The sequence below is a fragment of the Pyrus communis genome, chromosome 11 (assembly GCF_963583255.1).
Source record: "Pyrus communis chromosome 11, drPyrComm1.1, whole genome shotgun sequence".
NCBI lineage: Eukaryota > Viridiplantae > Streptophyta > Magnoliopsida > Rosales > Rosaceae > Pyrus > Pyrus communis.
The window spans coordinates 3671618-3812334 of record NC_084813.1 but is presented as its reverse complement, the minus strand read 5'-3'; the positions used below and the strand labels follow the sequence as shown (position 1 = coordinate 3812334).

Here is a 140717-nt window from a genome sequence, read left to right as displayed (position 1 = left end):
AAACTCTGGAGCTCCCATTTCTTGACATCTCTCCCTTCATCGACCCACTGATTGAGAATCGGTACAATGGAAACCCTCGGATTTCTGGCCCTGGAAATCCTAACGTACAAAGGCTCAAACGGGGCTGGAGAGGAGGCCGTGGCCTCAATTGAGCACAACAGTGCACGAGAACTCCCAGAAATGACATTACCACGCCATGGATTTGAACCAAGAAGCTTAATCATTGAACCCTAATTTCGTAGAGGGTTTTGGGAGAAATTGTGAATTTTAGGGGTTAGGGTTTTGCAGTGTACTATGCCAACCCAGACTTTCTCATCTTTTATGTTTCATGTGACTCTCTCATCTTTTATGTTTCATGTTTGTGAAGGGGCCAGTTCATTGCACACAAGACACCGCGACGTCACGTTTCGTACTCACAATATTAAAATATATGGTAACTTATTTTTTCATATGGTATTTTCGTTATGGGGGTTTTAACGAAAAATTCACATCATTTTAATAAAAAAAACCACATTTTTACACTAAAAAATCAAACTTGGTACTATTCACTTTACTCTATATTTTGTCCTTATCGTTAAAACTCAAAGTTTTCGAGTCATTTTCATTAGTTTTCCTTTTTGTTATTGGTACGAAATGTAAATGTGAGAATGAATTCGTGCCATACAAGTTCTTCTCAAATCTTGTTGTTGACTCAAACTTTTCTCATGTTTATGGGCGTTACTATCTCAATGTTGCTAAAGGCAAGTTTGAGATTAATGTTTATTTAAAAAAAAAATGATGTCATTATGCTTTAAGAATAATCAGCAGTAGAATAAATTAGTCGAATATTTAATAAATTGTATTTTTCAAAGTGTTTTGAGTATGAAAAGCAGTATAAAAACAATTGCCAAAATTTAATCACAAAATGAACATGCTCGTAGGTGTAGCCGCAATTATGGTTGTGGTAATGGAGATAGTAGGTGGTGGAGATGATTGTTGTGGTGATAGGTTGTGGCGGCACACAAAAGAAAATCCATTTGAATGGGCGAGTTTTTATGACTGCTGTGATTATTGTTACATTATTTACGATGATAGAAACTGTTTATTCGTATCTGTCAAACAAGAAGCCGCATCTTTGGCCTCAAACACATGACAAAATCTACTTACCACAGAAAATATAGATACAGATAATTCCCTACGCGTCACAATGTATACAACAGATGCATCATTTATGTACCCGTGTTAGCAACAGGTATGTACAACATATCTCATTAAGCAAACTAATCCAAATTATCCACAAAAGCTAACAGCCCGCATACCACCACCTACGTCTGTCTGTCCGCTCCCAAGTCCTACTCATGAGAATCGCGAGGCCAATCACAACAAACAGCTGCATGGTTCCCAGACAGCAACTCTATTCAATCTGCTCTGTAGAAATGCAGCAACTTCAACGGTTTCACCTTTTCCTGGCACAAACAAATCAAAAAGCTAAAACTTGAATTTGCTATGACTCTATTTAACCTCAGTTATAAAGGAAATCAGGTGAAGTAACCTACAGAAACCTCGATTCCCTCTTCAGATTGGGAAGGGAAATGAAAACCCGTCGAGCAATTCTCCAACATTTCAGGACTCTTCATCCATGCTCTACGTGCATCACTCACCTTTATCTTATACTTGAACAGCTGTGACATAGACAAAAAATCTACAGATTAGAGAAAGCAAACTGATAAGGTCTTTTCCCTGCCTAGCTCTATCTGAGATATCAAAAGCGAGTTTTCTGAAAAGGTTTATCTCTACATAACTTCTCTAATCTTTGATCATCATGTGCATGCTCTATCACAGGTATGGAAAATATAATAAGTTTGCCTTGCCAAAAGTTAATAAAGTTAAATTCAAGCACGTAACTGTCGTGTAACAGGAATACCTGGTACAAAGGGACATTTGGTTTCTCCAGGTCATCTTTATCTATGAGGATACCAGTGCCCTGACACTCTGGGCAGAATACAGAATATATTTGTGAGCTCAAAGCTACCATCTGACCATCTTTTCCATTGCACTTGGCTGCAGTTTTTCTCCTAGATCTTCTTCTCACTTTTGAACTAGCGGACTGATTTGTGATCATCTCAACCTCACACAGAAGTATCCAGTGTAAAAGGCAGGAAGTATGAAACACATGAAAAGCCTGCATGCGCATGTATCAAAATGATGCTAACTACCTTCTTTGAGGAAAAAAAAAAAGATACAGAGAAACAGACTCTATTGCAGAATTGAATACATAGGTTTACAATTTTAAAGGGATCGAGGTACAGCAATGGGTGGGGGCATGGAGGAGAGGAAAGAAGAGGATGCAAGTTATTTAGGGCTCACCCCATTCACATTTCGACTACTGCAAGCAAGCCTTCCTGTCTTCAAATTTATGAGAGTTGCTACATCTTTCCTAGGAAGCATCTTCTGCTGACAGATATCACACGTTCTGCCCGAAGCTAAACGCTGCTGCCGTCTTAACTCTCTCCTCATTGACTTGTTAATAAAACTTGTGTGCAGAAGCTGATCATCATACCGGTCTAAAAGCAATCTTGATGTTGCACCACTGGAAGCAGATGAATCTTCCCCGCACGAATCAAACTGATTACTTAGAGATTCACTAATATCCTTGGGGTCAGAGAAGAACTTCTTTCTCTTACCGCTGCTGCCTTCACCATTCTCTGTTTCTTCTGTAGGACTGGATGAGAGAAGCATCCTTACATCATCAAGTAACCCCTTTCTACCCAAATCAATATTGTAACTGAAGGTAACAACAGCAAAGTCGTTCTCCGGAACCTTGGGTAAATCATTGCTAGCTGTCCCTGTCCCCAACCATTCACACCATATTCTACTAATAAAATTTGACACCTCATCCTTCTCGAGGAACCTTGCAGCAATTTGTCCAAAACCTACCTGCTTCACTTCTATGTCAGTAATTTCATCCCTAACCAGAATATTAGGAATCACCACAGAGGAATTCACTCCATCAGAATGCTCATTACATTCATGACCATCAGCACCAAAATGCTCATTGCCATTAGATATCAAATTTTCCCCATATTTGACAACAGCAAGATTGTTTTCATTGTCATGAGACTCCAAAATCTTACATTTATTGCCATCTGGAATCACCAACTGCTTATCGGTCTCATTTGAGTTATGAAAGAAAACCACACCATCATTAAAAGGCCACGGGTTCGATTGCAAGAGAGTAACCTTAGCAGCAGCTAACCTGTCATTGTGAAGATTACCCTTTAAGTGATCAAACAACACCTTATCACTGTAACATGGCGCAAGGCACAAAGTACAGAAGAAAATGAACTTTTTCCCCTCTTCTCGTAGCTCGACATATGTGTGCCCTTGTGACCTCACATTGCGAAGAATTATTCTAGTTGCTTGCTCTCTAAGACTACTAGCGCTAGTCTTTGGAAACCCAACGTCCCACCTTCCCGCCATCAAAGTTTCCTTGAAAAAAACCAAGTTCAACTTCGACTGCAAAAGCTCCTTCAAGACCAGCCAAGATCCAAGCTCAAATTCGAATATATCCACCCGTATCCATCCATAGACAGAGAGCTTTCAACAACCATATGAAACTCGATAAAACTCAAATTACAGGAACTTCTTTCAATCCCAATAACTCAAAATCAAACTTTCCCAAGAGTTACTCAAGAAGCTTCAAGAAACCCTAGAATTCATGTACGAAACTCCGTTCATCACAAAGATCATAGAACTTTCAAAATCACCCGAACGAAACACACAAAATCACAAAAATTCACTGTAACCGTAGAGCTTCCGTTCCCAATTCTTTAAATTCCGGCAGAAATAGAGCAACAGAGAAACCGAAAACGGCAATAACAACCCTAAAAGTAGGAAAATCTAGAAATGAGCAGAGGAAACTCTAAAAGTAGATAATGGAGGCGTACTCTGTATAGGATTCTTGAGGAAGCGCGGAGTCCGTCGGTCAGAGTGGAGCGCGTAGCGAGCGACGAAGAGAAGCGAGTGAGAGCTGGCGTCCTCCATAGCCATCTCCATCGCACTCGAAGCTCGAACTTCGTAGGTGTTTGGAGAGGGGAGAAAGCGGGGGAAAATCGAATGGGAAAGACGGGAGACTGTTGAGATTTCAATTTCCAGATTAAATTTAAAATCAAAGTAGATTTCTTGGGGTTCGGTTGACGTTATCTTTTAGAGTAATACTGTGATGATAATGATTGGAGTTGGTTACAGGAGGATGGTTTGGCGGTGGAGAAATAAGAGGGGAGGTATATTCGAATTTCGGACAGAGTTTGGTCCGCGGGATCAGAGCGAAACGTTTTCGCGTAATTTGGTTGTTAACTCCCTGCGCGTTTATTTGCACCTATATTTGAGTTTACCCAGTGTGACATCCATATCGTCGAGGGAAGTGATCCTTAAATGTATATTTTCATCCCTACCTAGCACAAGACCTTTTGGAAGCTCACTGGCTTCGGGTTCTATGGGAACTCTGAAGTTAAGCGAGAAGGAGGCTTGAGCAATCCCATGATGGGTGACCCACTGGGAAGTTGCTAGTGAATTCCCAAAAACAAAACCGTGAGGGAATGGTAAGCCCAAAGCGGACAATATCGTGCTACGGTAGTGGAATTGGGCCCGGGAAGTGGTCCGTCCCAGGCCGGGATGTGACAATTTGGTATCAGAGTCTAACCCTGGTCGCGTATGTGCCGACGAGGATGTCGGGCCCCTAAAGGGGGGTGGATTGTGACATCCCACATCGCCCAGGGAGTGATCCTTAAATGTATATTCACATCCCTACCTAGCACGAGGCCTTTTGGGAGCTCACTGGCTTCGGGTTCCATAGGAACTCTGAAGTTAAGCGAGAAGGAGGCTTGAGCAATCCCATGATGGGTGACCCACTGGGAAGTTGCTCGTGAGTTCCCAAAAACAAAACCGTGAGGGAATGGTAAGCCCAAAGCGGACAATATCGTGCTACGGTAGTGGAGTCTGGTCCGGGAAGTGGTCCGCCCCAGGGCCGGGATGTGACACCCAGCTTACAAATTTTTGTCATTGAGCTTCCCAGTTTGCCCTCCACTTTTAAGTAGGGGTGGGCGTAAAACCGTTAAACTGGAAAATCGAATCGAACCGTGACAAAAAAAAACCATAAAAAACTGCGTTGACCAAAAAAGTCAAAACCGAAACAAAAACTGAACCAAACAGTTTCAAACAATTCCGATTCCGGTTTGGAAATATTAAGTACCGGAGGAATTGGACCAAACCACTTTTAATATAAATTATTGTTTTATTATTATTTTTATATAAGTAAGACATTTTTCCAAGAAGACCATGTGCATAAGCCCAATATTTTTCTTCACGTCTCTCCCCCCTTTGTTGTTTTATAACTTTTCTCTCCCTACATTATTTTTCTCCATTCTTTTCCAGTGTATTATGCATTATGTACATTTTAGTTTTAATTTAAGATCTACACTTTGGTCTTGATATGAGCCTTTCTATCTTTTGATTTATATTTATATGCACACTTTCTATCTTCTCGTCACAAATCTTGTAGATCTAGTAGTGGAAACTCAAATTTACTTGAATTTGTGGTTGAAATATGTGTTTGGTATTAGAAGTAGAAAATTAGAAAAAACATATATATAATTTTGGTTAGAACAGTAAACCGCTATGAACCGAACCGAAACCATCATGAACTGAACTGTACGATTTTAGTAATAAATTTAAGTGAAACCGCACCGAACCGAACCGTTAAACTTTTTTCGTTCCGATCCCATTTTGAGGGTGGAACCGAGCATAACCGCATCGTGCCCACCCCTATTTTAACATCAAGTTTCGGGTTTTTAGCTTAAAATAATTTTTGAGACTTGAATAACTCTTTATTTTGATCTCTGAAATTTAAAAGTGATATAACTGGTCTTTGATTTTTTTCACCGTTAATCATTTTAGTCATTACGTGAAAAAATTTCATTAAATAAGAAGAAAATAACAAAAATACACTTGATTTTTATCAAATCGTTCTGGCTCATTGTTTATTAAATTGAGAGTATCCTTGTTATTTTGGTTCTTATTTAACAGAGATTTTTCACAAAATGATCAAAATGATTGGTGATGGACAGACTTACGAATCTGTAGCAATTTCAAATCTCAGAACTATAATGAGGAGTTATGTCATCTCAGAGACCATTTTTGGTTAAAATGCTAATTTTCAACCTTCACTAACCCAACTGCAATGCCTCATCTCTCTCGTTTGCGATGCCTCTTCCTCCTCCCTCTTTCACCAGACCCAATAGTGGCAGGAAGTCGACTCTTCAGGGTCTCTTCTTAAGTGTTCGGCGTACAAGGGCTCCTACCAATAGGACATTCAGGACTACTAACTGGTAGGACTGTGGATACTATCATTGAGGGTTGCCTAGTATGCTCTGCAACCTTCCCACCACACATTTTATTTGAGGATTGGGGCCACTTTGGCTGCGAGTCGGGATTGCCACGACTTCATCAAGGCCCCAAATCGCCGACACAGGTGCTACCATCGTGCGGCACCACCGTGGTCGCGGTGCCACAACAACACTGCAGAAAGTCGTCGTAGGCGCGCCCCAACAGGTTATTTTGTTTCCTGTCAAACAACCATCGCTGGCTCGACAGGCTTGTACGGCACCGCAACCACTGACTCAGTTGGTTGCAAGCCTCACCATGGCCCTCAATCAACAGACGAGGATGATCACTCAACTTCTCATGCTAATCTCGTTAGAGATCATGATGTTGGCTTGACATATGGAAGAGATTTTGAGCAAGAGTCACTATTCATAGATGATCAAGAAAAGTAGTCATATGCGACGCAATTCTTATCCATCAACAACAAAGGAATGAGCTTGGCATCATCCACCAGACACGGAAGGATATCGCATATCGAGGTGTTCAATCTAGGCTAGGCCCCTGTACGAAGTGCATTCTCGCCTTGGGTTTAGGGCAAGTGCTCACACTCGGCTACGTCCTCAGGAAAGTGTTCGTAGTGAACAGGGTTCACGCGTAACCGTTCACTCCAGCCTTGATTTTAGGGGCGTGCCTGAAGAATCAGGTCGACGCACCATCCATGAGGAAGATAAGCAACACGACTGTTCGTTGGAAGCAGGCTTCAATTTTCCAGTCCAGCAGTTGGAGGAAGCAAAGCGCAGACCACCCAAGAATTGCAGAGCGTCGAAGCTGCAGGAAGGAAGGCAACCCATCCATTTTGGAGACATACAACGGTTGCTCCATGAGCAACTTAGAGACTTCAAAACAAAAGGAAACTTGGAGAACACACTACACATGTAAGCGGCTGTCGTGAATGTTTCACCATTCATAAACGAGATCGAGCAGAGACGACCTCCCCAGAGGTTCTCACGTTGTTTAATGGATATTTGGACCCAGACCGGCACCTGAAGCTTTAACGAAGTGTCATGATACTTCACAAGCTAGACAAACCCTTGATGCGCCATGACTTTGCAGGGAGTAGTTCAGGATTGGGTCCAAACTATGGCCACACAATCTATCGACAGTTTCAAACAACTCGCCTTTGTTTTCATGAAGGAATACTCATCCTATCAAGTTATCAAAAATTGTCTGATCACCATGTGGTCAAGAAGTCAAACGAGGCTATCAAGGGTACATTCAGCACTTCAGACCAAGAAAACCAAGATTGTCAACTACAATGCAACAGTCGCACGAGCAACCTTCAAGCAAGGATTGCCAACATCATCCACTCCGCAGAGATAGCACCATAAACCCAAAACAAATCTTAGCTAAGGTATTTAACTTAGCAGAGCATCATATGCTTTGGAACGACCAAAAAAAGGGCAGCTATGGCGCCATATGATATAAACTTATCTTCCGAAGTGGAGGACGAAGAAGAAGCCATGACTGCTAGGGTTTCATAATAGGATTTTAGCTCAAGATAGGATAATAATATGAGTGCATGGACCTCCCTATATATATATCGATACTCCCTTGATATCAGGCCTATTAACTAATACCTTGGATATTCCAAACTGATTAGAGTTTCGGTACCGTCCTCATAGGTATTGAACTCTTGTCAAGTCTTAATAAGGTTACTTGAATGTAATTGCATGTTATTAGGACTCTTAATCTTAGCCAAGTAGAATCGGAATTTCCTCAACATGATAACTCATACACTAAGCTATCAGTTCGTCGAGAACAAGAACTCATTCTTTTTGACACTCACACCTTACGCCATATTCTACTAAGAAGTTGAATAATAAAATTAAACTATTGTGAACAAGAAATTAGCGAACCTAATGCTACTAATTAGACCATACCTAATAATTGCTTATAAAATTGAAATCTTTTTCAATTTCCTCGTTCAAGAACTAGGTTGCGCATCTTGAGACGCGTCCAAGAGGTTGCGCACGTCTTGAGACGGCAGTCGCGTTCTGACTTTTTTACAACAAAGAAACCTAGTGGAACCTTCTTGAGAGCGAATATCCTGAAATATCCCCAACAATAACACGTACCAAGACTGAAACAGAACTTTTGGCAAAGGGTAACTTTGTCCAATCACTTGAATAAAAACCTCCACGGGAACGGCGGCAGTTGCATGATACCGCGTCCCAGTAGGTTTGGTAGGTTTTTCTTGTTTACTTTGAATTAGTTCACAAGTCTGGCTTTCTTTGTTGATAGACAACTTCAACGTTCTCATCTTCTCTTTCTACCAACATTCCCAGAAAATTCATCTCTGCTTATATATATAGGGAGTCTCCAAGTGTCTTACGGAAGACGTGATTAGGAACAATTTTCTCTCCAAGTTCCTCAAACAATAATCATCAGAAAATAAAAATCTGGTTTTGGTTTGAGAAAGTTTCTGGATTTGCGTTGTTTTGGCTGCGTAGTACGTCAGAGATCATATTTATATCCGATCAAAATCATGGGAGATTGCAGGCCATTGGGTTTCTTGCTGGGTTTGCCTTTTGCTTTGATCGCATTGGTCTTGTCTGTTCTCGGTGCTGTCATCTGGGTTTTCGGGTGAGTAGTAATTCATTTACGGGTGATTCCTATTTTGTTGTTTTTGCCCTTCCTTCAACAAAGAAACTTTACACAGACAATGTGCACGCTCTGCTAACTTTATCTATATATATATATATATATATATATATATATATATATGAGATTTTTAAATTTTGTTTGATGATTAATCTTAATTTTGCAGGACGGTGTTGAGTTGCCTGTGCCCGTGCTGCATTTGTTTTAGTGGATTAGCGAATCTTGCAGTTTCTCTTATCAAGCTTCCTGTCAAAATTATTACATGGTTTATTGACCAGATCCCTTGTTGATCATGTCTCTCACATTTCTTGTATGTTTGTACATTTCTTTCTTTTTTACTTGTTGATTCTTTATCATTGTATTTTAAGATTTTATTAGATTCGAATAAAAACATTTACATCGTATGAAACACTTTATTCGCCCAATCCGGCTCAAACTCACTGACATCGGCCATGGGCTACCGTCCACCTACACCCGGCTGCACGACCACTACATCTGGCACCTCCCCGCGGTACCAAACCATAGCCCCCTCGCATAACTTTAAACCTTTGAAAGTTTTTCTCGTATCTCCTTTCCAAAAGCGATCCCCTTACAGTATCCGAAAATGTCATTAACTACGGCAATTTGAACAGCACATTCTTAAACTTCCTTTCATTAGCAATACCATCTGAGCCTATATAAGATCAAGTAACTATTAATCGCTCTCCAAAAATCTAATTATACACTCATACGCATATTTCTTTTTAAATATAGAAGGCTTAGAGTAAACAAATGAAATCTTGGGGTAACAATAACAATCCCCGAAAATAAAAGCAACAATCTACCTATAAATAATCCCTATCAAAATTTGCTTTGTTCTCAAACATTCTCTTAACTGTTGCCACGATTCTAATTTACATTCTACGAATAAATACAAGAAAATGGGCAAATAATATAAATACCCAACCCTCGTCTTCAAAAAATTTTAATAATCCCCGTCAAAATTTGCTTCTTCTCGCACATTCTCTCTAACCGTTGCTCTAAGAACATTTTTGTGGCTTATGTTTTGTTTCTTGGTGCTGTGAGGCTCTCACCAAATCTCTGGTAGTATTGCATTTGCTGTGTACACAGTAATGGAAAACGAAACTTCAAAAATCATGGTACGGAAAAAAGAAATAGAAAAGAGGAGGAATTGTTCGTCGAGAGGCATTAGGCATATGAAAATCAAAACATCACCCATACCTGGTCGGTTACAGATGCTGCGATCTTAGCCAGTGCTTGCTCAAAGTGAGATTCTTTTATCGTCCATGGAGATGCATGTGAAATCCTCTCAGGTAATGTCAATTTCTCTTCAAGAGCAGCCATAGCAGCCTCATTCATCTGCATCAATCGATATGTGAGAGACAATCCAAATCACATCTCCTCCCCCTTTTTTCTTCCCCACCAATCCAAGAGAGGTCACGAAAACTCAACTCCAAATGAAATATTAACCTTAACGTCACAAACAAAGAAAAGAATAGAATGCATATTTAAGCATAGACGAACCAGTGCAGCAAGATCAGCTCCACTAAAATTTTCACACGTTTCCCTTTGTCCAATCTCACTCAGATCTACACTGGCATCAATAGGCTTCTTCCTCGCAAGTGCTTTTAAGATCAAACCACGCTCATCTTTTGTGGGTGGGGCGACATAAATAAGTTTACCAAACCTACCGGGCCGCAGAACAGCACGGTCCATTACGTCGGGTCTGACAAAAGGTTTGACATGTAAGAGGTACAGAATGATATTCCTTTATATCAACTAAAACTGAAGAATGAACAAAGAGCTTTACCTATTAGTGGCACCAATAACAAATACACCTCGTCGCTGCTCTGCGCCATCTAACTCTATAAGTAGCTGCAGTTGCAGACAGTCAGTTCATTCTATAAATGAATGAAAAACCAGTAAGTTTCTACTTTCTAGGCAGTCAGTTCTTGACTGCCTTTGCAATTAATTTACCTGATTCAACAGCCGCTCAATAACCCATCCGCCTTCTTTCCCCCGCTTTGTTGTTAAAGCATCAACCTGTCAATAAGTGAGGAAACAGCTTTAAAAGGCTATGAAAAGTAGGACACATTTTCCATGAAATTTTTTCCATGTCAGGATACCAGAGGACATGAAACCTATGTCACCTAGTTTCAAACAGTCATTTGGATACTTAAAAAGGAATTCAGTGTTTTGTATAAGAAAGAGTGCTAAATCAATTGAGAAATTAGACATCAATACTGTCAATAAGTGAAAGAAAATGCTTTAAAAGTTTAGCTTTCTCAAAAAAATTTGTTATGGTGATCTGAAATGAGGTTTAGCACTATGTAGGACCAACTGTTGTTAATGACACTACAATAATTCAATCCAACTCATCATGATAATCCCGTAATCTATTCCTTTATATGATTAAATGTTCAGATGAAATGATCCAAACCTATGGAAGCCGATAGTATTAATAACATTTAACAGGAAGAGAACCACAAACCTCATCAAAGAAAAGTATGCATGGTGAGCATGTCCTCGCCCGACTAAACAATGTCCGAACTGCCAACTCACTTTCTCCAACATATTTATTCAAAAGTTCGGGGCCCTAACCAGTTAAAAAAGCCATGTCAACCAAATGGATCCTCTCAAATTATGCAAAAACATACATTGAAATGTTCATTGTTACAGCGACCTACATTAACAAGACAATATATCAATAACATTCAATGGGAAAAGCAACGACTGACCTTAATGTGAATGAAATTTGCTCCTGCTTCATTAGCAACAGCCTTTGCTATCAGTGTTTTACCACATCCAGGAGGCCCATAGAGCAAAAATCCTGTCTCTAAATCTACTCCAAATTCCTGAAACCACAAATCATTTCAAAAACATAATTAGCCACTTGATTGCAGACTTAAATAAAAAAATAAATAGACTAAGGTAAAATACATACAGAAATACAGTATGAAGCATTGAACACTATGATACCATAGAATACTGTAAATATTCATGTATTGCATGTACTGCAATAAATTAATAAGTCTCCAATGATGGTAATGTTTAGATTTAAGTTTCTAAAAGTTCATAATGTTTTCCAGCAAGTATGACATGAAATTTCCATGATAGTTCTTTTTGGTGATATTCATGTTGTAGCAAAGCGTGCAACTTTTTCGATAAAGTAAAAAATAACTCATGAGTTTGGCATACTATTCTTGTACGTAGATTAGTATGTTCTCAATAAAAGACCCATCAGAACCCCCACCCAAGCAAACTATTTCACCAAAAGAGATATGTTTAAGGTGACATGTTAGGCTCTTTTTACTTGCAAAAGTGAATGGTATTGGCTTACTAAGGAATGTGACGTTATCCTATTAATTATCGTTTTTCACTACCCATAATTGCTGCAGAACATAATTTCAAAATGAAATATGGGGTTAAAACTACCATATACAGATGAAAATAATTTTTCTACCGAAGTATGCACCATAACAATGAGCTATGAAGTGTGGAGAGTTAAGCATCATTATTAAAATTTAAAAGTGGCAGAAATGGGTAAAGAAGATTCGTGTTGATCAACAGTGATTATGTTCAAGATCTTTTTAGATCATATCAAGCCATTCCAAGGCACATTTTTTAACAAAAATATATGACTCTTTTACAAGCACACAACATACCAGCCATTCCGAGGATACACAAACTTGAATAAAAAAGAAAACAAAATCTTAATCTAGAAACACATATACACAGAGATTAACAAAATTAGATAAAACAATAGAAAATGAAAATAACAATTACCTCATAGTTCTCAGGATATTTAACACGTCTAACAATATAGCGATCAAACTCCTTCCTTAAAAGATCTAATCCACCAACATCTTCCCATTTTACATTAGGAATTGCAGAGAATCCTTCTCTTTTTGATGACGGCTGAACCACTTCAACTGCTTCCTGCAGAAATGCACATGCTAAGACCATTACCACGAGAATTTAATGCACAAATCAGAATAACTGGTTATTAACTCATAGGCAACTATGTAAGGCAAAATATGTGGGAGAAAATGTATAGGTAGTTAATTTCGGAACACCTCAAAATCAGCCATAGTGATCGTGAGCTTTTCCATTTCTTCAGGCAACCATGGTTGCATCCACCATTCTTCATTGCCTTCTTCATCCATAGTATCTACAGACATATCATTCTTCCTCTTGTGTATAATCCTTTTCATGGCAATGTTACCAGCTCTGTCAGCCAAGGCTTTCAAATCGGCCCCAACAAACCCTGGTGTAGACCTGGCTATTTTAAGAAGATCAAAAGAACCTTCAAGTTTTAGATTGCGTGTAAGCACAGAAAGAATCTTAACCCTAGCATTTTCATCTGGAACGCCTAAAACAATCTCACGGTCAAATCGACCAGGCCTCCTTAGAGCACTGTCAACAGCATCAGGCCTATTGGTCGCTCCAATTACAAGAACATAGCCAGACTTGTTATCTGAACTTTGTGAGTTAGAATCTGCATCAGCTGATTGTACAAGCCTATGAGATTCATCCATGCAAGTCATTAGTTGTGTGACAATTCGCCTCTCCATCTCACGCTGCAAACTCTCCCTTTTCGAAGCAATTGCATCAATTTCATCAATAAATACAATAGAAGGGGCAGTTCTGTAAGCTTTAGAAAAAAGCTCTCGTATATTTTCTTCGGATGCACCTAAAATTAATGATGGCCATGGCAACATATTACAATTTTACAAAAGGAATTTCAAGAACATAAGAACCCTAACAGTACAAGGTTTTTCAGCTTGAAAATTTCAGTCATTGAAACTATGAAGTGAGTGATGGTAATACCTGAGACACCAGAGACGACTTCGGTGGCAGAAATCTTATAAAAGGGAATGCCGGTTTCATTGGCAATGGCATGAGCCAATTTGGTCTTGCCACAGCCGGGCGGGCCATACAACAGAATCCCAGACATTGGCCTAACTCCGAGCCACCGCGGGAGCTCTGGATGGCGAAGCGGCACAATCACCTCCATCTTCAGCTCCTCAATCACCTTCTCCATCCCACCTAAGTCTCTAAACCTCGGCCCCTCACTCCCCTTCACCTCAACCTCTCGGGAAACCGATCCCTTGGCTTCAGCTTCTCGGAATGTCTCTTGGCCCCCTCGCCCTCCATTTCCGCTCATTAGCCCAACCTTCTCGCGACCAGGAAGCTCAATTTCTACATTCTTCTCCTTGTTCTCCTCGGCCGCCTTGGGCTTCAAGGCGCTACTGGATCCCATATACGATGCCCGGAGGCTCGATTTCATCACATCAAACTCCGCCTCCACTTTGTCGCTGTAAATGGCGTCGTCCGAGTCCGATGTCGACACCGCCCCATCCTCATCCTCCTCTTCTTCCTCATCATCATCATCATCTGAAGATGGAGGGTCACCATTGCTCTGGCGAATCCTTCTGACGTGCGCCGTCTCCATTCGCTGCAATCTCTCCTCCATCTTATTGGCCTTCCGCCTCCTCTTGGAATTGCTATGGCCCACTTCTTCATCTTCTTCGTCGTCTTCTAGGTCGCTGACATGGATTAGGTTTTTGGATAGCTTGAAGGAAGGGGAGTCTAGGGTTTGCTGGACGAACTTGGTGAAAGATTGCAGCTTGACGCGGTGGTAGTCTTTGTAATTAGTACGAAGTTGGTGGACGATTTCGTCGAGAGAGGAGGAGCGGAGGTGCTTGAAGGTCTCCAGACGACAACGGAGAACCTTCTGCTTTTGTTCGGAGAGGGACCTCCCTCCTCCATCGAACTTTCTTGCCGTCTTCTTCATCTCTTACTTGGCAATGTTGGATGCACAGCATCAGTGAGCCAAACCAAACTCAATTGAAACGTGAGGCGCGCTTAATTTAATTAGGGTTAGGATTTAGGTGGCCATTAAAACGGCGCAGTTTAAAGGCTGTTGATTATATCATTTTTATTTTTCAATAATATTTTTTATGGATTTTTCAATAATGTGTTGGTTTTTTGGACAGAAAAAAATAGAGGAGTAATTAAGGATTTGTTTGCAATAGTTACATGTATTTAGTACAATATTTACCTTAATAGTCAAATGATAATTGTATTAAATACACATATTCAAATGAATATTTCTTAATCATTAAATACATGCAATATTATAGTCAATCCCGTAATTTAAACCAATCCAATTTAAATGATAAGATTTTAAATTTGGGGCCGAATTTTTCAACTAATATACTTTTTTTTTAGTACATCGATATTTTTACACTAAGGAGAGGACGAGATCAGCTAGGCCACACAATGGGCAGCCTAATATGGTATTGAATTCGTCATCCACGAGATTCGAACCTAAAACCTCTCACTTTCAAGTGAAAAGAAATATCATCAAACCGTAGTAATGAGTGGCTTTCACGTAATATACTTTTATGAACATTATTATATTACGCATTATGAGAATGGTATGATATCTCGTCTTCTTTTTTCAATCAAAAGAATGGTATCTTCAATATATCAAAGTCACCAAATTTGTCACATATTGATCCTGGAAGGCGATTCAATAACAAATATAGCCATGGGTCTACAACCATCTCTGTATCAAGCTAGATTCGCAACAGTTATAGCCCTTGGAAGGTGGATTGACTCGAATATGAAGCAAGGAAACGACTCAACCACTAAAACGACGAGGGCCACAACCACCTTAGAAACTAACTGGTAGAAAGTGATTTCGACCCACCACAACCACATGCCCGACTCAAACCCACGAATTTATCCCAAAATGAAAATGTAGAAATGGTTTTGAGGATGACACTTCATTGAAGCATGAAGGGTTGCTCACAAACTGGTGAGTAGAGACTAAAGAGATGGGAAAGGATGAGGCGCGAGGAAAGGGTGGAGAGAAAGAGTTGAGCGAGAAGGAAGGGGGTTTGCTGCTAACTCTAACTGTAGCAAGAGGTCGGTGGCTGTAAGAGCTTTAGTTAGGGTTTGGTGTTTAGGTAACAAGGCATAGGAAAGGCAAAGAGGGTTTTCAAGACTTTATATGGTGTACAATGTGCCACATTATTTAATGCACAACTTTTTTTTTTTGGTGAAAAGTTGCTTTATTCCAACACAATAATTACACAAGAAAAGGCCTAAATACATACACATAAACAAAAAGGACCTCAAAAGCAACTAAAGAGCTCAAAACAAAAGTTTGAGCCCAAAACAAAGAAAACACCAAAATAAACCCTAGCAACTTCAACATGCCAGCGCCGGAAAGCTGCTTACCAACCAACAGAAACAAACGTTCCCTGCACACACCTGAAAACAAGCTTAACAGAGTCTCGAAACTAAAAGAAAACGAAGTGAAAACAGAACCCCAAAACAAATCCCTAAACACTGCCGAGCACCACACCAGTATCTGCTACACATTGGAAGAAGCTTGCGGGAAGAAGCAACCCATTAGCAACAAGGGCAACAAAGTGAAACCCAAAACGAAGGAAGCAAGTGGGAAAGAGCAACCCATTAGCAATAGTGTCATCAAAGGCAATCCCAAGGAAGTTGGTGGTGTGAACACCCAAGCTGTCAATGACGCAGCAGACAAAAGTACCCAAATTTATGGGCATGAACCGCCGGATATTGATAAAAATGATACGGATATGTCGGTTGGGAATTTGCTGGAGAATGGAAGACATGTTAATGATGGCTTTGTGTCTGTGGAGAAAGATAGGCTTCAAGAAGCCATGATTGATGTTTAAACTGGTGTGGTGGGTGCCACCTCTACTCTGGTAGAGGCGCCAATATCCTCAATTTGATTGGGTCCATACCTCAGGTATTCCATTTCCTTACTGATTTTATGATGATTATGGTCTGGAATGTAAGAGGTGCTGGAGGGAAACTTTTCTCCGTTACTGCTAAAGATCTCGTCAGATTGAACAAAGTGAACATTTTTGCTATCTTGGAACCCAGGATCAGTGGTGAGAGGGCAATTGAAGTCATAAAAGGTTTGGGTTTTTCAAATTATTATGTTGTTGATGCCAATGGTTTCTCTGGTGGTGTTTGGCTTTTATGGAATAATGAGGTTGTGAAACTGACTGTTGTGGCTTGCTCCTCCCAAACAATCACTACTGTTGTAATAGATGGCCAGATTCAGTGGATGCTAACGGTGGTGTATGCTTCTCCTTGCCCCCGGGTGAGGAGCCACTTATGGCCTTATCTTGATGGTGTTTCTGCAGCTTCTAACATGCCTTGGCTTATTGCAGGTGATTTCAATGAATTGATTCATAGTTCAGAGAAAAAGGGGGGTAGGCCTGTTAATAAAAATAGTGGTCTTGGTAATTGGAGCTCTAGGAATAGCTTGGTGGACCTTGGGTTCATTGGTGCTAAATTTACTTGGAGCAAGAAAAATGAGCATGGTGAAATTGTCTGGGAAAGACTTGATAGAGGCCTTTGCAACATAGCTTGGAGACACCTCTTCTCTGAGGCATATGTTAGGCATCTTGCCAAAGTGAAATCTGATCATTGCCCATTACTTATTGGCCTTCATTCCAAACATATTCCTAACCCTGATTTGAAAGCTTTCAGATTCCAAGCTATGTGGATGCTTCACCCGGATTTTGAACCTTTTGTTAATGATACTTGGAGTAGTGCTCAAGGTGATGCTAGTTGCAAAACTATCTTTCTCTCTTCTGAGCTGCAAAGTTGGAACCACAATGTCTTTGGATGTATTTTTCAAAAGAAAAGAAGGCTTTTAGCTCGTATATGCGGAATCCAAAAGGCTCTTTGCATTAGTCATGTGCCGTATCTGTTTGACTTAGAAAAACAGCTCACCACTGAGTATAGTACTATCCTTGAGCAAGAAGAACTCTTTTGGCTTCAAAAATCAAGAAATACTTGGCTTAGGGAGGGAGATAAAAATACCAAGTTCTTCCACCTCTCTGCGGTGGTGCGAAGAAGGAAAAATAAACTTGAAGGCCTTAATAATTCTGAAGGAGTTTGGATAGAGGATAAAGAGACTTTAAAGTCGATTGTTGTCAACTATTTCAAAGATCTTTTCTCCTTTCGAATAACGACGACAACTATGGAGAATCTGCCTCACCTTTTCCCTTGTCTTATTGGTGAAGATTTATTCGTCCTAAATGGGGAAGTAACAGATGATGAGATTAAAGCTTGCATGTTTGCTATTGGTGGACTCAAGGCCCCTGGTCCTGATGGTATCCCTGCTAGATTCTATCAAAAATTTTGGCATCTTTGTGACAAGGATGTTTGTGATATGGTTAAGATATGTTTCAATACAACTCAACTCCCTGATAACATTAATAACACCTTCATCTCGTTGATTCCTAAGGTTGATAACCCTACAAGCATGACACAGTTGAGGCCTATTAGTCTGTGTTCTACGCTTTACAAGGTCATCTCCAAAATTTTGATGGGTAAATTGAGACCGCTTCTCCATAAACTTGTTAGCCCTACTCAAGTGAGCTTCGTCCCGGGTAGGCAAATTATTGATAATGTCATTGTTGCTCAAGAAATCCTCCATAAGTACAGAAACACCAAAGGTAAAAAAGGGTTCATTGCTTGGAAAATTGACCTTTCCAAAGCTTATGATCGTCTTCAGTGGAGTTTTATTAGAGATGTTCTTTGGGAGATTGGGCTAAGAGGGAAAATTTTGGAACTCATCATGCAATGCGTTACCACAGTCAATTACCAAGTCATTGTTAATGGTGAGCTCACTGATTCTTTCTCCCCACAATGTGGAATCAGACAGGGAGATCCCCTTTCTTCCTATTTATTTGTGCTTTGCATGGAAAAACTATCTCATGTCATTAATGGACGCATCACTACTAAGAAATGGAAGCCAGTTAAGCTTTCTAGCAATGGGCCTCCTGTCTCTCATCTCATTTTTGCGGATGATCTTATTTTGTTTGCGGAAGCCTCCTCAACTCAAGCCAGATTATTGAAGGATTGCCTTGATATTTTTTGTGCCGTGTCTGGTCAACAGGTGAATTTTGATAAATCATGTATCTACTGCTCTCCTAATATCTCTCGAAGTAAGGCTATTGAAATTGCCAACATCTGTGGTTCTCCTCTCACTTCTGATTTAGGTCACTACTTGGGTGTTCCGTTACTGCATTCTAGAGTCACTAAAGAGACGTATGGATACATTGTGGAAAAAGTTCAACGTCGACTTTCTGCTTGGAAGAGCAATACTCTCTCTATGGCAGGTAGGCTTGTCTACCTACAATCAGTTGCCTCAGCTATTCCAATCTACTCAATGCAATCTACTCGTCTCCCAGTTTCCATATGTGATAAAATTGATAAGTTGAACAGGAATTTCTTATGGGGTCACACTGAGGATAATTCCAAGGTTCACCTTGTTAAGTGGGAGACAGTATCCACGCCTAAATTTATGGGTGGCTTAGGCTTGAAAGATACCCATGCTATGAACCAAGCCCTCCTTGCTAAAACTGGTTGGAAACTTATGCAAAGAAACCCGGGCCTCTGGGCACAAGTTTTGAAGGGAAAATATCTCAAACACTATGACATGGTGGGTGCTTGCTCTGCTAAGTTCACTAATTGTTCTCATACTTGGCGTGGAATCCTCTTTGGTGCCCAAATCCTTCCTAATGGTATGAGATGGAGAGTCGGATCTGGAAGCCAAATCCATTTTTGGAAAGACAACTGGCTTGAGAGTGGCGTACTCGAAAATTTTGCTACCATCCCTCTTTCAGCTGACATGCTTGAATGGTCTGTTGATGATTTCCTTACTGATGATGGTTGGAATGTAGAATTGTTATACTCCTGCCTTCCCCCCGATATTGTGGAACATATTTTCAGTTTACATGTTGGAATTGCGAATCATAGGGAAGATAAGGTAATTTGGAGCCTCACCAATTCTGGAACCTTCTCAGTGAAAACTGCTTATCTCTCTCTCTTTGGCGATGATGATATCATTCCTTGGAAATGGAATTTCATTTGGAAACTCAAGCTCCTACCCAAATTAGTGACTTTTCTTTGGACTATTGGTCATGGGAAAATTCTCACCAATGTGCAGAGAGCTAGAAGAGGGTTTACTAATAACCCGTGTTGTCCAATCTGCCCTAATATTGAGGAGTCAATGGATCATATTTTCAGGTCTTGTAGGCAGTCCCCTTTCTTTTGGAATGGTGTTGGAATCCCTCCTGAAGTTGCCCATTCCTTTGCTCTTGATTTCCAGAGTTGGATGGCCATAAACCTTAGGACACACTGTTCTACCATACATGGCTTACCCTGGAACCTTATCTTTGCTTCAACTCTCTGGTATTGCTGGAAAGGGAGGAACAATCTTGTCTTCAACGATGGTCAACAACCGCCTGTCTCACCCCAGAAGTTCATTTTTCAATTTGCAAGGGATTGGTATGATGCCAACAAGTGTTCTTCTAGTAAGCCTCCTAGACAAATCATCTCAATCCATTGGATCCACCCGCCAATTGGTAGATATAAAATCAATACAGATGGGAGTTGTAATGACCCATTTAGGCACATAAGTTCTGGAGGTTTGATTCGCAATTCTGAAGGGGATTGGATTAAGGGATTTGCTGCTAATTTGGGCAGAGGAACCATCATGGAAGCTGAGCTTTGGGGTGTTTTCATGGGCCTTTCTATAGCTTGGGATGAGGGATGCAGGGATGTGATCCTTGAATGTGATTCTTGGGATGCTGTTATTTTGATCCAAAAACCTATTCTGGATTCGCACCCTCTCTACAATCTCATTATTGACTGCAAAGAAGCCATCGGAAAAAATTGGAGATGTGAAGTCACTCATATATATAGAGAAATGAATGCCTCAGCCGATCACATGGCTGACTTGGGTCATGGGCTATCCCTAGGCCTTCATGTTTTTGTTTCTCCTCCTACCACTGCTAGTAATGTTCTAGTTTCTGATTCTATTGGCAGGGCCCTTCCTAGGGCTGTTCTTGCCTGATTTTCTTTGTTTTGTTGCCGGGCTTTGCCCTCCGTTGTACCAAAAAAAAAAAAAAAAAAAAAAAATCTATGCACCTTTCGGGTAAAACGCAAAAAATTGCGGTACAAAGATGGAGAAGCCAAACCAGGATGTGAAGTCGAAGAAGGATGTGGCTGATTTTGTGGAAGATGGATTGAAGTGCTGAGGAAAGTGGAAAAAAAATGAGAAAAAGATGGAAAGAAGATGCAAAGAAAGGGAAAAAGGAAGAAATGAAAAAAAAAAAAGGAAAAAAAAGTAGAAGGAAGGAAGAAGGAAAGTGGAAGGGAAGGGAGAAGGGAGAAAAAAGGGGGAAAAGTGGAAAGGAAGTGGAAGGGAGGAAGGAAACCAGGGAAAAAAGGGACAGAGAACTCAGGGGTACAAGAAGTTGGAAGTAAGTGACGATCAAGCCCTTGGAGAGGGGGAAACTGAAGCCCAGGGGGAAAAGGGCTATAGACGGAGAACACTCAAACATTGTTGAGAAAGGCTCTCACAAGGAGAGAAAAGCTGAGAGCTTGTTACATTTTAAATTGGTTAGAGACTGATTGTTTGAATTACATAGAAAAGGTTTAGCATTTAATGCACAACTTTGGTGCATGAAGTTAGTATATGTAGCACCACCCATTGTGAAATATACAACTTATGAATCGTGAATACTAACGACGCAAAAGATTGAATTGTACTAAAAATCGCAATGCACGATGACAAGTGTTGTGCTAGACCAACCCAACAAGAGTTCTTGTAACCTTCTTTTGGAAGAAACGAAAGCAAAATAATTTTCTGGAAAAGTTCAAGGACACCATCTTAATTGTTCATGTTCAATTACTTGAACTACAATATGACGGTATTTTTATTCACTTGTAAGTGAAAGGTATTAAGTTCTAATTTCGTAGATGATGAATTCGATACCGAATTAGGTTATCCATTGTATGACTTCCGAACTCTTCTCTTAATGTAAAATATATCGTTGTACTAAAAGATTTAACAAAAGAATGAAAATTCTAATTGAAAATTATTATCGTTGAAACCATATTTTGTTAAAAAAAAGTTAAAAGAGAATATGTTGATTTATTAAAGAGAATATATAGATTTATTAGAAAAAAAGTATCCAAGTATTCGCGCATGTGGTTGATCATGCCGTGTTACTTGCCAATATTCTTATCTTCTCACAAAGGCAAGGTTACTAACGTATGTATGTTTGCCGATATTTTTGTCTATCAGAAAAGCTTACGAAATTTAAGAGACTGTCTGTTTCTACTACAACTACGGGTTCGATTGTTCTTTGTTAATGTGATTGTGAACGGTTTTAATTTTATTTTTAAAATGAAATGAGAGAAGAAGAGAGACAGAATGTGGGTCAGGAAAAAGAGGTTATTTTTAATTTTTAATTAGAGTTAGAATAAGTACGGCTTAAATTTTTTTTTTTAATCATGTAAAATTACATTATTATCGATTTTTTTTTATATTTATCTTCAAATTTGATTATAGGGTTAGAATGATATTTCTTGGAGTTTTATTAATATTTAATAAATGAGCACGCCATTTCTCTCTACAATTCTTTTGTGCTTCACTCTCTCCCCTTCTTACTCTCTCTTTTTATTTTCTGGAAAAGATTCAAGGATTTTCAGAACTAATTGGAAAAATATTCCATTTAAATGGAAGTTTAACAACTGATTACAACATCGATCTCATGGAAAACTATTGAATTAAACGAGTCTTGCTGCGGATGAGTCGATGACCCCATTAATTCAGGGAATTCATAATTCATTTTTCATTTAAAAAAATAATTGGCAAAGGAGACTGAATAATTTAACATCAACCATAAAAAGTAATAACATCTCAACACATAATTCCCAATCGAAGAGATTCAATCATTCAAAAAGTGATATTCATATATAAAATCCAAGCAAACAAACACCCCCACATCTTTTTTACATCAAAATCAAGTACTACAAACGGAAAATTAGACATAAATAATCAGCCAGATTAATTTTTTAAATAAAAAACAAAAATGATAGAGATGGATCAGCCTCTTATTCTGTTCTAAAAATCTTCGCCTAATGCCTATGCATTTGAAAATTAAGAGATATCCGACTAGACATCCACTTAAATTGCAACTCGCTTAAATAAAAAATAGATAACTTTCAATTTGCATTTAATTTTTTTTAATAAATTATTAAAAACTTGTTAAATACTTAAATGAGTACACAATGTAATTGTTTATTATATTTCAATATTTTATATAAACACACTTACTTACACGAAATATAATAGATTTATTTAAAACCCATCTAGGCGTTATGCCATAGCTCGCCTCCGATTAGCGACTAGTGTGTTCTAGTACGTTGGCCTCTGATGTGCTTAACCCTGAACCAGCCCTTCCTCCACGAATTTCCGACGACCCTCACTCCTCTGTTCACAAAGTGTTTCAGCTCCCTCACCTTGTTCCCCAAACCTGCCATTCTTTCTTTCTACTTTGAGAGAGAAACCACCTAAAGTTTTAGAGTGAGAAGAGAGAAGAGAGCAGAGAGAGAGAGTAGAGAGAAAGGTTTGGTTTCGTGGGGTTTTATGGGGGAACTATGGCGGTGCTGCTGCGGTTAGAAGAGGAAGGGCTGTAATTGTGTGTTGGTCACGTCTCTTTTCAAAAGGGGGCCGCCTCGGATCCAACTCACGCGTCACACGTGGCGGAAATCCAACGGAGAATGGTTTAATCGTAATCAATGCGTGATTAGCCGACGTTAATTGCGGGATAAGAATAAGGATGAGCTGGCATGTGACATCCGTGGCTTTTAATCGAAATTTGAAATGGGGATATTCTTTGGGCTCGCTCCTTTGGGCTGATATTTCTGAGCTGGAAATTATGTGAGAGCATTTTTGCTTTATCATTATAAATTATGGTGTATGTTTATTTCTCAGTGTCTTTTTACTTAATTTTAGTTAATATTTTTTTAAAATTTAAAAAGTAATATTTAATGTCAAATTTAACTAAAATTAGATAAAAACATACATGACAGATGATTAATTGTATAATGAGTATACACTTACGATGAGAACAAATGTTTCAATTATGATTATAACAGGTGTCCAATACCAAATTCTTGACAATTTATCACATTTTTTTTATTTTCATATACAAAATATCAGGGAAAGGCACTTATCAATCCAAATGTAAAATTTTATTTTATTATATGGGACCACAACCGTTTGTAATTTATTTGGAGTTTTAGTCGACATGAAGCGGTGGGTATGGAGTGACTCTTAAGTTTCAAATCATTGCTACAGTACGGTGTTCAATTCAAAATAATTTGATGAAGTTGTAGGCCACGACCCAAAAAAAAAAAAAAAAAAAATTACATTTAATCTAAATTAATTTTTCTTAATTAAAAACTAGCATTTGCCTACACACTTTGTGTATATGAACATATTTTTTTAGAAAATGAGAAGGAGAGAGGGAGAGAGAGAAAGAGCATGGGGGAGTGAGAGGTTTTTTTTTTTAATTTTTAATAATAAATATTGGAGGTATTTTAACATCACATGTGTGTGAGGTTTTGAAAAAAAAATAGCAAAATTTGGTTGTGTGAAATCACATTTTGACCCCATATTTCTTATTCATGGTCTGTTTTAATTAAAGGGTTAAACTGGTAATTTTATAAGATTTTAATTAACAATGAGTGTTTTATTAATTAATAAAAATAATTAAACGTGGGCATGTTCCAACTTTGAAAAAATAAAAATTGTTACAAGTTAAATACATAGTGCTACATTGAGTAGAACCAAATGAAGGTGGTGGGTTACAGTTGTTAGATTTCTTTCTTTTTAATTTTTTACGTTTGGAGTTCAAACTTTTTTGTTTTCTCTTTATGACACGATTGATACGCAAAAAGGAGTTTATGGGAATAATTTTCCATGACTTTTCCTAAGGCATGAAAAATACATTTCTCCATTTTCACATTTGGTGAAGTTGGAAAATGAAATAGGAAAGAGAGAGACAATTTAATCTTATACCATAAACCAATCTTATCATGACATAACTTTGACAAAAGGTCCAGTGTTATACAATAAATAAAGTACATTAGCAAAGAACCTTATCTTTAGGTCATGTTGGAAAGCAAGTATACATGTACTAGCACTAATCATGATACAAATCTAGGGCCTTCCTGGATGGATTGACCTATGACTGATTTGCTCTGGTTCTTTCCAACTTCCTCCTTCATTCGAAGAAGTCATCAGCAGTGAAATCAGTGAAAAGTCGTACATGGAAGAGAAGTGCAAAATTGGCAAGGACGAAGACTTTGGAAACAAAGGATGCACCAATCACTGATTGACTCTCTTCCAGCCCAGTTGGAATGGTTTAAATTTGTTGTAACAATATTCAGTTTAGAATGCCCACAGCACAAAAGAAAAAAAAAAGAAAAAAGAAAAAAGGAGTGTAAAAATCGTTGTGGCGTAATGTCTATTACGTGGATGTTAGTGGGGAAATGACTTTGTGACCTGTATCCATACACAAGGGGAAAGAGGTTGGCAAATAGAGAAAAGAAGAATATGATGATTCCTTCAAATCTCATATTTCTGTTACAGAACATAATTGTGACTTGTTGAAATCACCATGGTCCATGGCCCCATTCAAACTTCATCATAACAGCTTCAAATTAAAGAATGCCAGTTGCCAACAATATTCTATCATTATGTTATTCCAGTCATAAATAGTGTTTAAAATATCAATAAAAGTAAAAATATCCATATGCAAATTTAAAAAAATATCAATGGATGTATCAATAACGGTTGATTTCGACGGAAATTATGGAAATTTGCAACGAAATATGTATATCAACACTTTCAGATTTAGTCAAAATTAGAGAAATTTCTAAAAAAAGTTCAAATGTTTGAAATTTGTAATGAGTTGCGGCAAAATTTATTTAGTAAATCTGGTAAATATAGTCGATATTCATTGATTTTCTCATATCTCGCCTATATAGAGTGAAGTTTTCATTTCACCCATCCCTTTTCGTATTGGTCCTTGGTTTTTCGAATATTTTGACGGAAATATTGACAATTTTGTGGAAACTTTAAAGAATGACTACAAATGGCTAACGAAAATTTTATAGCTTTATTATTTAAAACGCGTAAAGGGTTTATCAAAAGACGCTTTGGCCGAGTGGTTAAGGCGTGTGCCTGCTAAGTACATGGGGTTTCCCCGCGAGAGTTCGAATCTCTCAGGCGTCGTTTCTTTTTATTTCCCCTCAATTATAACTATTTTCTAGAATTTGGCGAGCAATTGCAGCTGACACGAATAGTGGGGAACGTTGGGGTCGGTGGCTGCAAACTGCAAGGCCAGGGTAGCTGTTAATTTTTTTTGTTTATATTTAATTTTCAGTTTTTATTTTCTAATTAATTTTATGATAATTTAACAAACTAACAATGTTAATTTTTGAGTTAATTTGAAGGATACGTGTCAAAAGACTAAAAAATAGACACAAATGAGACATAGAATTTAGTACATCAAACCCTTGGTCTTGACGTTTAGGGTCAGGGAAAGGAAGAGAGAGAACAAGGAGATGACGTTGTAATTTTTCTATTGATCGTACTTTAAGCTTAAGTCTGCATCTCCTCATTTTATCATAAAATAACGATATTTATGCACCAACTTGACAGATGATTTTAGCATCAGTCGAAATTAGAATAGAAATGTAGTAATTTTTTTCACTTGTTGGAGCCAGTCGGTTTGTGTTATTGAAACTGAAAGGTTCAAATATAGTGTGAGTTACTTAAAGTGGTTACAAAATCGAGTAAGAGCTCAAGTTTCCGGTCCAAGAATAAGAACATCCAAGTACACATCCAATGATGAACAACTGGTAGAAATTCTCACCAGATGAGTGAGCTGCACTAAAAATAGCCGAGCCTTTCAAAACCGCAGACTGCCATTTCGTAGCGGACCAAATTTACAGTTTCTTCCAGCACGGGAGTGACAATGCAGTATACGAGGACACAAGCAGCTTGTGAGATGTTGCTGCTTAATTGACAAGATTTCCTTCAGTGCAGGGCTGTTTATATCCTGCAACGACACGGTGTAAAATAAGTTACTTGAAAGAGAACAGCATTTCCAGAACATTGTTAAACTGCTGATCTTTTCGTTTAGAGAAAAATGAATGGGATGTAATAAGAATTTGAGAAGAATTTGACAAGGGAAACGTATTAGACTTGTGTGATGCAGTTTTGAGATCCTATTTCAATGATATCATTCGCCACTACCTAACATCAACTGTGATATCCCGTCCCTAAAATTATTATTTTATTTTATTTTATTATTGACGTATTTCGAAGATTTGATTGGAACTAGTTCTTTATTTCTCCAAATTTGAGAAAAACGAAGTGAGAGTTACTTTAGTCATTTCCAATTTTCTTGACCTTTTCGGTCAACTCTTGAATTGGTTAGGTAGAGTTCGATTTCATAAGCGCGTAGGCGTAAACAGATCTTATTTCCAAGTCCGAACGGAGAAGTTAGAGTCGTTTAAAGTTGGTGACATTTTGGTAATATTACCAAAATGCAATAAATGGGAGGGAAACCTCCAGAAAAGGGGGAGGGTTTTCAGAAAATGGAAAAATGGGTGCTGCCTAACCCGTTTTAGGGGGAATTTGACCCATAAACCCACCAAACTTGACCCGCTTGTATCTTTCTCATCCGAGTTCCGTTTTGGATGATCTTGGTGTCCATGGAAAGCTCTTGACGAGCCCTACATCTCTGTGATGTTAGATTTTCCCATTTCTTTTCCATCTTTGCAGTTCGAGGTCACAAAGTCCACGACTTTTCCGGCGGTTTTATCATTTTTCCGGCGATTCCGGCAACGATTTCCTTCGAGTGAGGTATGAAATTTCATCAACTCTTCATAATCTTCAAGTGGGTATGCTTAGTTTGTGCTTTCGTATTCATTTTAGAGTTGGGTGTTTAGAACCCTAGAAATCCGGTTTTCTCCGGTGAAATTGGACGGTTTCCGGTTAGAATTTATCGTCGGCCTAGTTGTGAAAAGTGTTTCCCTTATTGAGCTCTAGTTACCACGTAAATTTGAGCTCATCTAGTTAATGTTGAAATTCGGGGTTTGTAAACCCTCCATCTTGACTTCCACCGCGTGTGGCGGTGCGTGAGATCGTTCACGAGTGTTGTCTAGGTTTCAAATACCTTATAGTGACCATGTGAACCTATGTCTAGCTTGGTTTCCAAAGATTCAATTGTTTGGTGTGGTGATCAATTTGGACCGCCACTTGTTTGTGTGATTGACGACAATTCGACCATTGGATCAAAATGAAACTTTAGTATGTTATCCTCGAAGCATAATGTGGACTTTGGGAAGTTATGGATCATAAATCGGATTTGCGGATTGTTGTGGACCCCATCGTTGACCGATAATTGATTTATGGTCAACTTGTCTCGGAATGTTCTAAATAATAAAATTAGTATTATGGGAGACTTAAGTGAAGTCTAATGGGCCTACATTGGTTAGAGAGTGACTTGAACATATGTGATATAGTTATTACCTTGATTTCTTATATTGGTATCATCTGTGAATTTGACTTAGTCTTATAATGTGATTCTATTGAAATGTGATTATATATATATATATATATATTTATATATATTTAGCCATAGACCTATGTTTATCAAACATGATTTGGCTTGTGTACTGATGATGATCGTGGTATGTGAATTGACGTGCATATTCGAAAGGTGTTTGATTTACATAGATGATATGTTATGATGAAATGTGAGTGACTTTAATATATGTGAATATGTAATGGTTTTATAATCATTTTTCCTATAAATTGTTAATTTTCATATTTAGCCAATGATATTGTTATATGAAGTGGGATTTGACGTGCATATTGGAAATATGGTTTGTTTTGTTTGATTGGCTTGATTTGATGAAGGTGAGGGCTAGTGGTGAACCGTTAACCCATTGTCATGGGGTTTGTTGCTTTGAAACATGTGTCAATGCTCGTTTCATTATTTCATTTCTTGTTTCGTTGAGCCTTTATAACTTGAGCAACTTGATTCATGTGTTATTTCATTGATTGGTGGTTATGCAATGTACTCCGCGATTCCGTTGAGTGATGGTCCGGAATCCTTCCTACTCTACTCTGTGATTCCGTTGAGTGATGGTCAGGAATCGTATCTTGGTTTGAGTTCCGTTGAGTGATGGTCCGGAATCCCTATTACTCTGCGATCCCGTTGAGTGATGGTCCGGGATTGTATCCACATTAGTTCATTGAGTTTAGTTTGAGATGGTTGCAAAGGTGTAGGCTTTGGATGAACAGTGTCGCCCTAATTCTACTTTCATTGTGTGTATGTGAATATGGGTGTGAGATGTTATGGTTGTTTGAAATGAACTTTTGGATGTCTGGGTGACTCCCTCGGAGTTTTCAAAAGTAGGGTATTGATTTCTTATGAAAGATTTATATTCAAGGTTTATAAATTATGATTGATGGCTAGTTTTATTATTGTATCACATGCTTATTTTATTGTCCCTCACCCGAGCCTCTCAGCTTGTCTGGGTGCCTGATTTGCCTGTGCACCAATTCCATAATATTGGCATTGACTTTACATATGACAGGTCTGGGTAGATTATGAGAAACCGCTTGATATTTTGGTTCCGTTGAGTAGTCCGGAACCCAATGTTGTTGGATTCCGTTGAGTGGTCCGGAATCCTTACTCTTGTTCATTCCGGAAGGTGATCTTAGAATCTTAAATTCGAGTAGATGAGAATTACCCACAATAGATATTGTAAAAATAAATTAGAATTACCATGTTATTATTCTTAACCCAAATTGGGAATTATGTAGAGTTCTTTAATTAAATTCGTGAAATGATGTGTTATCTCACTGATTGATTAACGTAATTAAATATTAATATTGTACTTCGTGATTCCTTGATATGTTACAAGCTATGTATTGAGATATAATGTTGGAAGTATAGTGATTAGTATGATGAAGTGAAATGTGATTTGACTTGTGTATTGGAAATGGTTATGACATGTGATTGAAACGCATATTGAATTGCTTGGGAGATGGGAGGTCTAGTAAATGACTGATGACCCATTGTGATGTGGATTTTGCTCAATATTGCTTCGTTTCGTTGAGTTTCGTGAATTGGGTAACTTGAATCATGTCTTGTTCCTTCGAGCCATTGTTATGCTTCTTAGACTTCCGTTCAATTCGGTTGGGTGGTTTGGAACTGAGTTCTGTTTGGATTCCGTTGAGTGATGGTCCGGAATCCCCTTTGGAGCCTTGGTCCGTTGGGTGGTCCAAAATCCCCTCTTTCCAAAGATTTAGTCTTCAACTGAATTGTGTTGCTCTAGTCTTGCGTTTCGACTTGTTGTATGTGTTATTGATGATGTGATGGTTGACATTATTGATTGATGCGATTATGGAATGACGTTGGATATGAGTGTGGTTATCATGAGTATTTTAGTTGATTAATATTTCTAGAGAATCATGTGTACTTTGTTAATTCTTAACTATGTTACACACTATGAAATGCGATTTTATGTGGAAAACGTGATGAATTACGTGATGGATGAAGTGGAAAGGTTAATCGTCATGTGGGATTGTTATGTTGGATATCATGGTTATTGTTATGATTAGACTTGTTGATAAATGTGGCTAGAGAATGGTATTGTGCTTCGTTGGTTCTTTGAAGTGATATATGTTGTGAATTGCGGTATCATGTTGCGACATAATGATTTATATATAGTTGGAGGGGAAATCATGTTTTTCAGATGGGTTTGTTATGTAATCCTGAGTCTAGTATTTTCATGCTTGTCAAGTTCTATTGATTGATGGAGAAATGTTATACCTTTCGACTTAATAGGACTGTGTTATATGTCAATTATTGTGCATGACGAACTACGAATGACTTGATCCCTATTTAGGGTATGTAGGCAGTCTAACGAGGAGGTTAGATGCAGCCATAAAACATACGAAAAATAACTATGCGATTCGATTTTTGAGTTGTGCTTGCCCATATCCCGGAGGTGGGATATGATAGATGCGGAGTTTTTGGTAACGTCACGTGTCAATTCTAGACGTATGTCGGAATTGGGGCGTGACATCAACCAACATAAAAATGCTGAAATCCTGCCATCTCGTTGTCTGAAATATGTGTTTACGAATCACTAAGTACCGCTAGAGTGTCAGCTGCAGAATCATGTCAGCAGCAAACCAAGTCATCAGGCCATGCAACAAAATATATGCATCCAGGTTTCTGATTGCCTTTGGTCCATTTTGGTCAGTTTGTTTTTGTGCAGATTACCTTCGGTTATTAAGTATAATAAGAAAACCAGAGAATTATGCTAACCTTGGGCCCAACGACTCTATCAGCGAAGAAGGAAGAAAACCAACGCGAACAGAAACCCACATCCTACGAGTGATGACAACAGCCAGCTCCTCTCTTTTGATGGTTTGTTAGCCGTGAAGAAATCCACAAGCTTCTATTGTGGCTTAGCTGTACTCTGCAGAAGCAGCAGAGCTGCAATGAGCTCCCCAAGCAATGATATTGCCTGCATTGCCAACAAGAAATTGGAAAGAGAAAAACAGAAAGATCAATCGACGGTGTGCAAGCTGCATACTTACTAATTCAAAATCAAGCTTCTTAAAATTGGGAATTGCAAATAGTTCCATGTGCTTTCACAGCCATGGTCCCTTGGAACAAATTGAACCATAGTTTGATGCATACAGCCGATCGGAGAAGCTAATTATTACGTTGAACCATTTTTATATCCAACCCCTAACGGACTACGCCTATACTTAAATGTTAAATCTTGAAAAGAGAAATAACATTGACCGGATCCTTACGCTCTCTTACTCACAAATTACAATTTGACACATATAGCCGAATGACTCATCAACCAAAATGTTTCTGCGCAAGTGTCAAACCGTGATTTCTCCAAACGAAGGAATGCAATGAGCCAATCATTCTCCAATTTTTTTTCGATAAATTCCGCTCACAATTCCCATTCTTCCAAGAATCAAATACTAAATAGTGTAAATAGCCATTTTTGCTCGATGTCGATAACAGAAATCAAGAAACAAGCTCACCTCTGTCTGTGGATCAAGAGTAGGTTCATGCAACAGATGAGCGGCCATGGACAACCCTCCAAAACATATAGGAATGTGCAACTGAACATATAGAAGCCATAGTGCTCCACACACTTCCATTGTCCCATGGAGCATCTGCTGCCAGTGCCGAAAACCCCTACAATTTATAATCACAAAGAATCCATATTGCATGTTTTTTAAAATACGATATTCTAAACTAGTTTAATCTACAGGTAGTGGATTCAAACTTGGGTGCAAGGGCGGACAGAGCATACTGCTCTGGCCAACTGCCTCATGACAACGAACCTGGGAAGAAGCTTCATGGGTGCTTTCAATTTCATCACAAAAGCATTTGAAACAATGATGGGAGCTGCATGATAAAGTGGTGGACTTGAAAGTGGTGCAACAGAGAGAATTATGGGGGGATAGGAAGGAAGCTAGGGGATTGGAAACATGTCCTCCAAAACCAATGGATATTTATTTACGGTGGTGCGACTGCTACTTCTGGATAACGATAAGTACTTGCAATTTTATAGATAAAATGCAGAGATGCTTATCAGACGACGCTTTGGCCGAGTGGTTAAGGCGTGTGCCTGCTAAGTACATGGGGTTTCCCCGCGAGAGTTCGAATCTCTCAGGCGTCGTTCCTTTTTATTTTTCCCTCAATTATATGACCTTTTTTTTTAATTTTTTTGTTCTGTTTCTCTTTCAGTTTCTTGATAGATTCGTGTAAGTGAGACAGCCTTTTTTTTCCAGTCGATGTAGATTCGCCTCCGAAATTTCTCGAGTTCCCGGGAACCATCTCCTTCCTTCCTGTAAGCCTCACAGCTCTCTCACTTGGACTGACCCAGGCATGTCTTATCCTCTTCCTTCACTTTCTCATTTATTCTCAAATTTACGATTTTATCAGAGGGTTTTAGTTTGGGGTTAGGATTCGAATTAGATTTTAGTTAAGGGTTTGGTAATTAGGATTTGGCTGCTTTTCTACATTTCAATGCACTTCCGTTTTATTATCATTTTTTAATTTTTAATTTTCATGTATGTTTATGAATTTTGGTTATGAATAGTCCAGGATTGTTTATTATCCAAGACATCGACAAATTTGTTGGTCATGTTAAAATTTATCTTCGGGGAGGTCTGTATCCAAGATCCTCTCAGGCACAGTGTGGGCAGGTCGTATTGTTTTAATAGGTTCCATAAGTTTGGGAAATTTCAAAGAAACAACAAAACTGCAGAAATTTCTTTAAGAGTTTTTGGCTTGGAAAAGAAAAAACTTAAGGGCCCGTTTGATAACTGTTTCGATTTTAGTTTCCAGTTTTCACTTTCGGGTTAGAAATGAAGGGAAATGTGAGGAACAAAGAAAAGATGAATAAGGAGATAGAGGGTTTAGGGTTTAGGGTAATAGGTAACAAATAGTGATAGTGTGATAGGCGAATATTATGCCACGATTGTGCAAAATTTAACGTGTTTCTACTGACATTACATAGGAACTTGCAACAATAATGAGTTGGATTTTTGGTGTGCCTGGGGACTAGGAAGGCAGCTTGGACACATCAAAGTAATCGGATGAAGGTGGACTGTGTGTGTTCGTGCTTCTTCTGTATCTTTCAACCACCTAGTCTTCAAATATATAGAACAATAAGCAGGAAGCAAAAGTAAAAAAAAAAAAAAGATATGTCGGAGACTCTCTGAACAAAGATGATTCTTACAACGCAGAAGAGATGTACAATAGAATTATATGTCCCGTCTATAAACGTTTCATACACATTACACCACAGTGGTCCAAGTCCATACATACAGACTACAAAAACTCCCTTAATTTGGAAGGGGCATTGGCAAGCCAGTTTGCTTCTATCTTGCAAGCTTGCAGTGATCAGTCTCTTATCCAACAAGGTAGACAAGTTCATGCACATGTTATTTGCAGCGGTCTAGTAAAAAACAGCCTGGTCGGTACAAAGATCCTGGGTTTGTATTTTCTCTGTGGGAGCATTATGGACGCCAAGAACATGTTTTATCAGCTTGATTTGAAATATACTTTGCCTTGGAACTCGATGATTAGAGGGTTTACTATGATGGGTTACTTTGATTATGCCTTGCTGTTTTACTTTAAGATGCTGAGTTCTGGAGTTTCACCTGACAAGTACACTTTTCTGAGTGTAATTAAAGCTTGTGGTGGTGTGAATAATGTAAGATTGGGCAAAGCTGTCTATGATACTATCCAGTTTATGGGTTATGGAGTTGATATATTTTTGGGCAGCTCTTTGATTCGACTGTATGTGGACAATGGTTGTATTCAGGACGCGTGGAGCTTGTTTGTGAAAATGCCTGTCAAAGATTGTGTTTTGTGGAATGTTATGCTTCATGGTTATGTTAAAAATGGAGAGTTAAATAATTCTGTTAGAATGTTCTTGGAAATGAGAGGTAGTGAAGTTAAGCCAAATGCAGTGACGTTCGCTTGCATTTTGTCTCTTTGTGCTTCAGAAGCTATGATTGGTTTTGGTACTCAACTCCATGGGCTTGTTGCTGCATGTGGGTTGGAGTCGGATTCCCCAGTAGCTAATACATTGTTAGCAATGTATTCTAAATGCCAATGCTTCTCTGATGCCCGCAAGTTGTTTGATATGATGCCTCGCACTGATTTAGTGACATGGAATGGAATGATATCTGGTTATATACAAAGTGGGTTTATGCTTGAGGCTTCACGTTTGTTTCAGGACATGATATCTACAAGTGTCAAACCTGATTCGATCACATTTGCAAGTTTTTTACCTTCGGTTGCTGAACTAGGTAGCCTCAAGCAAGGTAAGGAAATTCACGGTTACATTGTAAGGCACTGCGTGCCTTTGGATGTGTTTTTGCAATGTGCACTTATTGATGTATACTTCAAGTGCAGGAATGTGGACATGGCACTTAAAATTTTCAGCAAAAGCACCAGAACGGATGTTGTCATCTGCACAGCTATGATTTCAGGGTTTGTTCTCAATGGGATGAATTGTGATGCATTGGAAATTTTTAGAAGGTTACTTAAAGAGAAAATGAGACCGAATTCTCTAACACTGGCAAGTGTTCTGCCAGCTTGTGCTGGTCTGGCTGCTCTGAAATTTGGAAAAGAATTGCATGGAAACATCCTTAAGCATGGGCTTGATGCAAGGTGTTATGTGGGTAGTGCCCTTACAGACATGTATGCAAAATCTGGAAGGCTCGATCTTGCTCATCGAGTTTTTCAAAGACTGTCTCAAAGGGATGCTGTTTGTTGGAACTCGATGATAACAAGCTATTCCCAGAATGGCAAACCGGAAGAGGCGATAGATCTATTTCGTCAAATGGGGACGGAAGGTGCCAAGTATGACTGTGTTAGCATTTCAGCTGCGCTTTCTGCTTGTGCAAACTTACCAGCACTTCATTATGGGAAAGAGATCCATAGTTTCATGATTAGAAGTGCATTTAGTTCCGATCTATTTGCTGAGAGTGCATTGATAGACATGTATGCCAAATGTGGAAACTTAGATCTTGCTTGCCGTGTGTTTGACATGATGGAAGAGAAGAATGAAGTTTCCTGGAACAGCATCATTTCTGCTTATGGGAATCATGGTCGCCTTAAGGAATCTCTTGTTCTGTTTCATGAAATGTTGAGTAAAGGGATCTTGCCTGATCATGTCACCTTTCTTGGTATATTATCTGCTTGTGGCCATGCAGGCGCAGTTGATGATGGAATTCTCTACTTCCGTTGTATGATTGAGGAATATAGGATCCCAGCTAGGTTGGAGCATTATGCTTGCATGGTAGATCTACTAGGGCGTGCTGGACATTTACGTGAAGCATTTGAAACAATAAAGAGCATGCCATTCTCCCCAGATTCGGGTGTCTGGGGAACAATGCTTGGAGCCTGTCGGCTCCATGGCAATGTTGAGCTTGCAGAAGAGGTATCAAGATATCTTTTTGAATTGGCACCGCAAAATTCTGGCTATTATATACTCCTCTCAAATATACTTGCTGATGCTGGAAAATGGGGGAGCGTGCTGAAGGTTCGAACGCTAATGAAAAACAGAGAAGTTCAAAAGGTTCCTGGGTACAGTTGGATTGAGGTAAACAACAACACTCATATGTTTGTTGCAGCAGATGGGGGTCACCCCCAGTCTGCTCAGATATATTCATTGCTCAACAGTCTTCTTTTAGAACTAAGAAAGGAGGGTTATAATCCTAGACCTTACCTTCCAACACATCCACAGACATTGGGGATTTAATCTATAGACGGAAAGAAAATAGAAGTTCACTACACTCATTCGGTAGTTGGATTGGTAACATGTAAACTTACCTCCCCAGAGGAGAAGGAAGGAAAAAGGGGTTCAACTCTCAAATTAGAAATCTGAAAAACTACCTAAGGGGTCCCCTCTTGATTGTGTTTCCGACTTTGAAGATAATTAAACCAATGTGGTTTTGGAACCTTTTGCCACTTATTTGGAGGGTATTTTCAGCTATGAAGTTATGAAGGTGGGTTTTCATCTGGACTGGTTTCCAATCCTAAGCATTTTTCTTATGTTGTGGTCAGTTTGCTCACATAACATATACCCATTTTTCTTCGTTGATACAAATGTTCCAGCTTGGCCAGATGTATTATGTTTGTTCCATCATACAAAGGTTGATAAACCAAAAAGACAACGGTGGAAATACTCCTTTGCATTTGGCAACAATGTACCATCTTTCAGAGGTTGGCATATAAGGACCAACATGAAGCTCTTAAACTGTAGGGTCATGACAGCTCTTGACGTTGCTGAAAGCAGTTTGGGAATTGTTGCATCACAGCAGGGGGTAAGTTTTTGTGCTATCTATTGTTATAAAATTACGGATGATTATGGCTATTACAATTTACAACCAAAGGAAGGATCATAGTTCTGGTCCGTTGGGTTCCATTCCTTTTCAGTTAACCTAACGAGGAAATCCGTAGGAACAGGGTAAATACGTTATTATTGGTGGCAACACTAGTTGCCACGGTGACATTTGCAGCCGGTTTCACAATGCCAGGCGGTTACAGCAATTCGGTCCTCATGAGGGCGTCACAACCTTGTTGCAATCAGTCTCATGGGGTGTACACTGCTCTTCCATTAAGGCACAGGGACTAACTCGATCATTTTCGAAATGGGTTTGTTCAGTCCTAATAGTTGTTGCAGCACTGGGCAATGGTCATGCACTTGACCAAAGATTTGGAAAGAGGTTCAAACTGCCTTATTTTCTGTCACATATTCAGTCTATCGACTCTATCCAAAGCTTTAGTTAACCTTTTTTTTGTGATTGTTTCATTGGGGCCCGGCGGTCCTATGTTTGGCTGGTTTCTTATCTTTTTCCAATGTTATTTCGATTTCGTCATCAATGATCTCTTCATAATATCCAAGTGAGGAGTGAACTTGTTTAATAAACAGAAAAGGTCATAAAAATGGTTAAGTTAAGAAACACATGTCGAAAAAAATATCAAGGAGACATGAAAAAGACATATAGAACTCGTTTGGATGTGCTTTTAAAATGACTGAAAGAGCTTTTAGTGAAAATGTTTTTGAAACCAATTCTTAATAAAAATGCAACTAAATTTTGGAAAAAAATGTTTTTTCTGGAAGAAGCACCACTTCAAGTGCTTTTGGAACCCAAAAAGACGTTTTAAGTTATTTTAAAAACACATTAAGCCTATAGTTGGGAACAATGAATCCGCGGCAATTGAGGAGTGTAACTTGTTTGGTGTTTAAACAGAAAAAGTCATTATAAAAAAATGATGCTGCCCAGGATCGAACTAGGGACCTTCAGTGTGTAAAACTGACGTGATAACCACTACACCACAGCACCTCTTGATGAAAGTTGCTAATATTATCTTAAATACATCATTAACTTAAAAGCAAAACCCACAAATTTCGTGGAAGCCCAGCGTGTATCCAACTGTAACACGGTGACACCCAATCCGTCCAACACGAAAGACAAAAAATCCGGAAACCTTAAAATCATCAAAACTGATAGAAACGAAGGTCGACGTCGAATTTCCGATCATCCTCCTTTTGGCGTAGCTTCCGATCTTCAATTTCGTTGGGTTCCCTCCAAATTTTTGTAATTTTGGTGAATTGGGTTGTGGGTCAGCGGGCGGAGACAGACGGACAGGATGGGAGGGGTGGCGAGGAGCTGCGTCCAATCAATGCTCAAGTTGGTGAATTGTATGATTGGGATGGTAGGGCTGGCCATGATTATGTACTCGTTGTGGTTGATTAGCGCGTGGCAGAGGAACATGCCTCACTTCCCCCCACCACTCGACCACTCTCACCAACATCCTACACCTTGGTTTGTAAATCTATCTAATCTTGGTTTTTCTTTCCCTTCTCTGGATTTTCTCATTTAGGGATTGTTTGTTTCCTGAGAAAATGTGGGAAATGCAAGGGAATCCAGACTTTAAGCTTTCCATGCTGTTGAATTGTGTATTGATTTCCTTTTCTCATTTTCTTAGACTTTGTGTTTTGTTTGAAAAGTTAATTGCTTGTTTAGGAGGTTGCCATCATTTGCTATGGTGGGTCATTTCCCCTTTTTGACCGAAACCTGCCTTATTGTTTCTTTTGTATAAAATTCTTATGAGCCTTTTTGACTGAAACCTGCCTTTTTGTTTCTTTTGTATAAAATTCTTATGAGCCTTTTACTTTGCTTTTCGATTTATAGAGAGCAAATAGGAGAGGGAAAAAAATGGAAAGATTAAAGGAAATCACTTTGTCTGTCAATTTTTTCTTTGTCACGATTAGATATTGAAAATCTTTCTGATTTGGACGAATTTTTGTAAGGATGATATTTGAATGTAGATCTAGAAAATGAACGGTCATGGAAAAATGTTATGGAGAGGGCTCAAATTGTGCCATATTAAGTTACTTACTAGTTAGCGCTTGGGCACTTCTGACAGTGGGAGGCTAATGCATTGAAGAGGACTAGGAGATAACTGACATTCAAATCTGAAGTATAACAAAGATGATCAGAATCCACACTAATCAGACTAAAAACAAACATTGTTCTGCAAAACTCCCTTCTGCTGAAAACTGTCATCGTACTCACCTCAAGTGAACTTGTCCCTTTTTGACACCTGAAAAACCATAAACTTTGCTTCCTCACATTTGCTATGGACCAAGCCAACGTAAATTTTCTCTCCTCGACAATCTCTACTCCAACTCCAATGTATTTGGCCAATGAAGAAACAAATTGTCAGTGTTTTCCACCTCTCCCTAGCATACTACAGGGCAATAGTAAGAAACGCTAGCTTTAGGTATTCTCCTTTGAACCATGACAAGTGTTTACCTCAGCATGAAGTGCTTTTTTAATAAATTTAGTTCTTCCTTAGTCATTTAATCATTTGTAGCAGTTGATTTTGGTGCGAATTGGGTTTTAAGTCTTGGTTTTTGACTTTTTGGATGAAGTAAATTTGGTCTTGTCCTCAGCATTGTTTATTTATTTTTAGGTAAATATACAATCTTTTTCTCAGTGCTGATTTAAAACGTCTTTTATGTTTTTTTTTGGCATGAATTGCAGGTTCATATACACTTTTCTTGGCGTTGGGATCACTCTGCTTGTGATCACATGCTCAGGTCATATCGCCGCTGACACTGCAAATGGTTGTTGCCTTTATTTGGTATCCTTTTGTTTCATATATCTTTATTAGCTTTTCAATTATTTGGAGTCAATAACGTCACATTCCCCCACCAAATTGCCTTCTTCTTACTCAACCTTAAATTAAGCAACTCTAACAGCCCTTAAACAGCATAAGGGTCTGTTTCTGAGTGCTTCAACTGGAAGTGATTTTTCCACTCTGCGATTTTTCTGACAGCACTGTTGTTAGATATATATAGTTTTTGTAGTTTTTATTTTTCAAATTTTTTGTGCTTCTTGTAAATACACTTGGAAGTGCCTCAGGAAGCATCAACTAGGTGCTTCTAAGAAAGCACTACAATGGGCTAAAATGGGCTTATCTGACTCAAAAGAACACAATTTATAAGATCAAAGAATTTATTTCTCTTCATCCTTTTGCAGCTTGATACTTTTACGTTTTTGTTCTATGAATATAGTTGTGTATTTCTGTGTTTTCTTTCTCTGTCAAATTAACTTTTAATTATATTTATTAGGCTTGCAACAGGATCATTTCTTTCTTCCCTTACAATTTGTTCACGTCTCATTATAAATGTCATTATTAGATTCCTAATATTCTGTTAATGTGTTCATGTGCTCTAAATGGGGAGGCTTATGTGCTGCATCGTTTTTTGACAAAACTTACATGCTTGATAATTCTTTTCAACCTACAATTTTGAACACCTGAAATATCTGCTACAGTTCTACTTCTATGAAGAGAGTTAGTAGGGTAAAATTAATCTACGTTAGATAAATATTGCTTTAAAGCTAGATAGATATTACTTTAATTTCAGAAGGCATATTTGTCCAGTAGTTTCATCGTAGTGGGTAGATTATATAGTAAGTGCTATTTATCATCATAGCATATGGACTTGTCTTTCTATGGAAGTTAATGGATTTTAAACTAGATTGTCAACTCCATATTTGCCATATCTTTTCAGATCATTTAGATTCGTTTTGTTTTAGATATTGATTATTCATAAAACATTTGTAGAAATGACTACAGTTCAATGGGGCTTCACTTTTTTTTTTTTTTTTTACTTCTGTTATCTTTAAATATATATGACAAAAATGTCTGTGTTTTACCTTAATTGCATACAGTACATGGTGTTTATATTCTTACTCTTCATGCTTGAAGCCGGAGTGACTGCTGACATATTTTTAAACCGTGACTGGGAAGAGGTATATATCGAGTACAGTGTAGTTATTTTTGGTTAATGGGTTAATGACTTACAGAGAAGCATATTAGCAATTTGGTTATAATGCTGATAGTTTTTTGACTTGTGGCCAGGACTTTCCAGATGATCCAACTGGGAGATTTGATCAATTCAAAGAATTTGTAAGGTCGAACTTTGATATCTGCAAATGGATTGGCTTGTCAATAGTTTGTGTACAGGTCTGTCTCTCTCACTCTCTCTCTGTCTTTGTGTACTGCATGTTTGTGCATGCTTTTTTGTAACTTTTTTTTAACATCTTTTGAGGAAATAAAAGTTAAATGTTCAATGAGTCTCACTTAATTTGTCTTACTAGAACTAGTAGAAGCTGCAGAATCAGGAGAGTGTTTTAAATATATTTCAGGGTAAATGACCCCAATTTCCCTGCAACTTCAACCCATGTCTCCAGTGGCGGAGAAAACATGGGCCTAGGGGGCACCGCTCCCTCTCACATTTTCTTTTTGGGGACCGTGGATATTAATCTAGTTAACTAGTTCCAAAATTGATTTTGAGTCGCAAGTGCCTCTATATTCTTCTTTGCTTTCTCACTCGCTCATGTCAAAATCCTGATTTTGTTGCATATATTTTGTTAATATGAATGACTATTAGATTATTAATACAACAAAGTAAAGAAGAATTTAGAGAAGAGAATGATAAAATTAGGAATGTTGTAACAACTTGTGCACTGCTAAGGGCTATCTGGTTTGCAGATCATGGCCATTCCTAATCTTTTCTCTGTCCTCTTTCTGTTGAACGTTCGTTGCCTTACTTTGCAGGGGCTGTCTTTGTTATTGGCAATGATACTCAAAGCTCTTGGGCCACATCCGTATTATGATAGTGATGATGAGTATATTCCTGAGAGGGTTACACTCCTAAACAATGCTGTTCTTCCACCTCCTTATGTCGTTGGTGACCCTGTATATGGTTCCAAAAGTGATTCATGGAACATACGGATCAATGACAAGGTAGGAATGTTAGATTTTTTGAATGGGCCATGTTATATATCTGCGGCATTATTTCTTTACTTTTTTAAATCAAAGATCTATATTTCGTTTCTCATAATTTATAAAACTCTGTTATTACGTTTTCTTCTGTCTTGTTCTAATTCTTGTGCCTTAATCTTTGTTACTTCTTTTCACTGGAGTATTTATAAAAAAGAAAAGGATCCTCTGTCTGATTCTTTCATGAGTCATTCAGATTCTGTAGGACAGCTGAGAGTGTCATAAGTAGTGCCACTTTTATGGAACACACATGGACGTGTATGCATATATATTATAAATATTATATATTGATTAATATACCCTTTTCAAAGTGCGAAAATATCCCGTTGATTAAGTGAAGTCATGTCTTAATATCTGGTCCTGGGACAGTCTTGTAACATAACATGCTCAATGTCTCAGAATTTGTTTCGTGATTGTGTACTACATATAAAATTTCTGTATAATGTATATTTACAGTAGCAGGCCCTTTCCTGAAGGGATTCCCCTTTGCAAGGATCACATTGGGCTCGCATATTTCCACCGTGAAATGTGGTCCAATAAACCAAACCATCCTGTTTTAAGGTCCTCATTGAATGATGATCCTTACAAGTGACCTGCAACACAGAAAGGGGCAGGGAGGTTGTGAACCGTAATAGGATTTTTGCTGCTAAGTTGGGTTGTCGCCGCAATTGCATGAATTTTTGTTATTGATTCTTTCTGTTTTTTACCTTTCTAAATCAGACAAACAGGTAAATTGATTGCTCAGCTGGGCTTCTACTTGTGGATGGATGGTAGTGTGGAGACACAATAAGAGTGGAGGAACTGGATCGGAAAAATGAGTCATCTGATGTCGATTGACCAATTGAGCATTGAAGGTTTCATAAACTCGAGCAGATGAAGAGGGTGGAATTAGTCACGTACATACTTTAAACTCTCACTGTATACCTGAATGCTGAACCCCATGAAATTGACAGTTCATCGTTGCGTTTCTGTATAGATTGTTAAACGATACATAATATATCGATTTATCTGGAATCTCCGTTCAATCATGTTGTTAACTTTTGCATGTTCCATGTGCAGACATCCCCAATTTCAGGATTAGAAGTTGGTTCTTTTCAGTTTCTTACAGGAACATGGGGGGTTTTGGCAGTTGGATTTGCAACTTCCTATGCATGATTTCTCTGCTCGTTGCTTAATTTATCAATTTGCATTACTCTGTGGGAAGCATCATTATTAATATTATAGATGAATGGAAGACCTCTTAATTTTGTTTAATTTTAAGATAATCAAGATTATGAATGGTGTGGATATTAGATCTTGAGCAACTTGCTGAAACATTAGAGTGTAGTTTGTGTGTTCTTACATCATGATAGGTTCAAATGTCGGCAACATATGCTCTCTAGAATTTAGAAGGCACAACTTATACGACTTTTAATACAACCTTCCATGATACCAAATTTTTTTTTTGGGTAAATTGTCGTTTGACCTCCTCAATTATTACTCTAGTTGAAAATTGACCTTCTGTACTATTTTTTTTGGTAAATTAACCTCCTGAACTATTTGAAATAAGCCAATTAACCCCTTGTCATAAGATTCTGTCCGCTATTATGTCAAATTCAAGGGCAAGTTAGTATTTTGCTCAAAATTATTTGATCTGACTGGGTTGAATAATTGTGTCATGTATGTTAAGATTCCGTCTAATTAAACTTTTAACATGACCCATAAACTGCGTCATGTATGTTAAAATTTGTAGTAGTGTACGTATTCGATCTGACTGGGTTGAATAATTGTGTTCATAATTTATTTGCTCAAAAGTATAATTCCAACATTCTTCCTGTTTTGATCCATGATCCATCCACTGAAAACACGTAATTTTCAACTTCCTCATCATACCATGCATGTTACCCTCCTAATGTACCCAGTGACTGGGTTGAATAGTTGTTGCTGTTGAAATCTTTCTGTTTGCTTTTATAAAAAGGCATGTGCCAACAACTGATGAACTAAGTAATTCAACTTCACTTAAACCCTAGCTAGCACAAGATGGAAATTCTTGGGTGATAGATATGGCTGCACACTCTGTAAATGTGCGCGCTCAAAGTACAGCCTTATCTAAGACTCTCCATTCAAGGAACCCATACAACACTTAAAAACACCTATAACTTAAAGCCACAAACCAAAACACGCAAAAAAGGGAAGGCATATAATATGAGGAAAACAATTGCAATGAGTTTATAGTTCTGTTGGTTATAATTTACTTAAACGTGTATTTGAGGTTCAGTATGTTCGACTTCTTTTTTTAGGGGTTTGTATATCAGTTCATTAATAATATTCACTCCCGTATATGAGATTGCTCGTATCAAAGGAGGGAGGGGATATTTTTTCATTCAAGAAAGCATGATTCAGCTTCTGTTTCAAAGGAGATCCCCATGTTCTTGAATATAATAAGTACGTAGCTTGGTTCTTCATTGTCACAGAGATGAGCATTAATTAAGATAAAAATTGAGACAGTTTTTTTGTGGTATTTGCTGAATGGATTCGCAAAGTATCTTCTTCTACAGTTGCGCTACTTTAACTACCGGAAATTCATACTTTATTAGCATAATCAAAACACAATCTTATATATAATCAGTTCTAATTGAGCTTTATCTAGGAAATGCATCGTGCTTGCTTTATTGAGTAATATATTTCTTTTAAGAGCACTAGCTAACTCTTCATTTGTTCGATGCATTGTACTTATGCTTTATATCTTATTAGAAATGTGATTCTGTAACGAAGTTAGTCTTAATTAACTACTCGGTTAGCGATAATCAAGTACGTTTAATTAACTAAAGAATGTTATCTACTGGGTCGGGGCATTACCCCACACAGACTTTAATGTTATTTTATGATGCTTGATAACATGACTTTTGAAGAAGCACAAGGAAAGGGCTTCGAATTGTTACCTCAAGGTTTAAGCTAGCTTCATATTAAAGGAATTCGCACACGGTCATTGGCAGTATGATGATCCTCGCGACGCACGCACAGTAGGCCAGTGAAAGAACTTAGCCCATGTGAAAGATGATATGCAGTCATTGGCAGTATGATGATCCTCGTGACGCACGCACAGTAGGATTCTTATTTGATTCCTTCTGTTCATGCATGTGCATGTAGGGTCCTGAATATTTATTTTTACAGCTTAGCCCATCTATGATTATTGGAGGCCATTTACCTGACAATTTTTTATACGATTCGTTAACACGATATTAAAATTATTTGAAAATAACAAATTTCAGATCAACACGATACTAATTGGATTATTATCAGATCAACCAATAAGAACACATTATTAACGGGTTTATTATTGTAGGCAGTTGGCTTCAGTTTACACCATATGGTTATAATCTAGCTACGTCCGTATTGTTTGAACTTTGATGAAAGAAAACAAATATCACGATCTCAATGCTTTCGACATAAATCTAAAGCATAGATATGTTGGTTAATATTATAGCTATTTTGAAAGAGTTTGTAGTTTAGTTGATTAAGAGCATTTTTATATGAATGTTAGATCGAGTCTAAATTCTCTCTCCCCTGGTTCATTGTAAGTTACCATCCAATTTGGAATCAGCACAAAATTCCATTCTTAATTCTAGCTAATTTACTACATGGCCGGAGTCCTTCACATATTTTGGAAAGGCTTATGGACGAATTAAGAGATTGATTTAAACAAGTGATTTTCCTTCTACTTTGGCCGCTAAGCAGCAGTTTTCTTTGTTTTCAAGGTCCTTTTTGTTGGATCAATAAATATATATCGCTAAGAACCAACCAAGTGCAACCTTAGAAAATACACATGCAAACAAAAACCGGATATATATCCATGAATATCTAATTCCACTTCAACCACTAGCTTATCTCCACTTGTTAGGATTGATAAACTACAAATTTAGTTGGTGCACTAAAGAAAATTTTGCCTCTTGGGCCACACAAATTATAACCAATATTAAATCGTGACTTTAGGTCATGATTTCTCAAGTACGTAAGTTTTAAGATAACTAATAATATGGAAACTCTTTCAAAATAATAATAATAATAATAATAATAATAATATGGAAACCCTAAAGAGGACTCATTGGTAAAAGGGGTGTTATTCTTTCTACACTAGGAACTTTGACTAAAACCATATAAACTGTCAATTTGAATGGAAGTTCTCAAACACAGAGGGCTAGCTGTAACATGTTTCCATAAGAAGAAAGGATCAGGTAAAGGACTAGTAATAGCCAAAGTAATATAATACGTTTAATTGATAAGAACAAGGGGAAAGCTTCATTTGAGTTCAATTTTGTTTGTTTAGATTGGTTGTTGCTTGTTAACCAACTTTTGGTGCAAGTACTTCATTAGCTTGATGTAAATATTGTTGGTTTCGTTTCATGGCAGCTTAAGTTTTAGAGGCTAGTGTTTGTCTAACATGCTATTAAAGCTCTAGTTCTAAGAGTTTGTGGTCAGTTAGAAACCTATAGGCCGCCTTGTTTGTGTTTCTTTCCACGTTTAAGAAGATCATGTACGTGACATAGGGTGTTAGCGTGCATTGTTGGACACTTCAGTTTTTTGGGGCATAGTTTTGTCTAACATTTTCCTTCTCACAATTGAAAGACATTTCAAGTTTGAATCTTCGTTCAGAGTCTTCTTCACCTACGATCCCTTGGAGGGAGCAAATCAAAGTAGATGCTAGGTCAAGATGTTTCACAAAACGGCTCCCTATTGGCTATTAATAATGAACTTTAATCGCTTTAGCTAACTTTTAACCAGACGCTTAATCAGTGCAGTTGCTCGTAAGTTCTTTTCCTACTTGTTGTTTCTCTCTGCTTAGTTTCAATCTATTTCCCCCTCTTTCATGGCAAGGTGGGCAGCTGCCTACAAATATCGTAAAATTTTCTCAATCAGATGAGATTTTACCCATCTAAAAATTGAGCAGTTGAGTAATAGCTTGATTGTTACATACATTTGGAAAAGATACTTTTGTTTGTACGGGTAAAGCAACCATCATGCGACATTTTTATAATATTAAAACTCATCATTAACAATTTTTTCAGTTGTAATTTTGTTTTTTATGATCATTACTAGTGCCGGTTAATTTTAAAGAGTCTTCCTTGTTTATCATAACTCATAAGCTTTTGTACGTCGTTTCACTCAATTAATATATGTTAAGGAAACTTTTTTTAAATTGAGACTTTCTATAAAATTTTTATCATCTATTATTTTAGCACAATTTTGTGATAATATTATAAAACATTATGTAAAAAACATGAGATACCAGGAGAAACTCTAACAAGTGAAACATTACCCTTCTAGATAAAATCAGTTAAAGAAGTCAACAAAACCTGCCAATATCCCGGAAAATGTGTCAGCCAATTGTTCACACTGCGTTTTTCTGTAACGGCGTCCTCCGTGGCCACACTTGCCCTTCCGGTATTTGTTGCACAACTGCTCCTCACGTCCTCATCTTTAACGGTCCAATTCCCTCCGAAACGACAAAAACACCCCTCCCTCCCCTCCGTGACTCCGTCCCCAATGCACAACTGAACAAAGAAACGACGTAGGGTACAGTCAAGCGGAATTAACGCCTCAACCGTCGGTAGGGCCCAGGTTTCAGTGGCTTTTATCGTAATACAATGACAGGACATGGGGCGGATGGTCATAGTAAAATTATTGAAGCTCTTCCTGTTGCAGCTTTGCAGCATGTGCTATGTATCCTATATATAGTTACATACGGTACAGAACGGAACCTATCCAAAGCATAAAAAAAGCCTCTAATTCACTACACTATTGTCGGCAGAGCTTTGTGATCACTGTTTAGCCAAACCAGTGCTCAGAACTTTCTCCGCCTCCGCCGACACTCAACACCCACTTAATTAAGCAGCAACCTACCTCACAATGCAGCTCCTCCACCGCGGCTTCGGCCTTGTGTTGGTGCTGAATTCGTTGCTTCTGCTTGTGTCTTGTCAAGTTCAGCAACCCCGGGTCAGCACCCGCTGGCTCCCAGCCATCGCCACCTGGTACGGCAACCCCGAAGGCGACGGCAGTGACGGTAAGACCCTACCCTCAAATACAATTCAATTTGGTTTTAGCTTACAATGCCGCATGTTTAGACAGTCAAAAGTATCATTTGTACGTACAGTCTCAACAGATTTTGTACATCTCAGTTGTATTATACTTGTGTCAATTTAAATTTAGTCAAGTTCACTAGATCAATGTGCTCCACTGCACCAAAGTTTGAATTTTCTTTTCCGTTAATATAGATAAATTTAGAGTATTAATGTGAAATTCTTGATATATATTTCTTCTGTTGAGATGGTACAAATTATTTTAATTGGTAGTGAATTAATTATGTTGGCATGTGCGTAATTTTGGTAGGCGGAGCGTGTGGGTACGGGTCAATGGTGGACGTGAAGCCGTTCAGGGCAAGGGTTGGTGCGGTGAACCCGGTTCTGTTCAAGAGCGGCGAGGGGTGCGGCGCGTGTTACAAAATCAAGTGTCTAGATGAGAGCATCTGCTCGAGACGACCCGTCACGATAATCGTGACAGACGAGTGTCCGGGCTGCTCCAAGGGGCCGGCCCAGTTCGACCTCAGCGGCGCAGCCTTTGGGCGCATGGCTGTCGCCGGCGAAGGCGGTTTTCTCAGAAACCGAGGCGTACTCTCCGTCCTTTACCGACGGTAACGTTCACATATGTCATGTTTAGCTTGTTTGCTTTAACGGTCCTCGTTCGCATATGTCAAGTTAATTATTTTACCTACAGGACACCATGTAAGTATCCTGGGAAGCAGATAGCCTTCCATGTAAATGAAGGTTCAACAAATTATTGGCTATCACTGCTAGTAGAGTTTGAGGATGGAGATGGCGACGTCGGATCAATGCATATAAGACCGGCACGTTGTCCTTCTCTTTTTTATACATTGCTGCATGCCTCTTGCAACTTTACTTTACTTTTACATTTACTTTTGCTATTAAGAAAACAAAAATGTTACTCGTACTATATATTTGTATAATATCTCTAATAGAGATATGATTCACATATGTTGGTGAGTTTTACCTCCATTAGAGAGATAATACAAATAATAGTATAAATATATAGTAAGTGTAATATTACTTGAAAGAAAAAGCATGTCAAATTAACGAAAGTAAAGATAGTTTTTCCTTGAAATATAACGAAGTATTTACTCGTACAATTCCACGTTTTCAAATAAAAAGCAGTGTAAACGTGTCCAAACGGGCTTACAAAACCTTCAAAGAAAAAGATACTTGTATAGTGAATATTTTAGTCATGAGAAGCAAGACTTACATGTTACAAGCATATTGTTACATTAGCAATGTACTCCTGATATGTAATTGAGTAGTTTGAGTTGTTATCTTCCAACGAACTACACAATTCCTTTCGCGGACCTCAATCCGAAACAATTTTGCAAAGCCATACTTTAGCGTTAATTAAGTGATTAAATAATTTAAAGTTCACTAATTTTTTATTTATATTTTTGTGTTGGTTGGATGGTGCAGGCAAGTTCAAGTGAGTGGATCGAGATGAGTCATGTATGGGGAGCTAATTGGTGCATAAATGGGGGTCCTCTAAAAGGACCATTCTCAGTGAAGATTACAACTCTCTCGACAGCAAAAACTCTCTCAGCCAGAGACGTCATTCCCGGTAATTGGTCTCCAAAAGCCACTTACACTTCTCGCCTCAATTTCCACCTCTAGCTTGGCTTATATTTGACAAACAGGTCATGATATATAGAATATAAGCACTTTTTTGACTAAGCATTTTCTAGGCCCAAAAAAGGGATTGTCCGGTTGTCCCCATGAGACAAAAGTAGCCGTTGTCGGGTTGGTGTTTTTTGTTTTTAAAGAAAAGTAGCCGTTGGATTGCACTAATTAAGTATAATGGCATCCAATGCTCTTTCTTTCTTTTTTTTCTTCCTTCTGAGATATTGTTTTTCCTACTTTCCTGCTGTTCCAACCCGTTTTGTTTGTAGATGTGCACTGAGATATGTTGCCAGCCCTCTCCAAAAGGAGAGAGAGCGTGTGTTCTTGCTTTGTTAACGCTATATATAAGTTTGTGGACCCAATGGTGTTTTAATGAATTTGGACCCCTTGATTGCACTTTAATGTCGCGTACAATTGGAGATCTCTGAGCATACAAGAACTCATGTTGGAGAGTAAAACTTAACTATATCTCTTATATGCTTTTATCTCTTTCGCCACATAATTAAATATATAACAAGTAAGATAAACAAAAAGATACACAGCAATGTATAGATAAACTATTGTCCTTGTGTACAGGGTAATGTAAACACTTTAAAAAAGAAGTTACGGACAATCACTCATGTAAATTAGTTGCATCAACGATTAATAAACACTCACATGTACAATAGCTAGCTTGGTTGTCCGAGTATATATAGTCACTAGTAAGGCAAGTAAGTGAAGGAACAAGATAGAGTTTAGACTACGTACTTTCGGTTTTAGAACATTAATTTATGAGTTCATAGAAGGGGGCCGGGGGTTTCTGTTCCTATTCCAAAGGGTAACAACCCTAAAAATGAATGTCAGAACCCGTAATTGAACTGCATAATGGTAATCCTCTTCACTTGTAAGTGAGATATTTTATGTTTGAATGTCGTGGATGACGAATTCGATACCAAATTGGGTTCCACATCGTGTGATTTAACCGAACTCTTCTCTCCTCTTAGTGTAAAATATATCGTCGTACAAAAAAAAAAAATGTGTTAGTCACATCACATACATGTATGATGAACCAGGATCCTCGCCGGATCCATTCCCTAGGGATCTTAGGGATCACACAATCGTGTCCGTTCACCGTATATCGTGCAGTCATAAATCATTTAAAATTTAAAATTCAAATATAAATAATACCTAACAAAAAACTGGTCGCACGATATACGATAAACGAACATGATTGCGTGATCCTTATAGAATGGATCCGGCGAGGATCCTGTTATCACAGGGTTGTGGTCACGACCACACGTGGGAGAGAGAAGGGGGGGGGGGGGGGGTGGGGGGGTGGGTGCGGGCGCTCTGAAAATGGTGGCGTTTTTTCGATTGGCACATGACTTCTCTTATCACATGTATTAGATTAGATCCCCCAAGATACCGGGATCTTTAGAGTGGCCTAGCTCTCTTTTTGCCGGTTCCGTTCTCTGAGGCACCATGGTCTTAAGACCATATTCGTTCTTTGATTTAAAACTTAAAATTCTTAATTTAGAAAATTTAAGTTTCAACCTGAAACAGTTTTTTTTTTCTAATTTTTCTGGATTAAATATCTAGCCTAAAATTATTAAGGAATAAATTTAGAATAATTTGAATCTTAAAGTAACTTAAAAAAAATGTATACTATCCAAATTTACTTTAATGAACATTTTAACCTAAAAATATTTAGATTCTGATAAATATTGAAAAATTAATAAACCGACATTGTGAAACTTGTGGAACACTATGAAAGATATAAAAGACATGAAAGTTTTTTTTAAAATTATTTTAGCTGTTGGAATTAAATTTGGACTAGTAGATTTTTTTTTTAATTTGATCATATTAGATCTTAGCCGTTAGATTCAATGAATTTATAAATATAAAACTAAAAAAAAATTACAAATATATGGTGGACTAGCCTCCACCCCACCAACCCATGGGGAATTCTGGCCTAAATTTGCTCCAAAAATGAGTTTTGGATTAAAACTTATGTTTGGCTCAAGGGTTGGAGCAAGTTGGGGCTGGTTTATAACTTAAAATTTGAGTTTTACTCCAAGCTTTAGAGTAGGTCTAAAAAATAATAGTGGACGGTTATTTACTATTTGATCTTAATTTATTAGAGAAGTATAAAAATAGAAGTTAAATAATCATTTACCATCAGATTAAAATTGAATGGTTGATGAGTATAATTTATTATTTTTTTTAACCATAAGATCTTGGAGAACGAAATTTCTTATTTTTTTTGGGTAAATATATACGAGATAAGATTCTCACTGGATCCTCTTTGTGAGGATTCCAAGGATCCTTTAATTCTGTCTGTTCATCATACATCGTGCGTTCAGTTTTCATCAGATATTGTTTGTGTTCAAATTTAAATAATATAATTTAAAATAAATTTTGATCGCACAATGTACGATGAAAAGACATGATTAAAGTATTTCCAGGATCCTCACAAAGAGGATTCGGCAAGGATCCTATCTCAATATATATTGTTTATTTTGTTACTCCTCACCAATAGAGCCTTGCCAACTCAAGAAGATATTTGTAATTAACAAAGTTTTATGAAAAAAGATACTTAAAGATTATGCAAGGAAAACCAATAGCTAGGAGGAGGAGCAGGAAGGAGCAAAAAACATTTTATTAAGTTGGGGGCAATATAGAATACGTAATTATGATAAAAGTCAAGTTAATGACAGAGAATGACATGATTATTACTTAACATAACAAGGTTGGTAGTTACGCAGTCGACGTTTTATTACATTGTTAATGTAAGTTTTTCTATTTCAACGTGATTGAATTACAAAATCAACGTTTATTGTACACCAATCGCATACTATTACAATAGAGACGTACGTTATTACTAAAGAACGTTATAAACTTACACAACATCGTAATCGTGTATTAAAAAAACTATTAGTTTTAACCTAAATTTCTTAAGATAAAATTGCGGATTTAAATGAAAATATCCCCAAATGCAATGATACAGTGAAAACCTACCGTTATGTCGCAAGCAATTAAATGAAAACCATCTGAACAAGAACGACCAGACAAAATATGCTAGCGGTTTTTTATTTTGTATTTCTTTGGGGTTGGGTGGGTTGGAACCGCCGGGGGGGGGGGCGCGGGTGGGGCGAGTCTATCGGTTGGCAGCACGGTAGAGACTACAGAGTGTTTCACTCTCATGTTATATATGAGTCTGGAAGTGTAAGTATAGATCTATGTATGCTCTGAGGGAGGGAGAGGGGCCGAAGGATTCCTCATTCGACCTTATAAGTTTCTCAACCTGAATATAAAATCATCGCAGGCTGCATCAAAATTCGATCATCCTGGTAAGTTTACCAACTGCCTATAAATATTCCACGTTTTAGATCTAGACATATTACTAGCAGGATAACGCTATTCAAACACTTTTGTTCATGTTAATATTTGTTTGGGCCCGAAATAATATTGTTGGGCCGAGCATAGGGTTGTGCTCGACCCAAAGCTGTGTCAAATACTATGGGCTACCTGATGGATTTCGGGCTAGTTAGCAGGGTCAGTCGAGTCCTATCCTAAGAAGGAGTAGTCCAGATAAATAAAAAGGGTCGAGGAAGTCCTGGTGCAACGAGGATTCTCGGCCAGCGAGGAATAAAGCCTCGAAATGAGGTAAGTTCAAAGTCCTAATAGGAGTAGGGTTGTTCGAAGTAAAGTTGGAACGGGACAAGGACTCCCAATCCAAATAGGGGTTTGATTCGGTCTCGAGGAGTGGGTGCTATAAATACAAGAAATCATGCAACAAAGAAAAGACCTTCAGTTCAACGTACAATTGCCCTGCGTAAAACCTCTCAAACACCTTGAGATTTTTCCTTTTCTTTTTCTGCCAACACATCTTCAGTTTGGATAAACAGCACTGTGAATGCGACCGCCAAGCATCTTCAGTTTGGATAAACAACACTGTCGCCGTAGAATCAGCCGACCAAGGAGCATCTTCAGTTTGGATAAACAGCAATGCGTCGAGGCCGACTGGTTACCTATCCAAGTCTCGGCCGAGGAGGGTTTTCGAATCCTTATTGGCAGGGGTCATCTTATCAGCCTTCTCGGCGAAGTAAGGTGTTACGAGCTACGACATTCGGCGTATCGTACGCCGAGTGATTTTATGATTGGGTATTCACAAGTAAGTTTCAGAGTTCAGCATTCTGACGGCCGAACCACGTTCACCATCAAGATGTACATCACCTTTGAGTATTTGTGTCTGTATAGTTTAATGTTGGTTCGATGTGCTTATACTCTTATGAACATAATCACGGTGACCGAATCAGGCACTGACGATTTGTGAACTTCGCAGAACTAGCAGCCTCGTCTTTAGGCTCTAGAACCTAAAGACCGAGAGTGTTCATTCCGCGGTCGCAGTCGCAAGATTAAGAAGTCAGCAACGCTCTCAACGCGACAACAACGAATTTTACTCCTCGGCCGACGAGTTGGCACGCCCCGCATTCAACCGAAGGACTTAGTTAGCCTATTAGTTACTCGGCCTATGCACCACGTAGGTCTTGTAGCTTTTAGGGACAACAATATTATAATACTTGATTAGATAAGTCACATTTGGAGTTGGAAAGAGTTGACGATGACAGACTCAGCTGAGGAGAGCAATATGCAAACAGAGATCACTCCGTAATTCAAGTAAGAGAGGAGGGAGAAAGATGTGAGTTAGAAATAAGTGATGTGGGTAACCAAACTTTGAGCGGAAACGAAAGAGATGAAGACGAATTATTAGCGTCCCTCATAGAAAAAAAGCTTCCCCAGGAATTTCCAGAAACAGATTCTACTTGCATATTCAAAGTCCTTAATAAACTTGGGAGGGACAATGAAAATGCTTTTGTTCCACGAGTGGTTTCAATCGGGCCGTATCACAACGGAGGAGAAAGGTTCCAAGCCATGGAAGAATATAAGCTATGGAATTTGCAATGTCTCCTCAAACGCAAACCAACTCCAGACACCAGTTTGGTGATGTTTGTCAAAGAAATCAGAAGCAGAGAAGAGTTTCTTCCTAACTGCTATGACGAAAAGTTCGATGATCATCTGAGTAGCGATCAGTTTGTAGAAATGATGGTGGTCGATGGTTGCTTTCTCTTAGAACTTACCCGCGGAATGAATCCGATTTCTAGATATCATGACGTTTTCAGTATGCCAGAGGTGTATTCGATAGTTAAAAATGACTTGTTGCTGCTTGAAAACCAGCTTCCATGGAAAGTTCTCGACTGTTTATTCAACCTGCAAAAGAATCAGAAGATACTTCTCTACATCCGCGAACTTCGCTATTATGTTTCGAAATTATGCATACTTGGACGATCAAAGATCCTTTTTAGAATTTATAGATAATGAAAGGGAGACATGGAAATTTAGACATCTACTTAACAATGCAAAGGATTTGCTTGTTGGATCAGTATCGAGGAATAAGGACAGTCTTTATGAACATTGGACTCCTATTCCCTCAGTGACACATCTTGAGGAGTTTGGAGTCAAATTTCAACTTGTTGGAGAACAATTTAGAAACAATAAAATAATAGAAATACAGAACTGAAATACTTATATTTTATTATTCAAAAATACTTGCAATATAAAATGCAATTACACAATAATTACAAAAAATTAAAATGATACTAATTTGAATGAATTGAAGGTAGAGGCTAGCGCAAACGCTATGTCTTTCGAACAGTATTTCCGTCCCACTCATGTGCTTGTGGTTCTACAACATCTGCTCGACTAGGATACAACTACCTAATTCTACTACCCGCACTGGATTATAGAACTCTAGCGAATTGCTTTGTGTGTTTACTCTCTGGAAATTTTGTATGGAAGACAAAAAGGAAGAAAAGATAATCTTTGATGGAACTGAGGACTCCAGTTATATAGGCTCTTTCATATCTCTTCAAACACCTTTTGGATGTATCTGAAACTATACAACTCTTTCCAAAGAGTTGTATCTATTAATCAAAACGTTTTTAATTAATTTAATTAAAAACTTAATTCGAAATTAAAACTAATTGATCAGATTAATTTTAATTCCAAGGCCCTTGTCTTGATTAATTAATATTAATATTATAGTATAATCATCAAGCCTAATTCACACAATTAGTGGCCCAAACCTCAAACCTCATTCCAAATGGTCCAAGTTCTAATTACTAAAAAGAAGGAATAAGCCTACATAAAAGCTAGTGAAAAACCACTATTACCTGATGTGGGACAAGAAGGGTCTCAAAACTCCTACACAACTTGCATCCTGGGGGACAGAGCTGTTGTGCATAACCTTTAACAGGGAAAATGAAATGATGAAAATTCCACATGTGACAGTTGGAGCCAACGCAGAATGTGTCTTTAGAAACCTCATCGCCTACGAACGGTGTTCAATTAAGCCCCATTACATTTTGTCTTATGCCATGCTGTTCAATTAGCTTATCAAGTCTACCAAAGATTTAGACTCTCTCATTTAGAAACGAATTGTACGAAACGAGTTGAGCAAGGAGGACACTGTTTGTTTGTTCAATAGCCTTTCCAATGACACTGCATCCATCTCGTTCGTTTACTCTCGACTCCCCTGGGACGTGTAAGAATACTATGAAGATTGTTAGCTAAGGCATTGGCTTGCATGGATCAAAAGGGATTATCCATCGTCAATCTGGTCAGTTTCAAATGCGGTCATCATTATTCTCATTCTTACCGCCACGCAGGCCCTTTATAGTGTTCTCGCCTACTACAAGCAGTAATCTTCCAATCGGTCAATGCTCGCCGGAGGACATAAAACTCAACAAGACTTTCGTGACTGCAGGTAAGGCTATGAAATAAAGCAGTGCTGTAATTGATTATGTGTAACAATCATACAGTTTGGAACTATCTTGCCATTTATTCTTTTCAACTTTTGAATAATTTGTAAAACTATTAGGTATAGCCTTAAGCTTGCTTTGATTAATAAGTGAGATCGGCGTGTTTGGATCGAGAAACAGAGCCCGTGGCAGTGGATGATCATATGAGAGTCTCTCTCCCTCAATTGCTTTCGTGTGAGGGAAGCATAATTGTTGGTGCAATAGGGAGTACAAGTTATAATGCTTATTTTGTGTGCGATATCTTTATTGTTTATATCATTTATTGGTACGTGTTTATAAATTTAACCCTCCTTAAAAATTTATTCATAAATTTAACGCATGTTAATTAACAATAGAGACCACACACAACATGGGTGTAGAAGATTTAAACTCACAAACACTGATTTTTATATTTTCAAATCCAGAATTACATGCATTTGTAATGCTCATGAGGTTCATTTTTTTTAATTTTTTCTAACTTTCTGCAATTATTTTTTCTTAAATTTTACGCTTACCACATTTGTATCATATTTTTAACAGAAATAAGATTTACATGTGTTAGTGGCTCTATCTTTATTAAAAAATAATTTAAGTGAGGTATAATGTAGCACTACTCTTTATTTTTCTTTTTTTGGGTTTTTCCTACGTACCTTAATATCTGAAAGTCCATTACCTAGAATATTGAAAATTTGACACCAAAAGCCACTGAACTTTGTGTACATAATCTTTATATATAAAGCCAATGCCCCCAATAAATAGTGTTTTTGGGTGTCACAAGCTTCACTGAAAATAAGGGGACAAAAATGCCCTCAAATAAAAAACTTCAAAAGCAACTCAAAATAATGCATCAAATGTAGCAACAATTAATTTTTTTGTACAACTTTTTATTTTTTTATTTTTTATTTTAATAATTAGTACATCACAATAGGCTAGCAATAATATGATTCAATCAGTTGTTCATTAAATATTATTTTCTCTATTTTTAAACACGTTCAAAACATCTTAAGAGGTGTGTAATGCTGGTTATAAAAAAAGTCTTTCGCACGTGGATAATAATGTGATTAAATTAGTTGTCAAAGACTCAAATGATTATTTTTTTTTTTTTTTTGAAACAAATGATATTATCTACACTAAGTGACACATCCTGACTGGAATCAAGGCGTGCTGGTCGTCACGTGAGGGTGACGTAGTCATATGCACAGTGCGGAAGCAATAGATAATAATAAAAGTACGAATAAATAAAAATCAAACTACTAAATAAACTAGTTAAAGTAACACACAAGTGCAAGTGAAAGTGTGATAGGCAATAATCAGAGCACAGAAAACCTAAGTGTAGTCCAGGAGAACGAATACTAATTACACAACACCCAAAGGTGATCCTACATTTGTGATGTTCTGTCAGAGCCACCATTAAGTCTTCGTGAACCACCAAAGCTACTTCTAACTAGAACCTGGAGGGGCGCAAAACAGAAAGTGTGAGTGGGCAAAAACAAGTTTTTCAAAATCATTTCATTAACAAAATTTCTAACCCCTCGCCGTAAAACTTGTATAGTTTCCTAGAAAATAGAACATACACATATATCAAAAACATGTTCAGAAATATGCTATGTCGAATGCCTCCACATAAAATGTAAGTAACCCATGTAATGTCAATTAATGCAAATAACATGTCAGCCGGAGTCACCTAACATGACCTGTACGGCTGAATCTAGAGCTCAAATCCCCAACTCACTAACTATACCTACACACGAGTTAGAACCACCTAAAGTGGTCTGTACAACAGGATGGAGTGTAAATAAATACGCTTAAGTGCTACGATCACGTGAAGACTAGGCGAATAATCGCGGGTCATCTATGAGTCGGAACCACCTAAAGTGGTTTGTATGACATGACTGTGTACCTAACTTGGATCCAAGATGAGCGTGTGGTGCGGGAGGTGAACATCACGTAAAGGACTGTGCCCTACTCTGGGCATGAGCACTAACATCGAGGGTGCAGGTTATGAGCTCTCTATGCATCTCACATAACCACTAATTCACAATCATAAACCATAAACTTACCTGGTACTTACCTGTGCGTCCGCAGCACTAAACATACATATATGCAACTACTAATGCATAAATAAATAGGCAAACGCTATGCATGACATTTAAAACATATAAACATTCCATTTCATTTTCTGGGAAAAGCATAAGTATATAGGTATATACGGAAAATCAAAAGCCCACTCACTAGTATGTGGAAGGGCCGTAACCCCCTTACCTGGAGTGACTGCCCTCTTCCTCAGGATAGGTCTCACCTATATGCGAAACAACTATAAAAACGTCAATTTAAAGCACATAACCAAAACTAGGTAATAACTTCTTATACAATGCTTTAATAGGATGTTTGGATATACCAACGTGATCTACTCAACCTCACGAACATCCCCATATTTTAAAAATAATTTTTCGAGACCCCACGCGCCGGCGAGTGCACGGACCTACATGCCCCCCACGCGCGGCCACGTGCCAGTCACACTGACGGCGTCAGTTAACGCCGTCAGGAATATTCCGTTAAACCCTAACGGATTCCGTTAAATATGACCGATTGTGTCAGAATATTTCATCCAAACTGACGGAATATTTCGTCATTTTCTCCGGCGAGACGCCGGTCGCCGGAAACCTTGAAAAACTTCAAACCCTTCGTTCTCACACGTTTCTTCACCAATTTCTATGAAATTTGCACCAAAATGAAGCTAATAACTTGTAGAACATTTCCTTACCTGTCTAAAGCCCCAAAGATCACGAGATGTCGTCGGAGAAATTCAAGAAAAATCGGCCAAACTTGCAACTCACGATCCCGACATCTAATTCCTTCCAACGAACCACCCGAGCTTCCTAAGGACCTCACTAAGCTTCCTATAAGCTTCAAATTCCCTGAAAAACAACATTTCACGTGTGCATGAACAGTGACCAAATCTGAGATTCCTGGTTCGATGTGAAATCGAAGGATTCCTTACTTGAAATTGGTATGGTTGGACTCGTATGGTCCTCACGAATACAAAGGTATTAATTTCCACTTCGATCTGTGACGTTTGCAAGGGATTTGGGTCTCGTTCGTACAAAGGGAGAATAAGAGAGAGAGAGGGAGTTCGAGACAAAGAGGGATACATGGGGAAGGAGATGAGGATGAGAGTGTGTGGTCCAAATGCAACCAACAAGACCACAAAACAATCACCCCAAAATGACAAATAACTACCAAGGGCAAAATCGTCATTTCACACCTACGGTACGAATAATTCGGGACGGGCTGTCACACTAAAGGGGAGGGGGTGAGCTTAGCATGATCTAAGATTATTCATTTACTTCAAATATTTGACTTTTCTTTTGTCAATTTAAGCATATAAATATATTTAAAATGTGTAAGTTGTGTATAGTATGCTGTAATTCAAAAAATACCTTTTGCACGTTCGTAAGCACGTCCATAAAGACTAATAACTTTTATGCAAAAACAATCGACATTGAGATTGACCAAACAAAAAATCGACATTGAGGGACCATGTGAGGGGTCATCTCAAGATTGTGAAATGAGGGATCATGTCCTAAATGTTAATGGAAACCGACCAATTCTCAACTTGTCCTTTTATTTTATTTTATTTTTATATAACAATATATTTACAATAAAATATAGAGAAAAATAATTGGATTGAATTTGTTATTTATAGTAAGGGTTGAAGATTTAAAATTAGAATTCTTTTACTTATAATTGAAGATAAATATTATTACGAAAAAGATTAAGAGGCTCTTTCAAAAGTGTGACTCTTTATGGACTCTCCGGCACCTTATATTTTTGGCACATTATTTTATACTGTTGGCATGCGAATTGACGTTAAGATGTGAGATATCGGAGAATCTCACTTTTGAAAGAATCCTTTTAACATCTCTCATATCAATACCGTATTATTAAGTGGCACTTCAAAATTGTCTTAACTAATATTACTCCATAACTACCATGATTGGAATTTGAACATGCCTTGCCATGATTTGCTTTTTGTATTGAAACCAAACAATGAAAACTATTTGTATTATGGAACAAACTAAGTTATCGACTCGATATAATCGAAAAGTCGCCTCTAGAAACTAGAGAAGGGTTTATATTTTTTTGTCTTTCATTTTGTAAATAAGATATTTTAAGTTTGACCTTCACGGATGAAGGGTTTTTATTTTTTTATTTTTTAACGATATTATTTACATTAAGAGAAAAGGAGTGAGATTAGTCTCACAATAAGCTAGCAATAATGTCATTTAAATTCGCTTTTGGCGAAAATCAAACCTAAAATCTATCAATACAATTTATTTCCTCAACTCTTTCACATAATGCAGGAGAAAATTCACAAATAAAACTATGAAATTTGCAACGCGACCTCGATCGCAAACCAAACATCACCTTTAGAAACTAGAACAGGGTCTACACTTTATTATATTCACTTGGACGTAAGATATTTTAGGTTTAAATCTTATAGATGATGAAATCGATACAATTTATTCCCTCAACTCCTTCATAAAAATATATCGTTAAAAAATTTATTAATTTTAACTTAAATTTCATAAGATAAAATCTCTGATTTTGAATAAAATTTCTCACAACGCAATGAAACGGTGAAAACCGAAGCCCATTTCACAAGCAATTAAATGAAAACTAGATAGAACAGACAAAATACCAATAGAAGAAAAGGACAAAGAAGTGAAAAGGGCAAAAAAGTGAAGATAAAAGAAGATACAGTGTTAAAGGACTTGCAAGTCAATTGACTTAGGGCTGACAGTGGCAGACAGTCGCAGTATATACGAGTGGAACTAGAAGTGCAGATCTGTGTATGCTCTGTGGGAGGGAGGGGGGCCGAACGATTCTTCATTCGATCTCATAAGTTTCTCAACCTGAATCTATAATCTCTTGGTTCATCCTGGTAAGTTTTCCTACCAACTGCCTATAAATATAAATCTAGAGGCATTATTAGTATGAAATTTCTGCTTTTTTCTATTTTCCATTATAGTATATGTTGGAAAATCGTGTATATTAAATGGAACTCGGTTAGGTCATGATTTAGTCGAATTAAAGAATTTTAGATCATTGTTTCATTCTTACGAAACTTCTTTGTTCGCGAGCACAAACATCACTACTTTTAGGATTTGGTTGCAACTTACCCAATTAAATTAATTACATACTTTGTGCTAGAAATAAAATCAAATCGACGTAGTTCTCTCACCTACACCTTGCAAGAATCGAACTGGTAGGGAGAGATTTGTTTGACGGATGGAGGCTTCGAGGTTAAGCCAAACCCATCCTCATTGACATGTTCTATATCTTTTAATTTATTTTCCAATAATTAAAAAAAAAAAGGAATATTACTCAAGGGTCATTAGTATAATCCATGTTCCATACTAAGTGAATTACCATTTATTCAATAAATACATGGTTAAATAGCCAAAATGGTCACTGAGATATGCATAACACATCACTTTAGTCCCTGAGCTTGAAAATCAATAGAAATGATCCATGAGATTGTCCATCATCCATCATTTTGATCATTCCGTTAAAAGCTCTTTAGACAATTTTCAAAGCTTCGTAACTTAATTGTTTCATAATATATCAAAATGAAGATAGGAAAGTGTAGAATAAGATTATACCTACTTGGAAGTCCAATGTTTGCCGGAGATGGCCAGAAAATAGCCTCAAAATTGACTGGTCCGCGTAAAAACTAGAGAACTCGCCGGAAATTGTGTAAACTTTAAACGTTCATAACTTCTTCAATACTCAACAAAATCAAGTGATTCAAAAACGAAAATCATACTTCTTGATGAGATGAAGAGAATGGTACCTTTCTTGATAGCTAATTCACCGCATTTTGACGTGAAAACGGCTCAAAAGTGGCTAACCATTTTCGAGTTAGCCGCTTTCGAACCGTTTTCCGGCCAAACCATGGCGAGTTAGCCGTCGAGAAAAGTACCATTCTCTTTATCTTGTCAATAATTATGATTTTTGTTTTTGAATCACTTGATTTCGTTGAGTATTGAAGAAGTTATGAACGTTTAAAATTTACCCAATTTCCGACTAGTTTTCCAGTTTTTTCGCAAACTAGTCGACTTTGAGGCTATTTTCCGACTATATCTGCAACTATTGGGCTTCTAAATATGTATAATCTTGTTCTACACTTTCCTATCTTCATTTTGATATATTATGGGTCTAATTTGGTTAAGAAACGATTGAGTTACGAAACTTTGAAAATTGCCCAAAGAGTTTTTAACGGAATGACCAAAATGATGGATGTTGGACAATCTCGGAGACCATTTCTATTGATTTTTAATATCAGAGACCAAAGTGATGTGTTATGTATATGTTAGGAACCATTTTGGCTATTTAGCCTAAATACATTAAATAAACCTGACGTTATAAAATTTCCGTATGGTTTCAATAATAAATTTGCTAGTTTAATTAATTAACGTATTGACACTATTTGTAATTTTTGTTCTTGTTAATATATAATATTTGATTAGGGAGTCACATTTGGAGTTGAAAAGGGTTGACGATGACAGGCTTAGCTGAGAGCAGCAATAGTGCAAGTAGAGATCAGTCCGTAATTCAAGCAAGAGACGAGGGAGAGAGATGTGAGATAGAACTAAGTGGTGTGGGTAACCAAACCTTGAGCAGAAATGAAACAAATAAAGACGAATTATTAGCGTCCCTCATAGAGAAAAAGCTTCCCCAGGAATTTCCAGAAGCAGATCCTACTTGCATATTCATAGTCCCAAATAAACTTGGCAGGGACAGTGAAAATGCTTTTGTCCCACAAGTGGTTCCAATCGGGCCGTATCACCACGGAGGAAAAAAGTTCGAAGCCATGGAACAAATTAAGCTATGGAATTTGCAATGCCTCCTTAAACGCGAACCAACTCCAGACACCAGTTTGGTGAAGTTTGTCAAAGAAATTAGAAGCAGAGAAGAGTTTCTTCGTAACTGCTATGACGTAAAGTTGGGTAATCATCTGAGTAGCGATCAGTTTGTAGAAATGATGGTGGTCGATGGTTGCTTTCTGTTAGAGTTTATCCGCCGAAGTAATCCGATTTCCAGATATCGTGATGTTCTCAGTATGCCAGAGATGTTGTCGATGGTTAAAAACGACTTGTTCCTGCTTGAAAACCAGCTTCCGTGGAATGTTGTCGACTGTTTATTCAACCTCACAACAACTTCAAAAGAGAATTCTCTACATTTTCTAACTTCGGTATTAATTGCCGAAGTTATGCATAATCGGACGATCCACAAGCACTCAATTCAGACATGGCAATTCAGACATTTACTTGACAATGCAAGAGATTTGCTTGTTGGATCATTTTCGAGGAATAGGGACAGTCTTTATAAACATTGGACTCCTATTCCCTCAGTGACACATCTTGAGGAGAGTGGAGTCAAATTTCAACCTGCATCCTCTAAGACAGAGCTGTTGGGCATAACCTTCGACTCGCAAAATGGAGTGATGGAAATTCCACTCATGAGAATTGGAGCCAACACAGAATGTGTCTTGAGAAACCTCATAGCCTACGAGCGGTGTTCAAGGAAGCCCAATTACATTTTGTCTTATGCCACGCTGCTGAATCAGCTTATCAAGTCTACCGAGGATTTGGACTCTCTCTTTCAGAAAGGAATTGTAGTAACCTACTTGAGCAAGGAGGACACTGTTTCTTTGTTCAATAGGCTCTGCAATGACACTACATCCATCCCGATCGTTTACTCTCGACTCACCTTGGACGTGTATCGCTACAATCGAGATCGTTGGCTAAGGCGTTGGCTTGCAGGGATCAAAAGGGATTATCTATGCAATCCACAGTCAGTCATGTCACTTTTCTCAAATGCGGTAATCCTTGCTCTCATTCTTACTGCCCTACAGACCGTATATGGTGTTCTCGCCTACTACAAGCAGTCGTAACCTTCCAATTGATCAATGTTCGTTGGAGGACAAAAAACTCAGACTTGCGTGACTGCAGGCAAATTTATGAACTAAAGCAGTGCTGTAATTGATTGTGTGTGGCAGTCATAGAGTTTGGAACTACCTTGCTATTTATTGTTTTCAACTTTTGGATAATTTATATAGTTAGTTGGATTTTATTTATTTATTTATATTTTTTATCATCATTCAACAGTTTAGCATGAATATATTACTTGTTATCTATAATGTGATTTGTTCTATACATTTACTAAATAATCTCCGATTGAAATGATTTTTTTGTTGTAGGAAATCTTCAAATGAAGATTACGAAATTGAACGATTCTAATTATGAAATTTTTTGCGGTCAAAGATACGTTATTCAAAAAATAAATGTGATAGCAATGAATTCGATGGTGGTGGTTTTGCTTATGCAGCAAAGCCTGCAAAACCTAGAGGAAGTTTGGAAGAAAACTCTGCATTCTCTACATTCCACTCGGCAGACTGATTGTGTTTATTCTTCATAGTAAATTTCTAAGCATTAGACTCAAAGATAATGTAAAGAACAAAAAAAAAAAAAAAAAAAAAAAAAAAAATGAAGGATCATTACTCTGCAGGAGTTGGCATGGTTTCCGAATGTTGCTCACCCTCTGGGTCAGCAGGAGCCTCTGGTTTTGATGAAACAGGTGCACTTGCAGCTGCAGCTCCAGCTGGGTTGGTGAATTAATTTTCCATTCTTCGCATCCTTTCCTCCTTTTCTCCTTTTGCATCTTTTGTTACCTTTCCATCCTTTGAATCCTTTGCATCCTTTCTTTCTTTTTCTCCCTTTGAATCCTTGCCATCTTCGTCAGGTGGAGGCGGCATCATGTGTGGCGGAGGGTTCTGTTTCAACTTAAGGAAAATCTACAGCATCCTTGAAAGATCAGTCGGTTTACCAGGTTTTAGGCCCTGGTGAAAACAATTGGGGGCTGCTTGTCAGGATCTTTCTACCCTCTCTTCTTCTCAATATTAGGAACCTCACGAGGAATCATTTGTCAGCTTCTTTGTGGAACTTCACTTGGTTGGCCAGGTACAGCTGCACAGAAAGTCAAATTCAAGTCGTAGATACGAAGCATTGATGGTGATCGTAGAATGCATGTACAAGCGAGCAAGGGAGAGGGAAGGAGGGTGAGAGAATTAGGACTGCGGAAGATGTAGAACAAATGGTAATGAACACAGAAATCAAATTAAAAAAAGATGTTATTAGGCCCCTTAATCCCATGCATGCACAACATTATTAATCATATAACAGCTTTTAAATCCAACTTAATCAAATAATTAATGTCATGGTTAAAACGGCTTTTAAATCTAACTTAATCAAATAATTAATGCCATGGTTGTTAAAATTAAGCTCTGTTTTTGCCCAAAGTTCAGAATAAAAAGCTCCAGCTCATTGAAAAAAGTCGGGCAAAACGTGCACCCAACATTGCCGGACTAAGCGGTCAGGCAATTGATGCCAGACCCTGCGCCAGAGTCTATATGACGTCATGCTAACAGCTGCGCGTTAAATAGTTTTATGGGAACCATATATCGAAGACAGGAGGAGGGAAGGAGGCGGAGATGTCGAAGACGGAAGGAGAGGAGGAGGCGATGGGCTCGAGCAAGGCGAAGAACATGATGGAATCGCCGCCGGCGTCTTCTTCCATTGACGGATCCTTTGAGGGCGCTTCAGTCGTCGGGAAGAAGCCCAAGGTTGGCGTTTCAGCTTCACTAAGCTTGAGCAGTCGAGTGGTTTTGGAATATGGAGGATTGTGATGGGGTTTATTAAAAATTCGGAGGATTGCTACTCGGGAGGGATCGGAATGGGGACGGATGACAAAAGGGAGAAACGGAGGAGAGGTTTCCAGAGACAGGAATAAAGAAAAAAGAGAGAAGAAAGAATAAAAAAAAAAAAAAAAAAACAAATTATAATAACGCAAATATTTTTATTAATTTTTTAATACTACTATACGAGCAAATTATTTTAAAGAGTGAAGATGCATTTAAATAATTACTATTTATTAAGTAATAATTATTCATTGTCTAATTATGTGAGCAATTATCGTTCTAAATAGTGGAGTTGCTTTTTTTTTTTATTTGGTTTTGCTGTTGAAAGAGTAGAGTTGCTCTAACGCAATGATAGGTTGAAGCCTAATTTCATTTCGCAAGCAATTAAATAAAAATCATCTGAACGATCAGACAAATAGCAAGAGAAGAAGAAGAAAAAAAAAAAAAAAGGAAATCAAAAGGGCAAAAGTGTGAGTTATGTGAGAGAGACGAGAGTATGCGACTTAGAGCTTTTTTTAATTCCCTTTTATTGTGAGGGGAATAATAGAAAGACGATTATTAAATGGAATAGTGTAAAAAGACTTGCAAGGGAATCTACTTTGAGTGTCGAGAGAGTGTTTCATTCTCACATTATAAATGAGTCTGGAACTAGAAATATAGATTTATGTATGCTCTGAGGGAGGGAGGGGCCGCGAAGGATTCCTCATTCGACCTCGTAAATTTCTCATTCAGGTAAATTTTCCTACCTACTGTCTACAAATGTTAGGAATATTACATTTTGTAAATTACATGACATGAAAGTTAATGATTAGATTATAACTCAAATGTAGATTAAGGTGCTTATTTCTTATTGGTGATACATTGTTTAGTTTACAAATTTAATCTACTTAGCATTATTCTTCCTCGTTTTAGATCTAGGTATTATCATAATAAAATTTTTGCTATTTCTATTTTTAATTGTAGTATATGTTGGAAAATCATACGCATCAAATAAAACTCGTTTAGGTTCATATCTATTATCATAATGAAATTTCTGCTTTTTCTAGTTTTAATTGTAGTATATGTTGGAAAATCATACATATCAAATAAAACTCGTTTAGGTTCATATCTAGTAGAATTAATGAATTTCAGACCACCTTAGTGGTCTTGCTAGAGTTAGGGTGAATGTTTGGAGGTTAAGGCAAGCCCATCCTACTTGGCATACTCTATATCTTTTAATTTATTTTCCAATATTTAAAAAAGGAATATTAATCAAGAGACATTAGTATAATCCATGTTCTATACTGAGTGAATTACTATTTATTCAATAAATACATGAAATAAACCTGACGTTATAAAATTTCTGTATGGTTCCAATAATAAATTTGGTAGTTTAATTAATTAACGTATTGACATTATTTGTAATTTTTGTTCTTGTTAATATATAATGCTTGATTAGGTGAGTCAATCTGAAGTTGGAAAGAGTTGCCGATGACAGATTTAGTTGGGGAGAGCAATAGTGCAAACAGAGATCACTCCATAATTCAAGTAAGGGAGGAGGGGAAGAGATGTGCGACAGAAATAAGTGATGTGGGTAACCAAACTTTGAGCGGAAATGAAACAAACAAAGACGAATTATTAGAAACCCTCATAGAAAAAAAGCTTCCCCAGGAATTTCCAAAACCAGATCCTACTTGCATATTCAGAGTCCCTAATAAACTTGTCAGGGACAATGAAAATGCTTTTGTCCCACAGGTGGTTCCAATCGGGCCCTATCACCACGGAGGAAAAAAGTTCGAAGCCATGGAACAAGTTAAACTATGGAATTTGCAATGCCTCCTCAAACGCAAACCGACTCCAGACACCAGTTTGGTGAAGTTTGTCAAGGAAATTAGAAGCAAAGAAGAGTTTCTTCGTAACTGCTATGACGAAAAGCTTGGTGATCATCTGAGTAGCGATCAGTTTGTAGAAATGATGGTGGTCGATGGTTGCTTTATTTTAGAACTTATCCGCAAAAGGAATCCGATTTCCAGAGATCATGATGTTTTCAGTATGAAAGGGATGTTGTCGATAGTTAAAAACGACTTGTTCCTGCTTGAAAACCAGCTTCCGTGGAAAGTTCTCGACTGTTTATTCAACCTCACAAAAGAATCAGGAGAGAATTCTCTACATCTACAAACTCCGGCCTTAATTGGCAAAGTTACGGGTAAGTGGCCTATCCAGATTTACATTATTTTAGAAATTATGGATAATGAAAGGGAGACATGGCAATTCAGACATTTACTTAACATTACAAGAGATTTGCTTGTTGGATCATTATCGAGGAATAAGGACCTTCCTTATAGCTTTTGGGATCCCATTCCCTCAGTGACACATCTTGAGGAGATTGGGGTCAAATTTCAACTTGCACCCGAAAGGACAGAGCTGTTGGGCATAACCTTCAACGTGAAAAATGGAGTGATGGAAATTCCACGCATGATAATTTTAGCCCACACAGAATCTCTCTTCAGAAACCTCATAGCCTACGAACGGTGTTCAATGAAGCCCCATTACATTTTGTCTTATGCCATGTTGGTGAATCAGCTTATCAAGTCTACCAAAGATTTAGACTCTCTCCTTCGGAAAGGTATTGTAGAAACCGACCTGACCAAGGAGGACACTGTTTCTTTGTTCAATAGGCTTTGCAATGACACTGCATCCATCCCGTTCGTTTACTCTCTACTCTCCTTGGACGTGTATGGCTATAAGGAAGATCGTCGGCTAAGGCGTTGGCTTGCAGGGATCAAAAGGGATTATCTATACAATCCATCGTCAATCTGGTCAGTCTCAAATGCGGTCATCATTATTCTCATTCTTACCGCCATGCAGACCCTATATAGTGTTCTCGCCTACTACAAGTAGTAACCTTCCAATCGGTCAATATTCGTCCGAGGACAAAAAATTCAACAAGACTTGCGTGACTGCAGGCAAAGTTATGAAATAAAGCAGTGCTGTAATTGATTTTGTGTGACAGTCATACAGTTTGGAACTGCCTTGCCATTTATTGTTTTCAACTTCTGGATAATGTGTAAAACTATTTGGTATTTTTTTTTTTTATCATCATTCAGCAGTTTATCATAAATATATTACTTGGTATCTATAACGTTGATTTGTTCTATACATTTACTAAATAATCTCCGATTGAAATGATTTTTTGTTAGGAGTAATCGTCAAATGAAGATTAAGAAATTGAACGATTTCGATTATGAAATTTGTACCGTCAAAGATACGTTATTCAAAGAATAAATGCAATAGCATTGAATTCGGTGAAGGTGGTTTTGCTTACGAAGCAAAGCCTGCAAAACCCTAGAGGAAGTTTGGAAGAAAACTCTGCAGTCTGTACATTCCATTCTGCAGACTGATTGTGTTTATTCTTCTTCTTCATAGTAAATTTCTAAGCATTAGACTCGAAGATAATGTAAAGGACAAAAAAATAAAAAAAAATAAAAAATATGAAGGATCATTACTCTGCAGGAGTTAGCGTGGTTTCCGAATGTTGCTCACCTTGTGGTTCAGCAGGAGCCTCTGGTTTTGATGAAACAGGTGCACTTGCAGCAGCAGCTCCAGCTGCGGTTGGTGTATTAATTTTTCCATTCTTCGCATCCTTTCCTTCCTTTGCATCCTTTCCTCCTTTTCTCCTTTTGCATCTTTTGTATCCTTTCCATCCTTTGAATCCTTTGCATCCTTTCCTTCTTTTTCTCCCTTTGCATCCTTGCCATCTTTGGCAGGTGGGGGCGGCATCATGTGTGGCGGAGGGTTCTGTTTCAACTTCAGAAAAATCTACCGCATCCTTGAAATATCAGTCGGTTTACCAGGTTTTGGGCCCTGCATGAAAACAATTGAGGGCTGCTTGTCAGGATCTTTCTTCCCTTTCTTCTTCTCAATATTAGGAACCTCACGAGGAATCATTTGTCAGCTTCTTTGTGGAACTTCTCTTGGTTGGCCAGGTACAGCTGCATGGAAAGTCAAATTCACGCCATAGATATGAAGCACCGATGGTGATTGTAGAATGCACGTACAAGCAAGCAAGGCAGAGGGAGGGAGGGTGAGAGAATTAGGACTGCGGAAGATGTTGAACAACATGATGCGTTTTAGAATTACAACCTTCTTCCTTTCTCTGTTGTAAGCTTTGTTAGTTTCACAATTGAGCTTCCATTTCTCATAGAAGGCCCGCTTAAATTCTTCAGCTTCGTCAATAAGTTGGTTCCGCATCTCCCTTTCTCTTTTTTCCTTTTCCTCTAGATGAATGACATTTCGGCTGCAAGTATTGACGCCAACAGGTCAAATCAAAATATTTTCAATGCCCTTATCAGTGCAGGGGAAAACAATGGGAAAGAAAAGATGTGATTTCTGAACTCATTTGTTTAAAATAACTATGAGAAGCAAAACCAACATGCTTTCATTATCTCATTTGGTTAACCATCTAACAAGCAAAACCAATAATGCAGAGACCCAGGATTTCACTATGTTCTCAGGCTCTCGGCCAACCATTCAAGGAACTCCAACGTTGGTTTAACCATAAAGGTACGAAAATCTACAGGATTGGGAAATCGCAATCGAAAAAATTAGTATAAAAATGTTGCATAGCCTAGCACGATAGTACAATGGAATGGAATCTGGGAAACGCTAGCACTTGGAACCCATTATTCCTGAAAGAAGCAATATACCCAGCAAACACGGAATCCATTGGCAATTCAACAACATCTACTTTCTATCGAGTGAACCAGAAGTGAATATTAGGTTCCTTTTAAAGACCAGAGGAGTCATTGTAATCCATCTTAAATGATGGTCTGTTACCTGCCAATAGTTCGTATACCAACGGTCGGAATCAGCTAACGTAAACAATCAAAAAAGGAAAGACGAATTCGCACATATGCAATGATCTGGTCAAGATCTGAGCTCATTTTGCAAGCAAATAAATCAAAGTTACCCATTTCGAATTTACACACACACACACACACACAAATTCACAGTAAATACGATTTACCCGCATATCCCACTCGCCAAATACAGGGACAAAGCTCAATATCATTAATTCAGACCCCAAACAAATAAGCCCCTTAATCCCATGCATGCACAACATTATTAATCATAAAACAGCTTTTAAATCCAGCTTAATCAAATAATTAATGTCATGGTTACAATTAAGCTCTGTTTTTGCAAGCAAACAGCTTCCGTTCAAAATTGGAATTTTTAATAATTATATGATCAAACCAACAAGTTAGGATATGAGCTCACCGACGCCACTCACGGTGAGCAAAGCCTTCCTCCCGCATCTCTTCGGGCGGAGGCAGCACCGACTCACTGGCGTCGAAAATGCCCCCGTCACCATCATCCCCACCACCGCCAATTCCGACGCCGTTGTCCTCGGGCACCGCCGAATCAAGGGTGACACGAATTCCGGGTTAGAGGTGGAAATGCCAAAGCCGTACACCTTGGGGGACTGCTGCTGCTGATCAATTGTTGTGGTTGTTGTCGCCACCGGGGAGAATGACTCGTCCTGGAAATCAGAGTGGGGGGCAGGGGGAGGGTTGACGGCTTAGGAGGACAAGTCGCCGTTGTGGGTGGGAGGGTTGAACGACGAGTCGTAGTCTAGGGAAGGGGGGCCGGGGTCTTAGCCCATGTAGGCATCGTCGTCGAAGGGCTGGCCGGTGGGGGAGTGGCGGTGGGGGTCGTCGGATTCGGCGTCGTTGGCGAAGGAGTCGAAGGACGACATGGTTCAGAGGGAAAATGGTGTTTTCGTAGTTTAAAAATGAGAATTAGAGGTTAAGTAATTGGAGTTATGGCCTTAAGCTTGTTTTGATTAAGCCAGATCGGCGTGTTTCGATCGAGAGAGAGCGCGTGGCAGTGGATCATCGATAATATGAGGGCGTACAAGTTTAAATCTTTTGCGCTTATTTTGTGTCTGATTTCTATAGCGCTTATCATTTATTGATATGTGTTTATATACTCAATCATTCTTAAAGGTTTTATTCATAAATTTAAATGTTAAGGAGACTAAATTTGAAGATTAAATTTGCAAATTAAATGATGTGTCACTAATAGAAATAAGCACGTTTATCAACGTTTAAGTAATAAATCAATTATCAACTTTCATGTCATTTAGTTTTCAAAATTTTGTATATGATCAATTTTCATAACCACATACAAAATGGGTTTAAACTCACTGACACTGATTTTTATAGGAAATTAAACAGAAAATTTGATTATCATCTTTGAATAAGACCTAATTCTCATTGAAATCTGGTGTACGATTGAATATTATATACGTATAGAGTATTAAAATTTGGACAAAAATAGATTTCAAAACTTTCAGATTATAATCTAAATAGTATTTTTTAGACCCTCAAGTTCAAATGCCCCATTAAGTCCAATCATTGAATAATTTTAATTCATGCTTTCACAATCATCAAATTCGATCAAGAGAAACGTGTATATATATTTGGAAGGAGGAAAAAATGCTTTTGTTCCACAAGTGGTTTCAATCGGGCCGTATCACCACGGAGGAAAAAAGTTGCAAGCTATGGAACAAATTAAGCTATGGAATTTGCAACGCCTCCTCGATCCCAAACCAACTCCAAACACCAGTTTTGTGAAGTTTGTCAAAGAAATTAGAAGCAGAGAAGAGTTTCTTCGTAGCTGCTATAACGAAAGGATTGATCATCTGAGTAGCGATCAGTTTGTAGAAATGATGGTGATCGATGGTTGCTTTATTATACAAGTTATCCGCGCATGCATGATGAATAAAAATCGTGATCCTTATGGTGTTTTGAGTCTGCCAGGGATGCTGTCGAGAGTTCAAAACGACTAGTTTCTGTTTGAAAACCAGCTTCCGTGGAAAGTTCTCGATTGTTTATTCAACCTCACAACATCAGACAAGTCTTCACTACATGAACTTAATTTGGACCTAACTTGCGAAATTATGAATAATCCAATAATTATTTATTACTTAGGATACAAATTTATGGGTAAGCAAGGGACGACATGACAATTATTAGACGTTAACTCACCAATGTAAGAGATTTGCTTGTTGGATCATCAACGAGGAATGAGGACGTAAGAGTTTTGCATGTTGGATCATCAACGTGGAATGAGGATACTGAGGAGATGCGTTACGAATACTGGACTGCTATTCCCTCAGTGACACATCTTGAGGAAATTGGAGTCCAACTTCAACGTGCACCCCTGCATACTTGTCTGTTGAACATAACTTTCAACTTCGAAAAGGGAGTGATGGAAATTCCGTGGATGAAAATTCGAGCGAACACAGAATCTCTCTTCAGAAACCTCATAGCCTACGAACAGTGTTCACTGATGCCCGTTACATTTTGTCTTGTGCCACGATGTTCAATCAGCTTATCAAGTCTACCAACACTACTACAATATAGGCTATCACCGACGGACCAAAAACCGACAAGAAACCCCGATTTCTGTCGGAAATTTGGCAAAAATCCGACATAAAACACTGCAATGTCGGATTGGAATAGCGACGCCATTGCTACCGTCACTAAAGGGCTTCAGCGTCGCTTTGTTCGCTTAATCCGCCACTACGCAGCGTCGGTTTAAAGCGACGCTGATGTTAACGTCGGTTTAAAGCGACGCTAGTCAACAATTAACTAAATAAAATATGCAAACTAGTGACGGTTTAAAGCGACGTTAGAGAACAATTAAATAAATAAAATATGCAAACTAGTGACGATTTAAAGCGACACCACCTTTGATAATAATAATTTAAAAAAAAGTCGAAATCTGTTTCTGTATTCGTTCTCAAATAATTATAACTCAAAAAAATTATATAATCGAAATAATAAATTTCAATTTTAGGCCAAAACAAACAATAATAAAAATAATTCAAAAGAAAAATAGTGCCATAATATACAAATGTTTTACATCTAACATTCCATATAATTTACAAAAATTCATCCTCCATGCTTTCCTATGCTTGCCTTTGTTGAAGACCACATATTTTGTAGCTCCATAGTGCCATATATAATACTAGCAACTCCATGCTGCCATGCTTGCCATCAGATCAGTGCTCCAATACTTTACTACTTCAACATTAAGGCTCTAATCTCTATAGATTAAACTCAGGTTTTATACCTTTAAAAAATTATGGATCTGCGATTTCCAGTGTCCTTGCTCTTCAGATCCAACATGCATAAATGCAAAAAAAACAATTAAAAACCAAGAAACAAAAATAAATTTTCAATTTAAGCATAAAACTATTTAGAATACAAAATAGAAACTAAAATTAATAATCATAATAATTTAAAAATGAACCACCTTCAAGCTCTTCCTCCTCGAATTGGAGTTCTTCAGAATGTTGATCTTCAAACTGGTGATCCAAAGCAAACGGGGAAGGAGTTGAGGAAAAAATGAAAAGGAGGAAGAAGGGGACGCACAGATGAAATGGGGAAGGAGAAGAAGAAAGTCTGAAATTGGGGGAGAAATGAAAGCACGGTTGAAATGGGAAAGAGAGGGGTTTAAATATGGGTACTTAGTTTGCGTCCGTTAAAACCGACGCAAACGTCTGACACTTTTTTTGAAATTCACATAGCGTCGCTTTAATGAAACTCGCGTCGCTTTAATGAAACTAGCGTCGCTTTAAACCGACACAAACTTCTGACACTTTTTGAAATTCACATAGCGTCGCTTTAATGAAACTTGCGTCGCTTTAATGAAACTAGCGTCGCTTTTAACCGACGCCAACTTCTGACACACTTTTTGAAATTCACATAGCGTCGCTTTAATGACACTAGCGTCGGTTAAAACCGACACTAAGTCTCTCCATCCATTCAAACAAGCGGGAAATTTCCCGCCTAATATTTCAAATACTATAATTTTATATATATTAATTTTATAACCCTAAAAAATACTATAATAATTATATATATTAATGTAACAATTTTATACCCCTAAAAACTATAATAATTATATATATATATATATATTAAATTAAATTTTAAAAATTGGTGACCGTTGGATCAGTTTCAATATACATACCATTCAATTTCTTTAAGTGTTATACATACAAAATAAATCAATTTAAATCTACTTAATAAATATATATATATATATACACACACCATTGAACTTGATGGGATACAAATTCTATGGAACTTTTCGATGGTTATAAAACGAAAAACTAATTTAAATCAATATGTCGCTTAAAAGCGACACTGGGTTTCAAAATATTTAAAAAAAAACTAATTTAAAGCGACATTGGATTTCAAAATATTTAAAAAAATAATTTAGTGTCGGTTATAAGCGACACTCATATAAGGGTAGGTTTTTGGGTGTGCAAAGCACCATTTTTGCACAAGTCAAACCACCTGGTTTTTTCTTCTAAAAAAGAAAACATATATTCCGTATAATACCTCCTGGTCCCAAAATAAGATCTCTTCAATTAATTGGAAGGATACTTCTGAGAATTTGTATTACACAAGAGCAAAAAAATAATAAAAGTTGAGGGCCATATTTGTGCACTATACAGCACACACACTCCACACTCTGTCCATCAATTGATAGTGAAATTAGTTTGACGGTTGAGATCGTTGAAATTAGTTTCGGAGAATTCATATCCCATCAAAACAATAGATTGACTAACACTTAGAGTTTATTTATACTTTCATTAAGTATAACATAAGATTTTGTGGTATCCACTTGTGTAAATATTTTAATTTGAAGATCGAATTCATTCATTCTATTCATAAAGGGTCAATGAGTGTAGCTGTAAAAAATCATCAAAATCGGAGTTAAAATAACCGTTAAATCGTGATTTTTCGTTTATAACCGTCGAAAAGCTTTGTACCGTTACTTGATCTCTGAACGTTTGTTTTTTGTGATTTTTTGCTGATGTGATCTCGAAGCATATGCAAACAAGTTTGACGGTTGGGATCGTTGAAATTAGTTTCGGAGAATTCGTATCCCATCAAAACAATAGATTGACTAACACTTAGAGTTTATTTATACTTTCATTAAGTATAACATAAGATTTTGTGGTATCCACTTGTGTAAATATTTTAAATTGAAGATCGAATTCATTCATTCTATTCATATAGGGTCAAGGAATGTAGCTGTAAAAAATCATCAAAATCGGAGTTAAAATAACCGTTAAATCGTGATTTTTCGTTTATAACCGTCGAAAAGCTTTGTCCCGTTACTTGATCTCTGAATGTTTGTTTTTTGTGATTTTTTGCTGATGTGATCTTGAAGCATATGCAAACAAGTTTGACGGTTGGGATCGTTGAAATTAGTTTCGGAGAATTCGTATCCCATCAAAACAATAGATTGACTAATACTTAGAGTTTATTTATACTTTCATTAAGTATAACATAAGATTTTGTGGTATCTACTTGTGTAAATATTTTAATTTGAAGATCGAATTCATTCATTGTATTCATATAGGGTCAAGGAGTGTAGCTGTAAAAAATCATCAAAATCGGAGTTAAAATAACCGTTAAATCGTGATTTTTCGTTTATAACCGTCGAAAAGCTTTGTCTCGTTACTTGATCTCTGAATGTTTTTTTTTTGTGATTTTTTGCTGACGTGATCTCGAAGCATATGCAAACAAGTTTGACGGTTGGGATCGTTGAAATTAGTTTCGGAGAATTCGTATCCCATCAAAACAATAGATTGACTAACACTTAGAGTTTATTTATACTTTCATTAAGTATAATATAAGATTTTGTGGTATCCACTTGTGTAAATATTTTAAATTGAAGATCGAATTCATTCATTCTATTCATATAGGGTCAAGGAATGTAGCTGTAAAAAATCATCAAAATCGGAGTTAAAATAACCGTTAAATCGTGATTTTTCGTTTATAACCGTCGAAAAGCTTTGTCCCGTTACTTGATCTCTGAATGTTTGTTTTTTGTGATTTTTTGCTGATGTGATCTCGAAGCATATGCAAACAAGTTTGACGGTTGGGATCGTTGAAATTAGTTTCGGAGAATTTGTATCCCATCAAAACAATAGATTGACTAACACTTAGAGTTTATTTATACTTTCATTAAGTATAACATAAGATTTTGTGGTATCCACTTGTGTAAATATTTTAATTTGAAGATCGAATCCATTCATTGTATTCATATAGGGTCAGGAGTGTAGCTGTAAAAAATCATCAAAATCGGAGTTAAAATAACCGTTAAATCGTGATTTTTCGTTTATAACTGTCGAAATTAGTTTCATAGAATTCGTATTCAATCAAGTTCAATGGTGTGTGTGTATATATATATATTAAGTAGATTTAAATTTATTTATTTTGTATGTATAACACTTAAGAAATTGAATCGTATGTATATTTAAGCCAATCCAATGATCACCAATTTTTTAAAATTTAATTTAATATATATATATATATATATATAATTATTATAGTTTTTAGGGATATAAAATTTAATTTAATATATATATAATTTAATATATATATATATATACACACTTTATGTCGCTTAAAAGCGACACTAGTATTTAAAAATTATTAAAATAATGTTTACGTCGGTTTAAAAGCGACACTAGTATTTAAAAATTATTAAAATATATGTTTACGTCGGTTTAAAAGCGACATAAACATTTAATAACGCTTATAAGCGACAGTAAATCCGACGTCATGTTCAGTTAGTGTCGCAACTGCCTAATCCGCTACTATATTAGATTAAAGCGACACCACCCTCCGACACTATAGTCCCCTTTTGTAGTAGTGCAAAGATTTAGACGTCTCAATCACAAAGGAATTATAGACACCGTGTTGAGCAAGGAGGACACCATTTTTTCGTTCAAAAGGCTTTGCAATGACACTACATGTATCTCGTTCCTTAACTCTAAACTCACAAACGATGTGGATAGATATTATGAGTCGTTGGCTTGCAGGGATCAAAAGGGATTATCTATACAATCCATCGTCAATCTGGTCAGTTTCAAATGCAGTCATCATTGTTCTCATTCTTACCATCATATAGAGTTCTCGCCTACTACAAGCAGTAACCTTCCAATCGGTCAATGTTCGCCGGAGGACATAAACAAGACTTGCTTGACTGCAGGCAAAGTTATGAAATAACCACTCTTTGAGTTTGCGTTTGTTTGGTTATTTTCCATATAAAATAAAGCACTGATGTAATTGATTACGTGTGACAGTCATACAAAGTTTGAAACTATCTTGCCATTTATTGTTTTCAACATTTGGATAATTTGTACAACTATTTGGTATTTGTTTATCATCATTCAACACTTCATCATTAAGAAATTGGTGATTTCATACATTTGAATGACTAAATGATTTCCGATTGAAATGATTTTTTGTAGGAGTGATCCTTCAAATGAAAATTAAGAAATTGAACGGTTCCAATTATAAAATTTGTATGGTCAAAGAGATGTTTTTTCACAAGGGGGAATGAGCTTATCCTCCAAGGGGGAATGCAAGTTTATGCAAAAAAATAAATGTGAAAAATTGAATTCGATGAAGTTGGTTTCGCTTAGAAACTAAGCCTACAAAACCCTAGAGCAAGTTAGGAAGAAAATCTCTGCAGTCTGTACATTCCAAGCTGCAGACTCTGGATCATTGACAAATGATTTTGTTTATTCTTCGTAGTAAATTTCTAAGCAATAGAATCAAAGATAACGTAAAAAAAAAAAAAAAAAAAAAAATGAAGGGTCATTACTCCGCAGGAGTTGGCGTGGTTTCCAAATGTTGCTCACCCTCTGGTTCAGCTGAAGCCTCTGGTTTTGATGAGCCGGGAGTACCATTGGCAGTAACATCTTTGGCAGGTGAAACAGGTGCGCTTGCAGCTGCAGCTGCAGCTGCGGTTGGTGAATTAATTTTTCCATTCTTCGCATCCTTTCCTTCCTTTGCTTCCTTTGCATCCTTTCCTCCTTCCTTGGCATCCTTCGCGTCATTTCCTCCTTCCTTGGCATCCTTTGCGTCCATTACTCCTTCCTTGGCGTCCTTTGCGCCCTTTCCTCCCTTTGCATCTTTTCTATCATTGCCATCCTTTGACTCCTTTCCATCTTTTTCTCCCTCTCCCTTTGCATCCTTACCATCTTTGGAAGGTGGGGGTGGCATCATGTGTGGCGGTGGGTTCTGTTTCAGCTTCAGGAAAATCTGCCGCATCCTTGAAAGATCAGTCGGTTTACCAGGTTTTGGGCCCTGGATGACAACAATTGAGGGCTTCTTGTCTGGATCCTTCTTCCCTCTCTTCTTCTCAATATTAGGAACCTCACGAGGAATCAGCTCCGCTATTGCTTTCCAGTAATGTTTGTCAGCTTCTTTGTGGAACTTCTCTTGGTTGGCCAGGTACAGCTGCACAGAAAGTCAAATTCACGTCTTAGATATGAAGCACTGATGGTGATCGTAGAATGCATGTAGAAGCAAATAAGGGAGAGGGAGGGAGGGTGAGAGAATTATGATTACGGGAGAGGTAGAACAACATGATGGGTTTTTAGAATTACCATACCTTCTCCCTTTCTCTGTTGTGAGCTTTGTTTGTTTCACAATTGAGCTTCCGTTTCTCATAGAAGGCCCGCTTAAATTCTTCAGCTTCCTCGATAATCTGGTTCCGCATCTCCCTTTCCCTTTTTTCCTTTTCCTCTAGATGAATGACATTTAGGCTGCGAGTATTGAGCCAACAGGTCAAATCAAAATATTTTCAATGACTTTTACCGTCTCGTTTGGTTAACCATCTAACATGCAAAACCAATAATGCAAGACCCAGGATTTCACTATGTTCTCAGGCTCTCGGCCAGCCATGCAAGGAACTCCAATGTTGGTTTAACCATAAAGGCTCAAAAATCTACAGTATTGGGAGATGGCAGTATGAAAAATGAGTACAAAATGTGCATAGGCTACGACAGTAGTACAATGGAATGTAATGTGGGAAAAGCTAGCCTTCGAACCCATATTCCCAAAAGAAGCAATATACCTAGGTAAATGGAACCCATTGGCAATTCAACATCTAGTTTCTATCCAGTAAACCAGAAGTGAATCTTAGGTTCCTCTTAAAGACTAGACAATGTCTCCATGTAATATCATGGTCTGTTACTTGCCATTAGTTCCGATACCAACGGTCGGAATCAGCTAACGAAAACAATCAAAAAAGGAAAGACGAATTCGCACATATGCAATGATCTAGTCAAGATCTAAGCTCATTTTGCAAGCAAATCAATCAAAGTTACCCAATTTCAAATTTACACGCACAAAAACTCACAGTAAATACGACTTACCCTCATATCCCACCTACCAAATACATGGACTAATCTCAACATCGTTAATTCAGACCCCAAACCAATAAGAACAAGATGTTAATTACGCCCCTTAATCCCATGCATGCACAACATTATTAATCATAAAACAGCTTTTAAATCCAACTTAATCAAATAATTAGTGTCATGGTTATAATTAAGCTCTGTTTTTGCAAGCAAACGACTTCCATTCAAAATCGGAATCTTCAATAATTATATGGTCAAATTAACAAATTAGGATCTGAGCTCACCGACGCCACTCACGGCGAGCAAAGCCTTCCTCCCGCATCTCCTCGGGCGGAGGCAGTACCGGCTCACTGGAGGCAAAAATGCCCCCGTCATCATCACCAATGTCGCCACCGCCACCCACGACGCCATTTGCCTCGGGCACCGCCGAATCAAAAGGTGACACGAATTCCGGGTTAGGGGTGGAAATGCCGAAGCCGTACACCTCGGGGGACTGCTGCTGCTGATCAATGTTGTGGTGGTCGTCGCCACCGGGGAGAACGACGTCGTCCTGGAAATCAGAGTGGAGGGGAAGGGGAGGGTCGATGGCAGCGGGGGAGAAGTCGTCGTGGTGGGTGGGAGGGTTGAACGACGAGTCGTAGTTATGGGAAGGAAGGCCGGGGTCGTGAGCCATGTAAGCATCGTCGTCGAAGGGCTGGCCGGCGGGGGAGTGGCTGTGGGAGTCGTGGGATTCGTTGTCGTTGGGGAAGGAGTCGAAGGACGACATGATTCGGAGGGGAAACGGTCTTGTCGCAGAGTAACTGAGTTTATGGCCTTAAAGCTTGTTTTGATCAAGTGAGGTCGCCGTGTTCGGATCGAGAGAGAGAGTGCGTGGCAGTGAATGATCATTTAGTGTACGATTATATGAGAGTTTCTCTCCCTGTCGCTCGGAATTGCTACGTGTGTTGGAACCATAATTGTTGGTGCGATGGAAGCATTTGCAGTTGCTACGTGCACGTGTAGTTCTAATCTTCTGCCATTCATTTGTGCATGTCGACTCTTGTGGCTTTCTTGAAAATTTGACACCTATTCATACACCTAACAAACCTTAATACTTGTTAAGTCTTCTGTTATCTGCTATTTAATTAAAAAATTAAATGAGAACCGAATGCAAGGCCAATCTAATGCTAGGTGTATTTTTCAAAATTTGTCTAATTTTTGTCATTTTTCCTCCATACTTTGACATTTGAAAATTAGACTTCGGATGACAATTCTAACCATTAAATCCGACAATCGTGGATAACCGCCCGAATGAATTGGATTTGGATATGAAAATTCGGCTATATTTTGGGTATGGAGAAAAATCGTGAATATTATTTGATTATGGTTTTGGATATGGTTATAGGGGTTCCCAATCCATATTCGTCCCGAATCCGAAACAAATAATATATAATATAATTATTCATAATATTAAAGTATTAAAATACACATACACACATGTATATTCATTATTCGCCAAATCCCTTACTTTGAGTGTAAATACAAAAATTGCATTATGTGAGTCGTATTTTGTGGGAAAGTTCATAAGTTTTGATATGAATCAAAATCTATGAGAATTCAATGGTATTTATGGGAGATATCAAAGATCAGCCAACATTATCAATATTTAACTTTAATTTTTATACTCCACAAGATCATTTCATTAAATCATTTTATACATCAAATATTTAATGAAGAAATTAATATTTACTAAATTATCATACGTCAATTGAACGAATATATTTTTTGTATTGACAAAGATGAATATAACCGTTAACCGATGGGGAATCCGTTTTTCGGTGGGTATGGTTATGGATAATACCCAACGGTTAATTTGCAGTTATGGATATGGTTAATTTTCGTGGTTATGGGGATGAATTTAACATTTCTGTCCCTAAACCGAACCATTACCATCCCTAATCAGACTCCCAAAGCCACTGAATTTAGTGTAGTCTGTAGATAATATATTTTTTTAAAAACTTCATAAAAAATAATGTTTTCTCCCAATAATTCCTCACTGGTAGTCTGGTAGGATATATTGAAGCGACAAATCAACACATTAGGTTGTTAATGGGTACCCGTTAAAATCAGTTTAATTTAATATCACCATAATATAGATGTGAGATTAGTAGTGGTAATGATGTTATAAGGTAAAATTAAACTAAATTGGTCCTAATGGTACCCATCAACAACCCAATAAGTTGGTTTGTCACCTTTACTTCTGTCACAGCTTCACTACCTTTCCCATTTAAAAATAGTTTATGGTACTTAGTACTACGGTCTATTGATATTCCTCTTTACTGATAAGTAAGAAGTATTAGGTTCGATTCTCGTTAAAGGCGAATTTGAACCAAATTATTAATAGTCCATTGTAGATTTAGACCACTTTTCTACCTCTAGTGTAAATAATATCATTGGTAAAAAAAAAAAAAAAAAAGCTCACAAAATGACCATCATCTTTCCTCTCAAAGTCAAATTTATAAAGAGCAACTTTGCCCTTCACTCAAAAAAAAAAAATGAAAAAAGTCACAAGTTGGCATTATTTTTCTGTTAAATGATATGATATGATATCATACCTGCACCAAGTGTATAATTCGCGTTTATCTCTTTTTTTTTTTTTTTTTTTTTGTTGAAGAATTCGCGTTTATCTTTCCATCGTGGAGACGTGTAAGTAAACATACCAACACAATCTACCTAAAACAAATACGAATTAAATAACAGTTGGCAAAACTATTTAAAAAAAAAAATTTTAAAACAGTCAGAATTATTGGTAGCCACTAGTTCATGCATGCAATGCTAACCAAGTAAGCCATGCAGACACTCCAGTGTCTCTAGAGCCACAAGATATATTCTGGTGGCCCCCGCTCCACACCAATAATTTGTTCTCTCTTCTTCTTCGTCAGTTCTTCCATTAATCTTTGGTGAAGGGTTTAGGAGGTTTTTCTGAAATATTCAAGAGGAGGTAGAGGAGGAGAAGGATAGATTGGGAGGTTTTTCTGAAATATTCAAGAGGAGGTAGAGGAGGAGAAGGATAGATTGGAGATGAAAATTCAGTGTGATGTGTGTGAGAAGGCTCAGGCGACGGTGATTTGCTGCGCCGACGAGGCGGCGCTGTGCGCCAAATGCGACGTGGAAGTACATGCAGCGAATAAGCTTGCAAGCAAGCACCAGAGGCTTCTCCTCGAGTGTCTCTCAAAGTCAAACAAACTCCCCAGATGTGACATATGCCAAGTAATTTATTTTCTTTCACTTAATTCCCCATTTTCTAAGCATATTCCAATCACCAGTTTTGATTTACCTTGTTTTTGTTAGATTTTGTTTACTTTTCGAAATTCATCTGTTCATTCAAGTAATATATTCTCTCGCTGCTCAATTGTAGTAATTTTTTTTTTGCTAATATAAGCTTAGTTCAATTGGTTAGAGGAGTCTGCTTCATCCTCTACACTTAAGTCCAAATCCTCATTCTTTTAGTTTAGATGAATTATCTGTAGATTATGGTTTGTAAAAAATTTGTTGTAACTTTACTTTTAAATGCAGATGTCTTAGGGTTTGAACCTCTGTCTAAGGCTTTGAACATTTTAATAGTGCTAGTAGTTTTGCCCAAAACCTAGTGAAAACCAATAGAGCCACAAGTACTGGATGTCAAGGTTTAATTAGTATACTGAGTTGTCCAGTGTAGATGCATGCCCTGTGTGGTATTTAAAATTTTCAATGCGCTCCTCCCGTGTCACGTCGATTAATTATATTGAGCGACGTTGAGCGCATGATTCGAAGAGTCTGGTGTGAATAATTGTCCTCTCTGATACTATGTTATAGTTGTAGCTAGCATCGGATATGCGAATGAGGTTTCAATATCCATGTTAGCATCACTAAATGATCTGATGAATTTGCCAAGTTCTCTTATATTGCCTCAAGTTTCAGTCTCGCGTTGTTTGTTTGTTTGTTTGTTTATTTATTTCTCTCATCTATCTTGTGATTTGCAGGACAAGGCAGCTTTTATATTCTGCGTCGAAGACAGAGCCCTCGTTTGTCAGGATTGCGACGAATCAATTCATTCAGCGAATAGCCGCTCTGCAAGTCACCAGAGGTTCCTCGCCACTGGAATCCGAGTGGCATTGAGCTCCGGTTGTTCGAAGGACACTGAACTGAGTAGCTTGGAGCCACCCAGTAGTCACAGCTCACACAAGATCGTTTCAACAAAAGTCCCAACACCACAGCCTTCTGGTTTCTCATCCCCTTGGGGTGTTGATGACTTGCTGCAATTATCCGATTTTGAATCTTCCGACAAGGTTAGAAATATCCCTCTCTATATTTGCTTGTTATCTAGTTGTACATGCGTTGAGCGCAACAGGTAAAGATGCTTACGTTCTAAAATATGATGTCTTTTGCATTTTCTTTCATCTGTTCATATACTTGAAACAAATCTCTTGTCTATGCTCTCATCAGAAAGAGTCTTTTGAGTTTGGTGAGCTTGAATGGATAGCAGATATGGGTATTTTCGGCGTAGAGCAGTTTCCTCAGAAAGCGTTGGCAGCAGCTGAAGTTCCTCAGCTTCCACCGTCGCAGGCAACCAATTTTACCTCGCATAGACCTGCCAAATCGAACAGTCCATACAAGAAGCCTCGAATCGAAATGCTGGAGGACGATGATGATCATTTTACTGTCCCTGATCTTGGCTGATTTTAAACGCCTATCAACTAGTTTCATGGTATTAGTTGACACTTTGAATTATATAATGTCCATACAAAGTACATACTTGTATGTATTTATGTGTGTATACAAGAATTTATAATTCGTTTTTGGGATTTACCGTTTTATTTGATCCATCGGCATGTAATTTCGCCTACTCTGGCAACAAGACCTTACTCCATAGAAACATGCCTGTTATTTACTTCATGTCTGTTGAAAATAAAACTGTTGTGGATAATTGATATGTACTGTTGCCTGCCTGCCTTGCATTACTTGCCAATCCTCCGGCCATCCCAAAGAAAAGGGTCAATTTGCTCCAAGTTCTTGGCAACATCGCCAGAGGATTGGATGGCTTTCGACAGAATCCTCCAAGCATCGGTGTAATCCGAAGCTTGATCTTCCTAAGCATGTCCACGACTCAAAGTTGTTACCTTTTTGTCACAATGGAACAACTTTTCCATTGCGCCAAAGCTCGACCTCAAACAGGCTCAGACACTTGTAGTTGCAAAATGAGCAACAAGAAGCTTAACCTTGAAAGTTATTCAGCGTAACGTTTCGATTAACCCCTTCACGAAATTTAGTTCCTTTCTATTCAGGCACATATCTTTCATCACCCAACAAGGACATACAAGAGCAAGTGGCCCCTTACCAAAGTGGTGGAAAGTAGTTGAGTCCTTGCATGATTCGAACTCCGTTGGTGGCTAATCTAACTTCTAACTAACAAAATCTATCGTTTGACAAGAAAATAAAAAACAAGGACAGACAAGGTAACTTCTAATGAAATTAAAGGAAAGACAAGGGGTTTCTCCCTTCAGTGACAAATTTTCAAGTCAGATTTACTGCTTTTGATTACAATTACTTGATAACCCCCAGGCTCCAGCACTAAAAACACTTGAAAAAAATTTCTAAAAATTCTTAACTCTGGGAGCAAAAGTCATGGACCCAAATTAATACAAAGAAACTGTATACAAGATTTCAGAAACTTCTATAAACAGAAACGGGTTATAACTCGTACAGAATAAGCGGTTTTATATGAGCCAATTAACAGTAACGTTGCCAAGCCATGTAAACAAGGGGAACTGAGCCAAAGCAATAAAGAGCAACAGATAATGGTTCTTGCTTGAATCATAACTCCTCACCTCCGCAAAGAGAACTCTCTTCATAGTCTTCACCAAGAAGACTCCCATCCATATACACGTCCATGGCATCAAAAAGTAGTATGAGGAGCTCAAGATAATCCGTCCAAGTACAGCCAAGCACAACCCCGTGAAAGCATACCCAGCATATGCCACCATGTCAAGCAATGGTGCCTCACCACCGCCCAAGGAAAGCAATGATACTTTCAGTAGTGCAACTTGCATAAACCAGCCAAGTAAGCCCTTGATAAACAACCAGTTTAGAGCTTCAGGGCTAAACCTGGCAGGCAGTAAACAACAAACAATTTTAAGATATCATGAGTGCCAAGATTTATATGACTTCTGATGTTAACAGATTGAAATACCAATCAACAATAAAAATATAATTACAAATATAAAAAAGAACGAAAAAAAAAGGAATGTTAGCAAAATCTTGAGGTTGAGAAAATGATCCAATAGCTAATTGTTTCACATTGATGTCCAAGTGGAAATTATTCTTCTCTCTTCAAAAGTCAACACCTAGAAGACTCCCAAATGTAAATTCATTTGCTACAGCAACGAAAAAACAAAAACAAAGGAACGGGAAAGAAACTAAATCATCAACGGGGGGTCCTGCTTTCTTTAACACAACAGCTATAGTTGCCCACAGGTTACCAGTAAAAGAACGGTATAGTCTGCTAAAAGAGTGATTTGTCGCATCAGCAGCATACGTTTTGATCATATATTGAAAGTCACAGGCACAATCATGGAAATCAGTGTTAATCTGAGCACTATTATGGATGATATATTGAAAGTCCTCTTAAAAAGCCTTAAGAAACTCAAAAGGCAAAGTGTTCAGAGTTTTACATTTCACTCTTGACCTAAATTATTTTGGAGTTGTATTGTACCAAGCCCACGAAACATTTGACACAGAGATATTTTATTGTTATCTACTTTTACCTTTTTTTTTTTGGCCTCCCATAACATATTTAAGAGGTTAAAACAATTGTACTGCAGTTATCATACCTGGATATTGAACTGAGATTAAGGAAAACCATGAACAAGGGAAAAACTAAATGCAGCTAGACTATAAAACAATGAAACAAAAGGACCACATATGTTCCATACCAAATAGAACATTTTCCCAAACTTTGATGAAAGTAGGAAACTAATAGTAGGATACAGAATTGCAAATAGAGGAAATAACAGCAAAATAAACGAATGCTAAGCTCACTTCTACATTGAAAACAAAACCCCTTTGTTCTTATAGCAACTGATTTCCCATGAAAGCATTAACCTAAATAGAAGAGAAAACTGCATAGAGTACATCTAGGATTCATAAACTTACTTTCCCTGAAGACCCAATGAGAAGCCAGCCAGAACCACATAGGTACCAAATGCCATAAACGGAATGTATAGGTCTGGTGCGTTGATGTCATAGATTGGGGGCTTATAAGAAAGCCTGCCTCCTACTGGCTCAGTTATTCTGGTCCAATGGCCCTGAAATAAAAGAGGGCAGGAGGAATGAGTAAGTTCTGTAGCAGGATAATTTGATTCCACAAGAAAAAATTCAAATGGTAGCGCTTACCCTGTGGAGAAATGGAAATAGAATGACCTTCAATTTGTTCCTCACATACTGGTCATTCACTTGGAAGTAGTATTGCGGATCAGAGAAATACCTACTGATCTGCTCATTCCAACAGAAACGATCAATATTTAACTCGATTACCTTGAATTAAGTACGAACTTAAGTGCCATTGCTAACATCCAAAAAGTACTAGAAATAAAAAAACGCAAATCTAGTCACTTGAAGACAATCATAATAGGCGATTACTGTGTTCAAAGCAGTTGACAATATAGTTTACATGAGTTAGATATCAATGCAAAATGTTTTAGGTAGCACAACAGTATAGAGGCATTCTATCGAATTCTAGTACATATAGCAGCATCTCAAACAAAATTCCAAACTTATGCATCGGGCCATTATGTACAAATACAATATAGATCGATCTAACTAACAGATCCTCAACCTTTTACCCAATAAAGAGCATCAAGAGATTTAAGAAAAATCATAACAAATTAAAAGTATTCTAAATTGATAATAATTTATAAACCCTAGGGGCAAAACTGATTCGCAAAAATCAAAACTTGATTCAGAAATTTTACAATTTGATCCTAAATTCTTCATATTTCATAGTTAACCAAGATCATAATAGTGGATTCTGGCTACTTACATTGCTTTGTACATACTCAGAGCTTGATCCTAAAATCTTTTCTCCATATGCACCCAATCCACCACGGATAAGTCCTGAACTAGCACCGTAAAACGTATTCCCAAACGGATTCGGCTGCGGAGATGCCGTCGGCATTCCAACCCCAGGCTGGCTTCCCACATTGTTGTACATTTCTGCAGTTAAAACACACACACGCAAAAGGGGGAAAATATAAAAATCAAGGAGATGATTAATCTCTATTGAAATTAATCGACGACGTTGCTAATTCTAAGTCTCAATACTGCTAGGTACTTGTATAATACGGCTAATTAGCACAAGATTTGTATAACACCTGTATCTGGATTCTGGAGGTTGAGGTGGAGGGAGGAGGCGGTGGCGCGCTAGACCGAGAGAAAGAGACTAAGGAGGAGAGGGGATTCGTGGGTAGCTGACGACGGATGAGATGGGAGGCTGGAGGTGGAGGCGGCGTCGATTTCTGCCGCGGATTGGCAGCGACCGCGTCGGATTTGAGAAATTTTGGAAACTGTGTAGCTCAAGGGACCTCTCTCAGTTTTATTTATTTATTTTTTAGTGTCCAAAAAACCAAACAAAAGCCTTTCGTCATTTGGCCAATAGGGAACTACCATGTGGCAATGACACTGTGAAGAGCTTGTTGTATACAAGAAACGGGCTTGGGGTCACCACTCCTCAGGCCTGGGCCGGCCCGACCCAGTTTACAGGCCTGTATGAATCCCCAACAATAGGAGTAACACCCACATCTAACGTATAATTTCTCATTACAAAATCTAATTGAAATTGCTTAGCTTCCCTTTGTTCACTAATCGTATGATTTGTGAAAATTAAATCTAGGGATTAATGATGTAATATAAATGATAATGTGATGTTTATGTAATGGATCTGTCATGATTGTTGGAACCAACATCCTGCAAGATAAGACGTTCTGCCCTCATCCGAATAAACATGAAGATTGACGAGGCAATGAATGAGAGAGTATTTGGGGATGCGGTTGAATGCGTGTTGGATTGCCTATTGGGGGTGTATTGTATATGGAATTTGATAGACTTTGCTTGACTTCAAATTAAGGAATCAACAAAAATCACTGGTAGTAAATAAAGACTTTATATGATTTCTAAAATGACTATGAAAATCTTGTGGTATTCAGTTATGACTTTTTGTGAGTTTGTAAAAGTCCAGTTGTATTCAGAATTTCATCTATTTTAAAGAATTTTAAAAAGCCATGGATTTTTAAGTGCTTTTGGTACCGTTTGGTACATGGGATGGGACGGAACAGAGTGGGACAAGGCGTTCCGTCCCACGTTTGGTGCGCCTAAAACGGGTGGAACGAGCTATTCCACGGGACGAGTTTTGGATGAATTTTCGTTCCGCCTCACCCCCTGGAACGACTCGTTCCACATCCGTGGAATACAAAATTATAACCTCTCCGTCTCCTTCTTCTTCCTCTTTGTTTCCATCCGAGGGCATCTTTGCTCCCGCTTCGTTCCATTCCGTCCTGTCGCGTCCTGTCCCGTCTGCATACCAAACGATACCTTTATGATAAGTTCTTTTGTCATAACAAATTGAACATCTCCCCTCAAGATTTTGATAGATTTCATATTTCGTATACTCCACCACCACCATAATGGGTAGTGAGAAAAATCATCAATAAAAAGCACATAATACCAAACCCAATAACATAAGTAACTGGAGACATCCACACATCAAAATGAACAATATAAAATAAGGAAGAAGAACGATTAGTCTTAGAATGAAACAGAAGTTGAGTAGACTTGTCGTCTAAACCATATAGCTTTCTAGGAATCTTACACCAATTACAATTGGAAATTACATTTCTATAATACTGGGGTCATTTCATTCGTTATGAACTTAAAAGTGCAAGGTCAATTAGTGAGGTCATAAAAGCTTCATACAATGAATGATCGGTAATTCTATTTGTGCTTTTCGCAAGTAGGCAATGCAAATCGAAGTTGAATGTTTCGATATGGTTCAATTCATGTGTTAATATAAGAAACAAGTCTTCCTGAAGGAAACGGGACACAAGTCTTCCCTCGAAAGCCTGAAATACCCTTTTTCCGCCCTAAGGCTTGGTGTTGTGCAGTAGCTCTTGGGGATAACAACAGACCAACTGGTGAACGAATTTGATTTCTGTTTGTTGCACCGGACTATCTTCGACTGGATTAGTTTCAGGGACTAAGCTGGACTAACTTAGATTAGACTAAGTTGGACAAACTTAGTAAAGCGTTTGGTGTAGTGTCGGATTAAGAAGCATAATAGTAAAAATATTACTGCCACTAGTTTGGTGTTTGCACGAACTGAGACTAAATTATTGTTCTATTTTAATTTCTTTTTTATTAAAGATATTATCAAAATTAATAATATTGGACGAGTGTGAGACTCACAATAAAAAAATACAAAAACCAAATTTCTTGCCAATGAAAGTAACATGCATGATTCAAGAGTAACATTGTTCCAAATATCAATATAACAAAGGTGTTCTCCTAACAATTGACGGGGCTCAAAATGTTTTTCTTAATTATTCACCTTTGGTTTGATTCCATTCAATCCCAAGACCACAATGTCGCATGAGGTGCAATGGCAAATGGATAGCCGAACCTTGATCATTGCTACATTTGGATTCGGAGCACGTAAATTGGCTTGCTCCAACTAGTTTGATGAAAACCAATAACAATATGGAAAAGGAAAAGATCATGAACAATTTATACATTTTTGAACTAGTAATAATAATAATTATTAGAGATTTAGCCTGCCTGTTGCCACAGGAAAGTCAAATGTATACATAGCAAGCAAAAACTACAGTAGCAAAGATCTCAAACAGAGTTGACAATCTCACTAACAGGCACAACCTTCTTATTTCGCTTAGCAAGTTCGCCAGCAAGGAGGGTATTGCTTGACATAATCCAATCCACATCATACCGTATTTATGTCAAAGTTGGTCACATCATTCAGTCCACGGAATTTGATCGCAGCTATGTCATAAGCCTCAACAGCTTCTTCTTGAGTGCCTGAAAGTTTATAGATTAAAGATAACCGAAAAAATTAGGGTTTTATAGAAACTCATAAAAGCATGAGCATCAAAATTTAAAGCTGGGAAAGCATGGGGAGCCTCTGAAGGAATACCGTTAGCAAAAGCTTAGTGGGCAAGTCAAGCTGACCACCAAGAACCATACAATAGTATCCATAACCGGCTAAAAAGACAACAGTTTGAAGAGATAAGAGTGCTACAAAGATTGGCTTTTTAAAGTCATGAAATCATATCATTCACTCTTTTTTTATCCTACAATCTAAAAATAATGATAACATGCTTGAAGAATACACGCAATGGATATTTTTTATTGTAAAAGTGAAAAAGTTTGAAAAATCACTCATTGAAGGTCCCAAGATAAAGTAAGGTGTATCTGTTGTTAATAGTTTATTTATGTTGAATGGGAATGATTTCTAATTTTTATAATTGTCATGCAATTTATCTTAATTATGCCAATTTATTTATCCAAATACATGACAAAAATCATCTAATTATTCTAGTTAGCAAGCTCTATTTATATCCAACAGGCATATGATTTCTATATGTAATGTGGATGTATGCTTTTTTAGCTTTAGCTCATACCCGTAGCCTGAAATCCATCATTAACTAAACCATCATTCAGTTTTGCCATTTTCGCTTTAACTCATACAACAAACAGATGAATCAATTTAAAGAGACTGAGAATCACTTTATGTAGTCCCTTTTCTTGTTACTACCTGTGAAACTATTAAGTATATATGGAGTTGGACCGTGGTGGAAACTATTTGTATCTATGTTGCTTAGTACAAACACATACAACACACACACACACAACTTGCATATATCAACACACACACACACACAACTTGCATTTATCAACACACACACACACACTCACACACACAGAGTACATAGATACACAGCGTGCGCACACACAAAATTAGTATACATCGATGCACACACGCACCCAAAATCAGCATACATAGACACACACATACAAAGTACATACACACACCCACAGGACAGACCCACACACTCTCACACACACAGAGTACATACATACATACAGACACATACACTCAGACTATATATTCAATTATTAGATGAAATTCAACGATGGCAGAACAAATATTAGATGAAATTCATATATATATATATATATATATGAATATCAAATCCACTCCAGTAAAAGCATTGAGAACTACCAGATGAAATTTATATCAAATCCATTTTATGACAAATACTAGAGATCTGGAGGTGTCAATCATATGATGAAACAATAATGAGAACGTATAAAAGTTGAAATTTGAAAACCCCAAATTCTAATATCAATTTGAACCTAAAAATCAAAACCCTAATTTTTTTCAGTTGCACAGATCAGTTATTGAAAAGTTTGTGAAACCAAAACAATGAAGTCGTTCACAACCCAGTAATAATTTACCAGACAAAATCGAAGTCGTTCATGACCAGCAAAACAAAATCGAAGAAGAAAATCGTCAAATTCGAAATTTACTTGACAATGAACAAATGAGAGCGAGCAGGACAAGGGTGAAAGAGTAGGATGTCTCTCTCGCAGGTCGTGCGACATCTCTCTCGTAGGACGAGCGACGACATTCTCTCTGCAGGACTGTCTTAGTAGTGTTGTGAAATTTGGGGGTACTTGCTAAGAACTCTTAGGAAATCGCCAACCAAAGGAGGGCCAGATGGCTCGTTTTAGCCCTATAGGCTGCCAACAAATTAATAATGTAATAAACAGTGTAGGACCATACTTTTTACCATCTCCAACCGAGGGGCCAGAGGGCCATAGGCCAAACATAGCCCTGTGACAAAAACCATCTCCAACCGAGGGCCAAACATAATTTATTATTTAAATTTAAAAACTACAACAACTTAAATTTATGTCATATAATTTTTATGTTGGTTAATGATATTTAATGTTCCTTATTATTTTTTAATATTGTTTAATGTTGTTTCATGTTACTTAATGTTATTTAATGTTGTCTAATGGTTTAGGAAGTTATAGGGAAAAAATAGAAATTTTAAATTAATAAAAGAAAATCGTAAAAAAAAAAAAAAATCAAATATAACGGTTAGCTGACGTCAGCACCTAGCCGTTACATTTGAATTCCGGCCCGGCCTGGGGCTGGCTAGCTAGCTGGATTGTGTCACATCCCGGCCCAGGACGGATCACTTCCCGGGCCCGCTCCATCACCGTAGCACGATATTATCCGCTTTGAGCTTACCATTCCCTCACGGTTTTGTTTTTGGGAATTCACGAGCAACTTCCCAGTGGGTCACCCATCATGGGATTGCTCTCGAGCACTTCTCGCTTAACTTCGGAGTTCCTTAGGAACCCGAAGCCAGTGAGCTCCCAAAAGGCCTCGTGTTAGGTAGGGATGAAAATATACATTTAAGGATCACTCCCATGGGCGATGTGGGATGTCACAATCCACCCCTCTTAGGGGTCCGACGTCCTCGTCGGCACACACACGACCAAGGTTAGGCTCTGATACCAAATTTGTCACATCCCGGCCCAGGCCGGATCACTTCCCGAGCCCGCTCCACCACCATAGCACGATATTGTCCGTTTTGGGCTTACCATTCCCTCACGGTTTTGTTTTTGGGAACTCACGAGCAACTTCCCAGTGGGTCACCCATCATGGGATTGCTCTAGCCCCATTCTCACTTAACTTCGGAGTTCCTACGGAACCCGAAGCCAGTGAGCTCCCAAAAGGCCTCGTGCTAGGTAGGGATGGGAATATACATTTAAGGATCACACCCCTGGGTGATGTGGGATGTCACAATCCACCCCCCTTAGGGGCCCGACGTCCTCGTCGGCACACACACGGTCAGGGTTAGGCTCTGATACCAATTTGTCACATCCCGACCCGGGACGGATCACTTCCCGGGCCCGCTCTATCACCGTAGCACGATATTATCCGCTTTGGGCTTACCATTCCCTCACGGTTTTGTTTTTGGGAACTCACGAGCAACTTCCCAGTGGGTCACCCATCATGGGATTGCTCGCTTAACTTCGGAGTTCCTATGGAACCCGAAGCCAGTGAGCTCCCAAAAGGCCTCGTGCTAGGTAGGGATGAGAATATACATTTAAGGATCACTCCCCTGGGCGATGTGAGATGTCACAGATTGGGCCAACTGGTTAGCCCTTTTCTCCTTTTTTGGCCCGATGAGGCCCATGAGCCATTTGGCATAGCCCTCGGTAGGAAGCGGTTTTCGTGTCATTTCAGGCTATTTTCAGCCCTCTGGCCGGATCGGTTGGAGATGGCCTTAACAAAGGAGTTTGTCCGAGCGAGTCTAGTTTTATCCCTTTAAACGTGAATGAGGATTGAATGGATGTGATTGGAGAGGATTCACCGAGAATCCTCTTTCATTAAACGTAGTCCCTTGACCTACTAAACACAGGACTATACTAATACTTAGTCCGATCTAATCCAGTCCCACTTAGTAAGTGCAAACAAATACCCCATTATGTTCCTGAAGGAGTGAGTGAACGTAATGAATGATGATACAGAGCGGATTCCAAAGTGATTACCTCTAATTTAACAATGCTATACATTCTATTTGTGTTATAATTGATTTTTTTTTTTTTGGTTATATCATAGTATCGTATTCGTTATAACATTTCTTTAATGATACTTCACTTTGTAGAGTAATAAAACACATATTTCAATTCTGAATTTTTTTTTAACAAACATGTGAAATATTATTGTTCTCCTAATTCTTCAATTAATAAATCTGATCAATTTCGTATTTTCTAATATTCTTTCAACAAATATTACACCATCGTAGACACTACGTATGGTGAAAATGAGTGTAGAAACTGTATATTCAATAATATAGATTTGAAATATTACAACCTATAAGATATTGTCCTAGTGGTTACAATGAAACGGAAAACCAATTATATCATAATAAAAGCTAATAACAACACAACAACTAAAACAATAATGTATTTGTAATATCCCAAAAATTTATTATCGAAGAAGAGAAATATTTGAAAAAAATATGTTGTGGTTATTTATTGAAAAGGTTTTCATATGAAGGCAGTGAACTTCATTAAGAGTTTGCAGTATCTTTGGAATTAATTTTTGAAGCTCGAATGAACTTTCAATAGAATTTTGAATTTAACAGATAAGAGAGTGCAAAATGACAAATGAGGAGTGGCTGGCCTTGACAAGTGGCAGCAGTCAAGTATTCCAGCAAAGGCGAGCGCTGGTTCTCATCTGATTGCACCACGTTATTACATGGCAACTTAGGATTGGACCCAAGTATAAAGGAAAAGAAAATTAGAATGGAAGATAAAATCTCCCTCTTGCTTGACACTTGCCGAGTGGCCATATGACCCCATGTCAGAGGAAGCGGTGCATTTTGCACCTATTTATATCAGAAGAAAGGCTGTCTTTCTTCTCCGTAAGACCTGAAGCTCGGTTGCAGAGAAAGAAATAAAATTAAAAAAAAAAAAGAAAAGTTTCAACTTTCTCTTGACAACTCTGAATTCAATTCTGTTTTTGTCTACGAATTTTTGTGGTGAAGAATACTACAATCAAAGGTAATAATTCTCTGGGTTTATCGAAGATATTGATATTTGTCATCTTTGGAATTTATTCCTACATAAGCTTTAATCTTCAAATTTAAATGTTGTTTATGGTGGATTAAGCTTATTGGAAGCTTAACTGAACGAATTGAGGTTAATTTCTACATGGGCTAGCCGCGGCGAACCCTAGAATTATTTCATGGTTTTTAAACCTTGGTATTTTGTGGCTGTTACGAAATAAAGGGAACTTGGTAAACTTGAATGGTGATTTGGTACTTAGACATCATGATAAATGGGTTTGGACATGTTTTGGATTGAAAGACAGGAGGAACCAATCTGGAAAATTGCCATGAATATCACTATTCATGCTGCAGGGACCAAACTGAAATATAAGTTTCAGATTTGAGGCCATTTTACAGTTCTCTGAAAGTTTGGGGCAGTTTTGTTATTACCCGAAGGCTTGGGACAAAACTGTGATTTTAGAATTGTTTTGGAGGCAGATGCTTGCTGCTTTTCCAGCAAGGCAGCATGTAAATAATTGAGAAATTTTTGAGGACCAAAATAAGAAAGAAAAATGTTTTAAGGGTCCAACTGAGATAAGGTGATGTTAAGCCTAATATCGGAATTCTAAAATAGATGAGTTTATATTGGCTGCTAGATATAGGGATTATATAGTGATATAGTTTATTTGTTGGATCAGGGACTCCAGTTACCGCGACGGTTGTGTTCATTTGAGGTGTTGGTAAAGGACATTGTTTGTTTGCTTTGGACTCCAAATAGGAGAAATACGGTAGACCTTAATAGAAATTGATCTTATTAAATTTTGTGAAGCGTTATATTATTGTAATATTGATTGACTGATTGAGATTGGATGATAATTGGTTATATGTGTATCATTGCTTGATTCGAATGTTCAAAGAGATGTGATTGTGAACTGTTGTTGGAATGTTGTTCATTGGAGATATATATGGAATATGAAATGAGATTAATTGTGCATCATTCATGATGTGTTATGTGATTGGAGTTTCGGTGTTGAGGAAGGAATTCTAGAAATGAGGGTAGTTGGAAATGATCTTTTGTGTAGTTGAGCCAAACTCTTAGCAGGTACCATGTTTTAGGTGAGCCCACCGTGCACAGATTCTTTATGGGAAATTCGGGACTGGCGACGAAGAGTTTAGGCAAGATGACTAACAGAAAGGGAAATTCGGATAATTAAGTTACAGGGGTTAATTTATATATTAAAACATTTGAACCATCACTGCAGAGGTAAAATGCACGGTATGGGACGTGCAGGTTCGCGTGTTTTATTATATAAAGTAACGGGTGTAGATGAAGAGTATTGCATTGCACTCATGCATTGTTATCGAGAATGATTTGGTATTTGATTACATGATTTTATAACACGTAATTTAGTATTGTCAATTTTAACGTGGTAAGGTTATGTCTCTACTGAGCTGTTAAAGCTCACCCCTCTCTTGTTAATCAAGTTTACGAAGTAGACATTCAAGAGAGTAGGCAGGATGAGATCAAATTAGATTGAAGTAGAGAAAGTTTATTCATTTATTTACTGTAGGTTGTAAAGAATTCTTGATTTGTTTAAGAATCATGAATTATTTTAATAAGATGAGTTCACTTTCCAACCCGTGTCAATTTCCCTTATATGAAGGTGGGCATGTACATGCCCACCTTATATGTACATGCCCACCTTCATATAGCACGAGACCTTTTAAGTACTCACTGACTTCGAGTTCTATTGAAACTCCGAAGTTAAGCGAGTTTGGGCGAGAGCAATCCCAAAAACAAAACCGTGAAGGCGTGGCCCAAAGCGGACAATATTGTGCTACGGTGGAGTCGGTTTGGGATGTAATAGAATGGTATCAGAGCCACTATGTCGTTCGGTGCAAGTGTGCCGACGAGGACATCGGGCCCCTAAGTGGGTGGATTATAACATCCCATATCGACCAACGGAGAAGGGGTGATGTGCCTTATATGTACATGCTCACCTTTTTTAGCATAAGGCCTTTTGGGGACTCATTGGCTATGGATCCCATGAAAACTCCTTAGTTAAGTGAGTTTGGGCGAGAGCGGTCCTAGGATGGGTGACTTCTTGGGAAGTTCTCGTGCCGAAACCCAAAAACAAAACCGTGAGAGCATAGCCCAAAACGAACAATATCGTGCTACGGCGGAGCTAGTCTGGGATGTGACAGAATGGTATCAGAACCACTCTACCGTGTGGTGCGAGTGTGCCGACGAGGACGTCGGGCCCCTAAGAGGGTGGATTGTAACATCTCACATCGACCAACGAAAAGGGGGTGATGTGCCTTATATATACATGTCCACCTCTATATAGCACGAGGCCTTTTGGGAACTCACTAGCTTCGGGTTCCATCAGAACTTTGAAGTTAAGCGAGTTTGGGGAGAGAGCAATCCCATGATGGGTGACTCACTGGGAAGTTCTCGTGCCGAAACCCAAAAACAAAACTATGAGGGTGTAGCCCAAAGCGGAAAATATCGTGCTATGGTGGAGTCGGTCTAGGATGTGACAGCACCAACAATGTGTTGATAAAGTGTAGGATCAACAAGTTTAGTACCATCAATATAAGAAAGTGTACCTTTCGAAGCCATGGGTGTGGAAACAGGTTTACAGTCCAAGAGATTGATGCGTTTGAGGATATCAACTGTATATTCATTCTGAGTAAGATTGAGAAAATCCTTGTGATACTTAACATCCAAATCTTTGATGTCAAATTCCGCTCCAGTGTGCAAATAAAGGTGTGAATATGTGAATATGAGAAGAATCACTACCGGTGAGAATAATATCATCCACATACAATAATAAAATCAAAACATGAGAATTATCTTGATAAACAAACATGGAGGTGTCAGCCCGACTTTGACAAAAACCAAACTGTACAAGGAAAGAACTAAAACGTTTAAATCATGCCTGTGGAGCCTGCTTGAGACCGCTTGACACCGTAGATGGCCTTATGAAGTTTGCACACATGGTAAGGGCGATCAGGATCAACAAATCATGGGGATTGTCGCGTGTAAACTTCTTCAGAAAGAGAGCCATGCAAGAATGCATTTTTGACATCGAACTGCCGAATGGACCATAAAAAAGAAACAGCTTAACAGAGAACAATGCGAATTGTTGTAAGCTTGACGACATGGCTGAAAGTATCAAAATAATCAATATCAGGCTGTTAATGACCCTTTGGCAATGAGATGTGGCTTGTACCGTTCAAGTGTGCCATCAGATCGCCACTTAATTTTGAAAACCCATTTGCAACCAACCATATTGAATGAATTATAGGGAAGGACCAAGGACCAGGTACCCTAATGAATAAGTGCATTGTATTCTTCAAGCATGGCATGTTTCCATTCGAGAAATCGAGATGCTTGTGTGTAGCAAGTAGGTTCAACATTCATGTCCACTAAGGGAGAAAAAGCATGAGGAGTAGGATACCGAGTAGTGAAGTTGGCCTGGTATTTAGGATTAGGCCTAAAAATGCCAGTTTTCGAACGAGTGAAAACGGGACTACGAGGTGGTAGAGTAACAGCAAAAGAACCATGGTATGTAGAGTGTTTTGCGATATTGGATGGCAGTATGAAATGTTAGGACACAGAGAATGGTTGTTTAGGCGGCACAATGTGATCAGGGACAGGTGAGACAGATAGGAAAGCTGCAGGTGCTATCAGGTATGCTGCAGATGGCTCAACATGAGGACAGTTGGATGTAGATGGCTCGACAGGAGGGGCACATCTGGATGATGCAGTGTAAGTGGTTGAATGAGTTGTTTCTTGTTGCAATGGCATGGGCTGAATGACACGTTATGGGGTAGGCGGCTGAGAAACTAGCCTACGGGAACGATGGCGAGCGGTAGAAAGGAAATAGATAGAAGGGCAACAACATAATAAAATTGATCTTCATGAAAAATGACATGATGTGTAATATAGAGTCGTCCAGTAGGTGGATCTAAGCACCAATACCCACGATGTTTATCACTATAATCAACAAAAATACAGTATAGATAACAAGGTTGTAATTTGTTAGACACATAATCTCCAAGATATGGATAACACAAACACCCAAAAATTCAAAGCATTTTATAGTTTGGGGAATGACCAAATAAGGATTGGTATGGTGAGATCCCATGAAGAACAGGCGTAGGAAGTCTATTAAATAAATAGATTGATGTGCAAAAAGTTTCAGCCCATAAGGTGTGAGGCATATGAGTAGTATGTAAAAGAGTACAACCCATATCAACAATATGACGATATTTGCGCTTAGCCAATCCATTCTACTGGGGTGTATGAAGACAAGAAAAAAGATGCACTATTCCATTAGTAGCACAAAAATGCTTAAATTGCAAGTTGTCATATTCCTTACCCCCATCACTCTGGAATTGTTTAATAGACAAAGAGAATTGATTTTGAACATACGTAACAAAAGCAGAAAAATGATCAAAGACTTCGGACTTCAGACGCATGGGAAAAATCCACGTATATCGAGTGGAATCATCAATAAACAGGACATAATAGCGATAACCAAAGATGGAAAGAACATGAGACATCCACACATCCGAATGAATTAAATCAAATGGTGCAAGGGAACGGTGTTCATGAGGCAAAAAGGAAAGTTTTATTGATTTAGACAAGGAACAATGGCTACAATTTGAATCCAATAAATGAGAAGTAGAACCTAATGACTTAGAAACTAGTGAATCAAGCACTCTATTGGAAGGATGACCAAGAAGACGATGCCAAAGAGATGAAGACACGGCAACGGAAGAAAAAGTTGTATTAGGCCCAGTCAGTAGTGTAGGAAAGATGGGATAAAGGTCATCTTTACATAGGCCCAGAAAAAGAAGAACATCAGTTTGTAAGTCACAAATGTGATAGCCCCAAGGAAAGAAAGTAATACTGACATGCATATCTTGTGTAAACTGACCGACTGATAAAAGATTTTTATGAAGAGAAGAAACACGAAGAACATCAAAGAGACGAAAAACATAAGTGCTAGAAGAAAACAAAACATTACCAGACTGAGTGATGGGGAGCGTGTCACCATTACCAATAACAACATTATCACTTGATTCATAGGAGGCACTGTGGGGAAACAACTTAGCATCATGTGTCATGTGATTTGTAGCGTTGGAGTCCCAATACCAGTTAGGATCGAAAGAGGAAGCAACATGCATGTCGGCAAAGGGATGAGATTGAGGACACTTAGCTTGAACATGTCCAAATTGGTGGTAATGCGAACATAGACCGGCTAACTAGGTGGAAGAAGACCCATAAGACCTTGAGCATTAAAGGCAGGTCGTTGTGGACGATATAAGTTCTGTGCAGGCCCATTAAAGGGACGGATAGGTGGCCTTGGGCCAAAGGGATCACGAGCACGGAAGGGGCGCTGGCCATGTGAGTTTGTAGGATTAAGTTAGGCTGCAAAGGCTTGTTGCCCCTCAAAAGCAAGCAGTTTGGTGCGGAGGCCAGAAAATGGTGGGAAATTCAGAAAAGCCATCACAAGCATCTGGTAATCAGGTCCCAGACCGCAAAGTACATAAGTAACCAAGTCAGAATTGGACACAGGTTCTTGGATAGCAGTGAGTTCATCAGCCAAACTTTTGGCCTAAGCAAGGTAGATTTGAATTATTACAACCTATATTTAATAATATAGATTTGAAATATTACAACCTATATTTATACACAAACTATAAGATATCTTCCTAGTGGTTACAATGAAATGGAAAACCAATTATATCCTAATAAAGGCTAATAACAACATAACAGCTAAAACATTAATGTATTGTCCATGAAGATCCTTAACTATGGTAACTCCCGTAATCCCATAACAAGAAGAATAGTTAATTAATAGTGGTCCTCTCAGGAAAATGGGTGGGAGAGAGAGAGAGATAAAAGTAAGGTGGGGGTGGGGGATGGTTGCCGAAGTCCACCAGGGACCCCACCAAACATGCAACGGAGAAAGACATAGCACTTTCTTTGTGGGGGTTGAAATGTAAAGTGGCAAGGAAATGGTCGGTGGCCGGGGCTGGAATCGCTCTCTTTCTCTATCTTTTTTTCATAGCCTTCGCATCCTCATGGGACCGCTCGGACGAAGAACCGGTGGTTTATGGTTAATCGGGATGATTTGTAGTGTATCAAAATACCATATAAATAAACAAAAAAAATGGTACAATAGTTGTAAGATCTAGTTTGTAATCTTTAGTTCGAATATTAATTTACTTTGTTGCTTTGCTTTGGCAACTTAATCAACTTTGAAAAAGTACGTCCACTTTCATTTCATAAAAGGAAAAAGTGATAAATTTCTCAGTATGCGGGCACCATTAACATGTGCTTAATTTCTAAATTAATTTCTCAGTATTTTTTTTTTCTATTTATTAATGCTAAATTTACAACGTCAAACAGCTCTCGAAGCCCTCTCTCTCTCTCTCTCTCTCTCTCTCTCTCTCTCTCTCTCTCTCTCTCTCTCTCTCTCTCTCTCTCTCTCTCTCCCCCTCCAATGGATGATGATGCGCATGCATCCTTGACCTCGCCCCTTGTGTTGAGCGCGAGGGACGACGAAAGATGCGAGTCACCAGAAGTGGCAGCAAACTGCGATCACCAAATTACTACAAACACAACTACGTCTTTACTGAAATCATTTTTCAATGGTTGTTGATTATTGGCTCAAACAAGTAGTCTAAAACCAACAAATGATGTTGGCTACTTTTGTGGTCAAAATTGATGGTTGGCATGCTACATGTGGGAAATAAAATGGATGCTCTTATGCCTAATTTGTGGTCAAAGAATGGATGCATTTATGCCTAATTCTTTTGACTTGATGAGAGGCCTTTGGCCTATAAAAGGAGGTGTAGGCATAACTCAAACAACATCAAGGAAACAAGGAAGAAAGAAAAATAGCAAGAAGCCATTTGGCATAGAGAAGAATTTTCTCAAATTGTCTTGCTTTGTATTTTTGGTTTTCTCTTCCTATTGTAAGTGTGTGAGCTTGGGTTATTCGGGTCTTTGGGAAATTGAGTGATAAACACTATTGTATGTTCTCATTGATTATAGTGGAATACTCCGTCGTCTCCAAACTGGATGTAGGCATTGCCGAACCAGTATAAATCTTGGTGTTCTTGTTGGTATTGTTCCATTTATCTTTTGTCAGTTATTGTGGTTTATTTTTCACTCACACTTGGTTGACGCTTCCGCACAACAAGTGGTATCAGAGCCTAGTGTTTCGACTAGGCGTTCTCGTGGGAGTGAAAAATTTGCTGGCGCTACAGTCCCGTGAATAGTGCTGAGTAGATGGCTGGAGATAAAGATGAATCTGTAAAGGGGAAGGAGTCGGCATCGTCTTCGTCGGCGTCTACATCCAATAGACATCAAATTGCTACTACAAGGTTAGAGGTTGATAAATTCAATGGCTCTAATAATTTTGGTATGTGGCAATGTGAAGTTATGGATGTGTTGTATCAACAAGAGTTGGATATGGTTCTGGAAGATAAACCAGAAGATATTGATGACAAGCAGTGGACACGAATTAATCTTCATGCTTGTGCTGCTATTCGATCATTCCTTGATAAGGAGTTGAAATACCCGTATATGAAGGAAACTTCTGCTAAGGAGTTATGGACAAAATTGGAGGAGAAGTATATGACCAAGAGCGCAGAAAATCGGCTCTTCTTGAAGAAGCGACTCTTCCGATTTCAGTATAGTCCAGGTATTTCTATGCATGAACACCTCAATGATTATAATAAAATACTTGCTGATTTAGCAAACCTTGATGTGAAAATTCCTGACGAGGACAAGGCACTATGTTTGTTAAATTCATTGCCTGATGATTATGATCATTTGACAACTACTTTGTTGTATGGAAAATCCGAGGTGAAACTTGATGAGGTGTCTGCGGCATTGGTGAATCATGAGTGTCGAAAGAAGGAACTAAAGACTCACAATTCACAAACCGAGGCACTTGTTGCAAGGGGTCGAACAGTGGAAAGAAAATATGTGAAGCGGGGACAATCTCGTTCAAAGTCACGAGGGAAGTTTCCTGCTAAAGATGAATGTGCCTTTTGTCGCCAAAAGGGTCATTGGAAGAAAGACTGCCCCAAATTGAAGAACAAAGAGAAAGTGGGTTCTGAAGCAAATATTGCAAAATCTGGAGATGATGATTTCGAGTTTGCTTTGACTAGTTCATCTGCTGATGGTCACTCCAAGGAGTGGATTTTGGATTCAGGTTGCTCCTATCATATGTGTCCCATTCGAGAATGGTTTTCTAGCTTCGAGGAGCTGGATGGTGGAGTTGTTTTGATGGGTAATGATAATGCCTGCAAAACACAAGGGATAGGCAAAATCTGTTTGAAGATGCATGATGGAACAGTCAGAGAATTAAGTGATGTTCGGTATGTACCGGATATGAAGAAAAATCTTATCTCACTAGGTGCATTGGAATCCAAGGGTCTCAAGATCACCATGAAGGGTGGAGTTCTTAAAGCTGTTTACGGGGCACTGGTGGTGATGAAAGGTACAAGACGAAATAACTTGTATTTCTTGAAGGGGAGTACAGTTATTGGTGAAGCAGCTGTCACCGAAGCTGCTGACGCAGATAGCACAGACACCACGAGGTTATGGCATATGCGTCTTGGGCATGCTGGTGAAAAAGCGTTGCAAGGATTGGTGAAGCAAGGCTTATTGAAAGGTGCAAAGGCATGCAAATTGGAATTCTGTGAGCATTGTGTGTTGGGTAAGCAAACTAGAGTAAAATTTGGCACTGCTATTCACCACACTAAAGGCATTCTTGATTATGTTCACACTGATGTTTGGGGACCTTCCAAGAATGCATCTTGGGGAGGTAGCCATTATTTTGTCTCCTTTGTTGATGACTTCTCTAGAAGAATATGGGTGTACACCATGAAGCGTAAAGATGAAGTCTTGAAGATATTCCTGAAGTGGAAAAAGATGATTGAAACGCAAAGCGGTCGAAAGATCAAGACTCTCAGATCAGACAATGGGGGTGAATATAAGTCTGATCCTTTCTTGAAAATTTGTCAAGATGAGGGTATTGTGAGGCACTTCACGGTTAGGGAGACACCGCAACAGAATGGGGTGGCGGAGCGCATGAACCGTACTTTGCTTGAGAAAGTTCGGTGTATGTTGTCTAATGCTGGATTAGGCAAGGCGTTTTGGGCTGAGGCAATTACTTATGCAAGCCATCTCATTAATCGATTGCCAGCTGCTGCGAATGAGGGCAAAACGCCCATGGAGGTATGGTCTGGTAAACCTTGTACTGATTACAAGTTCTTACACATATTTGGTTGTCCTGCTTACTATCATGTCAGAGAAAGCAAGTTGGATCCAAGAGCAAAGAAAGCTCTATTTATGGGCTTTAGCACTGGCGTGAAGGGATACCGACTCTGGTGTCCAGATGAGAAGAAATTTGTTGTAAGCAGAGATGTGACATTTGATGAGGCTGCTATGGTTAATCAGAACAAGCATGAAGGTGAAACTGAAACGACCGAGACCATGAGTAGCTCAAAGCAGGTGGAGTTACTGAAGACTCCAGTTGTTCCAGTAAGGTCTGATGTTACAGACACGAGTCCTACAGTTAATCATGATGATGAGGACGAGGATGATGAAGAGGAGGCACCTACCCAAGAGCCTCCACAGCAACAAGACTATATTGCAACCAGAAGATCGAGAAGGGAAATTCGAAAGCCTGCTCGATTTACTGATATTGTGGCATATGCACTTCCCGTTATTGAAGATGATATTCCATCCACCTACAAAGAAGCTGTCATGAGTTCAGAGTACGAGTTGTGGAAGAAATCTATGGATGATGAGATGAAATCTCTTCATAAAAATAAGACTTGGAAGCTGGTTCAGTTACCAAAGGGGAAGAAAGAAATTGGTTGTAAATGGGTGTATGCCAAAAAGATGGAATCTTTGGGAAAAGACAATGTAAGATTCAAAGCCAGATTGGTAGCTAAAGGCTATACTCAGAAAGAAGGCATTGACTACAATGAGGTATTTTCTCCTGTAGTAAAACATTCTTCTATTCGTATTCTGTTGGCTTTGGTTGTGCAGTTTGATCTTGAGTTGGCCCAACTTGATGTCAAGACTGCGTTCTTACATGGTGATTTGGAGGAAGAGATTTATATGTCTCAGCCAGAAGGTTTTAAGGTTGCTGGAAAGGAAAATTGGGTTTGCAAATTGGAAAAATCATTGTATGGCTTGAAGCAGTCTCCAAGACAATGGTACAAGCGATTTGATCCAGTTTCGTTGCTCAAGTTTAAGCACTGCTTAGACTTGATTGACATTTGTAAAATTTGTTGATTGCCCCATGGGGGAGTGGGAGACGACTATTGGGAGATCTACTTAGAGGGTTTGCGCCAAGGTGGAGATTGTTGATTATTGGCTCAAACAAGTAGTCTAAAACCAACAAATGATGTTGGCTACTTTTGTGGTCAAAATTGATGGTTGGCATGCTACATGTGGGAAATAAAATGGATGCTCTTATGCCTAATTTGTGGTCAAAGAATGGATGCATTTATGCCTAATTCTTTTGACTTGATGAGAGGCCTTTGGCCTATAAAAGGAGGTGTAGGCATAACTCAAACAACATCAAGGAAACAAGGAAGAAAGAAAAATAGCAAGAAGCCATTTGGCATAGAGAAGAATTTTCTCAAATTGTCTTGCTTTGTATTTTTGGTTTTCTCTTCCTATTGTAAGTGTGTGAGCTTGGGTTATTCGGGTCTTTGGGAAATTGAGTGATAAACACTATTGTATGTTCTCATTGATTATAGTGGAATACTCCGTCGTCTCCAAACTGGATGTAGGCATTGCCGAACCAGTATAAATCTTGGTGTTCTTGTTGGTATTGTTCCATTTATCTTTTGTCAGTTATTGTGGTTTATTTTTCACTCACACTTGGTTGACGCTTCCGCACAACAATGGTCTCAATGCCCTCTCAGGTATATTTATGTACATTCTGTTTCCTTAATTTTCATGCATGCATGTTCTCTGTTGGCCGTATACATTCTAGCATTTCTTCTTGTCATTTTAATTGTTTTTGTGTATGCATGAAAATCCAACTACGTTATATATGTGACAGCTTGTAAATTTTTTCAATTATCTCAATTCCTCCTTTAGACATTTTTTATACCTACAATTTCTTACTCAAAAGGGCTATTCGATTGTACTCCAAGTATGTGTCCTGCACTCTAAATTCATAGGCTTGTTTGATAACCATTTTGTTTTCAGTTTTCAATTTCTATTTTTATTCGAAAACTAAAACCTTCTGATATTAATTTTTAGTTTTTAGTTTTCTAAAAAATGAAAACTAAACAAAAAACTGAAACCAAATTTTGAAACTCGAAAAAAATGGCTTTCAGTTTTTAGTTTTCATTTCCTTGTAAACTAAAAATAAAATGATCATCAAGCTGCTACTTAATGTGTTATAATTTGCAAACACTCGCAGGAAATTAGGAGGGGGAATATATTGATATCTGACCTAATTAAGAACCTTTATTTTTTTGCTTTACAGACCTTTCATGTATACATTCTATTGCGACTGTAAGTACTTTTGTTAGTACTAGCTCAAGCGATCCTGTGGAGTTATAATACCCAAATTATATACACTGTTTTTAATGTGGTTTCAGGAATTGGGATACTGTCAGTTCCTTATGCGCTAGCATCAGGAGGATGGCTAAGCTTGATACTTCTTTTTGTTACTGCTGCTGCTGCATTTTACTCAGGGTTGTTAATCCAAAGATGCATGGAAGTGGATACGAGTATAAAAACTTATCCCGACATAGGGGAACAGGCATTTGGGAAAACAGGAAGAATCGTGTTGTCGATTTTCATGAACATAGAACTCTACTTAGTTGCAACAGCTTTCCTAATCATAGAGGGTGATAACTTGCACAACTTATTTCCAAACATGGATTTGCAGTTGGCTGCTTCAGGGTTCACAGTGAGTGGGAAACAATGCTTCGTTATGATCGCTGGACTTGTTGTGATGCCGACTGTGTGGTTAGATAACCTGAGTCTTCTTTCTTATGTATCGGCAACTGGGGTTTTTGCCTCTGCTATCATACTCGGCTCGATTTTTTGGGCTGGCGCTTTTGATGGAATTGGATTTCACCACGAGGGATCTGTACCACTTAATTGGAATGGAATCCCTACAGCTGTTAGCTTGTATGTTCTTTGTTATTGCGCGCATCCCGTGTTTCCTACCCTTTACACATCAATGACAAACAAACGTCAGTTTTCAAATGTAAGTAGTTAAAAACATGTTACTCTATAGCTACTTTGGTTATAATCTAAATGCGATATCTTGGTTAGTAGTGCTGGTGAGCGTTGAGTCCCACATCTATATAAGTACTGTTTAATTGCTCAGTTTTGAATATCTGATGTTTCGTTAACTGATGCAGGTCCTCCTCCTGAGCTTTATCGTATGCACTGCGAGTTACGCATCAATGGCAGTTTTAGGGTACTTAATGTTCGGGTCAAGGGTTGAGTCCCAGATAACTCTAAACCTTCCAACTGAAAAACTTAGCTCAACACTTGCAATATGCACCATCCTTGTCAATCCACTGTCCAAATACGCACTGATGGTTACACCAATTCTAAATGCAGTGAAAAAGCGGTTTCCTAGTCACTACAACAATAACATACCTTTAAGCCTATTACTGAGTACTGCCTTGGTAATCAGCAGTGTGACAGTAGCTTTGGCTTTGCCCTTTTTCGGGTATCTCATGTCACTGGTTGGAGCATTTTTTAGCGTCACGGCTTCGCTTATAATACCATGCGTTTGCTACCTAAAGATTTCAGGTATTTATCGAAAGGTCGGATGCGAGATGGTGATTGTTTGGTTTATAATTTTAGTCGGAGTTGTGGTCGTGATATTTGGTACTTACACGTCCCTATTACAAATTGTACAGCATTTGTAAACTTGATGAAGCTGCTCACATAATTGCTCCTCTGTTTTCACAATGTTTGCGCTAGCTGCTGTTAAGATGAAAATCTTTTCCAGAATTCCAAGTTTCTTTCAAACCTTAGCTAATAAGATGCTTTGTATAAAAAATAAAAATAAAATCTTCCGGCTGAATCTACTGCTGTCATCGTATATTTCAAACTACATGACTTGGCTATTGAGAATGAATCGCACATTGATGTGATGAGAGACCTTGCAAGGGCTTAAATTAAGTTGGGCTAGTCTCCATATTGCAAATTGGTTTTATGGTGGAACCCCAACTTTCTTCATAGTATCAGAGCAATGTGAAGTTAAACTGCCCCATGCGCTCCACGTCATCCCGTTGTGTTGTCCATATGTTCAGCTTAAAATAAAATCCGCCACACCTAAGGGGGAGTATTGAGAATATGGGATTCCTCCAATAAACTAATTGGCACTATGAGAAGTAACCCAACTTACTTATAGCCCATGCAATGTCTCTTTTCTCATCAGTGTGAGATTCATTCTCAACAATCTCATTAATTATTGGCTTAGGACATTGCCAACTTAGCGTCTCCAGATGTTTAGTTATAATACACTATTATCGTAGCATCTACTCCCGTGATAGAGAAATTCTTTCTTTTCTTTTGAGGAGTGCATTTTAGCTCACCATCCTAAAATAGAGGTAACATTCACCGTCTTATTGGTTGCAGTTAATTAAGTTTGATTATTTATTTATTTATGAGATATATCCTGAAATTAATATTATCTAACGACCATCAATACTTTTGTTTCACCTTGGGCCTTCCCATGGGCCTTCAATGCTTCTAATGCGCCTTAGGCCTTCCCAAGGCCATGAGTTTGGGCTGGGGCTAGTGTCTGAGCTCGCTAGGCTTGAGTTGCAACTGCGTCTTCCTGCGCCTAAACTATCAATTTTTTTTTTGTTAAAATTTTATTTTTTCATCTTCATGTTCTAAATAAAGTGATGTAGGAAAAAAAATCAATGGAAAAAGAAAAAACAGAGGAAAAAAAAAAGGATACAATTGGTACTTCATACGATATGGTGAATAAATTGCTAGTAGAGTGGCGACATAACCTTATACCAATCGCTAGCATCGTACTCATCCCTCCTTTTCAAATTTTTTTTCTTTTTTGGTTTTTTGGGTTTTTTTTTTTTGGTGATTTTGTTTTTATTTCTCTTACCATAACAACAAACTACCATACTTCTGTTCTTCAAAATATATTGTTTCATGCAAAAGAATAATTCATATTTAAACACTTAAAATCAACGATTTCAAACCTAAATTAAATAGTGGTTACTAAAATAAAGTAACATATGAAAAAAAAAAATTCAAAAAAAAAAAAGCAGAAAATAAATAAATAAACTGAAATAGGGAAAGATCGGTACTACGCTACCCATCCTAGCCCTGTTGTTCGGGGTGACACTCAGGTGGTGCCGGGCATCAACTACTAGCTTGTCATTTCCGTCAAGAACAAGTCGATGGTTGATCCCATTGCTGCCAAAGCCGTTAATGATTATGAGGGCATTGTGTGAGAGAAAGATTGGGAGCATTTCAGGTAGTTGATCTCATTTCATCAATTGTCAAAAACTAACAATTTTATGGAGATGGAAATCATTTCATATTTTAATCATTGTCTTTAAATATGCTCTAATGTACTCTGGATTGCTTGAAGTTATCATCACCATTCCTTATAATAAAGAAATTGAGTGAATAGTTGATGTTTAATTCTTAATTTTCTAAATCTTTTGTGGGTTTAGTTATCATCTTTTTATTGAGTATGGCCAAACTGCGTACTAAATGAATATGTGAGAAAACTTGCAATATGCACCATCCTTGTCAAAAACTTAGCTCAAAACTTGCAATATGCACCATCCTTGTCAATCCACTGTCCAAATATGCACTGATGGTTGCACCAATTCTAAATGCAGCGAAAAATCGGTTTCCTAGTCACTACAACAATAACATACCTTTAAGCCTATTACTGAGTACTGCCTTGGTAATCAGCAGTGTAACAGTAACTTTGGCTTTGCCCTTTTTCGGGTATCTCATGTCACTGGTTGGAGCATTTTTTAGCGTCACGGCTTCGCTTATAATACCATGCGTTTGCTACCTAAAGATTTCAGGTACTTATCGAAAGGTCGGATGCGAGATGGTGATTGTTTGGTGTATAATTTTAATCGGAGTTGTGGTCGTGATATTTGGTACTTACACGTCTCTATTACAAATTGTACAGCATTTGTAAACTTGATGAAGCAGCTCACATAACTGCTCCTCTGTTTTCACAATGTTTGCGCTAGCTGCTGTTGAGATGAAAATCTTTTCCAGAATTCCAAATTTCTTTCAAACCTTAGCTAATAAGATGCTTTTTATATTATAAAAATAAAAATAAATAAAAAGAAAAAATCTTCCGGCTGAATCTCCTGCTATCATCGTATATTTTAAACTACATGACATGTCTGTTGAGAATGAATCCTACATTGATGAGATGAAAGATCTTGCATGGGCTTAAAGTAAGTTGGGCTAGTCTCCATATTGTCAATTGGTTTTATGGTGAAACCCCAACTTTCTTTATACTATGAGAGCAGTGTGAAGCCAAACTGACACACACGCTCCATGTCATCCCGTTGTGTTGTCTACGTGTTCGGCTTAAATAAAATCCGTCACACCTGAGGGGGCTTGTTGAGAATATGGGGTTCCTCCAATAAATTAATTGGCAATATGAGGAGTAGCCCAACTTACTTATAGCACATGCAATGTCTCTTTTCCCATCTGTGTGAGATTCATTCTCAACAATCTCCTTAATTATTGGCTTAAGATACTGTCAACTTAGCGTCTCCAGATATTTAGTTATAATACACTATTATCGTAGCATCCACTCCCGTGACAGAGAAATGTTTTCTTCTCTTTTGAGGGGTGCATTTTAGCTCACCATCCTAAACTAGTGGTAACATTCACTGTCTTATTGGTTGCAGTTAATTAAGTTTGATTATTTATTTACTACATATATCTCGAAATTAATTTACTACATATATCTCGAAATTAATCTCATCTAACGACCATCAATGCTGCTGTTGAGATAAAAATCTTTTCCAGAATTCCAAATTTCTTTCAAACCTTAGCTAATAAGATGCTTTTTACAAATAAAAAAATCTTCCGACTGAATCTACTCCTGTCATCGTATATTTCAAACTACATGACTTGTCTGTTGAGAATGAATCTCACATTAATGAGATGAGAGACCTTGCATAGGCTTAAAGTAAGTTGTGTTGGAACAATATTAGAAAATACGAAAAAAACACAAGAATTCCAATAATAATAATCCTAAAGAAATTCACAACATCAATTATGTATGAAATTAATATAAAAAAACTAGGGAGAAAGTTAGAAAAACTGACAAACTTGGAGATTGATGCTTGCATAAATACAATGTCCTAAAGACAGAATTTTGCCCCTACTCTTGTGTTTGTTGTTCGGTAGGCGTCCGTCTTCCAGAATTCAACAATCTATAATCCGACGTTGAAGCACTTCAATCTTCAGACTCTAGCGAACTTTATATATTCCGTACTCTCAAGACATGACTCGGAATTTGACAAACGGAGAATGAGAGAAACAAAGTGGGGAAACCCTATTTCTCAAGAGTACAAATTCTCTAATTCTCTTATCTTAATGATGACGGTTTCATGAGTTTATATAGCACCCAAGTACTTCTTATTAAAGATATGTAACTTTTCATCTATAAGTATACATCATTTGATAAGGGAATGCACCTAAATAACATAACCTTTCTAAGAAATATGGTTAACACTATTTTTCATTCAATTATTAAAATTATATATTACAATATTTTATAGTATAATATATAATTTCCAACAAGTTGAGCTAGTCCCCATATTGCCAATTCGTTTTATGGTGGAACCCCAACTTTCTTCATAGTATCAGCGCATTGTGAAGCCAAACTGCCACATGCGTTCCACGTCATCCTGTTGTATTGTCCACGTATTCGACTTAAAATAAAATCCACCACACCTGAGGGGGGCGTGTTGAGAATATGGGGTTCCTCCAATAAATTAATTGGCAATATGAGGAGTAGCCCAACTTACTTATAGCCCATGCAATGTCTCTTTTCTCATCAGTGTGGGACTCATTCTCAACAATCTCATTAATTATTGGCTTAGGACATTGCCAACTTAGCGTCTCCATATGTTTAGTTATAACATACTATTATCGTAGCATCCGCTCCCCTGACAGAGAAATTCTTTCTTCTCTTTTGAGGAGTGCATTTTAGCTCACCATCCTAAAATGGTGGTAACATTCACCGTCTTATTGGTTGCAGTTAATTAAGTTTGATTATTTATTTACAACATATATCTCGAAATTAATCTCATCTAATGACCATCAATGCTTCTGTTTCACCTTGGGCCTTTCCATGGGCCTTCAATGCTTCTGATGCGCCTTAGGCCTTCCCAAGGCCATGAGTTTGGGCTGGGGCTAGCGCTTGAGCTCGTTGGGCTTGAGTTGCAACTGCGTCTCCCTGCGCCTAAACTATCAATTTTATTTTTGTTAAAATTTTATTTTTTTCATCTTCATGTTCTAAATAAAGTAACGTAGGAAAAAAAATCAATGGAAAAAGAAAAAACAGAGAGGGAAAAAAAAAAAAAAAAGGAATACGATTGGTACTTCTTTACCGATTGTCTCTAAAGACTATCGCAAGTAAGGTAGCGACTTTTTAGGAAAAATTGCTACCAGAGTACCGACTATTTTGAAATACAATTGCTAGTATAATAGCGACGGTACATCGTAGAAATCGCTAGTATCATACTCATCCCTCCTTTTCAATTTTTTTTTCTTTTTTGGTTTTTTTTTGGTTTTTTTTTTTTTTTGGTAATTTTGTTTTTATTTCTCTTACCATAACAATAAACTATCATAGTTATGTTCTTCAAAATATATTGTTTCGTGCAAAAGTATAATTCATATTTAAACACATAAAATCAACGATTTAAAACCTAAATTTAAATATATTTAAATTTAATAGTGGTTACTAAAATAAAGTAACATATGCAAAAAAATTCAAAGGAAAAAACAAAAAAGTAATAAATGAATAAATTGAAATAGGGGGTACTATGCTACCCATCCTGGCCATGTTGTTTGGGGTGACACTCAGGTGGTGCCGGACATCAACTACTAGCTTGTCATTTCCATCAAGAATAAGTCGATGGTTGATCCCACTACTGCCAATTAATGATTATGAGGGCATTGTGTGGGAAAAAGATTGGGAGCATTTCAGGCAATTGATCTCATTTCATCAATTGTCGAAAACTAACAATTTTATGGAGATGGAAATCATTTCATATTTTAATCATTGTCTTTAAATGTGCTCTAATGTACTCTGGATTGGTTGAAGTTATCATCACCATTCCTTATAATAAATAAATTGAGTGAATAGTTAATGTTTAATTCTTAATTTTCTTAATCTTTTGTGGGTTTAGTTATTATCTTTTTATCGAGTATGGTCAAACTGCTTACTGAATGTATATGTGAGAAACACAAACCAAATGTAGAAAATAGATATTTTTAGCAAATAATTCAACAGTGAAAACAATTTTTGGAATTGCCCTAATCACCTAGATTTAGAAATAGTTTATTAAAAAAAAATTAATGAAACTCCCTAATAATGTTACCAAAAATCAAAAGAACAAACTCATTCATAATTGAGTGAAGAAACTTGAGCAAAATCACGGTTAACCATCATAAGCATCAATGTAAAACTTAATCTCATACCACATGTTAGGAGCGTAACTACCTTCACATAAGAGTGAGTCCACCTGTTTTTGAAGGGCAAGGGCAATAAGAACATTCTTGAGGGGCGTCAAACATGCAGACCTTCACCTTGTCAATGGCGTCGAATATTTCCGCGACTATAGGGGAGGTTTGCGGTGGCGTGCCAAAAGAAGGAGGTAGAGTAGCCACCGAAGCAGATATGTGATGGGCTCTTGAAATCTAGAAGCTTGGAGTTGTGTTCTCATGGTTAGTGAGGGAGGACTGGAGCAGAAGACGAGAAGGGGAGTGGAAGACGAGAAAGCAAGAGGGAGGAGATTTTTTCTCTTTTAGTTTTTTTTTTTCTTCCTATTTTCTTACATATTAATATTCTTTACAAAATGATGTTTGGGTCCGTTTACTGCCACATCATTAATACCCTTTTTTTAACATATTTTGTTTTCTTATTTTGTTAAAAAAAAAATAAAAAATTTAACTTTTAATTGTCCACATGGAGCCATAATGCCACGTGGATGCACATTCATTACTTAGTCAATGAACCACATCATCACTAAAGTGAGAATTACACTACATTTTATTTATTTATTTTTCTGCTTTTTCCGCTAAACACAGGCATATCATGGTGTCGCATGCTTGTTTGTGGATTAAAAATATTGTGCGTTTGCAAGGAATGTTATGCTTTGGTCATGCATGGAATCAGACACTCGTTCGTCCCTTCCCTTCGTTGCGCCTTTATAGGCGGTTGTGCATTTTTGTGAAGGTTAGATCCAAACAAGCACGACATGACAAAGGCAAGGCACAAATAAACATGTCATGCCAAAGCGTGGAAAAGGCATGAGAAAGGCAAGGCACGAATAAGCCTGCCAAAAGGATACTATTCACCGTTTCGGGAAATTATAAGTGAAACCACCATTCACCATATAGTGCACTTGTAAGCCTTCACATATTATTCACCCTAAACCCTAAATTCTTGCTTGGTGGGCGCAAAACGATACAATTTCTGAGCATGCAAAACAAGACGGACTCTACATGCAAAATGAGGCGGACTCTGCACACGTAGAATGAGGCGAATGTAAGATGAGGTGGGCTTTGCTCACAAAAAATAAGTTGGGCTTTTGCCACGCAAAACGAGACGGCTGCATAAGCAAAACGAGGCCTGCAAATGAGGCGGGCCGTCACATGCATAATGAGACGGACTTCTAGCACACAAAACGAATCGTCGCACGCATAATGAAACCGGCTAGTCACATGAAAAATGCGACACACAAAACGAGGCAGGCCAACGCACACTGGCGTCATATAGACATCGAGATGTTCTTGTGCACTGGTGTCATGGGACCCGGAATTGCCCTCACCCTTGCCAAAACTGCTAAGGTATCAATTTGATTGTGCTTTTCATGCATAGAGTTTCATGTGCTGCTTTTCAATTGTTTGCTAATAAACTTCATGTGGTTGTCTTTGTTCAAAATGGTTCTTCAGTACACAGTTGAACTCGTTGGCTTTTTGCATTTGAGCTTCTAAGTAGACATTTATCGTACACCACTTATGAATTATATGATCATGATTACATTTCATTAACGTTAATGAGCTACAACCGCTGCTTCCCAGAGAAACTTCTCCTCAAGGCACTCATTGTGTGGTGGAAATATAGAATTTGTGTCACTCTTCCCTTGAACTTGCATTATAAACCTCATGATGTTTTTTTGAGGATCGAGGAATCAAGTGATATTCTTTTCCAATTTTTGTCTCTTCTTCTCCCATTGAATCAAACCTTTGTTTGTCTGTTTCTTCAAATTATTCACGCTAACTTGTATTGCCTCTTCTCTGTGAGTTAGTCTAAGATTAAAGATATGGTAAATCCCAGGTTTTTGGAGATAAAGAATTTCTGGAAGCCGCATGCTGCAGAGGTTGTCTGGAAACGTTGACTGCTAAGGAGTGGGGATTTGCCATGGCATTAGTGGAAACGCATACATGATCCTCTCGCTCTATCAACTAACAGGAAATGTTCTTATACAGAGCGAAAGATTTTGCTTGTTTCTTACTCGATAGAGCTCACAAGCTTATATCACAGGGTGATAAGCATAGAGGTGATGGCCCCTACTCCTTGTTTGAAGGAGTTGGACTTATGGCTTATCGTTTTTTTGACATGGTTGAACCTTCTTAGGCGAATTTCCTGATTACGAACACTAAAAGGTCTTTTTACAAGGGGAAGCCTCATGTGTAGAAACTACCATCACTCATTGTAATTTACTACTGAGTAAATGTGTATATATGCAAACCTTTCTGACCAGGAACCCGAAGATATACGGTTCCATTTAGTTCAGTTACCTCTCTATAAGCTGTATTTAAATCTTACAGTAGCAATAAAATTTGTTAGCTTGATCAATTGGAGGTTGTATCAATCTCTTTCACTAAATGTCAATGAGTCACATGAGTTATACATCCATATTATCAATTTGATATGAAAAATTGAGAGTTTGCCGGTGTGTTTTCCTGTTGGGATTTATTGCCGTCATTTGTGACTTGGATGTGCCGGCTGGTTTTGTTGGGCCACCATTTCCTTTAATAAATCTCATTAACCTAAATTAGAAGAAAACAAATAGCAAGTTTCTCTGGAAAATTAAGGGAGCATACTTCCAGAACAAATAGGCAAATCAATCAAGTAGAGATAGCAGTACAGAGGAACAGGAGCTACATTTTCTTTATTCCCAAATATGTAATGCAAGGCGTCGCCTTTTAGGTAATGCTTCGATATTTCCTCTCCTAGTTAAATATTGTTCTTAGGCACATTGAGCATCTGCATTAGATACCACGTTTTTCGAGGAAACTGATGATGAGTTGATTAACTTGATCAGGAAATTGTTCGTGCACAAAGTGGCTCCCTTCTGCAATATATGCAATGTCCAAATCAGGTACAAAATGCTTCACTGCTCCAGTCCGTAAGTAGTCCTCCACTCCCGGAAATTTCAGGAAGTAGTCCTTCTCACCCATGATAAGCAGTGATGGAGCAGGCACTTTTGGATCGCTGCTTAATCCGTAATCCACGACCTTAGTTCTGGATCTGTGGAAGGAAACTCAGATGAAACTATACTGTTCATGGATGTGTTATGTTAGGACCAATCTATTTTCCTCATCTCCTATTCTCGTTGGAAAAAAAAAAGACAAAAAAAAGGACAGGAGCAGAAACATACTAGGAAATCGAAGGCTTAAAACTTTTGGAGAAATTAAGGAACTTATGTCCGGTGAAAACGGAAATTAAAGTAAGAGTTCTTGTTCTTGTTACTTACTGGTATGTAACTTGGATGGGATAACGGAATCCAGAGTTCTCGTATAGAGATGCATAGACTGCAAGATCTTCCTCCGAAAACCATGGTGGTAGAGGAGTGGCAGGGTCAACCAAGTCCATGATTTCTTGATCAGGAGCGGCTACTTGGAGCTCACTCCCGGAGAAGAGAATGTAGATGTTTCGTATCACGATCTTGATATCAAAGCGGCCAAAATCTGCTTCTGCCCGCCCCGGCTCCTGGAATTAGGTAAGAATAGCAATATCTTGCATGGAAATTAGTAAGTGATCAACCTTGTATTGTTCTTATTCATGACAGATGAAAAATTTTCATGGAAAAAATGAATGTACCTTCCATCTTAATACGTAGAAGCCTGCGGGTAAGAGATCAAATCGGACAGGAGAGTTAGCCGGGTTGAGGAAAGGCACACCTACTGTTATCATGCCGGATACACGCTCTGGGTGGAGAGCAGGTATTAGGTATGTAGGCAGAGCTCCAACATCCTTCCCAACAAGAACAACCTGGTTTCAATAGTTAAACATTAGCTTTTTATTTTTGAATTTAATGAAGTTTAAATTCTTGTAATTAATATTTTACCTTGTTAATGCTCAAAGAATCAAGAAGGTCAACGACATCGTCAACAAGATCTTTCAAGGTTGCCTTTTCGGGTTCAGCTGGCTGCTCGGAAAGCCCAAAGCCTCTGAAGTCAACGGCTATCGCCCGGTAACCTTTGTCTGCGACAGCAACCATTTGATGCCTCCATGTGTACCATATCTCTGGAAATCCATGCAAGAACAGCACCACTTTTGGACCTGCAGAAACAGCATGAAAGCAGTGAATCAGTGATGCAAATTGACAAAGAAAGTGGGTGGGATGTTGAGGTGGTATTAGAATTGTGGAGCTTGCCTCTTCCAATTTCAGCTACATGAAGCTTTAGTCCTCTAACTTGCACATGTCTGTGCTGGATCTGTTCCATGAGCGCCAGAGAGAGATTCCCGAAGATTAGTCAGCAGCACTGAGAGGAGAAAGCGTTAATTTATTGTCATCTCTCAGTCTTTCATGTTTCTTTTTAACTTCACAACAGTTTCCCGGATCCTCACAAAGAGGATCCGGTGAGGATCCGGGTTCATGAGATGATGTTGTGGGGTGGGTCCAAAGTTACATTGTGGTATTAGCTGACAGCAAAGGGATCCTTTCCCGATCCTTTTCTTCTAATCCATTAAGTTCGGAGATCCAGACTATTGAAATTTGATCAAACGATTATAAATAAAGATTTATTTTAAAAGTTATAATAACTTTAGCCGTTTGATCAAATTTCAATAGTTCAGATCTCTGAACTTAATGAATTAAGAGGAAGGGATCCGGAGATAATCCATTTCCTTAACTGACTAGCTGGTTAGTGTTTGAATAATTTGCTTTTATTTTATTTGTTTCCTGGAATAGGGGAATATTAACAATTTTGTCAACCAAAACGTTATTGTCTTACATGGAAATTTCTTGTGCAGCGTCATTGTTTTTGGTTTGTTTTGTCCTTCGTTTTTTCCTTCCCATTCTTTTCATAAATGTGATTTACCCAAAAAAAAAACTAAAGCATTTTGCTTTGGACGGTAAGTGGATGCTTTGGACAAATTTCTTTGTCTAAAGATACTGACATCTACATCAGTATTACGCATATTTATGTTTAGCCGGCTTGAGTAGAGAGGTGTGTTACATTCTTTGCACTAAAGTTCGAATCTTTATTTTTTTAATTTACATAAATTTAATGTAGTTGTCACATTATTTGTTATTATGTTTAAAAACTGATGCAAACTACTAATGATGTAAGATTGACTGTATTCGAAATATTTCTCCAACTTCTAATATTTATCGATCATCTATTACTTAAGAAGTACGTCATAAATGTGGGGTTTTATAGCTCGAGTTTAAAGCAGTTATCACTATATTGTAGGTCCCAAATTCGAATATCTTCTCCAGAATATTTGATAATTAACAAAAATAAATAAGTAGGGTGACATTTGCGAAGCACATTTTTTTAAAATCTAATTACTTCTTATATATCATGCCTCACTCCTCAGGCGCATTAAGCTGATTGAGCAGATACTCATCAGATAGCATGCTTGTCAAGGAATGTGAGGATCAGCTGATTAACTTTCTCTGCAAGTTGTTCGTGCACAAAATGGCTCCCGTCTTCGATGAATGTAATGTCCAGATCCGGCACAAAGTGCTTCACCGCCCCGGTGCGAATGTAGTCCTCCATCCCGGGAAATTTTAAGACGTAATCCTTCTCGCCCACGATCAGCAGCGATGGAGCCGAGACTTTGGGATCAGTTATACCGCAATCCACGGCCAAGGTTCTGCAGCAACAAAGGCACTCTAATAATGAAATGATATTTCGGGAGTCTTCAAATTTATTCACCAAATGACGTGTCAACATGCATCTTGTTACTGATAAATAAGGTTTAAGTGGAGCGACACTGGATCAATCAAATACTGCTACGTCATTCAATAAATAAGCATCGCATTTAGACCAGAAGTACTTCCCAACACACACTCACATCTTAGTTAACTGCTAGACTAGAGAAAGGACAGCATTTCTTGTGAGAACAGAATTATGTTTTGGTACCTACCTGTATGGAACTCGCAATGGATAACGGAATCCAGATTTTTCATACAAAGATGCGTAGACATCAAGATCTTCTTCCGAAAGCCCTGGCGGCAGAGGAGTTGCAGGGTCAAACAAGTCCATGATTTCTTGATCAGGAGCAGCTGTTGGGATCTCACTTCTAGAGAAGAGAATGTAGATGTTCCTAATCACCGTCTTCACATCAAAGCGACCAAAATCTGCTTCTGCCCTCCCTGGTTCCTGGAATTAGGTAATAAGAACCTAATTAGTGTCATAGACGAATAATTAAGCTTATGAATGATTGGAACATGCCAGTGTGGAGATTATTAGCCGAAAACTGAAGGTGTTGATGGAAAATTGAATGCATATACATACCTGCCACCTTGATATGTAGAAGCCTTCAGGAAGGAGATGATTTTGGACAGCAGAAGGACCTGGTAACGTAAAAGGAATACCTAGTGTAACGACACCAGATACACGCTCCGGGTGGAGAGCAGCTACTAAGTATGCAGGCAGTGCTCCAAAATCTTTCCCAATAAGAAAAGCCTAGTACCAATAACATTCTGTTAGGCTGTGTGCATATAATTAACTTCAAGTTCTTGACGAAAATGTAGTGAGTGTGAGTTCTTAGACATACGTATTGTAGATGGACTCACACAATTACCCCTAAATATTGCCCGATAGCCTCAAATTTTTATTCCAATTACATGTAGGGCAGAGAAATGAGAACAGATCTGCATTAAATCAAAATGAAATTACGGAGTTGGATTTCGATTACGGGAGACTGGTGTGTGTACTTTAGTTAGATCAACAGGAACATTCACTACATTGAGAAATCTTAAAGAGAAATACAAAGAAATGTCCCTACAAAAATCCATCAAAATCATAAACCAAGTCCACGGAAATCCATCAAAATCCATATAGAAATCCTTAAAAATCTAAGTCTTTTAAAATCCTCCTAAATTAATATTACCTTGTTAATGGCCAAAGAATCCAAAAGGGCAACGACATCGTGGACAAGATCAATGAAGGTGTCCTTTTCAGGGTCAGCCGGCTGCTCGGAAAGTCCATAGCCCCTGAAATCAATGGCTATTGCCCGGTAGCCTTTGTCTGCCAAAGCAACCAGTTGATGCCTCCACGTGTACCATATTTCCGGAAATCCATGAAGGAAAACCACAGCCTTTGGACCTGCGCAAATTCATCAGCATATCATTTTTCTTTTCCTTGTTGACAACAGAAAGAAAATTACAAAGAAGATCCTCGACGGATCTTTAAACCCTAGGTATTATAAAACCAAATGTAAAGAACGATTATACTTATGTCCTAAGTTTGCAAAAACGTCTGGTGTTATGTTAAGATCAAATGACAACTATTGGAAGGATGATACGTACCGCTTCCGATTTCAGCTACGTGAAGCTTGAGTCCTCTTACTTCCACGTGTTTGTGCTCGATATTTTCCATTGCTGAGACAGATGGAGAGAGAGAGAGAGTATGGACTCTTGAGTGAGAGGAGAAAATTAATCAAGATAGAGAGAGAGACTTGGAGCTGAGGGAATATTAAGTAGTTGGATGATGAGCATTTGTTGGTCAACTGCTTCTTGTCTTCACGTTGAGCGACACTTACCCGGACCTTTTTGTGAGGATCTGTCGGCCAATGCATCTTGGCCGTTGATGTAGATCGGCGGCCAGATTTTTGTGAGGATCTGTCGGCCAATGCATCTTGGCCGTTGATGTAGATCGGAGGCCAGATTTTATCTTTATTTTTTAGGAAAACTAATGAAAAAGATTTGAAAACTTTGAGTTTTAACTATAAAGACAAAATAAAAGGTAAAATGAATAGTATCAAGATTGACATTTTAGTGTAAAAATATGATTTTTCGTTAAAATGAACAGTACCGGAAGTTTTTCGTTAAAGTTCTCTTATTTTTTTTAACTTGCAACCTCCCTTATCTCTTCTTCTCTCCCTTCTCCCAGATAAAAATTTGAAGTAACAGTCACATAAAATGATGACTGCACGAAGTGGGCATGGGAAAAGTTTTCTTCATTTATTCCGGAAATAAAAATTTGGCAATTGTCATGAGGGAAGAACAAAACTTTATTTCTTTATAAATTAAAAAGTAAAAATTTGAGAGAACCAGAAACAATTGGGCACATTGGATTGCACCACTGGGTCACATGGAAACTCAAAACGAGCAAGAGGTAGCAATGGCGACGGCAGTGGGTGGTACAATGGGAGGCACTAGTCGTAAAGTAGAAGCCGCTGGGTGGTATAAATTCGAGCCCCAACAAACATTAGAGGTGAGCACGGTCCGGTTTCATTCTCAAATTGGAATCGAAAAATATCAGAGGTTTCGGTTTGCTTAAATTTATTACTAAAATTGTACAGTTCAGTTTATGCAGGTTTACAATTCTAACCAAACACATATTTCAACCACAAATTCAAGGAAGTTTGAGTTCCTACTACTAGATCTACTAGAATTGTGACCCGAAGATGGAAAGTTTACATATAAATATAAATAAAAAGATAAAAAGCCTCAGATCAGAATCAAAGTGTACATCCTAAAATGAAATTAAAGTGCTCATAATGCATATAGATAAATGAGGAAAATAAGAGAGGAGAGAGAGGGATGAAAATTGGAATGTGAAACGACGGCTATGGTTGAATGGATGATTTGAGGTAATTACCAAGCGTTCGGCTTTTGGGTTTGAAAATTTTTTATATAAATTTTTTGTTTGGGCTTAGTATTGATATAAAACAAGGGCTAAAGAATTAGATTTAAAAAAATTAATAGAGATGGTTCGGTGCGGTTTCTTCGGTTCTTGAGAATTAGAAACAGGAATTGAAACCATTTTAAACTGGTTTAGTTCGGTTTTTGTCCAAGTTTGAGGTTTTGGTGAACTTGGTTTTTTATGGTTTTTGTCATCTGATTTGGTTCGGTTTCACAGTTTCTCAGTTTTTATGCCCACCCCTACAAGCATCTAAAGGATGTTCATAATTCAGAAGTACTAAAAATATATATAACAATGTTTCTGTTTACCTTTCAAATGTTAATATTTTTCATTGATGTGAAATTGCATACAAAGACAAGAACAGCAAGAATACTACCATGAACGAATTTGATTCCGAAAAATCTAATAGTTGTAAACCATATTACAAGTATTCCATTGTCAAACCTGTAAACTTAACAAAGAATTCAACTCAAAACATGTAATGTGCTCCCTCTGGTAGCTATTTTATTCGGTTGCAGAGAACCATCTATACAAGCGCAAGGTTCTCTTTCGAAATCCGCATCCAGCAAATTCAGACTCACAGTAGTTCCATCAGTTATGTGAACGCTGCGATGAATTACGAATGATTAATCTGTATCCTTTTTCAAACCAGTTCAAGGATGGTAAGATGTGGAAGATATATCTGTTCATCGAATGAGCTTTCCCGATCAATCATCCTTTCTGCACAAGGTGCTCGACATCTCCTAGTTCCACTTGTCCTCCTTTCTGATCATGTTCAGTTTGAAAAAGCAACTCAATCTGCTCCAATGACTTTCCTTTGGTTTCTGGAACACAGGTGTAGACAAATACGACAGAAAGAGCAGCGACTGCAGAAAAGATAAAGAATGTTCCACCAAATGAAATTGCATTGGAAACTGAGAGAAAAGACATGGCAACTAGGCCACTGCACACCCTATTACCCACTGCTCCGAGCGCTGCTGCTTGCGCACGCACCCTTAGAGGGAAGATTTCGGATGTCAAAACCCAGCAAACAGGACCAATTCCAACGGAGAAGAAGGCTACATTTCCGCAAACAGATAAAATTGCCATTGCAACGCCAAACTGTCCTTTCCCAAGAACAGAGAGAGTAAATCCTAAACTGAATAAACAAATCGTCATTCCAATCGTGCTGACATAGAGCAAGGGCTTTCTTCCGAGCTTGTCTATAAGAAGAATAGCGACCATTATAAAAACAGTCTTTGTGACACCCACCGCAACAGTTGCAGCAAGTATATTTTGTTTATTTTTTATTCCTGCTTCTTGGAAGATTTCGGGGCTGTAGTACACAGTCGCATCTATTCCTGTTATCTGTTGAAAACATTGAATTCCAAAGCCTGTGATAAGCATCCGACGAAGCGAAGGAGATGGATTCATTAGTTCACTCGTCACACTTTTCTCCTCATACTTCCCCGCACTAGAATTGTCAGCGGCTGCTAGTATTTCATTCAGTCTGTCCTCCACCTCACTTTCATTCTCATTTGTTTTCATCAGCACTGATCTTGCCTCATCAATACGGTTCTGAAGGACCAACCACCTTGGAGACTCGGGGATTACGAAAAGTGCAAAACCAATGAAAATTGAAGGCGTAATTCCTACCGCAAGCATTATCCTCCAGTTTATATGTGCCGGAAGCCCAGAAAATGCATAGTTTGAGACGTAGCCAAGTAAAATTCCCAGATTTATAAATATTTCCGGGAATGAGGTGAGTGAGCCTCTGTCAATGGTGGGTGATATCTCAGCGATATAAACAGGGGCAATCATGACACCGAAGCCAATTCCAATGCCCGCAAAGAGTCTTCCAATCATCAATATTTCAAATGAAGGAGCAAGAGTCATTGTAGCTGCACCTGCTTGAAAGACAACAGCAGCCAAGGCCATGGTCCACTTCCTACCAATGATATCTGATGTTTTACCACCGGCTAAACTACCAAAAAGTGAAACAATGCTCAAAATCCCAACAAGAACTTCTTCTTGTACCTCGGTAATCTTTAAATCTTCCTGAATGAATATGATAGCTCCACTCATGACACCTACATCTGTCAATTCAAACAAAAAAACAATTAAACACATTTCTCCCGAATCATCTTATTCAAACAATTTAAAAATTAGAATACTTTGAGAACTGGTACGAACATCATCATTTTTGTTTACTAATGTGTTGCAAGGAGGAGTTAGCCGCAAACAGTATCAGTTTATACAGCCAGAGATCCTTCTTGCATAAGTATACCCTTTTATTCTTCTACAGTCACTCAGAAATTCATTTCCAAGAACAATAAATGGAAAGTGTTTATTCATTTTTGTGCTTAATAAGTACCAAAGCAAATTTTCATGGAAGTAAACAGATATCATGAACAAGTTTGCCATTTGTAGATTGTAATTCATATGTTTCCTTATAAATAATGAGGAGAAGTACAGAAAATTGCGAATAAGAGGTGAAAATTGTTCTAACAAGTTTTAATCATGTAAGGGTTTAGTGATCTCCAATCGTCAGGATCAAACTATGTGGGTGACTCTTCTAGCAACTGTTTCGATAGAGCAAGGCTTCGGAGGGACAAGATTGATGAAGTTAGGAAGACGGGTGCCTTGTGGTGAATGGAAACTTATTAGACCCGAAAAATTAATTTCAGGACAAAATTTGGACAAACTACAGTTGAGCAGCACTAAAGAAAGATAAAACCCCAGAAAAAGATCCAATCGTTCCCAAGTTCACGTTTTCTTTTACATCTAAATTTAGACAATCAAATAAATCACATAGCTCTACCAGCAATGTTCGGAACTATTCATAAAATGGAACAGAAGATTCTTAAAGCAATTAAGTACAACAGTTAACCAAACAAAGCAGATCATAACAAAACACACATGCCAATTAATAACGTCTACCGACAGCAGCAACTTCCTATAACAATAACAAACAGAGCTCACCCCTCTACACACAAGTTCGAATTCCCCTCCTCGTAGTTTAGATTAAGTAATTAGAATATCGCTCGAAAACAGAAAACAAACACGCAGAGCAGACATATCGTACGCACGAACAGATGTACATACACAAATACATAATTACATACAAAAATACAAACATTTCTATAGATACATCTATAGATACACATCCATACATAAAAGGTAAAGCATGTAGTTACCATAGCCAAGAAGAACAGAGTTGAGAGAGGCAAAAATGGCGCAGGCGAGGACATATTTCCTGGTTTTTTTGCTCCTGATTTGTTGAAGGTGATGTCGAGAAGCACCATCCTCGTATTCCTCTGTGAGCTCGACCTCGGGCTCAGAATCCATCCTCTTGTACTTGTTCTTGGTTCCCAATGGAATCCCAGACATACCCATTTCTCCATTTCCAATTTCTGGAACACCCACCAACCCCATCTCGATTATCTTTCTGAATCTCTCTGCTTCTGATCATAAAACTGAACGAACAGAGCAGAAGTCAAATGTTGTTTTTTGGGGGGTTTTGGTTTGGTTTTTGTTTGACTGCCCAATACTTGGAGGCTAGAGGAGGAGAACCATGGGATTTGCTGAAGTTTTAGATCTGAAACAAAAATAAATTAATTAATTTATAATAAAAAAAGGGCAGATAAATAGAAAAATAAAAATTTGAGACGCGGGCAAAGGTGGGACCTTTCTTTTTGCAATGCAAGAAAGAAAACCCACTTGCGGCAATTGTACATGTGCGACCGATTCACCGTCACAGGACCTCGACCTCTCACTTAATCAGGCTCAGCCGCTCCAATGGCGCTTTCCAGGTGACAGCTGTGCAGATTGTCTGTAAAATATTATATATTTTTGTGCTCTCATTGTAATACAATGTGGAAAAGGATTTCTCGTTGTTTCATTCATTCTCAAATATACAACATGTATCCAAACATATAATGAAATTAATCCAAACAATGAATCCAATCTAGAAGAGCGATCTTACTAATATGGTCGTTGGTTCTCGTAAGAGCAAGTTGTATAAAACAAATTTACAATCACCTGACAATAATTTACAAGATCAGAACGTCACGTGGTGACGAAATTATATATTAAGTACTCGTCTCATTGTTCTAAGGTTTTGTACAAGTCTCATTTGTTTTAAAGCGATGTTATCCACACGTCTATTTTTGCATCCCTCGCACCCTATTAATTTATGTCATTGTTCTTTTTTCAATTCATTTGAGTGAAAATTAAGAAAAATGTGTATATAGCACTACCTTTATTTTATACTTTACCTCAAGTGTTTAATACAGTAGTTAATTTGTTTGAAATTATTTAATATTTTGGTATAATATTTCCCTTATTTTGGGAGAGAATAGTCATGTGCTTGCATGCAAGGTTGTGTTGAAAAAAGAAGAAGAAAAAAGTTGCGCCCCAAAGAAAATGGTAAGTTTGTCAAAGGACTAATTGGAGGAGAAAAGTTTGTGGGAGAGGAATCAAATGGAGAATGAGTCAAAAGTGAAGGTGCAAAGACAATTCCTTCGTATGGTGGTCTCTCCATAGGTTGGATCTTCCAAAAATTTTCTTTCTTTGTGACACATCTAGAAGACAATCACCACCATAACAGACAAGACAACATTCATACCCAATAAAATGAAAAGACAAGGTAATATTCGTAGTTTGCACTAATTATTAAGTGGCTTAGTGGCATACGTCTTTTTTGGGTAAATATTTCATTTTCTTATCCAACAAGTTAAATTTAATTTAAAACTTATTGCAATTGAAATTTTACAAAGCCAAACACAAAGTCGAGAATATTGATAAATCATTTGCCACCATATAATCTACTATTACCATTTGAGAGAGATTTTCATTGATTGGCGTAATCACGAGCCAACTGATGGCCAACCATGTTAGAACGTATCAAAACTCTACAAATACAAGTTTTGGGAAAGAAAGGACCCCGATCAAGTACGCAAATTGTCTCTCTATATTATGTTTGGTTCTTATCCTAGCATAATGTAATCCTATCTAGATTTTTTTTTACGCATTTACCTTCCCACTCTTGTATTTCATTTTTTCTTTACATTACACAATTTTAATTTACGCATGGTATTTTTATTCTCTTGATTCACGCACTCGCATTACAATCGTTTGATTAGAATCAAAACCTAAACAAAAAGCACACATCTTTTCTACGTCAACGGTCAACCAATCTAGACCAAGGGTAGAGCATGTAAGCAAATTAGCAAAACAAAAAGTCAGAAAATCCTTCAAGGCCGCCAAATCCGAACGAAAAGAGGGAAACAATCTGATCTCTAGATCAGCCATATGTTAATATTTAATTCCAGCAATGTTATTCATACCATATTTTGTACCATATTTTCATATTATCTGAGATGACATTTGATGTGAACAGCCATATCATTTGAATTAATTAGATTTTTAAATTTAATTCATTATTTAATAAACTAATAATTAAGAAAAACTAATTAATTAAATGATGATTATGGTATACGAGAAGTCTTTCTCCTTCCTTTCCTTGAGTTTTGCAAATTTTCAAATGATATAGCCGTCCACATCAAATATCACCTAAAGTAGTATAGAAATATGATATAAAAACATAATATAAATAATTTTACTCTTTAAATTCTTTATTAACCTTTCTTTCTCTTTTTTTTTTTCTCTTTTTTTGTTAACTTTATTAACCTCAGTTGAAAAGAAGACAGGTGTTAAAAAAATAAATATGATTATTTACCGAAATATAAAATTATTTATTGAACTAAACCAACCCTTCTTAAAATCTCGGCCCATCGGACCTGAACCCGCTTGCCCGCCCATATTTGACGGACTCGGCATCAAATTTGACCCATATTCATATTTTTCCAGCTTCTCGCAAATCGTAACGTCTCTTGCACTCACAGATAGGATCACACATCGATCTCGCCATGGTGTTCGTCACATCACCAAATCACAAAACCCTAGCCCTAAATCTAAACCCTAAGATCACCACCCTCCAAACCCTAAAGCTCCAAATCGAGCAAAATTCTTACATACCCATTTCTCAGCAGCGCCTATTCATCTCCCAAAGCCTCCAGTTACTCACCCAATCCGACTCCGCCCTCCTCTCCGACCTTGGAATCCGACCCCTTTCAACCCTAACTCTTCACATTCCCTTATTCGGCGGCACTCAACCTCCCGCCGTCCCTAAACCCCGACTCGAGTTCCTCAACTCCAAGCCTCCCCCGAATTATGTCGCCGGGCTCGGCCGTGGTGCCACTGGCTTCACCACCAGGTCCGATATCGGGCCCGCACGTGCTGCGCCCGACCTGCCGGATAGGTCGGCCACGACAATCGGCGGCGCTGCTGCTCCTGCTGCCCCACCTGGGGTTGGCCGCGGACGCGGGAAGCCAGAGGAAGAGGAGGAGGATGAAGGGGAGGATAAGGGGTACGATGAGAATCAGAAGTTTGATGAATTCGAAGGAAATGATGTCGGATTGTTTGCATCGGCGGAATACGATGATGAGGACAAGGAGGCTGATGCGGTGTGGGAAGCTATTGAGCAAAGAATGGACTCGAGGAGGAAGGACAGGAGAGAAGCTCGGTTGAAAGAAGAGATTGAAAAGTACAGAGCTTCGAACCCTAAGATCACGGAGCAATTCGCGACTCTGAAGAGGAAGTTATACACTGTGTCTGCTCAGGAATGGGAGAGCATACCTGAAATCGGAGACTATTCGTCGAGGAACAAGAAGAAGAGATTCGAGAGCTTTGTGCCGGTGCCCGATACACTTTTAGAGAAGGCAAGACAGGAAAAGGAGCATGTTACGGCATTGGACCCCAAGAGTAGGGGAGCTGGTGGTATGGAGACTCCATGGTCTCAAACTCCGGTTACGGATTTGACTGCTGTAGGTGAGGGTAGAGGTACCGTTTTGTCTTTGAAATTGGATAGGCTTTCTGATTCTGTTTCTGGATTGACGGTTGTGGACCCGAAAGGGTACCTTACTGATCTTAAGAGTATGAAGATTACTAGTGATGCCGAGATTTCAGATATTAAAAAGGCTAGGTTGTTGCTTAAGAGTGTTACACAGACGAATCCGAAGCACCCACCTGGATGGATTGCGGCTGCCAGGCTGGAGGAGGTGGCTGGGAAGATTCAGGCAGCTAGACAATTGATTCAGAAAGGGTGTGAGGAATGTCCTAAGAGTGAGGATGTGTGGTTAGAGGCGTGTAGGCTTTCAAGCCCTGATGAAGCTAAGGCCGTGATTTCTAAGGGAGTGAAGTCAATTCCCAATTCGGTGAAGTTGTGGATGCAGGCTGCGAAATTGGAACGTGATGATTTGAATAGGAGCAGGGTATTGAGGAAAGGTTTGGAACACATTCCCGATTCTGTTAGGTTATGGAAGGCGGTGGTGGAGCTTGCCAATGAGGAGGATGCGAGACTTTTGCTTCATAGGGCTGTGGAGTGTTGTCCCTTGCACATTGAGTTATGGCTTGCACTTGCAAGATTGGAAACTTATGAGAATGCGAGGAAGGTCCTTAATAGGGCAAGAGAGAAGTTATCAAAAGAGCCTGCCATTTGGATCACAGCAGCAAAGTTGGAGGAAGCTAATGGGAACACAGCCATGGTTGGGAAGATTATTGAAAGGGGTATAAGGGCTTTGCAAAGAGAAGGGTTGGCGATTGATAGAGAGGCATGGATGAAGGAGGCTGAAGCTGCTGAACGTGCAGGGTCTGTTGCAACTTGCCAAGCAATCATTCGGAACACGATTGGGATTGGTGTGGAGGAAGAGGATAGGAAGAGGACATGGGTTGCTGATGCTGAGGAATGCAAGAAAAGGGGTTCCATTGAAACAGCCAGAGCTATTTATGCACACGCACTTACTGTCTTTTTAACCAAGAAGAGCATATGGCTCAAAGCCGCACAGCTTGAAAAGAGCCATGGTACTAGGGAATCTCTTGATGCTTTACTTCGTAAAGCGGTGACATACCGACCACAGGCTGAAGTCTTGTGGCTTATGGGAGCTAAGGAGAAGTGGCTTGCTGGGGATGTCCCTGCTGCTCGTGCCATCCTTCAAGAAGCTTATGCTGCCATTCCTAATTCTGAAGAAATTTGGCTTGCTGCGTTTAAACTTGAATTTGAGAACCATGAACCAGAGAGAGCCAGAATGCTTCTTGCCAAAGCCCGAGAAAAGGGAGGTACTGAAAGAGTGTGGATGAAATCAGCAATTGTTGAGAGAGAATTAGGGAACATTAATGAGGAGAGGAAGTTGCTTGATGATGGGTTGAAGCGCTTCCCTTCCTTCTATAAATTATGGTTGATGCTTGGACAGCTAGAGGAACGCCTTGGTCATTTGGAAAAGGCCAAGGAGGCCTATGATTCAGGTCAGAAGCACTGCTCCAGTTCTATTCCACTGTGGCTTTCTCTTGCTAATCTTGAAGAGAAGATGAGTGGGCTGAGTAAAGCTCGTGCAATTCTAACAATGGCAAGGAAGAAGAATCCTCAGAACCCTGAATTGTGGCTTGCTGCTGTTCGAGCTGAATTAAGGCATGGAAATAAGAAGGAAGCTGATATCTTGATGGCAAAGGCTTTGCAGGAGTGTCCCAATAGTGGTATCTTGTGGGCTGCATCTATTGAGATGGTACCCCGTCCGCAACGGAAGACAAAGAGTATGGATGCCCTCAAGAAATGCGATCATGATCCCCATGTCATTGCTGCTGTGTCCAAGTTATTTTGGCATGACAGGAAGGTTGACAAAGCTAGGACTTGGCTTAACAGGGCAGTGACACTAGCGCCAGACATTGGGGATTTCTGGGCTTTATACTACAAATTTGAACTTCAACATGGGACCGAGGAGAACCAGAAAGATGTACTTAAAAGATGCATAGCTGCAGAACCAAAGCATGGTGAAAAATGGCAACCTATTTCAAAGGCCGTGGAGAACTCCCACCAACCAACTGAAGCTGTCTTGAAGAAAGTGGTCGTTGCTCTTGGGAAGGAAGAGAGTGCAGCTGAAAATAATAAACAGTAGTTCAAGCTGTTCTGTTCCAGGTTCTGCTTTAAAAACTTGTAATACAGAAAAAATTTCGCTGATGAAGCATACATCGCAGTAATTGTAGTTTTGCTCCTTTTATTGATAGTTTATAGCATGAATTCTGAGTATCAACAATGATGAAGCATGTCTTATTTATTGTTTGAATTACGATGGTTGTGTGTTTTTCTTCCTTTGTATGGTCAGGTTCTGTTGTAGATTCTTTTGAAATCTGAGTGTGCTTGATGCTCTAGCTTTCTCAAACACTCTTCTTGTTTCAATTCAAGTATTGTAGGTTGTGTTGCAGTTTTTGTTATGACTACTGCAGCTCATATGGTTGCCCCTGTGATTGTATCCGATGGTGTCAGGCTGTGTTTTGTCTTATTGTCATTTTCCCTTCTTTTGCTAGTTTATCTGGAATCTTCTTGTGAATTGATTGAGTTAAACCTTGTAATCCAAGATTCAGTTAATTCTCTGAATTTTGTATGAGAATTGAACACTTGTTAAGAATGTATTTCTTGTATTAGATCACCTTGTTATTTAACCTGGATTTGGCGATGAAATGAATGACTATATCTAGTGCTACTTTTCTTTCTGTATTACTGCCGTGCCAATCAATGGGAGCTTCTTCCGATGTAATGGGAAATAACGGTCTTAGACTTACTGAGGTCTGTTATCATATCATAAGCGTTTTCTATCTTGTTGTTTCTCTTTGTTTGGTTTTTGGTTTGAGTTTATAGAAAGGGGTTCCCAGTTCCCTTTGGTATGGATTTTCTAAAAGGTTAAACTAAGGCCTTCCATTGTGTTTTGCAGGTCGTTCCTCCCCCTTTCCCCCCTCGCACACGATTCAGATATATGCCAAGTGAACTATATGGTACCAAATTTCTCATTCCAAATCATGACATGTTTGTAGGTACTTTCTTAAGTTAATGAAATCTGGTTGCCTTGTATGTGTGTCGGGATCCAACGGACAATCTCCTCGGCAGCCAACTCAGTCTCATCGTCTGTCTTCATTTGGACTAGGGAGGACATTGATTTCCAATACAATTCTTCCGATCAGACTAAGGGGTATCGAAGAGGACTGGAACGAGTAGGAGTATGTACAATGAAAGAGGCCTCACCGACGTGTGAGATTGATGATCGACGACGTGCATTTGTACGAGTATGAAAGGCTTCAAGCAATAGGTTAGTGATATTTTAAACATTGTCGAGGAAACGAGATTTCTTTGGAATTTTTCTGAGGTCAAAGGAAATGGAGAAGAACAATTTTTTCCCTCTGCGAATCTGTTTATACCCGATCTTGCACTATCGGTAAATATGTTTGGAGTCGTCTGATTTCGGCCAAGTTGGTAGAAGTTAGTCTAGAAAGGAGGCTATGAGTCTCGGCCCAGTAATGCACTGTTGGTGGAAGATAATTCTGAGTATAACAAGATAAAATGTCGAGGAATTGCAATCCCTGTAGGATTCCATCATTCATTAGACTTTGCCATCGAAGAATTTGTCCCCATAAATACAAGAGGATTTGTAGTGTAGAAGAGACCATCAACTCAACACTCACCCTGAGAAAAATATTAACTGCTCCACTAGCAACCCAGCACAATTTCAGTTTGGTTAAACAATTTTGAGTTGGCAGTCGATGGATGATTACAATTTGGTTAAACAGAATTTTCAAAGGCAACCGGCAAATGTGACGTTTGGTCGAACAGCACTAGAGTCGTAAAATCGGCTTGGCTAAGGAGTTTTGACAGTTTGGTTAAATAGTAGGTTCTCTTTTTTCAACTAGTTATTGACTTAAGTCTCTGCCGGCGATTCTTCACGGAACAAGGTCATTTCATCAATTTTCTTGGTGAAGTGAGCTATTACCAGGTTACATTTATGTCCAATACTTAGATAGTGGAATCATTCTTGGATTTCACAGCAAAATCATAACCTTCTAATAGGTTTTAGAACCAAGGCCGAGAGTGTTCCTTCCTCGAGCAAAATTGCCTCATTCAAAAGTCAGAAGTGCATTCTATCACATGATCATATTTAGAAGTACTCACTCAGTCAAGCTCGGTAGCGAATTGGCAAGGCCATCATCAGTGGAAGAACATAGTTAGCTTATAAGTTACCCGGTCTGCGCAACACAGACTTTGTAATTTTAGGGTCAACATTTTGGAATGCCCAATGGAACATAATTGCTAAAAATTGCGAAGTTTAAACGATGTTTCCATATTCCAGTTCGTCCAATTGGACGAGATCTAAGCTCACCTAGAGAGACACATTCAAAATAGTGAGGAGAATAAAAGGGGAAGGAAAGTGAAGAAGATTCTTGATGCACATGAAGAGATGAGAGCTTCTGTCACCTTACAAGAACAATAGATAAAAAAAAGACAGTGCCCGTTTCAATACATGGTTAGTTGAGAAACACTTTCCTTATGTTCTTCCATTATTGTTTTTTTCTTGTAGATCTTTGTTGGAATTTTCAAGAGGGCTTTTTTGTCTTAATTCAGTTCTCTCTCGATGTTGATATTTCAACTTAAACCTATTAGGTGAAAATAATTAGGATCTTCCAAAAGAATTTGGTGAAGTACTAAACTTTGGAATAAAAAAGTTTTTGATATACTTTCGGGTTACGCACACAGATTACCTAATTCAGCTTCTAAGGGTACTGCTAAAACTGAAGTAGTTTAAAATTTTCGTTTCCGTAGCATTATTCCCTAATCCAATTCAAAACTTTAGTTGATCAAATCTCCACCCATGCGCGGCCGATTAAAACTAATCTCAATTAACAACATAATCATCATTATCTTGTAGCAGCCCTCCTCTGCCGGTGACATAATTAAATTAAAATATTGGGTTACGGCTGAATGAAAGTGTTTGTTGGCTTCACCACTATTTGAGATATTTTGAGTTCATTTATTAATTTAATAACGTCAACCTAAACCATCTGATAATTTTGATTAGGGAAATTGGCATATGGTTTGTAATTATATCATGTTCCTTAATCCTTGTCGCTACTTGAGTGATATCATGGGACGGCGACCGGTCCCACCTCCCTCATCATTCAGTCTTATCACTCCTCTCAGCACGTTGATCAAAACAATTAATGTCCAAAGTGTTCTTCTTTTCTAAATGATTTTATTTTATTTTTTATTTTTTATGTAGGGAATTCTCTACTCACTCATTTAACTTCTTCCACAACTTTATTCAATCATTTCTTGTTGTTTTTATTAGAGCATTTTTAGATGAAGTGTCAAAAATTCTACACGAATTGTTTATAACAAAGAAAGGTTTTTGTTTTTTGTTTTTTTTTTCTGGTTCTAAAGAAAATGTCAAAATCTTATGAGAATTGACATTCTCTACTTTGCTGTTAAATTTGAAAGCAATGTCAAAATATTTTTTTCTGACATAAATTGTCATTCGAATTACAAATCACTAAAAAGTCATCAGTATCTAGGACATTCCAAGACATATTAAAATTTCAGCTAAAAGCTAAAAGCGGAAAGGTACAAATATATGAGAACTAAATGAGTTGTAACGATGATTGGATGGCTGTCGTGCAGCTGCTGATTTGGCCTTTTTATTCATATTCACCGTGTAATCAATTTTTATCAAGTACTGTTTATATTTATTTTTAAATAAAAATATTTAAAATGATTTTTGATCGCACGATATACGATAAACATACATGATTCATGAATTCTCGGAATCCTTACAAAGAGAACCTGAACTCTATCGTGCTTAGAAATGGAGGAGAAACGCCAAAAGTAGTTGTTTGTTTTGGGTAGAAAAAGGACTGCAACGTAGTGTCATCCCGTCTTGTCCAGCAACTAATTCAAAAAAATATGGGGTACTGTTGAAATTTTTTCAAACTACGGTGAGAAAATCGTAAGATATTGATGTGATTTAAACTTTACATTTTGTCTTTCTTCCTTCTTTTTCTCTTCCTATTCTCCTTTCTTTTTATCCTTTCTTCTCAAACTTTACATCTTGTCTTTCTTTCCATAAAAAAAAAATGAACATAACATATTGACGTGATTTAATTGTGACTGTTCAAATAAGATGAAAGGAGGAAAAAAAAAAAAAAAAAAAAAAAAAAGAGTCCTACTCCTTCTCGATGAGTAACTGCCCACAATGCCATTAATTATTTGGAGAAAAAGAAAATCATACATTATAAATAGTATCATTGACCGAATTTTACGTCGTACTATACATATAAAATTTTAAATTAGTATTGATAGAAGGTAAATTAATAGGAAGCCGTTTGATAATCATTTCATTTCATTTTTTATTTTTAGTTTTAGCTTCAACTTATTTGAAATCTGAAAATTGAAATTTTGTTTGGTAATTACTTTTAATTTCATTTTTCAAAAAATGAAAATTGAAAACTAAAAATGAGATGATTATGAAACGCCCTAAACCATCGCAAGAACCATCAATGTCCTAATTCACAAAACTAATCAGCTCTCGTATTTACTCTACGAACCTATCGTTCATGGTCTTAATTCAACTACAATTTTACTCCTTTATTTTTTTTTTTTTGAGGAAAATCATGAATGAGCAGTAGAAGAGAAACTGAAGGCTCACACACAATCATAATGCATAAAAGAGAGTACTGGTCTTTGTACAAACACAGCTACAAATACATAATATTTATAATTTGGCTTTTCCATTGCAGGAGCTGAAAAACGAGAGCTCGTGATGGTCGGACCGTTTGAGAAGGAGATCACAAAACCGTCTCCCTCTACAGCGGTCCTGCCTTAGATAAAAACTGAAAACTAAAAACATGCTCGTGAGCAGTACACAGCAGTGACTCTTCCTAACTACACATACCATTATTTACTTTACAAGACATTGACTATAATTCACTTTCTGGCAACAAAAACCAAGGCATGGCCCAACAAAAAGCATGAACCAGATTGTGTCACTGCTGAAAGGCCTGAAAAAACAAGCAGCCTTTGTGCAGCAGATGGGCCTGAAATTTGAAGCTTCAAGGATCCCTTGTAATAAAAACTCACAATGCTTCTAGGATCATAGGTTGTTTTCCCAAACATTGCAACCGGCTGTGATGACAAATTAGAGAGGGGGGAGGGAGAGGAGGGAGAGGGGGAGGGGGAGGGAGAGGAGGGGGTGGTGGTGTGTGTGTGATAACTAAACTGATGTCTAAGAAGCATAAAAAGGGAGGAGTTTGAAATGCAACTCCTGACCGGGTTCGGAAAATGGAACGAGTGAGAAAGGATGAGGGAAATGGGCTAGTACTAGTTCTACAACCTAGAAGTGTGACCGTGTGAGTGTGAAGTGCAAAGCTCAAATTTAAAAGCAATGAACTTTTCAATCTTGGTCCTTCCAAAAGAAGTTCTTCACGGGATATGAAGAGGAAGAAGAGGAACCTGAACCCGAATTATGGAGCACTTGTTGAGGACAAATGTTAGTGTTATAGTCCTGTTGGTTTGGATTGGTAAAAGGGAGATGTGATTGCAGCAAAAGATTGTTGTTGGCGTCCAAATCATCCCACACAGGACTACCTGGACCCCAACCTGCAGGAATTGCATTAAGCCAAGCGTCTGCCATGTCCCCCCAAACAATTTCTTCTTGCTGTGAATTCCCATCTCCTCCTGCGCAATCCGTATTTGCCTCAATTTCGTCAATCGCTTTAGCCTCGCTCGACTCCAGTCCCGAATCATTGTCAGTGCTATTCTCTTCTTGGGTATGTGGAACTGGTGGTGGCGGCATTGCCTCCATATTGGAAGCGCTTGTCTTGACTTTTTGAGGTTGCTTGCGGCGCCTGGTTGGCTTTGAACTCTCATGGGTTGGAGGCGAAGTAGCTGCTGAACTTGGAGCTGATGAAGTTGGAACATCTGATTTGTCTTTGTTGAGAAAAAGCTCAGGGAAATTGAGCCTGGCATTCTCTCCTCTCAATTTGAAGGCCTCGCGGTCGTAAGCCATGGCGGCATCCTCAGCTGTGTCAAAGGTGCCAAGCCAGAGGCGAGTCCTGTTTCGAGGAAGGCGAATTTCAGCTACCCATTTGCCCCAATGCCGTTGCCTCACTCCCCTGTAAAGTTTTGTAGTATTATAAGGCATTGCCGGCGCTCGAAACATTGGCCTTCCATCTGGTCCCAATCTGTTCATCATCATCGCCCTCCCTCTTGGACTCAAATTCAAAGCATCACTCCAATACTGAAGAATTTGCTGGTGCTGCTGCCAACTCAACGTCGCTGGGGGCGGATAACTCATGTGCTGCTGCTGCTGCTGCAGCTGCTGGGATTCAAATGATATCATTTGCTGCGGATTTTGTTGCTGTTGCTGTTGAATTGGTGAGGGCAATATAGGCACATTTGTGGGGTTGAATTGGTGGGGGAATTGCATCATAGGCTGTTGAGACCCGTCGAAAGAAAACGGAAAAACTATTTTTGAAGAGGAAGATGGATAGGGAGCGATGATTGGAGATGGTGTTTGATGAGCTAAAGAAGTTGAAGATTGAATTGGGTCTTGCCTTTCAGGGCTCTTGACTTTCTTGAGAGGCCTATTTGACGCCATGGAAGCCTCACTAAAACCGGGCTTCCATGGCGGCCTCTCGAAGGAAAAATCAAGCTCCCCATCTTTGTTAGCCTCCCAATCTACGCTTGTTTCCAGCCCGGATTTACCACTCTTTTTTGCTGCAGCCATTGTTGCTTGCTTGCTTTACCTGCTCGCTTTCTCTTTGAGACTCTCAAACAAATTCCGAAAGCCGAAAGAAGATTCAAGAAACAAATTGAGATGGGTCACGCAAGAAAAAGGAAAAAAAATCGAATCCGATGATTCCAAAAATCAAACCAGAAAAACAAAAGAAAAGAAAATTCAAGTACCCAGATGGAATTTTGGTCTAAGAATTTAATAAAAAAAGAACAAAGACTGGATTTTGGAATCTGGGTTTCGATTTCAACAGCTGATCCGATCGAACAAAAAACAGAATCGGATGCCAAAAGCGGAAATTCTTGAGGAACCCATCTCAATTCCCTGAATGCAGTAGCTTGAATTCAACAAAGAGAGCGAGCAGGTGACGGCAAGTAACGAATATCCGAGTGGTTGCGGATGAAATTGTTGGGTGGCAGAAGACGAAGAAGCTTGGGGAGCGAGACCAGAGGATTTTTGTGATGAGAAGCGGAGGAGGAAGGAGGGTTTATAAGAGAGCAGAAAAAGATTTGAAACGAGACCTTTTGAGGAAAGAGAGAGAGAATTTGTACAAGGCTCGGGATTGGTTGGCTTTAGATTGGGACCCACACGGATTGGTTTTTCTTGGTTTCCTTGCTTCCACTCCAATTTCTCTCTGCCACCTTCCACCAACGGAAACCACGTATCTGCATCTGGTTTTCTCTGCATTAATTTAACCTAATACAATATTTTGTTTCAGGAACTTTCCGATTTTGCACTTCCATTTTCCATTCAACTCCTCTCTTCTTCTATTGTCTTACGTTTCAATAAATTCAAACTTATCTCCTACGTGGCATGTACTCATTGGTCGTTGGACGTCAGCAGAAGCAAACTTTTTAGACAAATTTTAAATTTTAAATTCATTCGACGATAATAAATAGGACGGTAAACATTACCATCGCTTGAATGTAATGAGCAAAAATATTACTTACATGAATGATTTGCTATCGTGCCAATTTGTTTAGGTACGAATACTGCTAAAATACATCCAATAAGTTAGAACACAAATTGAAAATCTCAACACATGAGAGGTTTAGGATTACGACAAATGTATAATGCTGTTTTGGGTGTAATAATACAGTTTAATGGTATTCTTTTCCAATCCAAATATTATAAATAACGTATTCGTTCTTGCATTCCCACTAAAAAAATAACAATAATGCTACTTTGGCTAACTCATATAGAAGATAATTATTCAACCATAAAACGAATGGGTCGCAATAGTTACTGGGAAGTATTCACAACAAATTTTTGGGCTGGCAGAGACGGTCAAACATGCAGCTATTTCGAACAAAGATGCGTCACCAAAATTCCAACTCCAGCCGACCCACCAGCTTGATTTATCCAAGTACAATTAAGAACTCAATAATTTTCTATTTATATATGTTTTTTGTGTATATTTTTTATTGATAGAAAAGTTAATCCGCATTTAATTCATGGAACAAATCCAATACAGGAAAGTCAGCCTCAGCACTAAACCAATCAAGGCCGCTGTTAATTATTCACAAAAAGAGAAAATTTTCTGCGTAACACTGTCCGTTACATAAAATATAATAAATTTATTGGTAAAAAAAAATTC

The 140717-nt window shown here is 38.2% G+C and overlaps 16 protein-coding genes, 3 non-coding genes and 5 pseudogenes across 22 annotated transcripts; 13 read left to right on the top strand and 11 right to left on the bottom strand.

Annotated features, from left to right (window-relative positions):
* Positions 1–1055: 1055 nt before the first annotated feature.
* LOC137708224 (uncharacterized) lies at positions 1056–4217 on the bottom strand. The gene is made up of 4 exons (XM_068447256.1): positions 2347–4217; positions 1904–2161; positions 1536–1661; positions 1056–1445 (listed from the first exon to the last, which is right to left on the bottom strand). Exons 1-4 carry the CDS (start codon positions 3457–3459, stop codon positions 1398–1400), a joined length of 1545 nt encoding a protein of 514 aa, XP_068303357.1. The 5' UTR covers positions 3460–4217; the 3' UTR covers positions 1056–1397.
* Positions 4218–8623: 4406 nt separating this feature from the next.
* On the top strand, positions 8624–9446 carry LOC137707854 (signaling peptide TAXIMIN 2). The gene is made up of 2 exons (XM_068446780.1): positions 8624–9003; positions 9188–9446. The coding sequence occupies exons 1-2, from the start codon at positions 8906–8908 to the stop codon at positions 9309–9311; spliced, it is 222 nt and encodes a 73-aa protein (XP_068302881.1). The 5' UTR covers positions 8624–8905; the 3' UTR covers positions 9312–9446.
* A 299-nt stretch (positions 9447–9745) lies between these two features.
* On the bottom strand, positions 9746–14875 carry LOC137707853 (cell division control protein 48 homolog C-like). Its single transcript, XM_068446779.1, has 10 exons — positions 13852–14875; positions 13098–13714; positions 12808–12960; positions 11760–11876; positions 11513–11617; positions 10999–11064; positions 10832–10896; positions 10546–10747; positions 10243–10380; positions 9746–10119 (listed from the first exon to the last, which is right to left on the bottom strand). The coding sequence occupies exons 1-10, from the start codon at positions 14816–14818 to the stop codon at positions 10060–10062; spliced, it is 2490 nt and encodes an 829-aa protein (XP_068302880.1). The 5' UTR covers positions 14819–14875; the 3' UTR covers positions 9746–10059.
* An 11228-nt stretch (positions 14876–26103) lies between these two features.
* TRNAS-GCU (transfer RNA serine (anticodon GCU)) lies at positions 26104–26185 on the top strand. Its single transcript has one exon. It is a non-coding gene; the product is annotated as a tRNA-Ser (tRNA).
* A 551-nt stretch (positions 26186–26736) lies between these two features.
* On the bottom strand, positions 26737–32370 carry LOC137707799 (uncharacterized; annotated as a pseudogene).
* Positions 32371–32609: 239 nt separating this feature from the next.
* On the top strand, positions 32610–32691 carry TRNAS-GCU (transfer RNA serine (anticodon GCU)). The gene has a single exon. It is a non-coding gene; the product is annotated as a tRNA-Ser (tRNA).
* An 89-nt stretch (positions 32692–32780) lies between these two features.
* Positions 32781–37307, top strand: LOC137708495 (pentatricopeptide repeat-containing protein At4g21300-like). The gene has a single exon (XM_068447587.1). It carries the CDS (start codon positions 33769–33771, stop codon positions 36289–36291), a length of 2523 nt encoding a protein of 840 aa, XP_068303688.1. The 5' UTR covers positions 32781–33768; the 3' UTR covers positions 36292–37307.
* Positions 37308–37806: 499 nt separating this feature from the next.
* On the bottom strand, positions 37807–37879 carry TRNAV-UAC (transfer RNA valine (anticodon UAC)). Its single transcript has one exon. It is a non-coding gene; the product is annotated as a tRNA-Val (tRNA).
* A 115-nt stretch (positions 37880–37994) lies between these two features.
* Positions 37995–43181, top strand: LOC137708074 (tetraspanin-19). 2 transcript variants are annotated; one of them, XR_011064756.1, is made up of 7 exons: positions 37995–38362; positions 39587–39686; positions 40781–40861; positions 40971–41075; positions 41670–41858; positions 42615–42790; positions 42954–43181. XR_011064756.1 is itself a non-coding variant. In XM_068447059.1 (6 exons), the coding sequence occupies exons 1-6, from the start codon at positions 38187–38189 to the stop codon at positions 42624–42626; spliced, it is 663 nt and encodes a 220-aa protein (XP_068303160.1). In that variant the 5' UTR covers positions 37995–38186; the 3' UTR covers positions 42627–42922. The 2 variants fall into 2 exon arrangements, 1 of the variants encoding a protein (XP_068303160.1); XM_068447059.1 differs by lacking the exon at positions 42954–43181 and having other exon boundaries at positions 42615–42922.
* A 4470-nt stretch (positions 43182–47651) lies between these two features.
* Positions 47652–49981, top strand: LOC137709429 (expansin-B3-like). The gene is made up of 4 exons (XM_068448518.1): positions 47652–47934; positions 48261–48561; positions 48645–48774; positions 49400–49981. Exons 1-4 carry the CDS (start codon positions 47781–47783, stop codon positions 49595–49597), a joined length of 783 nt encoding a protein of 260 aa, XP_068304619.1. The 5' UTR covers positions 47652–47780; the 3' UTR covers positions 49598–49981.
* Positions 49982–54206: 4225 nt separating this feature from the next.
* On the top strand, positions 54207–55163 carry LOC137707788 (uncharacterized; annotated as a pseudogene).
* Positions 55164–62680: 7517 nt separating this feature from the next.
* Positions 62681–64585, top strand: LOC137708819 (UPF0481 protein At3g47200-like). Its single transcript, XM_068447970.1, has one exon. It carries the CDS (start codon positions 63008–63010, stop codon positions 64400–64402), a length of 1395 nt encoding a protein of 464 aa, XP_068304071.1. The 5' UTR covers positions 62681–63007; the 3' UTR covers positions 64403–64585.
* Positions 64586–67660: 3075 nt separating this feature from the next.
* Positions 67661–69250, top strand: LOC137708613 (UPF0481 protein At3g47200-like). Its single transcript, XM_068447732.1, has one exon. It carries the CDS (start codon positions 67676–67678, stop codon positions 69083–69085), a length of 1410 nt encoding a protein of 469 aa, XP_068303833.1. The 5' UTR covers positions 67661–67675; the 3' UTR covers positions 69086–69250.
* Positions 69251–69550: 300 nt separating this feature from the next.
* On the bottom strand, positions 69551–72056 carry LOC137708615 (clathrin light chain 1-like; annotated as a pseudogene).
* Positions 72057–72617: 561 nt separating this feature from the next.
* LOC137707787 (UPF0481 protein At3g47200-like) lies at positions 72618–78212 on the top strand (annotated as a pseudogene).
* Positions 78213–78783: 571 nt separating this feature from the next.
* Positions 78784–81195, bottom strand: LOC137708612 (clathrin light chain 1-like; annotated as a pseudogene).
* Positions 81196–83283: 2088 nt separating this feature from the next.
* LOC137707869 (B-box zinc finger protein 24-like) lies at positions 83284–85338 on the top strand. The gene is made up of 4 exons (XM_068446800.1): positions 83284–83409; positions 83463–83678; positions 84431–84736; positions 84894–85338. The coding sequence occupies exons 2-4, from the start codon at positions 83490–83492 to the stop codon at positions 85125–85127; spliced, it is 729 nt and encodes a 242-aa protein (XP_068302901.1). The 5' UTR covers positions 83284–83409; positions 83463–83489; the 3' UTR covers positions 85128–85338.
* Positions 85339–85953: 615 nt separating this feature from the next.
* Positions 85954–89028, bottom strand: LOC137708106 (uncharacterized). Of its 2 annotated transcripts, none has more exons than XM_068447098.1 (5): positions 88777–89028; positions 88486–88658; positions 87840–87938; positions 87600–87751; positions 85954–86552 (listed from the first exon to the last, which is right to left on the bottom strand). In XM_068447098.1, the coding sequence occupies exons 2-5, from the start codon at positions 88654–88656 to the stop codon at positions 86165–86167; spliced, it is 810 nt and encodes a 269-aa protein (XP_068303199.1). In that variant the 5' UTR covers positions 88657–88658; positions 88777–89028; the 3' UTR covers positions 85954–86164. The 2 variants fall into 2 exon arrangements, with proteins under 2 accessions (XP_068303199.1, XP_068303198.1); XM_068447097.1 differs by having other exon boundaries at positions 88817–89028.
* Positions 89029–102603: 13575 nt separating this feature from the next.
* On the top strand, positions 102604–109039 carry LOC137749354 (amino acid transporter AVT1I-like). The gene is made up of 3 exons (XM_068489450.1): positions 102604–102755; positions 107730–108363; positions 108521–109039. The coding sequence occupies exons 1-3, from the start codon at positions 102604–102606 to the stop codon at positions 109037–109039; spliced, it is 1305 nt and encodes a 434-aa protein (XP_068345551.1).
* Positions 109040–117446: 8407 nt separating this feature from the next.
* On the bottom strand, positions 117447–119212 carry LOC137708381 (uncharacterized). The gene is made up of 5 exons (XM_068447439.1): positions 119030–119212; positions 118721–118935; positions 118474–118644; positions 118127–118362; positions 117447–117900 (listed from the first exon to the last, which is right to left on the bottom strand). Exons 1-5 carry the CDS (start codon positions 119097–119099, stop codon positions 117642–117644), a joined length of 951 nt encoding a protein of 316 aa, XP_068303540.1. The 5' UTR covers positions 119100–119212; the 3' UTR covers positions 117447–117641.
* Positions 119213–120039: 827 nt separating this feature from the next.
* Positions 120040–122296, bottom strand: LOC137749454 (uncharacterized). The gene is made up of 5 exons (XM_068489546.1): positions 122138–122296; positions 121720–121934; positions 121122–121292; positions 120751–120986; positions 120040–120477 (listed from the first exon to the last, which is right to left on the bottom strand). Exons 1-5 carry the CDS (start codon positions 122205–122207, stop codon positions 120228–120230), a joined length of 942 nt encoding a protein of 313 aa, XP_068345647.1. The 5' UTR covers positions 122208–122296; the 3' UTR covers positions 120040–120227.
* A 1553-nt stretch (positions 122297–123849) lies between these two features.
* On the bottom strand, positions 123850–127049 carry LOC137749453 (probable polyol transporter 4). Its single transcript, XM_068489545.1, has 2 exons — positions 126653–127049; positions 123850–125551 (listed from the first exon to the last, which is right to left on the bottom strand). The coding sequence occupies exons 1-2, from the start codon at positions 126888–126890 to the stop codon at positions 124188–124190; spliced, it is 1602 nt and encodes a 533-aa protein (XP_068345646.1). The 5' UTR covers positions 126891–127049; the 3' UTR covers positions 123850–124187.
* A 2288-nt stretch (positions 127050–129337) lies between these two features.
* Positions 129338–133743, top strand: LOC137749452 (protein STABILIZED1-like). 2 transcript variants are annotated; one of them, XR_011070213.1, is made up of 3 exons: positions 129338–132486; positions 133280–133340; positions 133453–133743. XR_011070213.1 is itself a non-coding variant. In XM_068489544.1 (2 exons), exon 1 carries the CDS (start codon positions 129386–129388, stop codon positions 132464–132466), a length of 3081 nt encoding a protein of 1026 aa, XP_068345645.1. In that variant the 5' UTR covers positions 129338–129385; the 3' UTR covers positions 132467–132486; positions 133280–133418. The 2 variants fall into 2 exon arrangements, 1 of the variants encoding a protein (XP_068345645.1); XM_068489544.1 differs by lacking the exon at positions 133453–133743 and having other exon boundaries at positions 133280–133418.
* A 3304-nt stretch (positions 133744–137047) lies between these two features.
* Positions 137048–139565, bottom strand: LOC137749451 (ethylene-responsive transcription factor ERF054-like). The gene has a single exon (XM_068489543.1). It carries the CDS (start codon positions 139112–139114, stop codon positions 137780–137782), a length of 1335 nt encoding a protein of 444 aa, XP_068345644.1. The 5' UTR covers positions 139115–139565; the 3' UTR covers positions 137048–137779.
* Between the last annotated feature and the right edge of the window lie 1152 nt (positions 139566–140717).

Bases quoted from the DNA above. Each gene is read 5' to 3' on its own strand.
- LOC137708224 (XM_068447256.1), bottom strand. From the start codon at position 3,459: ATGGCGGGAAGGTGGGACGTTGGGTTTCCAAAGACTAGCGCTAGTAGT. The intron at 1,662-1,903 runs GTATTCCTGTTA...TCTATGTCACAG, and splicing joins CAAATGTCCCTTTGTACCAG to CTGTTCAAGTATAAGATAAA. The intron at 1,446-1,535 runs GTAGGTTACTTC...TGTTTGTGCCAG, and splicing joins AAGAGGGAATCGAGGTTTCT to GAAAAGGTGAAACCGTTGAA.
- LOC137707854 (XM_068446780.1), top strand. From the start codon at position 8,906: ATGGGAGATTGCAGGCCATTGGGTTTCTTGCTGGGTTTGCCTTTTGCT. The intron at 9,004-9,187 runs GTGAGTAGTAAT...TTAATTTTGCAG, and splicing joins GCTGTCATCTGGGTTTTCGG to GACGGTGTTGAGTTGCCTGT.
- LOC137707853 (XM_068446779.1), bottom strand. From the start codon at position 14,818: ATGAAGAAGACGGCAAGAAAGTTCGATGGAGGAGGGAGGTCCCTCTCC. The intron at 13,715-13,851 runs GTATTACCATCA...CATTAATTTTAG, and splicing joins AGTCGTCTCTGGTGTCTCAG to GTGCATCCGAAGAAAATATA. The intron at 11,877-12,807 runs GTAATTGTTATT...TTGTGGTTTCAG, and splicing joins AATATCCTGAGAACTATGAG to GAATTTGGAGTAGATTTAGA.
- LOC137708495 (XM_068447587.1), top strand. From the start codon at position 33,769: ATGTACAATAGAATTATATGTCCCGTCTATAAACGTTTCATACACATT.
- LOC137708074 (XM_068447059.1), top strand. From the start codon at position 38,187: ATGGGAGGGGTGGCGAGGAGCTGCGTCCAATCAATGCTCAAGTTGGTG. The intron at 38,363-39,586 runs GTTTGTAAATCT...CATGAATTGCAG, and splicing joins CACCAACATCCTACACCTTG to GTTCATATACACTTTTCTTG. The intron at 41,076-41,669 runs GTCTGTCTCTCT...CTTACTTTGCAG, and splicing joins TGTCAATAGTTTGTGTACAG to GGGCTGTCTTTGTTATTGGC.
- LOC137709429 (XM_068448518.1), top strand. From the start codon at position 47,781: ATGCAGCTCCTCCACCGCGGCTTCGGCCTTGTGTTGGTGCTGAATTCG. The intron at 47,935-48,260 runs GTAAGACCCTAC...TAATTTTGGTAG, and splicing joins CGAAGGCGACGGCAGTGACG to GCGGAGCGTGTGGGTACGGG. The intron at 48,562-48,644 runs GTAACGTTCACA...TTTTACCTACAG, and splicing joins CTCTCCGTCCTTTACCGACG to GACACCATGTAAGTATCCTG.
- LOC137708819 (XM_068447970.1), top strand. From the start codon at position 63,008: ATGACAGGCTTAGCTGAGAGCAGCAATAGTGCAAGTAGAGATCAGTCC.
- LOC137708613 (XM_068447732.1), top strand. From the start codon at position 67,676: ATGACAGATTTAGTTGGGGAGAGCAATAGTGCAAACAGAGATCACTCC.
- LOC137707869 (XM_068446800.1), top strand. From the start codon at position 83,490: ATGAAAATTCAGTGTGATGTGTGTGAGAAGGCTCAGGCGACGGTGATT. The intron at 83,679-84,430 runs GTAATTTATTTT...TGTGATTTGCAG, and splicing joins CCAGATGTGACATATGCCAA to GACAAGGCAGCTTTTATATT. The intron at 84,737-84,893 runs GTTAGAAATATC...TGCTCTCATCAG, and splicing joins ATTTTGAATCTTCCGACAAG to AAAGAGTCTTTTGAGTTTGG.
- LOC137708106 (XM_068447098.1), bottom strand. From the start codon at position 88,656: ATGTACAACAATGTGGGAAGCCAGCCTGGGGTTGGAATGCCGACGGCA. The intron at 87,939-88,485 runs GTAAGTAGCCAG...TGGAATGAGCAG, and splicing joins CTGAGTATGTACAAAGCAAT to ATCAGTAGGTATTTCTCTGA. The intron at 86,553-87,599 runs GTAAGTTTATGA...ACTGCCTGCCAG, and splicing joins TCATTGGGTCTTCAGGGAAA to GTTTAGCCCTGAAGCTCTAA.
- LOC137749354 (XM_068489450.1), top strand. From the start codon at position 102,604: ATGGATGATGATGCGCATGCATCCTTGACCTCGCCCCTTGTGTTGAGC. The intron at 102,756-107,729 runs TTGTTGATTATT...TATATACACTGT, and splicing joins CTGAAATCATTTTTCAATGG to TTTTAATGTGGTTTCAGGAA. The intron at 108,364-108,520 runs GTAAGTAGTTAA...TAACTGATGCAG, and splicing joins ACAAACGTCAGTTTTCAAAT to GTCCTCCTCCTGAGCTTTAT.
- LOC137708381 (XM_068447439.1), bottom strand. From the start codon at position 119,099: ATGGAACAGATCCAGCACAGACATGTGCAAGTTAGAGGACTAAAGCTT. The intron at 118,645-118,720 runs GTAAAATATTAA...TATTGAAACCAG, and splicing joins ATTCTTTGAGCATTAACAAG to GTTGTTCTTGTTGGGAAGGA. The intron at 117,901-118,126 runs GTAAGTAACAAG...TTCCTTCCACAG, and splicing joins CCCATCCAAGTTACATACCA to ATCCAGAACTAAGGTCGTGG.
- LOC137749454 (XM_068489546.1), bottom strand. From the start codon at position 122,207: ATGGAAAATATCGAGCACAAACACGTGGAAGTAAGAGGACTCAAGCTT. The intron at 120,987-121,121 runs GTATGTATATGC...ACCTAATTCCAG, and splicing joins TCTACATATCAAGGTGGCAG to GAACCAGGGAGGGCAGAAGC. The intron at 120,478-120,750 runs GTAGGTACCAAA...TTGTTGCTGCAG, and splicing joins CCATTGCGAGTTCCATACAG to AACCTTGGCCGTGGATTGCG.
- LOC137749453 (XM_068489545.1), bottom strand. From the start codon at position 126,890: ATGGGGTTGGTGGGTGTTCCAGAAATTGGAAATGGAGAAATGGGTATG. The intron at 125,552-126,652 runs GTAACTACATGC...TTGAATTGACAG, and splicing joins CTCTGTTCTTCTTGGCTATG to ATGTAGGTGTCATGAGTGGA.
- LOC137749452 (XM_068489544.1), top strand. From the start codon at position 129,386: ATGGTGTTCGTCACATCACCAAATCACAAAACCCTAGCCCTAAATCTA.
- LOC137749451 (XM_068489543.1), bottom strand. From the start codon at position 139,114: ATGGCTGCAGCAAAAAAGAGTGGTAAATCCGGGCTGGAAACAAGCGTA.